Source organism: Tachyglossus aculeatus, chromosome 2, assembly GCF_015852505.1.
Source record: "Tachyglossus aculeatus isolate mTacAcu1 chromosome 2, mTacAcu1.pri, whole genome shotgun sequence".
Lineage (NCBI taxonomy): Eukaryota > Metazoa > Chordata > Mammalia > Monotremata > Tachyglossidae > Tachyglossus > Tachyglossus aculeatus.
This window is the reverse complement of record NC_052067.1, coordinates 103,785,313-103,929,491: the sequence shown is the minus strand read 5'-3', so window position 1 is coordinate 103,929,491 and position 144,179 is coordinate 103,785,313. Positions and strand designations below refer to the sequence as shown.

Genomic DNA, 144,179 nt, shown 5'->3' with positions numbered 1-144,179 from the left:
AATTAGGGATTCGTTAATCAAAAGTTCTGATCACACCTTTTACTTCTGGAAGCACCTTTCATGTAGAGTTTTCAGCGCACTTCATAAACATACTCTGGTCATGTGGTCAAGGACTTTTCATCAGGGACCAAACTGGGAGCAAAATCCACATTTCCTCACTTTTAAGTAAGTGCATGGCTCCCTAAACCATTCAGGTGTTCCATGACCATTTCACTGAAAGCTTCAACTTCCAATTGCACAGGGAAAAGATCCATTTCAGCCTTTCGTGTGGTAATGGCTGAGGTAGCTTATTGAAGCTGATTAACTGTTGTATGTTCTGAGATTAAAAGGAATTTTAAAAGACATTTTATTGGGAGGATTCTTGATTTAAAGAGGTACTTCAGGAAGTAATCAACTGTTTTACTGTCGGGTTGAGATAATAGCTATTTCCCTGCCAGTATAAACTCATATAATATCTATATCAAGCATAACCATGGAAAGGATAGAGCATTTTAGAACAAACTGACTGGAAAGGAGCTTTTGAAATTGCATAATCTATACAACTAAGTGCCCATGAGACTGATAGGTCAAAAGAAATCCAAATATAAGAGAGACGAGCACCACAGTAAAAGATGCTTCACCACCGTCAAACTTATTTTGATTATTCAGCAACTCACACACACACACACACACTCACTTATGAAAGCAAAAACAACAGAAAATTACTGTAACTAGTGGTCTTTGTTTTCAGATGTCAAGGTTCTTCATTTATTCTTTCAATAATAATTACTGAGCACCTACTATGAACAGAGCAATGTTCTGGGCACCCTCTTGTGAGCAGAGCGCTGTATGGGACTAATTATCAACCAATCAACCGATCAATGATATTGATTGAGCATTTACTGTGAGCAGAGCACTATGCTAAGCATTTGGGAGAGCACAATGGAACAGAGTTGGCAGACATGTTCCTACCCACAATGAGTTTACTGTACTAATTACTTGGGAAGCAGCGTGGCTCAGTGGAATGAGCACGGGCTTTGGAGTCAGAGGTCATGGGTTCAAATCCCGGCTCTGCCACTTGTCACCTGTGTGACTTTGGGCAAGTCACTTCACTTCTCTGTGCCTCAGTTCCCTCATCTGTAAAAAGGGGATTAAGACTGTGAGCCCCCCGTGGGATAACCTGATCACCTTGTAACCTCCCCAGCGCTTAGAACAGTGCTTTGCACATAGTAAGCGCTTAATAAATGCCATCATTATTATTATTATTATGTGAGTGAGAGAAGTGAAAGTCACCACACTGCTCTCCAGGAACTTGCCATCTAAATCGCATTTACGCACTGGGAGTAGGAGAAATAATACACTTATAAAAGATTGCAATTGAATCGTAGCTGTGGTACGTGCTTCCCCACTCAAGAACCTGCAGTGGTTGTCCATCCTCCTCCATATCGAACAGAAACTCCTTACCACTGGCTTTAAAGCACTCAGTCACCTTGCCCCCTCCTACCACACCTGGCTATTCTCCCGCTACAACCCAGTCTGCCCACTTCATTTCTCTGTTGCCAACCTACTCACTGGACCTTAACTCATCCATCTTGCCGCTGACCTCTCTCCCACATCCCACCTCCGGCCTGGAAAACCCTCCCTTTTCATATCTGACAGACAATTGCTGCCCCACTTCCAAAGCCTTTTTGGAGGCACATCTCCTCCAAGAGGCCTTCCTTTCCCAAACCCTCATTTCCTCCTCTCCCACTCCCTTCTGCATCCCCCTGACTTACTCCCTTTATTAACCACCCCTGCTCCCAGCCCCACAACACTTATGTACATATCTGTAATTTATTTATTCATTAATAAATGAATAATGTCTGTCTCCCCCGCTAGACTTTAAGGACACTGTTATACTATACTCTCCCAAGTGCTTAGCACAGCGCTCTGTGCGCAGTAAGTGCCCAATAAATGTGATTGATGGATAGTAATAATAGTAGAGAAGCAGTGTTGCCTAGTAGAAAGGGCACAGGTTTGAGAATCAGAGGACCTGTGTTGTAATTCATTCATTCAATATTTTTTTTTCTATGGCATTTGTTAAGCGCTTACTATGTGCAAAGCACTGTTCTAAGCGCTGGGGAGATTACAGTGTGATTGGGTTGTCCCACGGGAGGCTCACAGTCTTAATCCCCATTTTACAGATGAGGTCACTGAGGCACAGAGAAGTGAAGTGAATCTATTGAGCACTTACGGTGTGCAGAGCACTGTACTCAGCACTTGGAAAGTACAATTCAGAAACAGAGACAACCCTTACCCAACATCGGGCTCATAGTGTAGAAGACTGTTCTAATATTCATTCATTCATTCAGTCGTATTTATTGAGCGCTTACTGTGTGCAGAGCACTGTACTAAGCGCTAATACCAACTCTGCCACTTGTCTGCTGTGTGACCTTGGGGAACTCACTTAACTTCTCTGTGACTCAGTTCCCTCATATGCAGAAGGGGGATTCAAAGCCTGGTCTACCTCTTCCTTAGACTGTAAGCCCCATTTTCAATCATTCATTCAATCGTATTTATTGAGCGCTTACTGTGTGCAGAGCACTGTACTAAGCACTTGGGAAGTCGAAGTTGGCAACATCTAGAGACTGTCCCTACCCAACAGTGGGCTCACAGTCTAGAAGGGGGAGACAGACGACAAAATTAAACATATTAACAAAATAAAATAAATAGAATAGTAAATTCATTCAATCGTATATGTACAAGTAAAATAAATAAGAGTAATAAATCTGTACAAACATATATACAGGGGCTGTGGGGAGAGGAAGGAGGTGAGGCGGGGGGGATTCATTCATTCATTCATTCATTCAATCGTATTTATTGAGCGCTGACTGTGTGCAGAGCACTGTACTATTCATTCAACCATATTTATTGAGTGCTTACTGTGTGCAGAGCACTGTAGTAAGCACTTGGGACGTACAAGTTGACAAGTCCCTACCCAACAACGGGCTCACAGTCTAGAAGGGCTTAGAACAGTGCTTTGCACATAGTAAGCACTTAATAAATGCCATCATTATTAGAAGGGGGAGACAGACGACAAAACAAAACATATTAACAAAATAAAATAAATAGAACAGTAAATTCATTCAATCATATTTATTGAGCACTTACTGTGTGCAGAGCACTGTACTAAGCGCTTGGGAAGTCCAAGTTGGCAACATATAGAGACAGTCCCTACCCAACAATGGGCTCATAGTCTAGAAGGGGGAGACAGACAACAAAACAAAACAGATTAACAAAATAAAATAAATAGAATAGTAAATATGTACAATTAAATAAATAAGAGTAATAAATCTGTACAAACATATATACAGGGGCTGTGGGGAGGGGAAGGAGGTAAGGTGGGGGATTCATTCATTCATTCATTCATGCATTCAATCATATTTATTGAGCGCTTACTGTGTGCAGAGCACTGTACTAAGCACTTGGGAAGTCCCAGTGGCAACATCTAGAGACGGTCCCTACGCAACAGCGGGCTCACAGTCTAGAAGGGGGAGGCAGACAACAAAAGAAAACATATTAACAAAATAAAATAAATAGAATAGTAAATTCATTCAATTGTATACGTACAAGTAAAATAAATAAGAGTAATAAATCTGTACAAACATGTATACAGGGGCTGTGGGGAGAGGAAGGAGGTGAGGTGAGGGGATTCATTCATTCATTCATTCATTCAATCGTATTTATTGAACACTGACTGTGTGCAGAGCACTGTACTAAGCGCTTGGGAAGAACAGTACTAAGCACATAGTAACAAATGCCATTATTATTATTATTATTATTATTATGATGATGATGATGATGATGATGATGATGATCTTGTATCTACCCCATCACTTAGTACAGTGCTTGGTTCATAGCGAGCACTTAACAAAAAACATTTATTGAGCTCCCATTGGTGCCATGCACCATAATAAGAATTTGGGAAGCACAAAACACAGAAGTGACATCTTCTCACATCACAAAAAGCTTATACTCTGAGGGAGAATAATACACAATTACAGGATTAGAGAAAAATAGAATCCTAAGTAGAGCATGTTAATTTGTACACATAACCTTCATTTATTTATCACTCTCTTTTAGGCTAAATTGCAACAATTTTAGTAACCCCTTGGAGACTATCAGCATCATTACCAACAACATTTACTAGGTGTCTACTGAGTACAGAGCAGGGGGAAGTACTGAGTAACTACTATGTGCAAACCACTTTATTAAGTCCTTGGGAACATCAATCAATCCATCAATCAATGGTATTTATTGAGCACTTTTTGTATGCAGAGCACTATACTAAGCATTTGGGAGGGTACAACATAACGGATTGCATTGTATTGTATTGTTTTACAGTATAATAACTGTTCCTACTCCATCCTAATCTTCCTCGACCTCTCAGCTGCCTTTGACACTGTCCAACATCCCCTTCTCCACAATACATTATCCAACCTTGGCTTCACTGACTCCATCCTCTTCTATTTCTCCTCTTATATCTTTGGCCGATCATTCTCAGTCTCCTTCATGGGCTCCTCCTCCCCCTCCCATCCCCTAACTGGAGGGCCCCCTCAAGGTTCAGTTCTTGGGCCCCTTCTATTTTCCTTCTATACTCACTCCCTCGGCGAACTCATTTGTTCCCATGGCTTCAACTATCATCTCTATGCAGATGACAACCAAATCTACATCTCCTCTCTGTTCTCTCTTCCTCCCACCAGGCTCATATCTCCTCCTGCCTTCAGGTCATCTCTACTTGAATGTCCTCCCACCACCTCAAACTCAACATGTCCAAGACAGAGCTCCTTATCTTCCCTCCCAAACCCTGTGCTCTCCCAAACTTTCCCATCACAATAGATCATCAATCATCATCATCATCAATCATATTTATTGAGCGCTTACTATGTGCAGAGCACTGTACTAAGTGCTTGGGAAGTACAAATTGGCAACATATAGAGACAGTCCCTACCCAACAGTGGGCTCACAGTCTAAAAGGGGGAGACAGAGAACAAAACCAAACATACTAACAAAATAAAATAAATAGAATAGATATGTACAAATAAAATAAATAAATAAATAGAGTAAAAAATATGTACAAACATATATACACAACCATCCTTGTCATCTCACAAGCCCATAACCCAGCCCACTGTTGGGTAGGGACCGTCTCTATATGTTGCCAACTTGTACTTCCCAAGCGCTTAGTACAGTGCTCTGCACACAGTAAGCGCTCAATTAATATGATTGATTGATTGATCATCATTAATTCTGCTCTCTCATTCACCCCACATAACCAATCCATCACCAAATCCTGTTGGTCTCACCTTCACAACATCTCCAAGATCCACTGTTTCCTCTCCATCCAAACCGCTCTCATGTTAGTACAATCACTCATCTTATCCCTACTGGCTTACTGCCTCAGCCTCCTTGCTGACCTCCCAACCTCCTGCCTCTACTTCACTCCATTGCCTGGATTATCCTTCTACAGAAACGTTCAGGGCATGTCACCCCACTTCAAAAATGTCTCCTGTGGTTGCCTATCCACCTCCATAACAAACAAAAACTCTTAACAGTTGGCTTTAAAGTTCTCCATCACCTTGTCACTTCTTACCTCACCTCCCATCTCTCCTTCTACATCCCAGCCCGCACACTCTGCTCCTCTGGTGCCAACCTTCTCATTGTGCCTCGATCTCTCCTGTCTCGGCACCGACCCCTGGTCCACATCCTACCTCTGGCCTGGAACGCCCTACCTCATCAAATCCACCAAACAATCACCCTTCCTCCACTTAAAGCCCTACTGAAGGTGCACCTCCTCCAAGAGGCCTTCCCAGACTAAGCCCCCTTTTCCTCAGCTCCCCCTCCCTTCTTTGTCACCTCAACTTGCTCCCTTTGCTCTTCACCTTCCCTTCCCACCCCACAGCACTTATGTATATATGTATATAACTATAACCGCGGCTCAGTGGAAAGAGCCCAGGCTCTGGAATCAGAGGTCAATCAATCAATCAATCAATCGTATTTATTGAGTGCTTACTGTGTGCAGAGCACTGTACTAAGCGCTTGGGAAGTACAAGTTGGCAACATATAGAGATGGTCCCTACCCAACAGTGGGCTCACAGTCTAAAAGGGGGAGACAGAGAACAAAACCAAACCTACTAACAAAATAAAATAAATAGAATAGATATGTACAGGTAAAATAAATAAATAAATAAATAAATAAATAAATGGAGTAATAAATATGTACAAACATATATACATATATACAGGTGCTATGGGGAAGGGAAGGATGTAAGATGGGGGGATAGAGAGGGGGATGAGGGGGAGAGGAAGGAAGGGGCTCAGTCTGGGAAGGCCTCCTGGAGGAGGTGAGCTCTCAGCAGGGCCTTGAAGGGAGGAAGAGAGCTAGCTTGGTGGATGGGCAGAGGGAGGGCATTCCAGGCCAGGGGGATGACGTGGGCCGAGGGTCGATGGTGGGACAGGTGAGAACGAGGCACAATGAGGAGATTAGCAGCAGAGGAGCGGAGGGGGCGGGGTGGGCTGTAGAAGGAGACAAGGGAGGTGAGGTAGGAAGGGGCAAGGTGATGGACAGCCTTGAAGCCCAGGGTGAGGAGTTTCTGCCTGATGCGCAGATTTATTGGTAGCCACTGGAGATTTTTGAGGAGGGGAGTAACATGCCCAGAGCGTTTCTGGACAAAGGCAATCCGGGAAGCAGCATGAAGTATGGATTGAAGTGGGGAGAGACACGAGGATGGGAGATCAGAGAGAAGGCTGATGCAGTAGTCCAGACAGGATAGGATGAGAGTTTGAACGAGCAGGGTAGCGGTTTGGATGGAGAGGAAAGGGCAGATCTTGGCAATGTTGCGGAGCTGAGACCGGCAGGTTTTGGTGACGGCTTGGATGTGAGGGGTGAATGAGAGAGCGGAGTCGAGGATGACACTAAGGTTGCGGGCTTGTGAGATGGGAAGGATGGTAGTGCCGTCAACAGAGATGGGAAAGTCAGGGAGAGGGCAGGGTTTGGGAGGGAAGACAAGGAGTTCAGTCTTGGACATGTTGAGCTTTAGGTGGCGGGCAGACATCCAGATGGAGGTGTCCTGAAGACAGGAGGAGATGCGAGCCTGGAGAGAGGGGGAGAGAGCAGGGGCAGAGATGTAGATCTGGGTGTCATCAGAGTAGAGGTGATAGTTGAAGCCGTGGGAGCGAATGAGGTCACCAAGGGAATACGTGTAGATCGAGAACAGAAGGGGACTAAGCACTGAACCTTGGGGAACCCCCACAGTAAGGGGATGGGAGGGGGAGGAGGAGCCTGCAAAAGTGACTGAGAATGAGAAGGTCATGGGTTCAAATCCCATCTCTGCCATTTGTCAGCTCTGTGACTTTGGGCAAGTCACTTAACTTCTCTGTACCTCAGTTCCCTCATCTGTAAAATGGGGATTAAGACTGTGAGATCCCCATGGGACAACCTGATCACCTTGTAACCTCCCCAGCACTTAGACCAGTGCTTTGCACATAGTAAGCACTTAACAAATGCCATCATTATTATCATTCTTATTATTATTTATATTGATGCCTGTTTACTTGCTTTGATGTCTGTCTCCCTGCTTCTAGACCATAAGCCCGTTTTGGGTAGGAATAGTCTCTCTTTATTGCTATATTCATTCATTCATTCATTCAATCATATTTATTGAGCACTTACTGTGTGCTGAGCACTGTATTAAGTGCTTGGAAAGTACAATTCAGCAACAAAGAGCGACAATCCCTACCCGCAACAGGTTCACAGTCAAGAAGGGGGGAGGCAGACATCAAAACAAGTAAACAGGCATCAGTAGCATCAATATAAATAAATAGAATTATAGATATATGCACATCAAAAGAAGTAAACAGGTATTAATATAAATAAATAGAATAATAAAAATGTACACATATACACAAGTGCTGTGGGGTGGGGAAGGAGTAGAACAGAAGGAGGGAGTAGGGGTGATGGGGAGGGGAGAAGAAGCAGAGGAATGGGGGACTCAGTCTGGGAAGGCCTCCTGGAGGAGATGAGCTCTCAGTAGGGCTTTGAAGGGGGGAAGAGAGCTAGTTTGGTGGATGTGAGGAGGAAGGACATTCCAGGCCAGAGGTAGGACATGAAACCAGGGGTCGACGGTGGGACAGGCAAGAACGAGGCACAGTGAGGAGGTTAGTGGCAGAGGAGCAGAGTGTGCAGGCTGGGACCTAGATGAGAGATTGTACCAACAAGGTAGCAGTTTAGATGGAGAGGAAAGGGTGGATCTTGGTGATGTTGTAAAAGTGAGACTGGCAGGTTTTGGTAATGGATTGGATGTGTAGGTTGAATGAAAGAGCAGAGTCAAGGATAACACCGAGGTTGTGGACTTGTGAGACGGGAACGATGGTAGTGCCATCCACAGTGATGGGAAAGTCAGGAAGAGGACAGGGTTTGGGAGGATAGAAAAGGAGTTCAGCCTTGGCCATGTTGAGTTTTAGGTGGTGGGAGAACATCCAAGTGGAGATGTCCTGAAGGTAGGAGGAGATGCGAGACAGGAGGGAGGGAGAGAGAACATGGAAGAGATATAGATTTGAGTATCATCCACATAGAAATGATAGTTAAAGCTGTGGGAGTGAATGAGTTCACCAAGGGAGTGAGGGTAGATAGAGAACAGAAGGGGACCAAGAATTGACCCTTGAGAAGCCCCTACAGTAAGGGGATGGGCGGGGGGGGGGAGGGGGAGGAGTCCACGAAGGAGACTGAGAATGAATGGCCAGTGAGATAAGAGGAGAACCAGGAGACGATGGAGTCAGCAAAGCCAAGGTTGGATAACCTGTTGAGGGGAATGGGTTGGTCTACAGTGTCAAAGGCAGCTGAGAGGTCGAGGAGGATTAGGATGGAGTAAGAGCCATTGGATTTGGCAAGAAGGAGGATACTGGTGACCTTTGTGAGAGCTGTTTCAGTGGAGTGGGGGGGATGGAAGCCAGGTTGGGGGGGTCCAGGAGAGAATTGAAGGAGAGGAATTTGAGGTAGGGAGTGTAGAAGACTAGCTCCAGGAGTTTGGAAAGGAAGAGTAGGAGGGAGATGGAGCAACAACTGGAGATGTGGGCATGTTTGAAGGCAGAGGGGAAGAAGCTGTTGGAAGGTGAGCAGTTGAAGTTGGAAGTTAAGAAGGGGAAGAGGGAAGGGGTGAGAGTTTTTATAAGGTGGGAGGGAATGGGGTTGAAGCCATGTGGAGTGGGTGGCACTTGAGAAGAGGGAGGAGATCTCCTCTAAAGATACTGCTGGAAAGGATGGGAAAGTAGGAGAGGAGGTCGAGAGGAGGGAGGATGGAGGAGGGGAGGGGTGATTTTGGGACACTCCTAATGAAGTAGTTGACCAGATCGTTGAGGGTGAGGGAAGGGGGAGGGGGAGGAACAGAGGGCCTGAGGAGGGAGTTAAATGTCCAGAGGGTGATGGGCATGGGTGTCAATAAGGGAAGAGAAATAGTTTTGCAAGGCAGAGGAAACTCTTTTACCCTATTTGTACTTTCCATGCATTTAGTACAGTCCTGTTCACACAGTAAGCACTCACTAAATACGATTGAATGAACGAACAGATTTGGTATTGCTTGTTTTATGGTACTTATTATGCATTTTTCATGGTATCAGTTAAGGACTTAATATATGCACTGTACTAAGCACTGGGATAGATACAAGATAAACAGGCAGGACACTAGATTGCAAGCTCATTCTGGGCAGGGAATGTGTCTATTAACTTGTTTATATGGTTATATTGTACTCTCCCAAGCATTTAGTACAGTCCCTGCCCACAGAAAGCAGTCAGGAAATATGATGGTTGATTGATCGATTGACGCAATCCCCGTCCCACTTGCGGCTCACAGTCTTAATCCTCATTCAAGGATAAAATAATTGAGGCACAGAGAAGTTAGGTGATTTGCACAAGGTCACACGGCAGACAAGCGGCAGAGCTGGAATCAGGACCCAGATCTTCCAACTCCCAGGCCTGCAATCTTTCCACTAGGCCACTCTGCTTTTCCCAAGCACTTACTATGTGGCGGGCACTTACAGTTAAAGCAATATATGTAAAAAAATAGGTCCTTTTACAACAGTACCCAATAATTAAAAGTGTAATGTAAATTAAGTATAAGCAGGAACATGTATGTTTTTGATGCAGTGGAAATTAAATACCGGAATAGGTGAGTGGAGTGGGAATGGCTTTATGGGGAAGAGTAAATTTAAGGGAAAGTTATGGATAACTGACTGTAAATGAAGGTGATGATTTTCTGGGGTCTCCTTTCCTAAACTGGTTTAGATGTAGGAAAGAAAGTAATAAAGCTAACTAGTGCCCAGCCCCTCCTCCTGAACCAACCAATCAGTGGTATTTATTGAGTGCTTACTGTGTCAGAGCACCATACTAAATGATTAGCACTCTGTTTAGCCCTTAATAATAACAATAATGATATTTGTTAAGCGCTTACTATTGCCAAGCACTGTTCCAAGCACTGGGGTAGATACAAAGTAATCAGATTGCTCCAGGTGGGGCTCATAGTCTTCATTCCCATTTTCCAGTTGAGGGAACAGGCACAGAGAATTAAGTGACCTGTCCGAGGTCACACAGCAGACAAGTGGCGGAGCAGGGATTAGAACCCATGACCTCCGACTCCCAAGCCCGTGTTCTTTCCACTAAGCCACTAAATAGACTGTCCCAAGCTTTCTGAACATGGCCATTTTGTAATATTCATAATCACTGAGACCCCATATCCCAGGCATCCTATGTTTTTCAGAGGATTGTATAGGTTGGGACTATTTTGAGAAATAGCCTCTATTTCTGTTGAAGTCTTTGTTGTAGAGAGAAGAACTACCAAATCATGGACCGTCTCTATATGTTGCCAACTTGTACTTCCCAAGTGCTCAGTACAGTGCTCTGCACACAGTAAGCACTCAATAAATACGATTGAATGAAAGACAAAGAGAAGTGAGATAGCAAGAAACAGCATGACCTAGTGGAAAGAGGAGCCTGGGAGTCAGAGGACCTATGTTCTAATCCTGGATCTTCCAACTGTTTGCTGGGTGACCTTGGGCAAGTCACTTCACTTCCCTGTGCCTCAGTTTCCTCAACTGTAAAATGGGAATTAAATATCCATTTTCCCTCTTCCTTAGACTGTGAGCCCCATGCAAGATCGGGACTGTGTCTGACCCAATGAACTTGTATCTATCCCAGTGCTTAGAAGAGCGTTTGACACATAGTAAGCGCTTAACAGATACCATTAAAAAAAGGGTTTTTCACGATGGCTATTTACATTTTGACTCCCTGAAATAGAATTCAGAAATAACACTCTCCTCCAGGAGGCCTTTCCAGACTGAGCCCCTTCCCTTCCCCACAGCCCCTGTATATATGTATATATGTTTGTACATATTTATTACTCTATTTATTTATTTATTTATTTTACTTGTACATATCTATTCTATTTTATTTTGTTAGTATGTTTGGTTTTGTTCTCTGTCTCCCCCTTCTAGACTGTGAGCCTACTGTTGGGTAGGGACTGTCTCTATATGTTGCCAACTTGTACTTCCCAAGTGCTTAGTACAGTGCTCTGCACACAGTAAGCACTCAATAAATACGATTGATTGATTATCCTATGATACTGTATTATCTCTGTATTACTGTATTTATCTCTTTATCTATTATCTAACTGGCCTAACTTTTCCTCTGTTATCCCACTATGGATTTCATCTGTGAATTTCTGGGAACTGCTGATATATTCACCCTGAACAACTTTTGCTTTTCATTCATTCATTCATTCATTCAATCGTATTTAATGAGCGCTTACTGTGTGCAGAGCACTGTACTAAGCGCTCGGGAAGTACAAGTTGGCAACATATAGAGACGGTCCCTACCCAACAGCGGGCTCACGGTCTAGAAGGGGGAGACAGACCACAAAACAAAACATATTAACAAAATAAAATAAATAGAATAAATATGTACAAATAAAATAGAGTAATAAATACATACAAACATATATACATATATACAGGTGGTGTGGGGAGGGGAAGGAGGGGGAGAGGAAGGAGGGGGCTCAGTCTGGGAAGGCCTCCATGCTTTTGTTTGTTTTGTACCAATCTTCTTCACATTTCAAAGGGCTTTCCCTCATTCTACTTATGGGATATTTGATGAACAAAAATTCATGAAAGGATGTTATGTAGTAGTAGTTTAATAGTATTTCTTCAGTGCTTACTTGTGCAGAGCATGGTACTAAAAACTGAGAGGGAATATTCAGGTTGGAATTAGACATGTCCTGATCTCTCAGGGGACTCTCACTCTGAGTATAAGTGGGAAGAAGGAGCTGGAGATCAACACATCAGGAATGATGAAACTTTAAAACACAACTCAAACAAGAGAAGCAGCGTGGCCAAGTAGAAAGAGGACCAGCCTGGGAGTCAGAGGACCTGGGTTCTAATCCCGACTCTGCCAAATGCTTGCTGTGTGACCTTGCGCAAGTTGCTTAACTTCTCTGTGCCTCTGATCTCCCTTCTACTTAGAATAGAAGCCCCATGTGGGACAGGGACTATGACCAATGCTTAGAACAATATTTGACATAGGAAGTACTTGACAAATACCATCAAAAATGTCCAAAATGAAAACAAAATCAGTAAGACTAGAGGAGCAGAATTTCAGATTAATTGGGGTGCAGAGTTCAGGGCATACCGCTAGTTTTCTCCGGATTTTGTTTGTGCAGGAGCAGCTTTTATCCCAGCCTCAGCAACAACAGAACATGCGGGAGCAGGGATCCTTGGTTGGGAAGGAAAACTGTCCACTGTGTGACCTTGGGCAAGTCACTTCACTGCTCCCTCAGTGAAGCAGTGAGTTCCTCATCGGTAAAATGGGGATTGAGACTGTGAGCCCCAAATGGGACAGGGACTGTATCCAACCTGATTTGCTTGTATCCACCTCAGCACTTAGTATAGTGCCTGGCACATAGTAAGCACTTAATACTATTATTATTATTATTATTATTATGAAGAAGAAGAAGAAAAAGAAGAAGAGCTAGTGCTGTCTAATGGAGAGAGCATCAGAAGGAGCTGGGTTCTAATCCCAGCTCCGCCACTTGTCTGCTGTGTGACCTTGTGCAAGTAACATCTCTGTGCCTCAGTTACCATATCTAGGATTGAGACTGTGAGCCCTATGTGAGATAGGGACTGTGTCCATCCCGATTATTTTTTATCTGTCCTAGAGCATAGAACAGTGCTGGCACATAGTAAGCACTTAACAAACACCACAATTATTATTAACAAAACCTTGGAAGATTTTCTTGGCAGCGATGGAGGAATCCAAAGTCCCGTTACCAGCCTTTATTTTCGCTCTGGGGGGCAAGAAGCATGCCTGGAGCATTTATAAACTTCAAACAGGATTTTGCTCAACCTTTGTCTTTCCTAAGTGAAGAATCCTAAATGGGAAAGTTTAAGATTCTTCAGCGTTTTCAGTCTTTCCTCAATCAACATTCATTCATTCATTCATTCAATCGCATTTATGGAGCACTTACTGTGTGCAAAGCACTGTACTAAGCACTTGGGAGAGTATTCATTTCATTCATTCAACTGTATTTATTGAGCACTTACTGTTTGCAGGGCACTGTACTAAGCACTTGGAAAGTACAATTTGGCAACAGATAGAAAAAATCCCTACCCAACAACGGGTTCAGAGCCTAGAAGGGGGAGACAGACAACAAAACAAAACATGTAGACAGGCATCAATAGGATCAAGATAGATAAATAGAATTATAGATATATACACATCATTAATAAAATAGAATAATAAATATGTACAGATATAAACAAGTGCTGTGGGGTGTGGAAGGGGGACAGAGGGAGAGAGTAGGGGCGATGAGGAGAGGAGGAAGAGCAGAGGAAAGGGGGGGCTCAGTCTGGGAAGGCCTCCTGGAGGAGGTGAGCTCTCAGTAGTACAATACAATAACAACACAGTTCATTCATTCATTCATTCGTTCAATCGTATTTATTGAGCGCTTACAGTGTGCAGAGCACTGTACTAAGCACTTGGGAAGTACAAGTTGGCAACATATAGAGATGGTCCCTACCCAACAGTGGGCTCACAGTCTAGAAGGGGGAGACAGAGAACAGAACAAAACATAGTAACAAAATAAAATAAATAGAATAAATATGTACAAAATAAATAAATAGAGTAATATTTAAATAGAGTAATAAATAGAGTAATAATACACAGTTGGTAGACACATTCCCCTCCCACAACAAGCTTACACCTTAGAGGGGGAAGGGCAGTGGATTCCAAAAGATCACATGCAGAATGAGTGAGTAGCAAAAGCAGAGAAAAATAAGACTCCACTGGACTGCTTTCTTCCTATTCTGATGTAGATGTTCATTCATTAATTCATTCAATGGTATTTATTTGCTGCTGTGTGCAAAACAGTGTACTAAGCGCTTGGGAGAGTAAAATATAACAGACACATTCCCTGCCCACAACGACCTCATAGTCTAGAGGGGGAGACAGATATTAATGTAAATAAATAAATGAATTACAGATACATACATGTCTCTATATGTTGCCAACTTGTACTTCCCAAGCACTTAGTACAGTACTCTGCACACAGTAAGCGCTCAATAAATACGATTGAATGAATGAATGTGCTGTGGGGCTGGGAGGGAGGATGAATCAAGGGAGCAGGTCAGGGAGATGCAGAAAGGAGTGGGAAAAGAGAGGAGAGGAGCTTTTAGTCAGGACGGACTTCTTGGAAGAGGTGTGCCTTCAGTAAGATGTTGCAATCTCGGTCCAAACTTCTCCTCTCAAATGATATCTAAATTTTACAGCAAAGTTTGTAAAGCCTGCTTAAAGAGAACATCCCTATCTACCCAAAAGTACAAAGAGCATTGATGTGTTAAAAATATTTAACCTCATTTCATATTTAATACGTAATAAAAGCGGAAGGATGAGAAAGAGATCTAATCAACCAATACACTCCAAAATGTCTTATCTTGCTTTTCAGGTATTGCAGACATATTGCTGTTTTACTAGCAGCTGCCCCTTTAATTACCCTTTGATTCCTAGGCAGACGGAGACTGAATGCAAATAACCAGTTTTTTCTTTGGTGAAAATAATGTTTACTTTAAACCTCAGGCAGCAGGAATTGTGATATTGTTGCACATCTAAAAACTCAGTCTAGAAATTTCTACAGCATGTGAAACTGTTCTAAGAACACAGTCAAAGGAGAGACTGTTTCTTTGACTCGAGGCTGTTCATGCAGCTCGGGGTAATAGGACACAGATAACAGGGAAAATCACTGGGCTTTGAGGCAAACACTAATCTCAAAAAATAACTGTGATTAAAAGACTGAGTTCTGAAGATAATCTTCACAATAACACCACCACCCCCTGCCATTCACTATGCTGGTGTGAAATAAGCATATTTGGGGAGGGAAAACAAAAACAAACCTTTCTGCAGAGTTCTTTGCATTTGAGTTCTGTGGTCTTGAATTCTTAAGTAGGGACTCATCCACATAGCACTTATGTACATTACTTTAAACGCTATTGCTTCCACTCATCTGGAATTTATTTTAGTATCTATCTTCCCTACTAGATTGTAAGCTCCTTGAGGACAGGAATCATGTCTACTAACCATAAAAATGACAATTATTGCGGCACTTGTTTGTGGCTCAATAGAAAGAGCGCGGGCTTTGGAGTCAGAGGTCATGGGTTCGAATCCCAGCTCTGCCAATTGTCAGCTGTGTGACTTTGGGCAAGTCACTTAGCTTCTCTGTGCCTCAGTTACCTCATCTGTAAAATGGGGATTAAGATTATGAGCCCCCCGTGGGACAACCTGATCACCTTGTAACCTCCCCAGTGCTTAGAACAGTGCTTTGTGCTTAGTAAATGTCATTATTATTTTTATTATCATGTGCCAAGCCCTGCATAAAGCACATAGAAATACATGCAATCATGCAATAGCAATAAATACAATCAGACCAGACACAGTTCTTATTACACATGAGGCTTGCAGCCTAAGAGCGAAGGAGAACATATTTAATTTCCATTTTACAGCTGAGGCAACAGAGGCACAGAGAAATTAAATAACTTGCCCAAGGTCATACCCAAAACTTTTTGACCCTACCATGCTTAGTTGGAACACAATTTCAGTCACCTGTACTCTTCTACATGCTCACCTGTTTATTTATTTGCTATTTATTTATCCCTTTGCATTTATAAGTATCCATTTTCACACTTTCAACTTCCATACTGTTTATTTATCAATCTATGTCACCTTGTCTTCCCTATTAACTTGTGAACTCCTTATAGGCTTTTATTTCTTCTATATGTTCTCCACATATCTTGTGCAGTGCTCTGTTATAATAATAATAATAACGATATTTGTTAAGCCCTTACTTTGTGCCAAGTACTGTACTGAGTGCTAGTATAGGATGGGTATAAGCTAATCAGATTGGACATGGTCCCTGTCCCATATTGGGCTCGCAGTCTAAGTAGGAGGGAGAACAGGAATTGAATCTCCATTTTGCAGATGAGGAAACTGAGGCACAGAGAAGTTAAGTGACTTGCCCAAGATCATACAGCAGACAGGTTCTTCCTCCTACACCCAGTCCTGTACTCTTTCCACTAGGCCACACTGTGTCACACTGTGATACTCAGTACATATTGTGGCTGACAATGAGGGATAAAGCAGCGTGGCTTAGTGGAAAAGAGCACAGGCTTGGAAGTCAGAGGTCAATCAATCAATCAATCAATCAATCAATCGTATTTATTGAGCACTTACTGTGTGCAGAGCACTGTACTAAGTGCTTGGGAAGTACAAGTTGACAACATATAGAGACTGTCCCTACCCAACAGTGGGCTCACAGTCTAAAAAGGGGAGACAGAGAACAAAACCAAACATACTAACAAAATAAAATAAATAGAATAGATATGTACAAGTAAAATAAATAAATAAATAAATGGAGTAATAAATATGTACAAACATATATACATACATGTATATATGGGTATATATATATGTACGTATGTATATATAGGTCATGGGTTCTAATCCCGGCTCCATCACTTGTCAGTTGTATGACTTCGGGCAAGTCACTTAACCTCTCTGTGCCTCAGTTACCACATCTGTAAAATGAGGATTAAGACTGTAATGATTAAGACTGTAAGCCCCACCTAGGACAACCAGATAACCTTGTATCTCCCCCAGCACTTAGAACAGTACTTGGCACATAGTAAGCACTTAATATATATGATTATTATTATTATTATTAATGAAGAAAACTTACTAGATGTGTCGTAATTAATGTCAGTATAAAAACTCTTGACTGAGCACCTCTTGGCGTTCATCTTTTTTAATGAAAACTCTGAGTAGCCCAAATCATCATCATCATCATCAATCGTATTTATTGAGCAATCAAATCGCGATTTCTCTTAGGGCTCGGGCCTGTAATCCTCCAGCATTCACAATACCGGTTCCTGGTGATTAACGAATCTCAGTAAGTAGCACATGGAAATGTCACCCCTGAAAAGAATCAAACCCCAGATTACATTTTGGCTGGGTCACTTGTGGCAATGAAAAGCCCAGGACACAGTGCTACTCCCCACAGCCTGGAGTGGCTTGAGAAACGGTGTGGGCTAGTGGGTAGAATGAGGGAGGACCTAGGTTCTAATCCCAACTCTACCATTTGTTTGCTCTGTGGCCTTAGGCAGGTCAATTAACTTCTCTGTGTTTCAGTTACCTCATCTGTAAAATGAAGACTAAGACTGTGAGCCCCATGTGGGACATGGACTGTGTCCGACCTGATTAGCTTCTATCTACCCCAGCATTTAAAAGAGTGCCTGGCACATAGTAAGCGTTTAACTAACTAAAAGGAGAAGCAGCGTGGCTCAGTGGAAAGAGCACGGGCTTGGGAGTCGGAGGTTTTGGGTTCTAATCCTGGCTCCGCCACTTGTCTGCTGTGGGACCTTGGGCAAGTCACTTCACTTCTCTGTGCCTCAGTTACCTCATCTGTGAAATGGGGATGAAGCCTGTGAGTCCCACGTGGGACCACCTCTTTACCTTGTATCCCCCCAAGCGCTTAGAACAGTGCTGTACAAATAGTAAGTGCTTAAAAATACCAACATTATCACTATTATTAATATCATAAAAAGGGTGACTTGGGGAAGAGGGGGGAAGGGGAAGTCTGGAAATCTTGACCCATTGGGGGAATTGCTGTTATTTCACAGGTGCACAGGTAGAACATAAATCAATCAATCAATCAATCATATTTATTGAGCGCTTACTGTGTGCAGAGCACTGTACTAAGCGCTTGGGAAGTACAAGTTGGCAACATATAGAGACAGTCCCTACCCAACAGTGGGCTCACAGTCTAAAAGGGGGAGACAGAGAGCAAAACCAAACATACTAACAAAATAAAATAAATGGAATAGATATGTACAAGTAAAATAAATAAATAGAGTAATAAATATGTACAAACATATATACATATATACAGGTAGAAGCCCCGGTGTCAAATCTGGGGCAAAATCTGCTCTTCTGCCGCTAACCTCCTCACTGTACCTCGTTCTCACCTGTGCCACCATCCACCCCCCCGCTCATGTCCTCCCCCTGGCCTGGAATGCCCTCGCTCCGCACATCCGCCAAGCTAGTTCTCTTCCTCTCTTCAAAGCCCTACTGAGAGCTCACCTCCTCCAGGAGGCCTTCCCAGACTGAGCCCCCTTTTCCCTCTCCTCCTCCCCACCCCCCCACCCTACCTCCTTCCTCTCCCCACAGCACTTGTATATATTTGTACAGATTTACTACTCTAATTATTTTACTTGTGCATATTTACTATTCTATTTAATTTGTTGATGTTGTACATATAGCTATAATTCTGTTTGTTCTGATGATTTTAACACCTGTCTACATGTTTTGTTTTGTTGTCTGTGTCCCCCTTCTAGACTGTGAGCCCGTTGTTGGGTAGGGACCGTCTCTATATGTTGCCGACTTGTACTTCCCAAGCACTTAGTACAGTACTCTGCACACAGTAAGTGCTCAGTAAATGCGATTGAATGAATGATTGAATGAAATAGAATAATAAATATGTACATACACACACAAGTGCTATGGGGCAGAGAGGGGGATAGAGCAGAGGGAGCAAGTCGGGGAGATGGGGAGGGGAGGAGGAGCAGAGGAAAGGGAGGGCTCTGGGAAGGCCTCCTGGAGGAGGTGAGCTCTCAGTAAGTCTTTGAAGGGAGGAAGAGAGCTAGCTTGGCAGATGTGAGGAGGGAGGGCATTCCAGGCCAGAGGTAGGATGTGGGCCAGGGGTAGATGGCGGGACAGGCGAGAACAAGGCACAGTGAGGAGGTTAGCAGCAGAGGAGCAGAGGGTGTGGGCTGGGCTGTAGAAAGAGAGAAGGGAGGTGAGGTAGGAGGGGGCAAAGTGATGGAGAGTTTTGAAGCCAGTTGTGAGGAGTTTGTTGTTTGATACAGAGGTTGATAGGCAACCACTGGAGATTTTTGAGGAGCGGGGTGACAAGTCCAGAGCCTTTCTGTAGAAAGATAATCTGGGCAGCAGAGGGAAGTATAGACTAAAGTGGGGAGAGACAGGAGGTTGGGAGATCAGAAAGGATGCTGATGCAGTAATCAAGTTGGGATAGGATGAGTGATTGTACTGACGTGGTAGCAGTTTGGATGGAGAGGAAAGGGTGGATCTTGGCGATGTTGTGAAGGTGAGACCAACAGGATTTGGTGACGGATTGGATATGTGGGGTGAATGAGAGAGCAGAGTCAAGTATGACACCAAAGTTACGGGTTTGTGAAACTCCCTTCTGCATGGCCTTGACTTGCTCCCTTTATTCATTCCCTCCACTAGCCCCACAGCACTTATGGGCATATCTGTAATTTATTTATTTATATTAATGTCTGTCTCCCCCCCGCCCCCAAAGATTGTAAGCTCACTGTGGGCAGGGAACGTATCTGATTATTGGTATATTGCACTCTCCCAAGCATTTAGTACTGTTATCTCCACACTATAAGCGCTCAATAAATACGATTGATTGAATTAAATTAATGAATTAATGAATTAATTAATATATGAATGAATGATTTGTCTTAAACATTCTTGATTCAGCCTCCTGAAATCAAAGTAGGAAGTTGTCTTGCTGCCCCAGCAATAGGTAAGTAGGTGCTTGGGCTCCTTTTAATGAATCTTTACAATCCTCTATTTCTCCAGAGACGCAAACATAGTTAATGTTCTGCAACGTAACAAAATGCAAATTGAACGGGTCAAGTTTCAATCACCACATTAAACCCCATTATATTACTACTTAAGACACAATGCTAGTGATTATATATTGGCTACCTGCCTAAACACTAGTTTACAACTATAATTTGAATATATATGACACTAAATAGGGCAGTTATGTAAAATCCAAGAGCTTCTTCAGGAGTATTTTTTTTTCCTTCTTGAGACACAAAAAGCATGCTTCTGCTTCCAGGTATTCAGGTGGAGAGTTGTAAACCCACTTTAAAAAGCCACCTCAGACAGCACTTGCAAATTCTTGGAACGGGTTCGCGTTTTCCAAAACACAAATATATGCAGAACCTTCTTAGTGGCTATGAAGTACAAGGGAAGAAAAAAGTGATCTATCAATAGGGCAATCAATAATGGTATTCATTCATTCATTCATTCATTTAATTGTGTTTATTGAGCGCTTACTGTGTGCTGAGCACATGGAAAATACAATACAGCAACAGAGACAATCCCTGACCACAATGGGCTTACAGTCCTGGGGGGTGGGGGGTGGGGGAATAGACATCAAAACAAGTAAACAGGCATCAATATAAATAAATAATAGTAATTATGGTATTTGTTAAGCGCTTACTATGTGTCAAGCACTGTTCTAAACCCTGGGGTAAATACAAGGTAATCAGGTTGTCTCATGTGGGGCTCACAGTCTTAATCCCCATTTTACAGGTGAGGTAACTGAAGCACAGAGAAGTTAAGTGGCTTGCCCAAGGTCACATAGCAGACAAGTGGCGGAGCCAGAATTAGAACCCAAAACCTCTGACTCCCAAGCCCGTGCTCCTTCCACTAAACCACGCTATTGATATATACATATATACATAAGTGCTGTGGGTTGGGAAGGGGGAGAAAAGGGAGTGAGTTGAGGTGATGTGGAAAGGAGGGGGAGCTGAGGAAAAGGGGCCTCAGTCTGGGAAGGCCTCTTGGAGGAGGTGTGCCCGAGAAGGAGGGCGACATGCCCTGATTGTTTCTGTAGAAGATAATCCAGGCAGCAGAGTGAAGTGTAGACTGAAGTGGGGAGAGACAGGAGGTTGGAAGATCAGAAAGGAGGCTGATGCAGTAATCCAGTTGGGGTAGGATGAGAGATTGTACCAACAAAGTAGCGTTTTGGATGGAGCAGAAAGGGCGGATCTTGGCGATGTCGTGAAGGTGAAAGCGGCAGGGTTTGGTGACAGATTGGACGTGTGGGGTGACTGAGAGAGCAGAGTCAAGGATGACATTCATTCGTTCATTCAATTCATTCAATCGTATTTATTGAGCGCTTACTGTATGCAGAGCACTGTACTAAGTGCTTGGGAAGTACAAGCTGACAACACACAGAGATGGTCCCTACCCAACAATGGGCTCACAGTCTAGAAGGGGGAGACAGACAACAAAACAAAACATGTGGACAGGTGTCAAGTCATCAGAATAAATAGAAATAAAGCTAGATGCACATCATTAACAAAATGAATAGACAAGTAAATATGTACAAGTAAAATAAATAGAGTAATAAATCTGTACAAACATATATACAGGTGCAATGGGGAGGGGAAGGAGGTAGGGTGGGGGGGATGGGGAGGAGGAGAGGAAAAAGGGGGCTCAGTCTGGGAAGGCCTCCTGGAGGAGGTGAGCTCTCAATAGGGCTCTGAAGGGAGGACATCAAGGTAACGGGCTTGTGAGACAGGATGGATGGTTGTGCCACCTACAGTGATGGGAAAGTTCAGAAGAGGACAGGGTTTGGGAGGGAAGATAAGGAGCTCTGCCTTGGACATGTTGAGTTTGATGTGGCAGGAGGACATCCAAGCAGAGATGTCCTGGAGGCAGGAGGAGATGCGAGCCTGGAGGGAGGGAGATAGAACAGGGGAGGAGATATAGATTTGGGTGTCATCTGCATAGAGACTAGCTGAAGCCATGGGAGCGAATGAGTTCACCAAGGGAGTGAGTATAGATGGAAAATAGAAGGGGCCCAAGAACTGAACCTTAAGGGACTCCTATAGTTGGGGATGGGAGGGGGAGGAGGAACCCATGAAGGAGACTGAGAATGAGCAGCCAGAGAGATGAGGAGAACCAGGAGAGGACGGAGAATGGAGTCAGTGAAACCAAGGTTGGATAATGTATTGAGGAGAAGGGGATGGCCCGCAGTATCACACTTACTGTGTGTGTAGACCACTGTACTAAGCATTTGGGAGAGAATAAAGCAATAGAGTTAGTAGACACATCCCCGCCCTCAAGGAGCTTGCAATGCAATGGTGATGTACTTATTCAAATTTTTAAAATTCTTTATAAAGTATTCAAAATTAGAATATGTGGGAGTGAGGGAAGACACCACCGTTGATGTCATCGTATGCGTGGCCCTTTTCCAATCTCATCGTATTGACATGCTTGTTGTTTGTTGTGTCTGGTGCTGTGTTCGATCCTTGGCAAATTTTTACAGAGTCACTTCGGTATCATCCTGCTCACTGTACCTCGATCTCATCTAGGTCGCTGCTGACACCTGCCCACTTCTTCCTAAGTATTTGGGAGAGAATAAAGCAATAGAGTTAGTAGACACATCCCCGCCCTCAAAGAGTTTCCAATCCAATGGTGATGTACTTATTCAAATTTTTAAAATTCTTTATAAAGTATTCAAAATTAGAATATATGGGAGTGAGGGAAGACACCACCGATGACGTCATCGTATGCGTGACCCTTTTCCAATCTCATCGTATTGACATGCTTGTTGTTTGTTGTGTCTGGTGCTGTGTTCGATCCTTGGCAAATTTTTACAGAGTCACTCCGGTATCATCCTGCTCACTGTACCTCGATCTCATCTGCTGACACCTGCCCACTTCTTCCCTCTGGACTGCAACTCCCTCCCCCTTCATATATGACAGACGACCACTCTCCCCACCTTCAAAACCTTATTAAATCACATCTCTTCCAAGAATTCCCTCCCAACCAAGCCCTCATTTCCTCTTCTCCCACTCCCTTCTGTGTTGCCCTTGCACAAAGATTAGCACCTTTCTTCACAGCTCTCTCAGGAGGATAGGGAGGAGTGGGGGCACTTCTGGATGCCCCAAAAGTGCAGCGTGGTTTCGTGGAAAAAACATGGTCTTGGAAGTCAGAGGTCGTGGGTTCTAATCCCAGCTCCGTCACTTAACTTCTCTGTGCCTCATCTGTTAAATGGGGATTAAGACTGTGAGCCCCACGTGGGACAACCTGATTACCTTGTAACTACCCCAGTGCTTAGAACAGCGCTCGGCACATTGTAAGCACTTAACAAATACCATAATAATAATAACTGATTTAATCGATCGATCAATCAATGATATTTATTGGGCGCTTACTGTGTGCAGAGCACTGTCCTAAGTGCCTGGGAGAGTACAATACCACAGGCTTGGCAGACGTGATCTCTGCTCACAAGGAGCTTGCAGTCTACTACAGAGGGAGACAGACTTTAAAATAAATTAGGGGAAATAGTAGAGTGTAAGGATATGTACATAAATTCTGTGGAGCTGGGGTGCACTTAAATGCTTAAGGGATACACAGTCGAGTACATAGTCGATGCCGAGGGGAGGGTGGAGAGGGAAAATGAGGCCTCTTGGGGCAATAAATAACTATGGCTGACTGGAATCTGGAGTGTCTGGTGTTCATTGTCTCCAGTCGCAATGGGGGGACAACTGTTCCCAGTGGCTGCTAAATGAGGAAAATTTAAAAGTTTTAGGTGACAGCAGGACAAATACACCAAGACATCTTATAGAGAGAAAGAGATATGGGACTGAAGAGAAGGTAAGAATTCAGGATTGGAAGTAGGAACTTGGAAGTAACTTGGAACTTGCAGAGAAGCAGCATGGCTCAGTGGAAAGAGCCCGGGCTTTGGAGTCAGAGGTCACGGGTTCGAATCCCTGCTCCGCCATTTGTCAGCTGTGTGACTTTGGGCAAGTCACTTAACTTCTCCGTGACTCAGTTCCCTCATCTGTAAAATGGGGGTTAAGACCGTGAGCCCCCCATGGGACAACCTGATCACCTTGTATCCTCCCCAGCACTTAGAACAGTGCTTTGCACATAGTAAGCACTTAATAAATGCCATTTTTAAAAAGTAGAAACTAGTAGGACTCCTGGATTTTTTTCCAGCTCGGCATTGGCTCACTGGATCAGCTCAGCTGAATTCTTACCTTTGTGTGGGCCTCAGTTTTCCTATATCTAACTTGGTGGGGCAGGGCATGGCAGATGATTCCCGGGAGGAATTGTGAGGAGAAATGGGGCAGTGTCTAATGTGGGAATGGATGTGGAGAATATATTTGCTCTTTTTAATGAGCTCTCACATTAATTGGGACGGACTCACAACTCAGTCCAAGAAATCTCGATGTGGGCAGTGAATGTGCCAGTTATGTTGCTATATTGTACTCTCCCAGGTACTTAGTATAGTGCTCTGCACACGGTAAGCGTTCAATAAATGCGATTGATTGACTCACTCAAGTACATTGATCCTTTCTGGTTTAATAACTGAGCAGAACACTCTCACCACCCCCAGGACATGACTCAATCCTTATTTTGGGCCGAACCAGCAAAGGTGACAACTACGTTTGATTTGTGGGGCTTGAAGGAGCTCAGTGTCTTGAATAGTGCCAATTTGGTCCTTATCTATCAGGTTATTTTTTGGCCTAATGGAAAGAGCGATGGCCTGAGAATCAGAGGACCTGAGTTCTAATCCTGGCTACCATTTGTCTGCTGTGTGAGCTTGGGTAAGTCACTTAATTTCTCAGTGCCTCAATTACTTCATTTGTAAAGTGGGGAGTCAATCATATGCCCTTCTACTTGGACTGTGAGCCCCGTGTGGGACAGGGACTGTGTCCGACCTGATTGACTTGTATCTACCCCAGGGCTTAGAACAGTTCTTGGCATATAGTAAGTGCTTAACAGGTATTATTATTATTATAATTTCTCCGCCAGCCTCAGTCCCTGGCCGGATTGAGGTGCCTGGAATATCAGTGCTGTCTCATAGTACCCAGGAAGAGGAAGTTCAGAGGGGATGACCGTGTTGGTCGCTTAACTTCTCTGTGCTTCAGTTTCCTCAGTTGTAAAATGGGGATACCCGTCCTCCCTCCTGTTTAGACTGTGAACCCCTTGTGGGACAGCGACTGGATCTGACCTAATTAACGTGTACCTAACCCAGCGTTTAGAACAGTGTTTGAAACATAGTGCTTAACAAATACCATTAAAAATGCTACTGATTGATTGACTTGATTGATTAAACTCAAGTCGATGGTACAGGGGGTGTTTCCCATTTTCTATTTTTTTAGCACTGTAGTAAGAGCTGGGGTAGATTACAAGGTAATCGGGTACTACATGGGGCTCATAGTCTAAGTAGGAGGGAGAAGAGGTGTTGAATCCCCATTTTGCAGATGAAGGAACCAAGGCATAGAGATGCGAAGTGACTGGCCAAGGTCACACAGCAGGTAAGTGGTGGAGCAGGAATTAGAACCCAGGTCCTCTGACTCCCATGCCGATGCTCTTTCCACTAGGCCACATTGCTTCTCTTGTTCTAAATTTTGAGTTTTGTTATAAAACTTTAATCAAACTCTTGGTTTAAAATGTATAAAATTCACTCTGAGGTGCTCTTGTTAAAGAGTGTGGATTATGTGACTGTATTGTCATTACCTAAAAAGATAAAAACGGCTATGATTGCCTTTTGAACTTTATCAGAAAAGGTTCGTGATTTTGGGGGGGGGCCACTGGACTTCCAAATGTTTGAATCCAATATGCGGGGATTGTCTTTTAAACTGTTGAAGACTCTTATGCTTTTGGAAGTAGGAAAGAATATTCCAACGGCTCAGTTCCCAGGTCTGAGAAATCACAAGGTCAAACTGGGATGTTTGAGGATCCTAAAGATGCAGATAATAATTTGTGGTTTTTGTTAAGGGCTTACTACTATATGCCAAGCACTGTAGTAAGAGCTGGGGTAGATAACAAGGTTAAAAGTAGATTAAAAATGCTACTGATTGATTGACTTGATTGATTAAACTCAAGTCTATGGTACAGGGGGTGTTTCCCATTTTCTATTTTTTTAGCACTGTAGTAAGAGCTGGGGTAGATTACAAGGTAATCAGGTACCACATGGGGCTCATAGTCTAAGTAAGAGGGAGAACAGGCATTGAATCCCCATTTTGCAGATGGAGAAACTGAGGCATAGAGAAGTGAAATGACTTGCCAAGGTGACTTGCCAAGGTCACACAGCAGGTAAGTGGCAGAGCAGAAATTAGAGCCCATTGTTGGGTAGGGAACATCTCTATATGTTGCCAACTTGTACTTCCCAAGCGCTTAGTACAGTGCTCTGCACTCAATAAATATGATTGAATGAATGAACCCAGGTCCTCTGACTCCCATGCCCACGCTCTTTCCACTAGGCCACACTGCTTCTCTTGTGCAAACCCAAGGCAATCATATTTCCTGCCAATAGGAATGCTCCTAACAATCTCTATCAACCTTGTAAATCATATTTTAATTAAAATTTTAGTACTTGTTGATGTCTTTTTTTATTGTCTCAATAAACCATTTTTACTGGATGACAGCTGGACATATTTTTTAACTTCTTCTCCCTCTAGGAAAGCGCTCAGTGAACGTAATCCTGGGAAAAAAATAACATCAATACCAGAAAATAAAGCCTTCTATTTAGCCTCGGAACAGCTACAGTATGTCCGTTTTTAATATTTACTTGCTAACCTATAACAATTATCAGAAAGTGGAAGATACGGGGGTGAAATTCATTACGTTAGGCCTGTTTCTGGTCAGTGAGTTTAATATTAATTGGCCATAAGTTCACTCTTGTAGAGAGGATTTTGCAAGTAGAAAAGTACTGGATAATCAATCAATCAATCAATCATATTTATTGAGCGCTTACTATGTGCAGAGCACTGTACTAAACGCTTGGGAAGTACAAATTGGCAACATATAGAGACAGTCCCTACGCAACATTGAGCTCACAGTCTAAAAGGGGGAGATAGAGGACAAAACCAAACATACTAACAAAATAAAATAAATAGAATAGATATGTACAAGTAAAATAAATAAATAAATAAGGGCAGATGCGGGGTCTAGGTGTCAAATTGATCAGCAAACTGGATTTCAGGGTTGAGGACATGGGGCACTTGTTGCTAAATTCATGTTACACTTTCCCAAGCACTTAGTACAGAGAGCTCTGCACCTAGTAAGCGCTCAATAAATACCCTTGATTAATTGAGGGATGGGGCTTATTTCACTAAACTTTGGAGGAATCATGGGCAGCCAGTGGTAATCAATCAATCAATCAATCAATCAATCGTATTTATTGAGCGCTACTGTGTGCAGAGCACTGTACTAAGCGCTTGGGAAGTACAAGTTGACAACATATAGAAACAGTCCCTACCCAACAGTGGGCTCACAGTCTAGAAGGGGGAGACAGAGAACAAAACCAAACATACTAACAAAATAAAATAAATAGAATAGACATGTACAAGTAAAAAAAATAAATTTTATTTATTTATTATTTATTTATTTATTCATTCATTCATTTATTAAGCGGTAGCATTTCAGTGATTAAGGACAAACACTGTGGCCCCCCCATCCATAATAATAATAATAATGGCATTTATTAAGCGCTTACTATGTGCAAAGCACTGTTCTAAGCGCTGGGGGGGATACAAGGTGATCAGGTTGCCCCACGGGGGGGCTCACGGTCAATCCCCATTTTACAGATGAGGGAACTGAGGCACAGAGAAGTTAAGTGACTTGCCTAAGGTCACACAGCCGGCAATTGGCGGAGCCAGGATTTGAACCCATGACCACTGACTCCAAAGCCCGGGCTCTTTCCATTGAGCCACGCTGCTTCATCTATCAGTAGCTTCTATCGAGTACCTTCTGTGCGCAGAACACTGTACTAAATGCTTGGGGGAGTTCAATAGAGCCCACTGTTGGGTAGGGACTGTCTCTATACGTTGCCAATTTGTACTTCCCAAGCGCTTAGTACAGTGCTCTGCACATAGTAAGTGCTCAATAAATGCGATTGATGATGATGATTAGACATGATTCCTACACTCAAGGAACTTACAACCTAGCAGGGAAGTTAGACACTAAAGTCATTTATATAGAAGAAGAAGGCTATTTGGGTAAGCGCTTAAAGAAAAGAATATGTACAAAAAAGGACTACAGGTGTTTGTTGTTTGGAATCCTGTTCTGGATGATGGTTTGGGGATAAAATCAGGCGGTGGAGAAATTAATCGGGGAAGGTCTTCTGGAGGACAACGGATTTGAAAAGCTTTGAAGATGTGAGAGTTGTGGTGTGAGATATATAAGCGCTTAGTACAGTGCTCTGCACACAGTAAGCGCTCAATAAATACGATTGATGACGATCTGCATGGCTTAGTGGAAAGAGCGTGGGCTTGGGAGCCAGCGGACGTGGGTTCTAATCCCACTCTGCCGCTTGTCCGCTGTGTGACCTTGAGCAAGCCACTTAACTTCTCTGTGCCTCAGTTCCCTCCTCTGTAAGATGGGGATTAAGACCCCCCCCCCCACGTGGGACAACCTGATTACCTTGTATTTACCCCAGTTCGTTCATTCGTTCAATCATATTTATTGAGCGCTTACTGTGTGCAGAGCACTGTACTAAGCGCTTGGGAAGTACAAGTTGGCAATGTATAGAGACGGTCCCTACCCAACAGCGGCTCACAGTCTCTTAGAACAGGGCTTGACACATAGTAAGCACTGAACAAATACCATTATTATTACTATTATTAGACACTAAGGTCCTTGTGGGCAGGGAACATGTCCACCAACTCTGTTATATCATACTCTGCCAGGCGCTCAATACAGCACCCTGCACATAGTAACGTTTGATAAATAAGATTCCTCAAATACAGACTTACCCGGGCCTCCAACATAAGTTGCTCTATTCGTACCAGACATCGATGTGCTGCAATCACTTTAAACCAACTCTGACTGAGTCGGTGTTAGCACAAACTGGATCACCTCATTTATCCATCCCTCCATTCAATCGTATTTATTGAGTGCTTGCTGTAGGCAAATTAATTAATTAATAATCATATTTATTAAGCACTTACTGTGTGCAAAGCGCAGCACTCAACGCTTGGGAGAGTACAATATAACATCGAACACGTTCCCTGCCCACAGTGAGCTCACAGTCTGGAGGGGAACCAGACATTAAGAGAAATAAACGGATAAAGAAATTACAGATATATACATCTGTGCCGCGGGGAAGGGAGAAAGGATGAATGAAGGAACACGGAAGGGAGCGGGAGAAGCGGAGAGGAGGGATCAGTCAGGGAAGGCTTACTGGAGGAGATGGGCCTTCAATAAGGCTTTGAAGTGGGGGAGAGCAATTATCTGTCTGATGTACTGTCTGATGTACAGTGCGAAGTGTTGTACTAAGCACCTAGCACTGTAATAAGCACCTACTTCATTCAAGGAATGGCCAAGGGCCCTCTGCCATTAGGGCTCTCCTTCTTACACAGCTTTCTGAGCAGCAGTGAAACCAAGGACAACCCAGGTTAGGTGGAGTGTCTGGCAAATAATAATAATAATAATAATAATAATAATGATGGCATTTGTTAAGCACTTACTATGTGCAGAGCACTGTTCTAAGCGCTGGGGGGATACAAGGTGATCAGGTTGTCCCACGTGGGGCTCACAGTCTTAATCCCCATTTTACAGATGAGGTCACCGAGGTTCAGAGAAGTGAAGTGACTTGCCCAAGGTCACACAGCAGACATGTGGCGGAGTCGGGATTTGAACCCATGGCCTCTGACTCCAAAGCCCGTGCTCTTTCCACCGAGCCACGCAGAGCTTCCCGTCGGCTGTACTCCCCCAAGCTCTTAGTACAATGTGCTGCGCAAAACGCTCAACAAATAGGATCGATTGATTGATTAAGCTGGCTGTGCTTGAAGAAGCCACTTTCTAGCCAAAGTCCTCAGAATTTTTAATAATAATAATAATAATAATGATGGTACTTGTTAAGCCCTTACTATGGGCCAAGCACTGCTCTAAGTGCTGGGGTTTGATACAAATCAATCAGGCTGGGCAGGGTCCCTGTCCCACCTGGGGCTCACATTCTCATTCCCCATTTTACAGATGAGATGACTGAGGCCCAGAGAAGTTGTGACTTGCTCAAGGACACACAGCAGACACGTGCTTCTAGCTCCTAGGCCCGTGCTCTTTCCACTAAGCCCTGCTGCTTCTCATTTTATACCCAAACCCACAGGCCATGGAAGCAGTGTGGTCTAGTGGAAAAGGACAGATCCTAGGAGTCAGAGGACCTGGGTTCTAATCCCAGCTCCACCACGTGCCTGCTATGGGACCTTGGGCAAGTCACCTAACTTCTCTCTGCCTCAGTTTCATCTTCTGTAAAGTGGGGATTCAATACCTGCTTTACCTCCTATTAAGATTGTGAGCCCCATCCTGACGACCCTGTGCCTAATCCAGCACTTAATATAGTACTTTACACATAGTAAGCACTTAACAGATACCATCGTCATCATTATTATTATTACTATACGTTCCCTATCCCTTAAAAAAAATCCCCAATTTCAAGAATTTAATTTAGTCTGGGACAAAGTAGCACTCACACCAGTCAGATAATTCTCAATCAGTCAATCAATCCATGGTATTTATTGAGTGCTTATTGTGTGCAGAGTACTGTACTAAGCACTTGGGAGAATACGATATAATGGAGCTGGTGGACTTGTCCCCTGCCCTCAGTGTGTTTACAGTCTAGAGGACTGTAATTCTCGTTTTAGTGGTCCCCAAATCATCTGATGTTCGGGGCAGAATTTCCAGAACAGTGGAAATTGAGCCTGGTACTTATTCTCAGATCAAGGTGTTAGCTTCATTTGTTACTCTACAAATAGAGTAGCAGCATGGTCTAGTGAATAGAGCATGGGCATAGTATCATAATACTACTACTAATAATAATAATAGTATTTGTCAAGTGCTTACTATGTGCAAAGAACTGTTCTAAGTGCTGGGGAGGTTACAAGCTGATCAGGTTGTCCCACGGGGGGCTCACAGTTTTAATCCCCATTTTACAGATGAGGGAACTGAGGCCCAGAGAATAATAATAATTATTATTATAATGGCATTTGTTAAGCACTTACTATGTGCAAAGCACTGTTCTAAGCACTGGGGAGGTTACAAGGTGATCAGGTTGCCCCACGTGGGGCTCACAGTTTTAACCCCATTTTACAGAGGAGGAGACTGAGGCCCAGAGAAGTGAAGTGACTTGCCCAAAGTCACACAGCTGACGGTTGGCAGAGCCGGGATTTGAACCCACGACCTCCGACTCCAAAGCCCGGGCTCTTTCCGCTGAGCCACGCTGCTTCTCTGAGAAGTGAAGCGACTTGCCCAAAGTCACCCGGCTAAGTGGCGGGGCCGGGATTTGAACCCGTGACCTCTGACTCCAAAGCCCGGGCTCTTTCCTCTGAGCCCCGCTGCTTCTCCGAAAGCAGCCTCAGGAAGACCCGGGTTCTAATTCCCGCTCCGCCACTTGTCTGCTGTGTGACCACTTAAACTTCTGCGTGACTCAGTTACCTCATCTGTAGAATGGGGATTAAGACTGTGAGCCCCACGTGGGACACGGATTGTGTCTAACCTGATTAACTTCTATCTACTCCAGCACTTGGTAGAGTATCACATAGTAAGCGTTTGGCAAATACCCTAAAATAAGATTTCTAGAATACACTGTAAATAAAAGCCTTCACGAAAGCATCGCCTTAGAGTCTTTCCCCTGTGTTTATGTACTTGCTGGAAGCCACTTTCATTATCCAACAAATAGCGCTCTGCGTTCTTGCTTTCATGTAAATTTGTTGTACTTTCGATGACTATGACTGGAGTAATGATTCCTGAAGTGTCTCTCCCAACAGAGTTGACTGACGTCTCCCTAAGTGCCGTGTCTTTTATAGCAAATATAATTGACGGCTCTTGGTAGGCAGAGCAAGTGTGTCGAGTGGTATTATTTCACCGCGCTGAGAGAGTGAAATTCAACAAAGGCGAGAGTTGCACTAATTATTATTTTTTCAGACTTGACTAATATATTGGGTAAATGGGCTGGTATTAGTGGAATAGTATTACTTGAGCTCCACGTTAAGCACATTTTGTGATGACGATACAGAGGCTCAACAGAGGAATTTTGTGAGCCAAAAATGCCTCTCTGGCTAAAGTACTTAAAATGTTTTAAAAGGGCTCTAGGAAAGCCGTTTGGGTCTATCGCAAGAAAGGGCTCATGCCGAATGAAGGTTTCTGCTCAGTGGAGAGAGCATGGACTTTGGAGTCAGAGGTCATGGGTTTGAATCCCTGCTCTGCCAATTGTCAGCTGTGTGACTTTGGGCAAGCCACTTAACTTCTCTGTGCCTCATTTCCCTCATCTGTAAAATGGGGATTAGGACTGTGAGTCCCCCGTGGGACAACCTGATCTCCTTGTAACCTCCCCAGCGCTTAGAACAGTGCTTTGCACATAGTAAGCGCTTAATAAATGCCATTATTATTATTATTATTTGAATGTACTTGTTAAGTGTTTACTACACATTGAGGCCTCTTCCAAGCACTAGGGTAGAGACAAGTTAATCAGGCTTGATACAGTCCCTGTCCCACATGGGGCTCATAGGCAAGTAGGAGGGAGAACATGTATTTGAACGTGGATCCTTCGTGAAAGATTTGAATTTGAATCAGCACTTAGAAAACAGTGCTTTGCACATAGTAAGTGCTTAACAAATGCCATTAAAAAAAAAAATTAAATCTAATCACCTTGGAAATGAGGCCCAAACGGGGTGGGACTTCAAAAAGGGTAGGGGCAGAGAGAAAGAGGAAGAGGAAGAAAAGGAGACAGGAGAGAAAGGAAGACTGGGGCATAGGACAAGAAAGAGAAAGAATGGAAAATTGTAGAAGGAGCAATCAATCAGTCATATTTATCGAGTGCTTACTGTGTGCAGAGCACTGTACTAAGCGATTGGCAAAACACACTATAACAGAGTTAGTAGATAAATTCCCTTCCCACAAGGAGCTTATAATCTAGAGGGGTAGAGGAGAAAGTGGCATTAATGGCAAGCTTTATAATAATAATAATAATAATAATAATAATAATAATAATAATAATGGTATTTGTTAAGCACTTACTATGTGTCAGGCACTGTACTAAACTCTGGGCGGAATACTAGTAAATTGGGTTGGACACGGTCCTTGTCCCACATCGGGCCCAGTCTTAATGGAAAGAGCACAGGCTTTGGAGTCAGAGGTCATGGGTTCAAATCCCCGCTCCGCCACTTGTCAGCTGTGTGACTTTGGGTAAGTCACTTAACTTCTCTGGGCCTCAGTTACCTCATCTGTCAAATGGGGATTAAAACTGCGAGCCCCCTGTGGGACAACCTGATCACCTTGCGACCTCCCCAGCACTTAGAACAGTGCTTTGCACATAGTAAGCGCTTAACAAATACCATTATTATTATTATTATTTTCCAGATGAGGTAAGTGAGGCACAAAGAAGTGAAGTGACTTGCTCAAGGTCACACAGCAGAGAAGTGGGGGAGCTCCGGGTCCTCTAACTCCCAAGCCCGTGTTCTATCCACTACACCATGCTGCTTCTGTAATTAAAATCACATCTTCTCCAAGAGATCTTCCCCAATTAAGCCCTGATTTCCTCTTCTTCCACTCCCTTCTGCATTGCACCCTTCTTCACCCCACTGTCAGCCCCACAGCACTTGTGTACACATTTGCAATTTATTTATTGATATTAATGTCTATCTCTCCCTCTAGACTGCAAGCTCCTTGTGGGCAAGGATGGCTTAATGTAATGAGCATGAGCCTGTGAGTCAGAGGACCTGGGTTCCGATCCTAGCTCTACGAATTGCTTGCTGTGTGACACTGGACCAGTTACGTAACTTCTCTGTGCCTGATTCCTCAAATGGGGATTAAATACCTGTTCCCCCTCCTACTTACTATGAACCCCATGTGGGTCAGGGATCATCCAACCATACTTTAGAATAATGCTTGACACGTAGTAAGAGATTAACAAATACCATGAGAATAATCAGCGACTTCAGAAAATCACGTCTGCTCGATGGAATGAGTGGAAAGAGATTTGACTTCATAATTTTTTGAAGCCGATCACACTGTGTTAAAATAGAGCGGGTCTAGGGCTTCTGTTGGCAGGTTCCAAATAGCTTAAGAGCCTAATGTTGAAGAAGATGGGGTGAAAATAGTCGTATTTCTTAAGCGTTCACTAAGCGCTGGGGTAGACGCAAGCTAATCAGGTTGGACACAGTCCGTGTCCCACATTCATTCATTCATTCAATCGTATTTATTGAGCGCTTACTGTGTGCAGAGCACTGGACTAAGCGCTTGGGAAGTACAAGTCGGCAATGTACAGAGATGGTCCCAACCAAACAATGGGCTTACATTCATTCAATCCTATTTATTGAGCGCCTACTGTGTGCAGAGCACTGTACTAAGCGCTTGGGAAGGACAAGTCAGCAACGTATAGAGACGGTCCCTACCAAACAGTGGGCTTACATTCATTCAATCATATTTATGGAGCGCTTACTGTGTGCAGAGCACTGTACTAAGCGCTTGGGAAGTACGTGGGGCTCACAGTCTTAATCCCCATTTTATAATCGAGGTAACTGAGGCACAGCGAAGTTATGTAGGTTGCCCACAGTCACACAGCGGACAAGGGGCAGAGGCAGGATTGGAATCCACATCCTCCTGACTCCCAGTCTCTCGTTCTATCCACTGCTGCTTCTCCCTCAGGTTTCGGGGAGAGTGCAATATGACTTTACTCATCCCACAGTGATAATGCCTGCATCTCTTTCTCATTCCCCAGGCCCCACATCTTCTTCAGTAGCGGACTTTTGGCAATAAACTATTATGAAATTGAATTTTTTTTGGCCATTGAGAAAGGCAGGATCCGAACTGCCGGTAGTGGGAGGTTGATGGGTTTGGATAAGGAAGCCACCCAGCCCGATCGAGATCCGCCCTTTCCTCTCCATCCAAACGGCTACACTGCTGGTTCAATCTCTCACTGTGAGCCCGTTGTTGGGTAGGGACCGTCTCTAGATGTTGCCAACTTGTACTTCCCAAGCGCTTAGTACAGTGCTGTGCACACAGTAAACGCTCAATAAATACGATTGAATGAATGAATGAAAGGCTATGAACTCTGTTATAGCGTTTTCTCCCAAGCACTTAGTAGAGTGTTCTGCACACAGTAAGCATTCAGTAAATATGACTTAGAAACAGTGTGGTTTAGTGGCTAGAGCATGGTCCTGGGAGTCAGAAGGACCTGGGTTCTAATCACAGCTCCACCATCTGTCTGTTGTATGACCTTGGGCAAGTCACTTCTCTATGCCCCAGTTACCTCATCTGTAAAATGGGGATTGAGACGGGGAGCCCCATGTGGGACTCTGACTGTATCCAACCTAATTAGTTTGTGATAAAAAATAATAATATTTGTGGTATTTGTTAAGCACTTACTATGTGCCAGGCACTGTACTAAATGTTGCGGTAGATACAAGATAACCAGGTTGGACACAATCCCTGTCATTCATTCATTCATTCAATCGTATTTATTGAGCGCTTATTGTGTGCAGAGCACTGTACTAAGCGCTTGGGAAGTACAAGTTCGCAACATATAGACACGGTCCCTACCCAACAGTGGGCTCACAGTCTAGAAGGGGGATGGCCTAGTTCTGGTCCCTATCCATCTAGCTGCCAGTTTGCCTCTTCCACGTTTTCTCTGGACTTTCCCTAGCATTAGTGTCTTCTCCAGAGAATTAGTCCTCCTGATTATATATCCAAAATATGCTAATCTAAGGCTGGTCAAATGGCCTTCCAAAGACCACTGTGGTTTAATTTGCCTTAAAATCCACATGTTTGTCTTTCGGGCAGTCCATGGTACTCGCAAAGGCCTCCTCCAACACCACATTTCAAAAGAATCGATTTTCTTTCTATTCTGTCGTTTCACCGTCCAGCTTTCGGATCCGTACATCGTCACTGGAGCTACCATAGAGTTGACAATTTCTCTTCATTCATTCGATCGTATTTATTGAGCGCTTACTGTGTGCAGAGCACTGTACTAAGCGCTTGGGAAGTCCAAGTTGGCAACATATAGAGACGGTCCCTACCCAACAGTGGGCTCACAGTCTATAGCTACATCATTACACATCTCATGACTTTTTCCAGGCTCTTCATGGCAAGTCTTCCTAACATTAATCATCGTCGTATTTCTTGGCTACTATTTCCTTTATTACTGATTATCGATCCCAGGAGAGGAAAACTGTCAACTACTTCAGCCTTCTCTGCGTCCACTACAAAAAGTGTTAACGATTGCCTGTTGTTGGGTAGGGACCGTCTCTCTCTGTTGCCGATTTGTACTTCCCAAGCGCTTAGCACAGTGCTCTGCACACAGTAAGTGCTCAATAAATACAATTGAATGAATGAATGAATGAATGAATGAATGAATGAATGAATGAATGAATGATGGACTAATTTCCACCTTCTCCCTCTCCCCTCTGCAAGCCCCGCCCCCCGACGCTCTGAGGCGATTCCCTGCCCTCGTCTTCACGCATGCGCAGCATGAGGCCCCGCCCCGAGCTCCGAGGCAAGCCCCGCCCTCGAATGTACGCATGCGCAAGATGAGGCCCTGCCCTCGTCTTCACGCATGCGCAGCGTGAGGCCCCGCCCCCCGAGCTCCGAGGCAAGCCCCTGCCCTCGCCTGCACGCACGCGCAACTTGAGGCCCCGCCCTCCGAGTTCCTAGGCGAGCCGCAGCCCTCGTCTGTGCGCATGCGCAGCCTGAGGCCCCGCCCCCAGGCTCGGGGAGATCATCATCATCATCATCATCAATCGTATTTATTGAGCGCTTACTATGTGCAGAGCACTGTACTAAGCGCTTGGGAATACAAATTGGCAACACATAGAGACAGTCCCTACCCAACAGTGGGCTCACAGTCTAAAAGGGGGAGAGAGAGAACAAAACCAAACTAACAAAATAAAATAAATAGGATAGATATGTACAAGTAAAATAAATAAATAAATAAATAAATAGAGTAATAAATATGTACAACCACCTATACATATATACAGGTGCTGTGGGGAAGGGAAGGAGGTAAGAAGGGGGGGGATGGAGAGGGGGACGAGGGGGAGATACCCTGCCCTCGTCTGCACACGTGGCTCAGCGGAAAAAGCACGGGCTTTGGGGTCAGAGGCCATGGTTTCAAATCCCGGCTCCACCACTTGTCAGCTGTGTGACCTTGGGCAAGTCACTTAACTTCTCTGGGCCTCAGTTCCCTCATCTGTAAAGTGGGGATGAAGACTGTGAGCCCCACGTGGGACAACCTTTTAGACGGTGAGCCCGCTGTTGGGTAGGGACCGTCTCTATATGTTGCCAATTTGTACTTCCCAAGCGCTTAGCACAGTGCTCTGCACACAGTAAGCGCTCAATAAATACGATTGATGATGATGATGATGATCTTGTACTTCCCAAGCGCTTAGTACAGTGCTCTTCACACAGTAAGTGTTCAATAAATACGATTGATTGATTGACAACCTGATCACCTTGTAAATTCCCCAGCGCTTAGAACAGTGCTCTGCACATAGTAAGCGATTAATAAATGCCATCATTATTATTATTATTATTATGCGCAGCCTGAGGCCCCGCCCCCACGCTTGGGGAGATACCTGCCCTCGTCTGCACGCATGCGCAGCCTGAAGCCCCGCTCCCCGAGCTCCGAGGCAAGAACCGGCCCTTGTCTGTGAGCATGCGCAGCTTGAGGCCCCGCCCCCCGAGGCAAGTCCCTGCCCTCGTCTGCACGCTTGCGCAGCTTTAGGCCCCGCCCCCCAGCTCCGAGGAGATCCCGGCCGCCGTCTGTACGCATGCGCAGCATGAAGCCCCGCCCCCGAGCTCCGAGGAGACCCTGCCGTCGTCTGCACGCATGCGCAGCTTGAGGCCCCGACCCCCGAGCGAGTCCCTGCCTTCGTTCTGTACGCACGCGCAGCATGAGGCCCCGCCCCCAAGCCCCGGAGGAGATCCCTGCCGTCGTCTGCACGCACGCGCAGCCTGAGGCCCCGCCCCACGAGGTCCGGGGAGGTCCCTGCCCCCGTCTGCACGCATGCGCACATGAAGGCCCGAGCTCCGAGGAGGGCCAGCCGTCGTCTGCACGCACGCGCAGCCGGAGGCCCCGCCCCGCCCTCGCCTGTACGCATGCGCAGGCTGAGGCGCCGTCCCTTCCCCTCGGCGGCCATGGCAGCGGCCGTTTCCGGTCTCGTCCTGGTCCGTGGGGGCGGCGCGGCGCGGAGCCGGGGCGTCTGGGAGGCGGCTAAGATACGACCAGCCGCCGGGCCTCAGGTAAATGGCGGGGAGAGAGGCCTCAGCCCGTCCCCTCAGACCCCCGGGGGCGGCGGGGGGAGGGGGGGCTCGCGCACGCGCACGCCGCCTCGCGGGCCGGGTCACGTGGGGGAGGCTGCGCGCGCCGCAGCGGGAGGCGCGGGCCTCCGCCAGGCCGAGCCTGTCTCCGTTATATTATTGTCAGGCGTCTAGTACAGCGCTCTGCGCACCGTAAGCGCCCAGTACGGGCGACTGAATCAATTTCTAGACCGGGAGCCCACTGTTGGGTGGGGACCGTCTCTATATGTTTATTCATCCATCCATTCATTCATTCAATCGTAACATATTAACAAAATAAAAGAAATAGAATAGTAAGTATGTACAAGTAAAATAAGTAGAGTAGTAAATGTGTACAAATATATATATGTATATATATATATATATACAGGTGCATATTTATCTATATTTATTGAGCGCTTACTTCTAGACTGTGAGCCCACTGTTGGGTAGGGACCGTCTCTATGTGTTCATTCATCCATTCATTCAGTCCATTCATTCATTCAGTCGTATTTATTGAACGCTTGCTTCTAGACTGTGAGCCCACCGTTGGGTAGGGACCGTCTCTGTATGTTCATTCATCCATCCAATCATTCATTCAATCCAATTTATTGAGCGCTTACTTCTAGACTGTGAGCCCATTGTTGGGTAGGGACCGCCTTTATACGTTCATTCATCCATTCATTCATTCATTCAGTCGTATTTATTGAGCGCCTACTTCTAGGCTGTGAGCCTCTTCTCCATATGTTCATCCATCCATTCATTCAATCGTATTTATTGAGCGCTTACTTCTAGACTGTGAGCCCACTGTTGGGTAGGGACCGTCTCTATATGTTCATTCATCCATTCATTCATTCAGTCGTATTTATTGAGCGCTTACTTCTAGACTGTGAGCCCACTGTTGGGTAGGGACCGTCTCTATATGTTCATTCATCCGTTCATTCATTCATTCATTCAGTCGTATTTATTGAGCGCTTACTTCTAGGCTGTGAGCCTCTTCTCCATATGTTCATCCATCCATTCATTCAATTGTATTTACTGAGCGCTTACTTCTAGACTGTGAGCCCACTGTTGGGTAGGGACCGTCTCTATATGTTCATTCATCCATCCATTCATTCATTCAGTCATTTATTGAGCGCTTACTTCTAGACCGTGAGCCCACTGTTGGGTAGGGACCATCTCTATATGTTCATTCATCCATTCATTCATTCATTCAGTCGTATTTATTGAGCGCTTACTTCTAGACTGTGAGCCCACTGTTGGGTAGGGACCATCTCTATATATTTATTCATCCATCCATTCATTCAATCGTATTTATTGAGCGCGTGCTTCTAGACTGTGAGCCCACTGTTGGGTAAGGACCGTCTTTATATGTTCATTCATCCATTCATTCATTCATTCAGTCATATTTATTGAGCGCTTACTTCTAGACTGTGAGCCCGCTGTTGGGTAGGGACCGTCTCTATGTGTTCATTCATCCATTCATTCATTCAATCGTATTTATTGAGCGCTTACTTCCAGACTGTGAGCCCCTTCTCTATATGTCCATCCATCCATTCATTCAATCGTATTTATTGACCGCTTACTTCTAGACTGTGAGCCCAGTGTTGCCAACTTGTACTTCCCAAGCGCTTAGTACAGTGCTCTGCACACAGTAAGCGCTCAATAAATACGATTGATGATGACGATGACCGTCTCTATATGTTCATTCATTCATTCAATCGTATTTATTGAGTGCTGACTTCTAGACTGTGAGCCCACTGTTGGGTAGGGACCATTTCTATATGTTCATTCATCCATTCATTCATTCATTCATTCAATCGTATTTATTGAGCGCGTGCTTCTAGACTGTGAGCCCACTGTTGGGTAGGGACCGTCTTTATACGTTCATTCATCCATTCATTCATTCAGTCGTATTTATTGAGCGCTTACTTCTAGGCTGTGAGCCTCTTCTCTGTATGTTCATCCATCCATTCATTAAATCGTATTTATTGAGCGCTTACTTCTAGACTGAGCCCACTGTTGGGGAGGGACCGTCTCTGTATGTTCATTCATCTATCCATCCATTCAGTCGTATTTATTGAGCGCGTGCTTCTAGACTGTGAGCCCACTGTTGGGTAGGGACCGTCTCTATATGTTCATTCATTCATTCATTCAATCCAATTTATTGAGCACTTACTTCTAGACTGTGAGCCCACTGTTGGGTAGGGACCGTCTCTATATGTTCATCCATTCATTCATTCACTCATTCATTCAATCGTATTTATTGAGCACTTACTTCTAGACTGTGAGCCCACTGTTGGGTAGGGACCGTCTCTATATGTTCATTCATCCATCCATTCATTCAGTCATATTTACTGAGCGCTTACTTCTAGACTGTGAGCCCACTGTTGGGTAGGGACCGTCTCTATATGTTCATTCATCCATCCATTCATTCAGTCAATTGTATTTATTGAGCGCTTGCTTCTAGACTGTGAGCCCCTTCTCTGTATGTTCATCCATCCATTCATTCAATCGTATTTATTGAGCGCGTGCTTCTAAACTGTGAGACCACTGTTGGGTAGGGACCGTCCCTATGTGTGCATTCATCCATCCATCCATTCATTCAGTCATATTTATTGAGCGCTTACTTCTAGACTGTGAGCCCCTTCTCTGTATGTTCATCCATCCATTCATTCAATCGTATTTACTGAGCGCTTACTTCTAGACTGTGAGCCCACTGTTGGGTAGGGACTGTCTCTGTATGTTCATTCATCCATTCATTCATTCAGTCGTATTTATTGAGCGCTTACTTCTAGACTGTGAGCCTCTTCTCTATATGTTCAACCATCCATTCATTCAATCGTATTTATTGAGCGCTTACTTCTAGACTGTGAGCCCACTGTTGGGTAGGGACCGTCTCTATATGTTCATTCATCCATCCATTCATTCAGTCGTATTTATTGAGCGCTTACTTCTAGACTGTGAGCCCACTGTTGGGTAGGGACCGTCTCTGTATGTTCATTCATCCATCCATTCATTCAGTCATATTTACTGAGCGCTTACTTCTAGACTGTGAGCCCACTGTTGGGTAGGGACCGTCTCTATATGTTCATTCATCCATCCATTCATTTGGTCATATTTATTGAGCGCTTACTTCTAGATTGTGAGCCCACTGTTGGGTAGGGACCGTCTCTATATGTTCATCCATTCATTCATTCATTCATTCATATTTACTGAGCGATTACTTCTAGACTGTGAGCCCACTGTTGGGTAGGGACCGTCTCTATATGTTCATTCATCTATTCATTCATTCATTTATTCAGTCGTATTTATTGAGCGCTTACTTCTAGATTGTGAGCCCACTGGTGGGTAGGGACTGTATATGTTCATTCATCCATCCATTCATTCATTCAATCGTATTTATTGAGCGCTTACTTCTAGACTGTGAGCCCACTATTGGGTAGGGACCATCTCTGTATGTTGCCAACTTGTACTTCCCAAGTGCTTAGTACAGTACTCTGCACACAGTAAGCGCTCAGTAAATACAAATGAATGAATGGATGTGAAGAGCACTGTACTGAGCGCTTGGGAAGTACAAGTTGGCAACATATAGAGACGGTCCCTACCTAACAGCGGGCTCACAGCCTAGAAGGGGGAGACAGAGAACAAAACAAAACATATTAACCAAATAAATTAAATAGAATAAATATGTACAAGTAAAATAAATAGAGTAATAAATACGTACAAACATATATACATATATACAGGTGCTGTGGGGAAGGGAAGGAGGTAAGGCGGAGGGAAGGGGAGGAGGGGGAGAGGAAGGAGGGGGCTCAGTCTGGGAAGGCCTCCTGGAGGAGGTGAACTCTCAGTAGGGCTTTGAAGGGAGGAAGAGAGAGAGCTTGGCGAATGTGCGGAGGGAGGGCATTCCAGGCCCGGGGGAGGACGTGGGCCAGAGCGCTCAATCGTATTTATTGAGTGCTTACTGTGTGCAGAGCACTGTACTAAGCGCTTGGGAAGTACAAGTTGGCAACATATAGTAATAATAATGGCATTTATTAAGTGCTTACTATGTGCAAAGCACTGTTCTAAGCGCTGGGGAGGTTACAGGGTGATCAGGTTGTCCCATGTGGGGCTCACAGTCATCATCCCCATTTTACAGATGAGGTAACTGAGGCCCAGAGAAGTGAAGTGACTGGCCCAAAGTCACACAGCTGACAATTGGCAGAGCTGGGATTTGAACCCATGACCTCTAACTCCAAAGCCCGGGCTCTTTCCACTGATCCATGCTGCTTCTCTATGTAGAGACGGTCCCTACCCGACAAAGGGCTCACAGTCTAGAAGGGGGAGACAGACAACAAAACAAAACGTGTGGACAGGTGTCAAGTCATCAGAATAAATAGAAATAAAACTAGGTGAACATCATTAACAAAATAAATAGAATAGTAAATATGTACAAGTAAAATAGAGTAGTAAATATGTTGCCAACTTGTACTTCCCAACCGCTTAGTACAGTGCTCTACACACAGTAAGAGCTCAATAAATATGAATGAATATTGCAATATTCTGCTCTTCCAAGCGCTTAGTAATAATAATAATGATGGCATTTGTTAAGCGCTTACTATGTGCCAAGCATTCATTCATTCATTCAATTGTATTATTATTAATAATAATAATGGTATTTATTAAGCGCTTACTATGTGCCCAGCACTGTTCTAAGCGCTGGGGGGAATACAAAGTAATCAGATTGTCCCACATGGGGCTCACAGTCTTAATCCCCATTTTACAGATGAGATAACTGAGGCACAGAGAAGTGAAGTGACTTGCCCAAAGTCATACAGCTGACGAGTGGCGGAGTCAGGATTAGAACCCACGACCTCTGACTCCCAAGCCCGGGCTCTTTCCACTGAGCCACGCTGCAAGCACTGTTCTAAATACTGGGGGGGACACAAGGTAATCAGGTTGTCCCACATGGGGCTCACCGTTTTCATCCCCTTTTTACAGATGGGGGAACTGAGGCCCAGAGAAGTAAAGTGACTTGCCCAGAGTCACACAGCTGACAAGTGGCAGAGTCAGGATTAGAACCCATGACTTCTGACTCCCAAGCCTGGGCTCTTTCCGAAGAGCCATGCTGCTTAGTACAGGGCTCTGCACACAGGACACGCTCACAATTTCCCAAGCGCTTAGTACAGGGCTCTGCACACAGGCGCTCAATAAATATGACTGAATGAACTAATAATAACTGAGCTCGTTGTGAACTTGCGGTATTGTACTCTTCCAAGCGCTTAGTGCAGTAAGCGCTCAGTAAGAGCAGCGTGGCCTAGTGGAAAGAGCCCGGGCTTGGGAGTCAGAGGTCACGGGTTCCAATCTCGTCTCCCCCACTTGTCTGCTGTGTGACCTTGGGCAAGGCACTTCACTCCTCTGAGCCTCAGTTCCCTCATCGGTAAAATGGGGATTAATAATAATAATGGTATTGGTGAAGCGCTTACTATGTGCCAAGCACTATTCTAAGCCGTGGGGGAGATACCAGGTAACTGAGGCACAGGGAAGTTAAATGACTTTCCTGAGGTCACACAGCAGATGAGTGGTAGAGCTAGGATTAGCACCCAGGTCCTTCTGATACTTGTACATATTTACTACTCTACCTTACTAATTTATTAATTTACTACTCTATCTTATTAATGATGTGCATATAGCCGTAATTCTATTTATTCTGAAAGTTTTGACACCTGTCTACATGTTTTGTTTTGTTGTCTGTGTCCCCCTTCAAGACTGTGAGCCCGGTGTGGGCCGAATTGTACTTCCCAAGCGCTTAGTACAGTGCTCTGCACACGGTAAGTGCTCAATAAATACGATTGAATGAATGAATGATGCCCAGGCCCATTCTCTATCCATTAGGCCACGCTGTTTCTCTAACTTGGTTTAACTTTGGGCCTCTCTGTGCAGGGGCAGCCCCATGAATCTCCTTCTAACTCGCATGGTGACTCTGGCAGGATCTGGATTTTGGGATCGACATCGGGATGATTTCAGACGTATGTCTAACCAAAACTGGGTCTCGGGGTGGGGGTTCTGATCCTGTCCAGATGGCTCTCTTGTGTCTCACTCTCCTTAGGTATAAAGGGAAGGTATCAGTGATTAATCGTCTCAGGATTGTTTCACAACTAAAGTATCAAAGAGCTGGTATTTGTTTAGCGCTTAGGTGCCAGCCACTGGACTAAGCGCTGGGGTAGATACAGGTTAATCAGGTTGGACATAATCCATCTCTCCCATGGGGCTCACAGTCTCAGTCCCCATTTTACAGATAATCATCATCATCATCAACATCAATCGTATTTATTGAGCGCTTACTATGTGCAGAGCACTGTACTAAGCGCTTGGGAAGTACAAATTGGCAACATATAGAGACAGTCCCTACCCACCAGTGGGCTCACAGTCTAAAAGGGGGAGACAGAGAACAAAACCAAACATACTAACAAAATAAAATAAATAGGATAGATATGTACAAGTAAAATAAATAAATAAATAGAGTAATAAATATGTATAAACATATATACAAGTGCTGTGGGGCAGGGAAGGACGTAAGATGGGGGGATGGAGAGGGGGACGAGGGGGAGAGGAAGGAAGGGGCTCAGTCTGGGAAGGCCTCTTGGAGGAGGTGAGCTCTCAGCAGGGCCAATAATATAAGATAATTATATTATAAGATAAGATAATAAGGTAATGTAATTGAGGCAACAGAGAAGTTAAGTGACTTGCCCGAGGTCACACAGCAGACACGTCCTCCGACTCACAGGCCTGTTGTCTTTCCGCTAGCCCACGCTGCTTCAGCCAAACAGGCCACCAAAGCTTCCTTTTTGCTATCAACACTTGTGCGCGGGCAGTGCGTGAGCCCGTTACTGGGTAGGGACCGTCTCTGGATGTTGCTGACTTGTGCTTCCCAAGCGCTTAGTACAGTGCTCTGCACACAGTAAGCGCTCAGTAAATACGGTTGAATGAATGCATGGTGCAGGAGAATCTAAGGGGTTGGTAGTAATCAAATAATCCGTGGAGTAAAAAGCTTTTATCATTTGAGTTCGTTGTTTTAGAACTGCACGGACTTGGGTCAGACTGGAACCAGACCAAATTGTTTCCAATATATGTTGCCAATTTGTACTTCCCAAGCGCTTGGGATAGTGCTCTGCACATAGTAAGCACTCAATAAATACGATTGATGATGATGATGATGACAGACCCAGTAAACACCCCAAGTGAATTGTCTGCTGTATTAAAGCAGCAGGGATGTCCAGCACATGTCCCAGTCCTATAGTTTGGGGGCATTTTGGACCAGGTTTCTCTCGAGCTCAGCCAAGGAGAGGTGGCCAAATAGCCACCCAACACCCAGGTCTCTCACTTGACCTTCCTGGTTTCCCTTCCTTTATTCTGAATTAAGTGGCCACCTGCCCCACCCAGCCCCATTCCCTCCTCCCTGTTGCCTTTCTTTTTCGCACCAGCAACTTCTGTCCTTTGATAGAGATCAATCAATCAATCAATCAATCGTATTTATTGAGCGCTCACTGTGTGCAGAGCATAGAGCTCATTAGTATAATGATTGATTAGCGTAGTTGGGTTGGCTGTTTTTCAAAGGCACTCTGAGACAGGACCTGTTCAGAGAGAGGTTTTTATAGTTCAGTGGGGGCCAGTGCGTTTTGGAATTTGTAGCCGTGCGTGACCATGTCCAGCCGATTTTCTTGTATCCACCCCCAGCGCTTAGTACAGTACCTGGCACATAGTGAGCGCCAGATACCACAGTTAAACATAAGTGGAACCAGAGCCACTGGGCATTGAGAGAGCCAGGGCCCTTGGAAATTAACGCTAGAGGAGCAGCGTGACCTAATGGAAAGAGCACGTACTTGGAAGTCACATCTGGGTTCCGGTCCTGGCTCCGCCACAACTTCCCAAGCGCTTAGTACAGTGCTCTGCACACAGTAAGCGCTCAATAAATGCGATTGATGATGATGATGATCTTGGGCAAGTTACTTACTGTCTCTGTGTCTCAGTTCCCTCATCTCTACAATGGGGATTCAATACCTGTCTTCCCTCCTGCTTAGACTGAGGCCCACGTGGGACCTGATAACCTTGGATCTACCCCAGTGCTTGACGCATAATAAACGCTTAACAAGTACCACAGTTGTTACTACTTGCTCCGTGAGGACTTCGGCCGTGTTGGGATGGACTCTGGGAATCTGACCTGGGCAGAGATGTCCCGCAACCCCAGGGTGTCAGGCCAAGTCTCAGCTCCAAACAGAAAGGACACCCAAAATGGCTTTTCGGTGTGGTCGTGAGATCAGAACTGCCGGATGCGTGGAGTGATTTAGGATGAAACTTCTAACTCCTGCCCGGCAAACAGCAAAAAATTCAACACATCAAGCTGCGCCGGGTGTGGTTGGGAATATCGGTCCAAAATGGGTCATTATGGGCAGGGGACACGTCTGCCTACTCTGTTGTATTTTACGCTTCCAAGTACTTAGTGTAGTAAGTACACTAGTAAAGTACGCATAGTAAAAACTCAGTAAATGCCATTAATTGATTGGTCTTTCACTTGGGTTCACGTTCATACACTTTACTGTGTGGCATTGTCCAGTACGTGCTCTGCACACAGAAAGCGCTCATCGAATCCCACGGGAGAAGCAGCGTGGCTCAGTGGAAAGAGCCCGGGCTTGGGAGTTAGAGGTCATGGGTTTGAATGCCGGCTCCGCCACTTATCAGCTGTATGACTTTGGGCAAGTCACCTAACTTCTCTGGGTCTCAGTTACCTCGTCTGTAAAATGGGGATTGAGATTGTGAGCCCCACGAGGGACAACTTGATTACCTTGTATCCCCCCCCCCAGCACTTAGAACATTGCTTTGCACATAGTAAGCACTTAATAAATACTATTATTATTATTATTATTATATGTAGCCCACATACACGTACATGAACTAATGGCTCCTGTCTAACATGAGCCACCCCTAGGAACAGGTATAATTTTAAGAGGCTATTTTCAAGCTCCTTAGCAGGAAACGTGTCCACCAATTCTGTTACATTGTTCTCCCCCAACCATTTAGACTGTGAGCCCACTGTTGGGTAGGGACTGTCTCTATATGTTGCCAGTTTGTACTTCCCAAGCGCTTAGTACAGTGCTCTGCACATAGTAAGCGCTCAATAAATACGATTGATGATGATTTAGTACAGTTCTCTGCACATAGCTGTCAATAGCAGCTTGGCCTAGTGGAAAGAACACAGGCCCGGGAGTCAGAGAACCTGGGTTCTAATCCTGGCTCCGCCACTTGCTGTGTTATCTTGGATAAGTCACTTCACTTCTCTGTATCTCAGCTACCTCACTGTAAAATGGGGATTGAGACTTTGAACCCCATGTGGGACAGGGACTGTGCCCAACCCGATTATATTCTATCTGCCCCAGTGCTTAATACAGTGCAGGCAAATAGTAAGTGCTTAACAAATACAGTTATTATTACTATTGTTATTACTCTGATTGAAAGTTGTATAAAATGTTTGACATTTAGGAACCTTCAAATCTATAAGAACTCAAGAGATAGAATGAGGAATACAAAATATTTAAGTTTGTTCAAAGCGTAGATTAAGAAATACTAAACTTAATTCTGTTAAGAGATGGTCTGTTGATTTGATTACCCATAACTAATTACTTTTAAAGAAAACAAATCCAGGAGAAATGAATATTTTGGCCTGGGGCGAGTGTCAGGGAGGTAAAAATATTAATGAACTGTTAAAACATGCCTAGAGTTTGTTTGGTTTTTATTCTGCTCATTTCTCCTCAAAGCTTTGACTCCGAGGAAATGATGTGGAGACTAAATCTTTCTAGGTCGTTTTCCGGGAATGCTCCTTTTGAATTTGTTTAGTTGTATAGAGTTGTGACCACGCTCTCTGTTGAAGTAAATGTAGGGAACTTTTTTTTAGGGGGTAGCATTTCTTTTGCTGCAGCCTCAGGAAGGAATTACCCAGAGAAGCAGCATGGCTTACCAGGTAGGACATGTGCCCTGGAATCAGCAGGACTTGGGGTCTGATGCCGGCTGGCTTCTTCACTCTCCTGCTGTTTGACCTTGGGCAAGTCATCTGACTTCTCTGTCCCAGTAACCTCATCTGTAACGTGGGGATTGAGATCGTGAGCCCCATGTGAGCTGTGGACTGTGTCCAATCTGAATAGTTTGTATTCCCAATGTTCAGTGCCTGGCCCATAGTAAGCACGTAACAGTATAACATTAAAAAAAAGATATCCTACACATCAAAATGGGGGCTATCTTGAGGACCTAATGTAAAGATAAATGATATGGTTATAGGTGAAGTACTGGAGCTTTACAGAAAAAGGATACCACATAAACTGAAATTTGTGTTTTTTGTTTGATCATTTTTCCTATTTGCTTTCTAGGGGCCATATAGCTTTCTGGTGTAACGTATAGTCTAATAATGCAAAAATGTGTATGTTAATCAGTCATATTTATTGAGTGCTCACTGTGTGGAGAGCACAGTACTAGGCAGATAATATAATTAGCAGCTATGAACATAAGTGCTTGTGGGGCTGAGGCGTGTCGTGAATTAAGGGAGCAAATCAGGGTGACGCAGAAGGGAATGGGAGAAGAGGAAATGAGGACTTAGTTTGGGAAGGCTTTTTGCAGGAGACAGGCGTTCAATAAGGCTTTGATGGTAGGGAGAGTAATTGTCGGCTATGAAAGGGAGGTCATTCCAGGCCAGAAGCAGGACGTGGAAAAGAGGTCAGTGGCGAGATAAACTAGATGGAGGTACAGTGAATTGGTTGGCATTAGAGGAGCTACGTGTGCGGGCCGTGTTGCAAAAATCTCCAGTGGCTGCCAGTCAACCTACGCATCAAGCTAAAACTCCTCACTCTTGGCTTCAAAGCTCTCCATCACCTCGCCTCCTCCTACCTCACCTCCCTTCTCTCCTTCTCCAGCCCAGCCTGCACCCTCCGCTCTTCTGCCGCTAACCTCCTCACTGTGCCTCGTTCTCTCCTGTCCCGCCGTCGACCCCTGGCCCATGTCCTTTCCCTGGCCTGGAATGCCCTCCCTCCTCACATCAGCCAAACAAGCTCTCTTCCTCCCTTCAAAGCCCTACTGAGAGCTCACCTCCTCCAGGAGGCCTTCCCAGGCAGCCCCCATTTTCCTCTCCTCCTCCCCATCCCCCTGCCCTACCTCCTTCCCCTCCCCACAGCACCTGTATATATGTTTGTACAGATTTATTACTCTATTTATTTTACTTGTACCTATTTACTATTCTACTTATTTTGTTAATGATGTGCATCTAGCTTTATTTTTATTTATTCTGGTGACTTGACACCTGTCCACATGTTTTGTTTTGTTGTCTGTCTCCCCCTTCTAGACTGTGAGCCTGTTGGGTAGGGACTGTCTCTACAGGTTGCCAACTTATACTTCCCAAGCTCGTAGTACAGCCGCACACAGTAAGTGCTCAATAAATACGATTGAAGGAATGAATAGTAGGAAAACAGTGAGGTGTGGTAGGTGGGGGCAAGATGATCGAGTACTTTAAAGTCAAACGGACGGAAAAGAGTGTCTGCGTGATGCGGAGGTGGATGGGCAACCACTGGAGGTTCTTGAGGAGTCATGGACTGACTGTTTTTGTAGAGAAAGAATCTGGGCAGCAGAGCGAAGTACGGACTGGAGTGACTTGAGACAGGAGGCTGAGAGGTCAGCGAGGAGACCGATACAGTAATCAAGGCGGGAAAGGATAAGTGTTTGGATTAACGTGGTAGCAGTTTGGGTGGAGAGGAAAGGATGGATTTTAGCGATGGTGTGAAGGTTGAACCGAAAGGATTTAACGTTAAACTGAATATGTGGGTTGAGTGAGAGAAATGAGTCAAGGATAACACCAAGGTTGTGGGCTTGTGAGACTGGAAGGATGCTCCTATAGTGATGGGAAAATCATGGGGAAGAGCATGAGCCTGGGAATCAGAGGACCTGGGTTCTAATCCCAGCTCCACCACTTGGCTACTGTGTGACCTTGGGCAAGTCATTTAACTTCTGTGCCTCAGTTCCCTCATCTGCAGAATGGGGATTCAGTACCCAGGTATTGAATCCCTGTTCTCCTTCCTACTTCGACTGTGAGCCCCAGATGGGACCTGATTGTTATTTATCTACCCCAGCGCTTAGTACAGTGCCTGACATGTAGTAAACACTTAACAAATACCGCAATTACTATGCCTCCAAACCAGAGTGCCAGTAGGCAGGGGCTCTCTCCAGGTATTGAATCCCTGTTCTCCTTCCTACTTTAACTGTGAGCCCCAGATGGGACCTGATTGTTATTTATCTACCCCAGCGCTTAGTACAGTGCCTGACATGTAGTAAACACTTAACAAATACCGCAATTACTATGCCTCCAAACCAGAGTGCCACTAGGCAGGGGCCTTCTTGTTAATGTATACAATCAATCAGTGGCATTTATTGAGCGCTTACTGTGTGCAGAGCACTGTACTAAGCTCTTGGAAGAGTACAGTAGAGTTTGTAAACACATTCCCTGTCCAGAATGAGCTTACAATCTAGAAGGGGAGACAGAATTTAACACATGTGAATAAATTACATATATGTACATAAGTGCTGTGGGACTGAGGTTGGGGTGAATACCAAGTGCCCAAAAGGTAAGTTCCAAGTGGATAGATAATAATAATAATAACAACAATAATAATAATAATAATAATAATAATGACATTTATTAAGAGCTTACTATGTGCAAAGCACTGTTCTAAGTGCTGGGGAGGTCACAAGGTGATCAGGTTGTCCCTCAGGGGGCTCACAGTCTTAATCCCCATTTTACAGTTGAGGTAACTGAGGCACAGAGAATTGAAGTGACTTGCCCAAAGCCACACAGCTGACCGTTGGCGGAGCCGGGGTTTGAACCCATGACCTCTGACTCCAAAGCCCGGGCTCTTTCATGACAAGATGACATAGAAGGGAGAGGGAGTCAGGGAAAGAGGGCTTAATTGGGAAAGGCCTGATGGGAGGTGTGACCGTAATAAAGCTTGGAGGTTGGGGAGAACGGTGGTCCGGTGTATGTGGAGGAGGAGGGGGTAGGTACCAGGCTGGGGGACGGCGTGGGTAAGGGGGTATCAGAAAGATAGATGAGGTTAGCAAGCTAGTGCCCTCCTTACCTCCTTCCCCTCCCCACAGCCCCTGTATATCATCATCGATCGTATTTATTGAGCACTTACTATGTGCAGAGCACTGTACTAAGCGCTTGGGAAGTACAAATTGGCAACATATAGAGACAGTCCCTACCCAACAGTGGGCTCACAGTCTTAAAGGGGGAGACAGAGAACAGAACCAAACATACTAACAAAATAAAATAAATAGAATAGATATGTATATATGTGTGTATATATATATGTATATATGTTTGTACAGATTTATTACTCATTTATTTTACTTGTACGTATTTACCATTCTATTTATTTTATTTTGTCAGTATGTTTTGTTTTGTCATCTATCTCCCCCCGTCTAGACTGTGAGCCCGCTGTTGGGTAGGGACCGTCTCTATGTGTTGCCAACTTGGACTTCCCAAGTGCTCAGTACAGTGCTCTGCACACAGTAAGCACTCGATAAATATGTTTGAATGACTAGTACAGTGCTCTGCACATAGTAAGCGCTCAAAAAATACGATTGAATGAATGAATGAATCCCCCACCTCACCTCCTTCCCCTCCCCACAGCGCCTGTATATATGTTTGTACAGACTTATTACTCTATTTATTTTACTTGTACATATTTACTATTCTATTTATTTTATTTTGTTAGTATGTTTTGTTTTGTCGTCTGTCTCCCCCTTCTAGACTGTGAGCCCGCTGTTGGGTAGGGACCGTCTCTATATGTTGCCAACTTGGACTTCCCAAGTGCTCAGTACAGTGCTCTGCACACAGTAAGCGCTCAATAAATACGATTGAATGAATGATAAATATGTTTGAATGACTAGTACAGTGCTCTGCACATAGTAAGTGCTCAAAAAATACGATTGAATGAATGAATGAATCCCCCCGCCTCACCTCCTTCCCCTCCCCACAGCCCCTGTACAGACTTATTACTCTATTTATTTTACTTGTACATATTTACTATTCTATTTATTTTATTTTGTTAGTATGTTTTGTCGTCTGTCTCCCCCTTCCAGACTGTGAGCCCGCTGTTGGGTAGGGACCGTCTCTATATGTTGCCAACTTGGACTTCCCAAGCGCTTAGTACAGTGCTCTGCACACAGTAAGCGCTCAATAAATACGATTGAATGAATGAATATGTCACTACCAAGCAAGCAAGGATGGCATCACATGTAATTTGCTGAATTACATCGATGCCTCCTGAACATAGAGCCCACTGTTGGGTAGGGACCATCTCTATATGTTGCCAACTTGTACTTCCCAAGCGCTTAGTACAGTGCTCTGCACACAGGAAGCGCTCAATAAATACAATTGAATGAATGAGCAAAGTGCGCGGGGTAGGCAGCAGTAGGAAATCGGAGGTGAGATAGGACGGGGTAAGACGATTGACAGCTTTAAAGCGGAGTCTCTGATGCGGAGTTGGGACATTAACGGAAATAGTGTTGGCACTGTTGCGGGCAGGCCACCGATGGGCTGTTGTTTCTCAGCCTCAGGGAAGACTCTGGCTTGGGGCTCATTTCGACTAATTACCGTGAGCGCAAAATTAGTGGAGTAAAGAGACCTACAAAATGTCTACTAGTCACACTGCATCATTTACTGTTGACGCTTTAATGTTTTTATTGTGTGGGTAGTGTATTTATTTCTGAATCAGATTTAGGTGATTTTTTTTCAGGAATAAATTATGAAGCGGGGGAGGATCCGGAGCAAAAATTTCAGCAAATTCTTGCAAGATAATATTTTTTTTTCCACTTGCGACTCAGGGTAAACTGTTTTAGTAATAATAATGATGGCATTTATTAAGCGCTTACTATGTGCAGAGACTGAGCCCCTTCCTTCCTCTCCCCCTCGTCCCCCTCTCCCCCTCGTCCCCCTCTCCATCCCCCCATCTTACCTCCTTCCCTTCCCCACAGCACCTGTATATATGTATATATGTTTGTACATATTACTCTATTTTACTTGTACATATCTATTCTATTTATTTTATTTTGTTAGTATGTTTGGTTTTGTTCTCTGTCTCCCCCTTTTAGACTGTGAGCCCACTGTTGGGTAGGGACTGTCTCTATAAGTTGCCAGTTTGTACTTCCCAAGCGCTTAGTACAGTGCTGTGCACATAGTAAGCGCTCAATAAATATGATTGATGATGATGATGATGATGCAAAGCACTGTTCTAAGCACTGGGGAGGTTACAAGGTGATCAGGTTATGCCACGGGGGGCTCACAGTCTTCATCCCCGTTTTTACAGATGAGGTCACTGAGGCACAGAGAAGTTAAGTGGCTTCACCAAAGTCACACAGCGGACAGGTGGCGGAGCCGGGATTTGAACCCATGACCTCTGGCTCTTTCCACTGAGCCACACTGGTTGGTTTGGCATCACGCCCAGAACGCTCTGCTTAGGTGTAAGGGAGGGCTGTAGAGAAAATAGGATTTACAGGTGGTTGCTGTGTCTGATTTTTGCTGTCCATTCCTACACTTAATTTTAAATTCTTTGTAGGAGGGGAACCTAGGGACCGTCTCTATATGTTAACGACTTGTATTTCCCAAGCGCTTAGTACAGTGCTCTGCACACAGTAAGCGATCAATAAATGTGACTGAATGAATGAGTGAATGGTAGATCCTCTCTCCTTTGAGCACCCACTGAAAAAGACACACTAAATAAACTGCCCTGCAATTTTCAGAAGAGCACCATTCACATGCCAGGAGCCAATTGAAGTCCAACTCTGATTTGCAGTGCAGTGTAGGACTAGTAGTTTTAGAGCCACCAGATTGTGCAGTATCGTATTTGAATCGTCTCCTTTGAGGTGGAAACCAAGCAGTTCTTTCAGATCATCATCATCATCATCAATCATATTTATTGAGCGCTTACTGTGTGCAGAGCACTGTACTAAGCGCTTGGGAAGTACAAATTGGCAACATAGAGAGACAGTCCCTACCCAACAGTGGGCTCACAGTCTAAAAGATCACAGGGGTTTCAATACCCATTTTGAGTAGGCAGTCTTTAGGGAATTCTGTATATGTGGCAATGCATGTCTACCTGGGTAGAACACCGTGCAACATCTGAACAAATAATAAATGGTTGGGCACCGCTCTGATCAATATTTTTTTAATGCAAGCTTATCAGGACAGCAACTTTGTGTTAGAGTAGAACTGACTAATACAGTGTTCTGCTCACAGTAAGCACTCAATAAATACGATTGAATGAATGAACTATTATCTCTCCCATAGTCTCTGCCTTTACTCATTTGTGTCTCCTTTAAAATTTCCATCAAGGATGGATGTTAGGAAGTTAGACATGGCTTTTGTCCAACAAAGTAAAATGGAACTGCGTTACTTCAGAGGGTCACAGTCTCAATAACCATTAACTCGGAGTTGAATTGCTTTTTACCCTATCCTCCTGTTTTCTCCTTAGGCTTGCCCTTCTCCTCTATTCTTGGACTGACTCACTGTAAACTTTTAATCATTAGTGCTTTGTTTTTCCCAATTCAGTTTATGACGTAGTTAAACTGTAAACAGACTTCTGTAGTACTGATGCCGGTTAAATAATGTAGATGGTGAAATTGGCACTTGACCAGAATTGGGACATTACTGCTCCGTCAGTGAAGCTTCTGTTTTTCTGGCAGACTGCTTGAGTGAAATTACAGTTGTCGAATCCACGGGTTATCTTTGCAAAAAGGAAATAAATCTGTTTAGTCTTTTCTATACTGTTCCATAAAAGGAGAAAGCCGGAAGAACTGTACCTCCAATCTTGGGCTTTTCAGTTGAGACTGAATAAAACAGTACACTTTGGCGGAATAAAGAGGTAAAGCCCTAGCCCCGAAATAGTCTCGATACTATCATCTGAGACTGTGGATAGTTCAGATCCAAATAATTAGTGCCATCTCAAAGCGATGAAGAGAAGCACTGTATTTTTGGGTGGAATCTTCAAAGCCTACTATAAATTTAGTAGCTGCTTGACTCCAGGCTGACTAATTTTACATGTTTTTATCAATATTTTGAATTTGCAGACTGCCAAGTATATAAACAATATGCCATCTGCTTTTCGTGAAAAGAACCCACAGGTCAGGTCAGTGTGAGACTTTCCAAACTTGGGATTCTTGTATACTGCACATGCTTAAAGATGATCAGACTCACTGGAAATGTGTTTTGTGAGGCCTGCCATTGGCAGCTATATGACACTTTTCACAGACTGTAGTTTAAATTGAAAATAACTGCAAATTTCTCAACCTTCACTTCCTTCTCTGCAGTCTTGCATCTCCTCCTGCCTACAAGACATCTCTACTTGGATATCCTCCCGTCACCTCAAGCTTAACACGTCCTAAACAGTGCTCCTTATCTTCCCACCCAAACCCTGTCCTCCCCCTGATTTTCCCATCACTGTAGATGGCACCAACATGTTTCCTGTCTCACAAGCCTGCTATCTTGGCATTATCCTTGATTCCTCTCTCCCATTCAACCCACATATTCAATCCATTACTAAATCCTGTTAGTCCCACCTTCACAACATCGCCAAAATTTGCCCTTTCCTCTCCAGTAGTGCTCTGCATACTGTAGGTGCTCAATAAATACAATTGAATTGAATGAATTGGAATATTCTGTATCAAAAGCTACAGGGCCAGGAAATTAAAATTGACATAGTTGAGTTTTGTAGAGACTTACTTATGGCCTTAACTGGTATAGAAGAAATTGATCTGAAGTTTAAAAAAAATGTGTTTAGAAGGAACACACAGGATCAGATGGTTAAGAATACAGGGGGTTTTATGGGGGACTCACAGGAGCTAATGGAGCACAATGTATGAACCCAGTTGACATCTCGGAAGTATAAGATGTGTTTTGATCCCTGTAGACGTTAAGCTCCTTGTGGGCAGGAATCCTGTCTGCCATCTCTGTTGCATTGTCTTTCCCAAGTGCTTAGTGTAGTGCTCTGCTTACAGTAAATGCTAAATAAATACCATTGGTTGATTGACTGAAAATGAAGCCAGCCAAGGAGACTTTGGAATGGTAATTGTTTGGGGGGTGGGGGGCAGGGAGGAGAAGGGGGTCTAGGCAGTGGAGTAAGAGGAGAAAGAAGAGAAGGAGGGGTGGAAAATGAAGAGAAGGAAAGGAAAAGTTGTGTATGTGGTGGGGATACGTAGCCGTCTTTCCCTGCTGCCATCACTAGCCAAGCATGGGAGCAAGGTAGATTAGGTGAGTTACCACTGCAGCATTTACACGGTGGCTCCTGAGGTCTAACACCCTCTTCACCCCCACAGCAGTCGCAGTTGTCATTTCTGTTGAGCTTTTACTCCACGTAAAGCCAACTGCACTATGTGCTTGGAGAGAATCCCCGGCTGGTAAAGGACTAGGGGGAAAGGGGACCAGCGACAGACTCACAAGGAAAAAATGCACCCGCAAGTAACATAAGGTGGAGGGCAGGATCTTTGTCTGACCTGATTGTCTTGTATCTACTCGGTGCCTGGCACAGAGAAGGCCTTAACAAATACTGCTGTTATTGTTTTTATTACATCCACAACTCCGGCCTTCCCAGTATTCCGCATTTCGTGAAGGCAGCATGCTGCTGCTGCCCTGGTTGCGGAGCGGAGAGGTTGGGACCTAGGGCCCAGGCTGATGTGAAGCGGAGGGTGGGGGGGGGTTACTGGAGGAGCGGCTCGGCCGTCTGGTGGACCTGGGGACTGGCAGGAAGCTGCTGCTGCTGCTTATCATCAATCATCATCAATCGTATTTATTGATTATGTCCTTCCCGCCAGGACAGAGCACTTCCCAGGCTACCCAGGAGGATTCCAGGGAGCCAGGGGTGGGGCTCGTCTCACATCATGCTGGGATCTACAGGGAGCCAAACTCTGTCCGTACTGGAACAGTATAATAATAATAATGATGGCATTTATTAAGCGCTTACGATGTGCAGAGCACTGTTCTAAGCGTTGGGGAGGTTACAAGGTGATCAGGTTGTCCCACGGGGGGCTCCCAGTCTTAATCCCCATTTTACAGATGAGGGAACTGAGGCACAGAGAAGTGAAGTGACTTGCCCAAAGTCACACAGCTGACAGTTGGCAGAGTGGGGATTTGAACCCATGACCTCGGACTCCAAAGCCCGGGCCCGGGAGTCGGAAGGTCCTGGCTTCTAATCCCAGCTACGCCCCACCCTGGCTCCACTGTGTGACCTCGGGCAAGTCCCTTCACTGAGTATGTTACCTCATCTGTAAAATGGGGATTGAGACTCCGAGCCCCGTGTGGGGCGGGGACTGTGTCCACCCGATTTGCACGTATCCACCCCAGCGTTTAGTACAGTGCCTGGCACAGAGTAAGCGCTTGACAGACAGCACGTTCACCACTGTCGTCATTACTGAGAGCTGCAGTTTGCCAGCAAGGAGTAAGAAAACCGAGCAGTTACTGTAACATCAGTTCCAGCCCCTTTGGGATTGGAGTCAAAGGCCAGGTCGGGGTAGAGACAGCAGTCCGTCCGTCCCGTGGAAACGATGACCTCCCCCTTTCCCTCATGGAGCTGGTGCAGTGTATATGCTGTTGTATCTCAGCACTCTTCATTGGATCCTGTGGAAATAGAAATGTTAGTGAGAGAGTGCTAAATGAGGTGTAGCTTCCCACAGGAAATAGCAGTAATGGTATTTATTGAGCACTTGATTGTCAGAGTTAGAAGCCCAAGGCTTCTTCCCTGCCCAGAAGGAGCTTACATTCCAACTGGGGGGGAGGAGAGAGAAGAGAGGGGGGAGAGAGAGACTGAACTCACAAAAGGAAAAGTTTATTTTAGACTATGAGCCCACTGTTGGGTAGGGACTGTCTCTATATGTTGCCAACTTGTACTTCCCAGGCGCTTAGTACAGTGCTCTGCACACAGTAAGCGCTCAGTAAATACGATTGGTTGGAGTAAGTTGGATTTTAGGAAGTTTTTGAAGGTGGAGAGGGCTGGCATCTGGTGGATACCGGGACCAAGGGAATTCCTCCTGACCCTGGGGATAAAGTGAACAAGGAGATTGGAGGCAGGAGGGTGTACTGTTTATTCATTTTCGCTTTTATTGAGCTCCTACTGTGTGCGGAATACTGTACTTTCATCATCATCATCATCATCAATCGTATTTATTGAGCGCTTACTATATGCAGAGCACTGTACTAAGCGCTTGGGAAGTACAAATTGGCAACATATAGAGACAGTCCCTACCCAACAGTGGGCTCACAGTCTAAAAGGGGGAGACAGAGAACAAAACCAAACATACTAACAAAATAAGATAAATAGAATAGATATGTACAAATAAATAAATAAATAGAGTAAAAAATATGTACAAACATATATACATATATACAGGTGCTGTGGGGAAGGGAGGGAGGTAAGATGGGGGGACGGAGAGGGGGACGAGGGGGAGAGGAAGGAAGGGGCTCAGTCTGGGAAGGCCTCCTGGAGGAGGTGAGCTCTCAGCCGGGCCTTGAAGGGAGGAAGAGAGCTAGCTTGGCGGATGGGCAGAGGGAGGGCATTCCAGGCCCGGGGGATGACGTGGGCCGGGGGTCGACGGCGGGACAGGCGAGAGCGAGGTACGGTGAGGAGATCAGCGGTGGAGGAGCGGAGGGTGCGGGCTGGGCTGTAGAAGGAGAGAAGGGAGGTGAGGTAGGAGGGGGCCAGGTGATGGACAGCCTTGAAGCCCAGGGTGAGGAGTTTCTGCCTGATTGAAGCCGAGGGTGAGTGCTTAGAACGGTGCTCGGCACATAGTAAGCACGGTGTCTCCCATGGGACAACCTGATCACCTTGTAACCTCCCCAGCGCTTAGAACAGTGCTTTGTACATAGTAAGCACTTAATAAATGCCATCATTATTATTACTAAGTGCTTGGGAGAGTACAGTACAACAATAAAAAGACACATTCCCTGTCCGCAATGAGCTCACAGCCTAGAGTGGGGGAAACAGACATGTAAATAAGCAATCAATCAATCAGTCGTATTTATTGAGCTCTTACTGTGTGCAGAGCACTGTACTAAGCGCTTGGGAAGTACAAGTTGGCAACATATAGAGACAGTGCCTACCCAGCAGTGGGCTCACAGTCTAAAAGGGGGAGACAGAGAACAAAACCAAACATACTAACAAAATAAAATCAATAGAATAGATATGTACAAGTAAAATAAATAAATAAATAGAGTAATAAATATGTACAAACATATATACATATATACACGTGCTGTGGGGAAGGGAAGGAGGTAAGATGGGGGGATGGAGGGAGATAGCAAGAGCACAGGCTTGAGAATCAGAGGACATGGGGCCTAATCCCGACTCAGCCACTTATCTACTGTGAGACCTTGGGTAAGTCACTTAACTTCTCTGCATGTTACCTCATCTGTAAAATGGGGACTAAGATTGTGAGTCCGATGTGGGACAGGGACTGTGTCCAACCTGATTACCTTGTACCTACCCCCAGAGCTTAGAACATGCACATAGTAAGCGCTTAACAAATACCATAATTATTACTATTATTATTATGGGTAGCCACTAAAGGGCTCTGAGGATCAGGGAGATGTGCTGAGTGACATATCTGGAAGATGATCTGGGCAGCAGAAAATGTAGGAGAAGCAGCGTGGCTCAGTGGAAAGAGCCTGGGCTTTGGAGTCAGAGGTCATGGGTTCAAATCCTGGCTCTGCCACTTGTCAGCCCTGTGACTTTGGGCAAGTCACTTCACTTCTCTGGGCCTCAGTTACCTCATCTGTAAAATGGGGATTAAGACTGTGAGCCCCCCCATGGGACAACCTGATCATCTTGTAACCCCCCACAGTGCTTAGAACAGTGTTTTGCATATAGTGAGTGCTTAATAAATGCCATCATTATTATTATTATTATTGACTGGAGAGATAGCTTGGGGGCATGGACAGCAGGGAAGAGGCTAATACAATAAACTCATTCATTCAGTCGTATTTATTGAGTGCTTATTGTATGCAGAGCACTGTACTAAGCACTTGGGAAAGTACAATACAATAATAAACAGCCCACAAGGAGCTCACAGCCTGGAGTTGGGGAGACAGGCAACAATACAAATAAATAAAATTACAGATTTGTACATAAGTGCTTTGGGGCATGGACAGCAGGGAAGAGGCTAATACAATAAACTCATTCATTCAGTCGTATTTATTGAGTGCTTATTGTATGCAGAACACTGTACTAAGCACTTGGGAAAGTACAGTACAATAATAAGCAGCCCACAAGGAGCTCACAGCCTGGAGTTGGGGAGACAGGCATCAATTCAAATAAATAAAATTACAGGTTTGTACATAAGTGCTTTGGGGCTGGGAGAGGGGAAGAGCAAAGGGATAAATAAAATCACAGATATGTGCAATGTGAGGAGTGAATGAGCCAGAGTAGTAACTTGTTGGGTAGAGGGGGAGGGATGGGCCTGTGAAGTGCCTTTTGAGGCAATATCGTTAGGTTTTGGCAGTAGATTAGATGTGAGCAATATGACACTGAAGAGTCAAGAATAACACAGTAACACCATCTGACAGTAATACAGTAAGCACTCAATAAATACGATTGAATGAATAATGCTAAGTCTACAGGTATCAGTTATCGGAAGGACGGAGATGTCAGATGAGGAAGTTGAGAGAGTTTAGCAAATAATACAAAGCATATTAATATACTTTCAATATATCTGTCAAAGGCCAAAACAACATATTTGAAAAAGTGATGAAAAATACATACGGTCGTCCGATCAAGCACTGCTGTAAATAATGTACTGATCATTTTGAGTTCATTTTTCTGTGTAGCTGTGTCACAGTAATTTTCCAAGTGCTCTTTTTCGCCCTCTGTTCAAGGGAAAGGCACCTTGTGCTAATAGACTTGAGAACTGCCTTTTTCTCTGCCGGAAAGATGTCATTAATCGTTAGTTCTTTGAGAGTAGAGGTTTTGTCCATGCTTTCTACCCAGGTGAATGAGCACACTCTAGGTTCAGGAAGAGCTATAGTCAGCTGTGGTCCCTCTTCATCCCTTCAGGGCCAAACTGAACCTACAGAAAATGCTGCTCTTTGCCACTCGGACAGCTGGACTTTGGAGGAATTCTGGTTAATGAGAATCTTTGTCCAAAGGGGGAAAAAAAGAGAACATAGAGAGGGTCACTTCCAGGAGAATGCCTTGCCTACTAATCCTCCTGACAGTGATTCATTCATTGTCATAGTTGAGTGTTTACTGTGTGCAAAGCACTGTACTAAGCGCTTGGGAGAATATAATGCATCAACAAACGGACACATTCCTGCTCAGGGTCCAGAGGACTGAGAGTTCCTCTGTTCATGAGAGCCCTACACTTGAACGTATGAGTGAACAGCATGGCCTAGGGAAAGGAGCATGGGCTTGGAAATCAGAAGACCTGGATTCTTATCCCGGCTCTGTTACTTGTCTGCCATGTGACCCTGGGCAAGTCACGTCACTCCTCTGTGTCTCAAGTACCTCATCTGTAAAATGGGGATTAAATCCTGCTCCCTTCTACTTAGACTGTGAGCCCCGTGTGGGACAGGGACTGGATTCCAACCTGATTAATCTGTATCTACCCCAGCATTAAGAGCAGTGCTCGGTGTGTAGTAAACATTTAATAAATACCGCAAAAACAGACAAGCAAAACAGAGCACTCTACCAAGCCTTTGGGAGAGTACGATTCAACATAGATTATAGGCTTGTTATAGGCAGGGAATGTGTTTGCCAACTTGGTTGTATTGCACTCTCCCAAGTGCTTCATACAGTGTTCGGCACATAGTAAATGCTCAATACGTGCCATTGATGATGGTGATGACGACAACATAGTTGGTAGACACATTCCCCGTCCCGAGGAACTTACAATCTAGGGGAGCCCCGGCCGAGACATCATCTGTCAAAGTGCCCATTTACAGATCACTTCCTGCAAGAAGCACTGATGAGAGGGTAATCCTGGCAGTTATTTCGGGGCTTTCGCCTTCTGGAAGCTTCTCTCCAGTGAAGTCCTCACTAGGGAAATATCCCTTATAAAGTGGGGTGCCCACATAAGAGATTCTGGGCACCCACATAATCCTGTAAGAAGAGGAGAACTGCATGACAGCGCTTGCAGAAGAGAGTCTAGACCACTATGACAGAGGCCAGGGGAAGAAGAGCACAGGCTTTTCTTCAAAGGGGGAAGCCTTCCCTCCCCCTCTTTGGGTGGTGTGAGACCATGATTTCAGCCTTGTATCTAACAGGCAAGGATATCACGCAGGGAAACCCCAGAAGCATGTCTAGGAGCCACACAAATCAACAATAATTTCCCTCCTTTAGAGAAATAACACTGTAGTATGGCCCCGCTGGCAACTGAAGGGAACATAGCAGTTGCACGTGATGTGGTGTGTCTGAGGACTGAGATTCACAGTGCATTCATGATTCATTAGAGCAAATCATCATGCTTCAGTGGGCCGAATCGTCCCACAGTGGTTGTGAGATGTTCTCCCCCTTTAAATTCCCTAATTTACTGTGAGCCACAGGTAGAATTGAGCTCAGTTGAATCAGTCAGGGGAATTGTGGAGCGCTTACTGTGTGGAGAGCACTGAACTAAGCCTCGGGAGGGAGGATGTGGGTTCTAATCCCGGCTCCGCCACTTGTGTGCTGTCTGACCTTGGGCAAACCGTTTAACTTCTCCGTGCCTCACGTACCTCATCTGTAAAATGGGAATTAAGACTCTGAGCCTCACGTGGGACAGTCTACCTCTTATCTACCCCAGCGCTTAGAACAGTGCTTGGCACATAGTAAATGTTTAACAAATACCATAATTATTCTTGTTATTAATATACAGTAGAATCGGTATACATGTTCCCTGTCCACAGTGAGCTTATGGTCTCAAAGGGGAGACTGACATTAATAAGCTGGTATTCTTTTTGTTGGGACACAAGAAAACTACGTAATTATATTTGCACACTACTCTTGCTGTCTTTTATCTCTATGTACCCGGGTGTCATTCTTCTTAGTAGCATTCGTTTTGTCATTTTCGAAGTTAAGAAAAATGATCCAAACACTAAAAGTGGGTGTTTGCAGTAAGTGTAGAGGTAGTACAGCACTTAGAATATTTTTGTGTTTAAAGTTAAACCATTTAAAATAAGAAACGGTAGATGTCTTCAGTAGCTGTGGAAAGAAAAGGGAAGTCAGTCAAACCATTATTGGTATTTATTGGGCTTTCACTGTGGGCAGAGAGCTATACTAAGTACTTGGGAAAGTACAAGGTGGTAGACATGATCCCTCCCCTCAAGGAGCTTACAGTGTACAGTCAGCATGGCTCAGTGGAAAGAGCATGGGCTTTTGGAGTCAGAGGTCATGGGTTCAAATCCCGCCTCCACCACTTAGCTGTGTGACTTGGGGCAAGTCACTTTACTTCTCTGGGCCTCAGTTCCCTCATCTGTAAAATGGGGATGAAGACTGTGAGCCCCACGGGGGACAACCCGATCACCTTGTAAACTCCCCAGTGCTTAGAACAGTGCTTTGCACATAGTAAGTGCTTAATAAATGCCATTATTATTATTATTATTATTATTACAGTCCAAATGAGCTATATCGTTTCCCCATTTATTATGTATCTTACTTAAAGATAAGTGTCTTTATTACCTATTTGGTTTGAGATTGCTGTTTGCTGCAGGAATAATTTAACTATGCTCTTCTTTTTGCTCTTTATTTTTGATTAGATATTAAAGCAAATACATACCAGGCCAGCATTGTACAAGAGAAACGTTGCAGCCTCAGGACATGAAGCATATACAGTGGCTTTTATTAAAAAACAGATTGAAGAGTTCAACATTGGAAAGAGGCATTTGGCCAACATGATGGGAGAGGATCCAGAAACTTTTACCCAAGAGGATATCGATGTAAGTACAGTTGCTCTGTCGGAGAAGTAATTTACCGTAGAGTTGGAGACGTTGCAAGCACTTCACTTCAGCGTGAGCCCCTCAGCTCTCTGTGAATTTTAATCAAACCGTCAAAATAAGGAAAAGTGCCACTCTACACTGGCAAACATCCCCACTAGTAGCTGAGAATAGAGAGACCAGCTCTACCTTTGAGTGAGGTCAGACCTCGTTATATGACATTGAAGCCTGGAGGATTCAGTTTTTAGGTTCTGATGGATAATCGTTTTGATTTAGGGTTATAAGGAGCACCAAACTCTGAAATGCTTTACCCATTGCTTACCCATTGATCAGGCTTTCTTGCATAATAACAAAATCATTGGCAACATGAATTACAAAAAGTTCTCTAAGCAGCCCATAAATCAGTGGGTTTTTTTGTGGTTTGAATATTCAACTGAATCATTAAAGAGGAGTCACTTTCCCCTAGTTTCAGCATGGGGCTCAAATTGAATTTGAGTTTCCTTGTTGTCCTACTCTGTAACTTTGGCTGAGTTGCTTCTTCTGTTAAAATACCGGACTCACTTCACTTCCCCTAATTTTAAGTGCTCTGAGCGATCTAGTGAATGAGTGCTATACGAGCTTCGTAAAAATGGCAACTTATTCTCATAGAAAATGTCAACTATAATCTCCACATTATTCAGAGCACTTGAATAAAATTGTTTCTGCTCGTCAGATCATATTAATGGTCTCATCCTCATTACCCAGTTGGAATAAAACTATCTGGCACTATATCATTTCAGAAGATATAGAATATTGTGCAGAATAAAATCTTTACATTTTAGTTTCACTTCTAACCTTTTATGTGCTCATTAGTGTCTTGGAGAATTATCTTCCTGTCCTTATGCAGTAACTCATTCTTGCCACATGCATAGCAACAAGGCCTGCCACACCCAAAAGTTTTTTAATGGTATTTCTTAATACCATGTATTTGAATTTGTTAAGCACTTACTATGTGCCTGGCATTGTACTAAATCCTGGGATAGATTAAAGATAATACAAGATCATTCCTTTGAGGAAAGGAATTCACATTCATACTTAGTTTGTAAAAGGGATATAATGTGAAATGTTTTAAAGTTAATCTATGTTTTCATGAGAAACCATACTATAATAATAAGCTTGAAAAAGGGACCGAGCTTATTAGTCAATCAGGGCTATTCATTGAGTGCCCGTTATGTGCAAAGCATTTTACCAACTGTCTGGGAGAGGATGAGTTGATAGATATGAACCTTGCCCACAGCAGTCTAGTGGGGAAAAAAAAGACTTAAAAGTTACAGATAGGAAAAAAATGGAAGGAAGGAAGTGGATGGGGGCTTGGGAGTCAAAAGAACCCCAGCTCTGCCACTTTTCAGTCATTCGGTCATATTTTTTGAGCATTCACTGTAAAACACTGTACTAAGTGGTTGGGAGAGTACAATACAACAATAAACAGACACATTACCTGACCATAATGAGTTTTACAGTTTAGAGGGGCAGAGACAAAAATTAATACAAATAAATAAATTACAGCTATGTACCTAAATGCTGTGGGGATGGGAGAGGGAAGAACAAAGAGAGCAAGTCATCCGTTGTGTGACCTTGGGCAAATCACTTAACTTCTCCTTGCCTCAGTTCCCTCATCTGTAAAATGGGGATTAAGACTGTGAGCCCCACGTGGGGCATCAACTGTGTCCAAGCTTGATTAGCTTGTATCTACCCCAGCACTTAGTACAGTGCCTGGCACATAGTAGGCGCTTAACAAATACCATTAAAAAGTGCTTAAATAGTAGAGGGAGCAAAACAATTAAGGTGGGTGTTGGGAATATCTGACCTGGGGAGAAAAACATCAGTAGAATTAGTCGTGCAGGTGATGGGATTTCAGAAAGGCTTTGAATTGTGGTATGGCAAATTTATAAGGGAGGGGAATTTCAGGCAGTAGCAAAGGCATGGGAATGAGGCACAGTGAGAAGACTTATGTGGGAAGAAAAAAGCTGGGGTGCAGTGGGAAAAGAGAGCTGATGGGGAAAAGTAAGCAATCAGTACTACTTATTGAGTACCTCCTGTGTGCAAAGCAGTGTTCTAAGTGCTTGGGAAAGTAAAATAGAAGTGGTAGACAGTAATAGATTTCTGTCCTCAACAAGCTTACAATCTGGGGGGGAAGACAAATAAATTACAGGGAGAGAGAAGCAGTAGAGTGTGAAGATGAGTGTTACAGGAAGATGTGAATAGGTGACAAGTTGCATGGGTCAGTTGGGGAGTATCTGGGGCGGAGGAATGGAAGATTCATCCTGTAGGGCTCCCTAAAAATATGATTTTGGCTTTGAAGAGAGAGAGAGAGAAAGCAGTAGTTTCTGTTTGATCAGGAAGGAATAAGTAATCCTTGTAGGCTTTTAAGGAGTGGAAAGATGGGCAGGATGACATTTTAGAGAAAGGGATTTGGGAAGTTGAAGAAGGTGTTGTCCCGAAGACCATCATCATCATCATCATCAATCGTATTTATTGAGCGCTTACTGTGTGCAGAGCACTGTACTAAGCGCTTGGGAAGTACAAGTTGGCAACATATAGAGACAGTCCTTACCCAACATTGGGCTCACAGTCTAAAAGGGGGAGACAGAGAACAAAACCAAACATACTAACAAAATAAAATAGAATAGATATGTATAAGTAAAATAAATAAATAAATAAATAGAGTAATGAATATGTACAAACATATATACAAATATACAGGTGCTGTGGGGAAGGGAAGGAGGTAAGATGTGGGGGATGGAGAGGGGGACGAGGGGGAGAGGAAGGAAGCGAGGAGGCTGATTCTGTGGGCTAGGACCTGGACTGGGGGGGTGGCTATTAAAGGATTTAGCAACAAACTGAATGTGAAAATTGAAATACAGTGTGGAGGCAAGGTTAATACCAAGTTGATACGCTTTGGGACTAGGGAAGTGGGTGTTGTGTATCAAAATGAATGCTTGTAGGGTTCTTTTAAAATTAGTCTAAAGTTTTATTTGCTCTCTTCTGGATCTACCCCGGTTTCTTCATATCCTTGAAGAAATGCATTTATTCAGTTGTAGTTATTGAGTACTCACTGTGTGCAGAGCCCTGTACTAAATTCAGATGCACGTGGACCAAACTCGACACAAGTAGTAATGACCCTGATCAGAGCAGAGACAAATGGAAGCCTTGGTTCCCATTCTTTGCATGTCATATTCCTGTTTATTGTTGGACTTAAGTTGGGGTAGACAGGGCAGTTGCACTGGGTATAGATGAGGAAAAGATGCCCAAAAGGCTTGGAGTGATGCTCCGTCCGTGCTCTTCCTTTTGGCTCCAGCTCCCACAAATACTCCTAGCTCCTGCTTTTCACTCCATCCCTTTCCTCAGAACGGCCTGATATATTCTAAAGGATCAGTGGTAACAGCCCTGCCAGTTTTCTTGTGCGTAATGAGCTTTTCTGTAGCCTGTATCCGTGGGTTGTTTTTTCCACGTGCGCTCTTCAGTTCATTTAAAATTTTATTCCTCTCCCCCAAAGCGCCAGCGACTTCTTCCAATTTATTTCACCTGCAATTCTGATAAGATGTTTTCGATCCTTCCAGATCATCAGTATAGAATATTGATTAGTAGTGGGCCCCGTGGGATACCCCTCAGTGAGAACTGCTCGGTTGGCAGTGTCATTGATGACTACTCTTTGGGTTGTAATGAGCTAACTGGGCACTCACCTGAAGGCCAGGCTTTCCTTGCTTATTGATGACGATGTCATGTGAGACAAAATCAGAACATTTCCAGAGTCTGGATGTATTGCATTTGTGTTTCTCCCGGCCTGTAACTTTTATCCTAGAAAGGAATTGGTGTGGTGTGACCAAGTTGGCTACAGTTTGCTGTTGGAAAAGTCATATTGGTTGCATACTAAGTGCCCTGTTAGGTGACAGCGAATTGTTTGATGTTGTATGTTAATATTTTCCCAGATATCTGATGTTAAGCTGGCTGGTCTTTTTTTATGGTGTTTGTTAATAAAAATAGTAATAATAATGGCATTTGTTAAGAGCTTAGTATGTGTTAAGCACTTAATATGTGCTAGGCATAGTAGCTAAGCAGTGGGGTAGATACAAGCTAAGCAGGTTGGATGTACTCCATGTATCACATGGAGCTCTCAGTTAATCCTGCCATTACAGACGAGGTAACTGAGGCACAGAGAAGTTAAGTGACTAGTCCAAGGTCACACAGCAGGCAAGTGGTAGGGTCGGGCTTAGAACCCAGGTCTTTCTGACTCCCAGGACTGTGCCCTATTCACTAGGCCATGCTACTTTTCAGGGTGTAATTGCCCAGATCTCCTTTCCCCCACTCCCATCATTTTTTAAAGATTAGCACATTTTGTCCTTTCCCACAATTCTCAAGCACTTCTTCCTGCCTTTCAAATATCATCCACCAGTCTTATTACCTTTGAATGTTACCTGGCCCTGTTCATCTAAATGGCCAACTTTGTAAGAAGTCTTTGATTCTTTTAATTCTCTAGTTTGGTTTTCTTGCCTTCCATCGTAAATGGGGCTTGCCCAGCTCAACTTTTCACAGTCAGTGTTTTTTATAAAGACAGTGAGAAAAGCCACATGAATAGCATCCTACTTTTCAATGTCATCAGATTACCTTTTTCCATCTTGGGACACATTTAATGCCCTCTGCCCTCTCTCTCCCTTTTAAATACCTTTCTATATTAGGTCAAATACACATCCAGTTTTCCGCCTTTCAGATCCACAGGAAAGATGACTCCATGTCTTTTGAATTATTTACTTAAACATAGACACACACATTCTCTCTCTCTCGCTCACTCTCTCTTTCTCTCTCTCACTCTCTCTCCCTCTCCCTAATCCTTTCCATTTAAGGTGATTAATGAGTGTACAGAATGTCACTCTGAAAATCCCCTCTTCTTACATTTTGTCAAACTTAATGGGAAATTTTGCTCATGTGTGCTGTTGAAGATATATGCCACAGGCAAAGGCTTGTGTTCCTTCAGCCTGGTGATGTGTCTAGTAGAGGAGGCTGCGTTATATCGTGGGACTGCTAAATTATTGTGGCAGATTAATTTTTAAAGCTCCCTGCAAGGCGAGATTAATATCCTTGGCAGGATTGATTCCAAGCAGGGTGCTTTTGGGACATGGGTCAAAAAAAAAGTTCTTCTGTCCAATTAAAATGGAATCTCTTGAAAAATGATTCCGTCTTGTACCACATTCTGTCAGTAAGCGCTCAATAAGTGCCATTGATGGATAGATTATCTCTACTTTTGCTTGTTGCCATTGAGTGGAAAAAAAAAAGAAAAAGCCTGTCAGTTTCCAACTTTTCTGCCTAACTATTCTACCCTACTATAATCATGATAAATAGGGTCCAGAGTGGACTGCCTCTTGCTAGACCTCAGCAACTCAGTTACCTCTGAGGAACTTTTCTGACTCCTGATTAAAATTCCAAATTTTAAAATAATCAGAAGGATGTGAGACCTCACTTTAATGGTTTGAATTACTACTGAAAATCAAGGCTGAGGAAGTCTATGTCCTACAGAGGTGTGTATCCTGACCACCTCTCAGGCTTTTTTTCCCCTAGGATCACTTGCTTTTTGGCTCAGAAGTAGTTCCTTCATTCATTCAATCGTATTTGTTGAGCACTTACTATGTGCAGAGCACTGTACTAAGCGCTTGGGAAGTGTAAATCAGCAACATATAGAGACGGTCCCTACCCAACAACAGGCTCAAAGTCTAGAAGGGGGAGACAGACAACACCACAAAACAGACAGGTGTCAATACCATCAGAATATATAGAATTATAGCTATGTACACATCATTAATAAAATAAACGGAGTAATAAATAGGTACAAATATACACACAAGTGCTGTGGGGAGGGGAAGAGAGTACGGTGGAGGGAGGGGGCGATGAGGGGAGGAGAAGGAGGAGAGGAATAAAGGAGGGGCTCAGTCTGGGAAGGCCTCCCAGAGGAGGTGAGCTCTCAGTAGGACTTTGAAGGGAGGAAGAGAGATAATTAGGTAGATGTGTGGAGGGAGGGCATTCCAGGCCAGGGGGAGGACATGGGCTAGGGGTTGTCGGCGAGACGGGAGAATGCGGCGTAGTGAGGAGGTGAGCGGCAGAGGAGTGGAGGGTGCGGGCTGGGCTGGAGAAGGAGAGAAGGGAGGTGAGGTAGGAAGGGGCAAGGTGATGGACAGCCTTGAAGCCCAGGGTGAGGAGTTTTTGCTTGATTCGAAGGTTGACAGGCAACCACTGGAGTTTTTTGAGGAGGGGAGTGACGTGCCCAGAGCGTTTCTGTACAAGGATAATCTGGGCAGCAGAGTGAAGTACAGACTGAAGCGGGGAGAAACAGGAGGATGGGAGATCAGAGAGGAAGCTGATGCAGTAATTCAGTCGGGATAGGACGAGAAATTGAACCCACAAGGTAGCGGTTTGGATGGAGAGGAAAGGGCGGATGTTGGCAATGTTAATCCCAAATTCCATCCCAGGCAGTTCTACCTCTGCACCACCCCTGCCCACACCCATCTTCCAGTCACCGCTGTTCTCAGCCGTGACTTCTTTTTTTCCATGGTATTTAAGTGCTTACTATGTGCCAGGCACCGTACTAAGCAGTGAGGTACATACAGGCTAATCAGGTTGGATACAGTCCCTGTCCCACATGGGAGCTCACAGGCTTAATCCCCATTTTACAGGTGAGGTAACTGAGGAACAAGAGGAAGTGAAGTGACTGGCCCGGGGTCACACAGCAGGCAGTGCTGGAGCCGGGATTAGAACCCAGGTCCTTCTGACTCCGAGGCCCTGCCTCTGTCCACTAGGTCACACTGTGTCTTGGAATTTGAAGTTCATTCATACTCTTTCGGGGATCTCCTCCTCATCCCGTCCCCCCCAACCCACCCTCTCCCAACTCCTCGCTGTCCTGGGAATGTTTGGAGTGAAAACGCTTGAGCTCGGAAAGAGTTAATCGAGCATAGGCCCGGGAGTCAGAAGGACCTTGGTTCTAATCTCGGCTCCATCCCTTGTCTGCTGTGTGACTGTGGGCAAGTCACTTCACTTCTCTGTGCGTCAGTTACCTCACCTGTAAAATGGGGATTAAGACTGTGAGCCCCACGTGGGACACGAACCGTGTCCAACCTGATTTCTCTGTAGCTACCTCAATGCTTAGAACAGTCCTTGGCATATAGTAAGCACTTAACAAATATCATTTAAAAAAAAAAAAGCCCACAAATCTGAAGCCTTAATTTTTGCAATTTTCAAAGGAAAGAGAGGGGCACCCTGCCCTGCCCTCGAGTTTAACTGCTGTCCATGCTTAATTTTTCTACTTTCCATCAGGTGCTGCAAATACATCAAACAAAAAGCAGTGTCTGCTATGCATAATCAAGTTTGGGTTAAATATAAATAAATAAAAGCCACATTGCCCTGGCAGGAGAGAATTATTAGTGTGTTTTGTGTACTTTCATGTCTGTGCAGTAAGCTTGTTGTGAACAGGGAATGTGTCTTCCAATTCTGTTACGGTGTACTCTCCCAAGCTCTTAGTACAGTGCTCTGCACGCAGTGTGCACTTAATAAATGTGATTGTTTTATTGATGATCAGTTTGGGGCAGGGCATTTTGAAAATAGAGCTTATAAGATGGTGCCCTTGGTTCACATTTTATTGGTTTTGGGATTTTTTTTCTGTAAAAATTCCAAGACTGCAGTACTTCTGTTGGAAATGGTAATTAAAGACATTTTAATCACTTTGAGAGTCTTAAATTTACAGTTGCCATTTACAAATGCCTTTATTCGGAATTAAAAGTTGAGCCGTACGTCGCTATTGAATTTCAGGAAAAAAGCCAGCAAATTGATATATAACACTGCCGAAGTCTACCAATTACTTTTTAATTGGTATTATAGACCTTGTTCTGAAACGGATGTTTTATTCTCCTAAGTGTGAATATGCTGTATGAAGTTTCTCTAATTGATTTGCTTTGCCCATTCCATTTGATGTATCATTTTTCACAATATTTCATAATTTGTGCTCATTTCTAATGAACAGAGTCGTTAGGACAGGCATGTCTAAGTACAACTGACAGCTAACATTAGGTGCCAGATGCAGTTTATAAAGCGATGTAGAACTGCAGAGAACAGTTTAAATAAATTAGCACCTGTACATTAGTCTCACTTGCTGGTAATTTATAAGCGAATCAGTAGAGATGACATTTAGGTAAGTCATTGATCAAGTTAACAGCTGCATACCCACTGCCCAGCTGGGATACCTAATTAATAGAGATTGCAGTCCTGACCCAATGCTTCTCCCTGGTTGAGTCTATTATCTTTTTAGTCTGCAATTTTTAAGCCGAAGAGTGTAGTAAACACTGTACTTTCAGGAAATCGTCACTTATATGCTCTCGTAGCATAAATTTGAAATGTAAATTGTGTTTCCATCAGTCAGTATCCCCCACGCCACGATGAATTTATACTGTCTTTTTCAGATTCCGCTAAAAGCATCTGATTTTCACCATTTGAGGAAGTTGGTCAGTTCTCCCCTGTTCATTAGACGAATGTTGAACTGCACTCAGTTCTCCCATAATGGTGTGTTTCCACTGAACGCTTACTATAGGCAAAGCAGTGTGCACAGCGCCGGCATAGATAGATGATCGTCAGATCAGAAACAGTCCCTGTCCCACATGGGAGGGCAGAGAACAAGAGTTTTATTCCCGTTTTGTAGGTGACCAAACTGAGGCACAGGGAAGTAGAGTAACTTGCCCCACGTCACCCAACAGGTAGGTGGTGGAGCTAGACCTAGAACCCAGATCTCCTGGCCCACACTGTTTTCATTAGGCCAAAACTGCCACTCTTTGGTTAAAACGCTGCTGGAGAATAGTGAACACTCCTTTCAACAACGTGAGCCTGGTTACAAGACGCCGCCAGAAGAAACAGTCTTTGCGCACGTGAACAGCACGGTGCGTGGTACTTAAAACAGCAGAAGTTTTTCATCAATCATCATCATCAGTCGTATTTATTGAGCGCTTACTGTGTGCAGAGCACTGGACTAAGCGCTTGGGAAGTACAAGTTGGCAACATATAGAGACAGTCCCTACCCAACGGTGGGCTCACAGTCTAAAAGGGGGAGACAGAGAACAAAACCAAACATGCTAACAAAATAAAATAAATAGAATAGATATGTACAAGCAAAATAAATAAATAAATAAATAGAGTAACAAATATGTACAAACATATATGCATACATACAGGTGCTGTGGGGAAGGGAAGGAGGTAAGATGGGGGGGATGGAGAGGGGCACGAGGGGGAGAGGAAGGAAGGGGCTCATTACATTACATTTGATTACAGGGGACTGGACAGAAATACACCCTCATGGTATAGAAGAACTGGGTAAAAACAGAAAAGCAGTTTGCCATTGATTTACCAACTACGGAACACAAGCCATGTGAGTAGACCTAGTGGATAGAGCATGGGCATGGGAGTCAGAAGGACCTGGGTTCGAATCCTGGTGGCCCTGCCACTCGTCTGCTGAGTGACCTTAGACAAGTCACTTCACTTCTGTGCCTCAGTTACCTCATCTGTAAAACGAGGATTAAAACTGTGAGCCCCTTGTGGGACAGGGACCGTGCCCAAACAGAATTGCTTGTATCCCAGCTCTTAGTACATTGCCTTAGTACAATCAACCCGGCGGCTCCGGCCGGCCGGCCCGGTGGTTTTTCTCCCTTCAAGGCCCTACTGAGCGCTCACCTCCTCCAGGAGGCCTTCCCAGACTGAGCCCCTTCCTTCCTCTCCCCCTCGTCCCCCTCTCCATTCCCCCCATCTTACCTCCTTCCCTTCCCCACAGCACCTGTATATATGTATATATGTTTGTACATATTTATTACTCTATTTATTTATTTATTTATTTTACTTGTACATATCTATTCTATTTATTTTATTTTGTTAGTATGTTTGGGTTTGTTCTCTGTCTCCCCCTTTTCGACTGTGAGCCCACTGTTGGGTAGGGACTGTCTCTAGATGTTGCCAATTTGTACTTCCCAAGCGCTTAGTCCAGTGCTGTGCACACAGTAAGCGCTCAATAAATACGATTGATGATGATGATGATGATGATGATTGATTTACCAACTTGGAGCACAAGCCATGTGAGTAGACCTAAGCATGGGTGTGGGAGTCAGAAGGACCTGGATTTGAATCCTGGTGGCCCTGCCACTTGTCTGCTGAGTGACCTTGGACAAGTCACTTCACTTCTGTGCCTCAGTTACCTCATCTGTAAAATGAGGATTAAAACTGTGAGCCCCATGTGGGACAGGGACCGTGCCCAAACAGAATTGCTTGTATCCCAGCTCTTAGTACATTGCCTTAGTACATTCACCCCGGCGGCTCCGGCCGGCCGGCCCGGTGGTTTTCCTCCCTTCAAGGCCCTACTGAGAGCTCACCTCCTCCAGGAGGCCTTCCCAGACTGAACCCCTTCCTTCCTCTCCCCCTCATCCCCCTCTCCATCCCCCCATCTTACCTCCTTCCCTTCCCCACAGCACCTGTATATATGTATATATGTTTGTACATATTTATTACTCTATTTTACTTGTACATATCTATTCTATTTATTTTATTTTGTTAGTATGTTTGGTTTTGTTCTCTGTCTCCCCCTTTTAGACTGTGAGCCCAGTGTTGGGTAGGGACCGTCTCTATATGTTGTCAACTTGTACTTCCCAAGTGCTTAGTACAGTGCTCTGCACATAGTAAGCGCTCAATAAATGCGATTAATGATGATGATGATTGCCTGGCACGTAGTAAGCAGTTAACGATTACCAGAGTTGTTATTGCTAATAATCCAGTTATTAACTCTTGTTGTATTATACTCCCCCAACTGCTTATACAGTGCTCTGCACACAGTAAGGGCTCAATAAATATGATTGATTGATTCTTGTTTATTAGCAAGTATCCTTTTAAAACAGTCTCTGAGACATTCTCCCCAAGGGTAATTTTATAAATTGAAAGAAAATGATTTTTTCCAAATACATTTAAATCTCTTTTAGTATTTTAGACACGGGAAAGCATTGAAGTGTTTTCTCCTGAAACGTATTAAGTTTTTTAATGTATTGCAGAAGCTACAAAATGAATTTCGTATAAAGAATCTGTATTCTAATGTTACCCGAGGTATTTCTTGACTTTTAGTGTGGGCTTAATTTAAATTGTTGTCTAAAATATCTAATACCATGAACTACCAGTTTTATTTTGCGAGCACCAAGTTATCATGTTAGTTTATAAGATGGCAAGCTTCCGTTCTGGAAGATGAGGTCATAACAAATCTCATTCTGTAATTTGGAAAGTAGAATGCCCTCTTTCCATTTTTCTCCCCTTCTCTATCTTCTTTCCCATACTTTCTGCTCAAAAGAAGTGTTATGCCCAGCTTAAGTAGAATGCAACTGCCTGGAGCAGTTTTCTCAACCTTTTAAGAGTACCAATTAGTCTTCAGAATTCTCCCCCCAGAACGCTCTGCATTCTCAAGTAGATGTTTGTTTCAGTCTCGGAATGTTTATTGGCAATTTACTGACTATTTGGTGTAATCCTCACTGCAATAACTTCTGAGTTTGGACTCATTTAATATCCAGCTGACACCTTTCTTAATTATAGTTACTTACATTTGGTTTACTTAACATGAACGATCTAATTTAAACTCACTCCATGCGAAAGCCCACTGTGTAAGCAACCTGTTTACTTAGAAATGTGCAGCAGTCTTCAGTGGTCTTACTAAAATTTGTTTATAATCTTTTGCAGAAAAATACCTGATTATTTTTCCATGGTACCGTATCTACAGTGGGCGTTTACTAGCTCAGTGATGTGACTCGGGTTAAAGACATCTTTCTTGGAGCTCTTCTGTGTTTGTTCTCCCGAAGGACAACAGGTCATCTGCCACAGCACCTGTATATATGTACATATGTTTGTACATATTTATTACTCTATTTATTTATTTTACTTGTACCTGTCTATTCTATTTATTTTATTTTGTTAGTATGTTTGGTTTTGTTCTCTGTCTCCCCCTTTTAAACTGTGAGCCCACTGTTGGGTAGGGACTGTCTCTGTATGTTGCCAATTTGTACTTCCCAAGTGCTTAGTACAGTGCTCTGCACATAGTAAGCGCTCAATAAATACAATTGATGATGATGATGATGGGAAATCTGGGTCTGAGGCAGCTCATCAATGTTAGGTGGGTTCCCTCACCCCCTTCCAATCAATCAGTTGGGTTTATTGAGCGCTGACTGTGTGCATAGTACTGTTTGAAGCACTTTGGAGAGTACAGTATAACAGAGTTGGTAGACACGTTCTCTGCCCACAACGAGCTTGCGGTCTAGAAGGGGAGAGAGGTATTATTATAACTAAATTACAGATTCGTACGTAAGTTCTTTGGGGCTGAGGGAGGGGTGAATAAAGGGAGCAAATCCAAGTGCAAGGGTGAGGCCCAAGGGAGTGGGAGAAGAGGAAATGAGGACTTGGTCTGGGAAGGCCTCTTGGAGATGTGTTTTCAGTAAGGTTTTGAAGGTGGGGAGAGTGATCATCTGTTATGAAAAGAGAGGGCATTCCAGGCCAGCAGCACGACGCGGACGAGAACGTTGGTAGCAAGATAGATGAGATCGAGATGCAGTGAGTAGGCTGGTGGAGAGGAGCGAACTGTGCGGGTTGGGTTGTTGTAGGAGAGCGGCGAGGTAAGATAGGAGGGAGTAAGAAGATCAAGTGATTTAAAGCCAGTAGTAAGGAGTTTCTGTTTGATGCGGAGGTGGATGGGCAACCACTGCAGAGCCTTGAGGAGTGGGGAAACATGGACTGACTGTTTTTAGAAAAATGATCCGGGCAGCAGAGTGAAGAATGAACTGGAGTAGGGAATGGCAAAGGGGTCAGCAAAGGAGGCTGATCCGGTAATCGGCCCCCTTCCATTTCGACCTTGTGGTTACTGTTACGCTTCAGGCTCTGCCCTAACGATGAGGAAGGGGAAGATAGGTGTAGAGGCAGGGGCTCTGGGCTTAGTGGGCCCCTGGGGCCCGCAAGCCATGGGTCCGCACCTCATCCCGCAGCCACCCGCCTGCTGCCGTTGTAGTTCTGAGCACTGAGAAATAAAACCCAGGTGAGGATTAGACTAGATCCCTTCCATATCAGAGGCAGGGGTTGGAGTTGATCCCAACTAGACCCCAAGGCAGTCAGGAATCCAAACCTGGCTTTGGTTTTGTTAGTGTTCCATTGGTGCTGAGTGTTTGACTGGTGTCCTTATGAGCAAAATGAATAGTCTCTTCAAAGAAATAGACATCCCCATTTGAAAGCAAATGTATCCGGAATCTTCAACAAGTCTTCAGTTTCCTTTCTGCATAGATTGTGAGCCCCGTATAGAACAGGGGCCGTATCCAACTAGATTAACTTTCATTCAGTCGTATGTATTGAGTGCTTACTGTGTGCAGAGCACTGTACTAAGTGCTCGGGAGAATACACTATAACAATAATAATCATCATAATGGCATTTAAGTGCTTACTATATGCCAAACACTGTTCTAAGCGCTGGGGGGGATACAAGGTGATCAGGTTGTCCCACGCAGGCTCACAGTCTTAATCCCCATTTTACAGATGAGGTAACTGAGGCACAGAGAAGTTAAGTTACTTTGCCCAAAGCCACACAGCTGACAACTGGCGGAGCCGGGATTAGAACCCCTGACCTCTGACTCCCAATTTCCACTGAGCCATGCTGCTTCTCTGAATAACACATTCTCTGCCCACAATGAGTTTACAGTCTAGAGTGTATCCATGCCAGTGCTTAGAACAGTGCTCTACACATAGTCCGCGCTCATCAAGTGCCGTAAAAATAATATGGGCTATAAGCCGCATAATAGCCAGTGAGGCAAGCAGATCTCACCCAGAGCCTCTGCTCAAGCAACAACGAGGTGCAGTGTTGCTTTCGGTGTGGGAAGTGCTCAGGGATCTCCGGTTTGGCCGTTACATTAACTTCACCAAATAACAATAGTGGGAAATATGCTCAAAATAATGTATTCCAAAGGAACAATCTTTTATGCTTTTGCTTTCACCCCTCCCTTCAGGATTTCTTGGTTTTCCTGGGTTTTGATTGTGTACGTTGTTCTCATTCAACGCTGCTTGTAAACTACTTCCTTGCAGAGTCAAAGGGCTTTAAGGGATCATGAAACTCAGATCATTCATTCCTTTACCTTCAGACACGATCATATTTATGATCATAGGGATCGTATTTATTCATTCATTCATTCAATCGTATTTATTGAGCGCTTACTGTGTGCAGAGCACTGTACTAAGCGCTTGGGAAGCGCAAGTTGGCAACATATAGAGATGGTCCCTACCCAACAGTGGGCTTGATCATGATCATATTTATAAGCGTTTCATACCCAAGCGCTTAGTACAGTGCTCTGTACACAGTAAGCGTTCAAAAAATACAATTGAATGAGTGAATGAATTTACACTATCCCAGACAGATGAAAATTTAATGTAGTTTTTTAGATGTACCAAAGGAGGTGATTACACAGCCCTGCCTCCTTGGTAACGAGATTGTCTAATCACAGCCAAAGTACTATTTATTATTATTATTATTATTATTATTGATATCAAAAAAGTTTATTGGGTGCTTACTGTATGTAAAGCACTGTACTAAGTACTGGGAGAGATGAGAATAACTGATTTCATAGACATTTTCCCTGCCCGCAAGGAGCTCCATTGATTGATTAAGCACTTGGGAGAATATAATACATAGCCTTGGTAGACACAATCCCTGCCTTCGAAGAGGTTATAATCTATTATTATTAGTGAGGTCCAGGCAGGGGAAAAGCCATGGGCAGTGGATTAGAGACAGGAGAGTTGAGAAGGAAGTACAGAAAGAAGACGTTTAGGTTGAGAGGCTGGAAGAATTTGAGCTCAAGGGTAAGCAGGTGGACAGGGAAGATAGATAAGAAGTTGGGAGCAGATAGGTGACCTGGAAGCCATTGCTTCATGGCTTCTGCTAGAGGGAAATGGGGAGCCATTAGAGACTTTAAAAAAGTGGAGTTGGGCATTTGGCAAGCAGTCAGCTTAATATGAAAGCGAGAAATGGGTTGTCCTTTGTCCCGGTGATAGGGATGTTCATTCATTCATTCATTTAATTGTATTTATTGCATACTGTGTGCAGAGCACTGTACTGAATGCTTGGAAAGTACAAGTTGGCAACATATAGAGACGGTCCCTACCCAGCAGTGGGCTCACAGTCTAGAAGGGGGAGACAGAGAACAAAACAAAACATATTAACAAAATAAAATAAGTAGAATAAACATGTACAAATAAAATACATAAATAGAGTAATAAATGCGTACTAACATATATACATATATACAGGTGCTGTGGGGAGGGGAAGGAGGTAAGGCAGGGGGGATGGGGAGGGGGGTGAGGGGGAGAGGAAGGAGGTGGCTCAGTCTGGGAAGGCCTCCTGGAGGAGGTGAGCACTCAGTAGGGCCTTGAAGGGAGAAAGAACTAGCTTGGCGGATGTTGGGAGGGAGGGCATTCCAGCCCAGGGTGAGGACGTGGGCCGGGGGTCGACGGCGGGACAGGCGAGAACGAGGCACGGTGAGGAGATTAGCAGCAGAGGAGCGGAGGGTGTGGGCTGGGCTGTAGAAGGAGAGAAGGGAGGTGAGGTAGGAGGGGGGCGAGGTGATGGACAGCCTTGAAGCCCAGGGTGAGGAGTTTCTGCCTGATGAGCAGATTGATTGGTAGCCACTGGAGATTTTTGAGGAGGGGAGTAACATGCCCAGAGTGTTTCTGGACAAAGACAATCCGGGCAGCAGTGTGAAGTATGGATTGAAGTGGGGAGAGTCACGAGGATGGGAGATCGGAGAGGAGGCTGATACAGCAGTCCAGACGGGATAGGATGACAGCTTGAACGAGCAGGGTAGTGGTTTGGATGGAGAGGAAAGGGCAGATCTTGGCAATGTTGCGGAGCTGAGACTGGCAGGTTTTGGTATCGTCTTGGATGTGATGGGTGAACGAGAGAGCAGAGTCGAGGATGACACCAAGGTTGCGGGCCTGTGGGACGGGAAGGATGGTAGTGCCGTCAACAGTGATGGGAAAGTCAGGGAGAGGGCAGGGTTTGGAAGGGAAGACAGTGAGTTCAGTCTTGGACATGTTGATTTTTAGGTGGCGGGCAGACATCCAGATGGAGATGTCCTGAAGGCAGGAGGAGATGCGAGCCTGGAGGGAGGGGGAGAGAGCAGGGGCAGAGATGGAGATCTGGGTGTCATCAGCGTAGAGATGATAGTTGAAGCCGTGGGAGCGAATGAGGTCACCAAGGGAGTGCGTGTAGATCGAGAACAGAAGGGGACCAAGCACTGAACCTTGAGGAACCCCTACAGTAAGGGGATGGGAGGGGGAGTAGGAGCCTGCAGAAGAGACTGAGAATGAACGGCCGGAGAGATGAGGAGAACCAGGAGAGGACAGAGTCTGTGAAGCCAAGGTTGGATAGCGTGTTGAGGAGAAGGGGGTGGTCCACAGTGTGGGTGGTCCACAGGAGGATTAGGATAGAGTATGAGCTGTTGGATTTGGCAAGCAGGAGGTCATTGGTGACCTTTGAGAGGGCAGTTTCTGTGGAATGTAGGGGACGGAAGCCAGATTGGAGGGGTTCGAGGAGAGAGTTGGTGTTGAGGAATTCGATATTAGCAACAGAAGCAGGTAGATCTCCCCAGGAAGTGCTTTAAAGGGTTGGGGTGTGTTTTCTATGCACTGGGGACAGATCTAAGGTCACTTTATGCTTATCTCTTTAAAAAAAAAGCAAAGAAGCTAGCCATTAGTTGAAGAAAATTCTACCAATGAAAAAGAGAATGTGCAGCCAAGTGTGAGCTCTATCCTGACATGCTGGGAGTAGGAAGCACTCTGCCCAGAAAACAGCAGGGCTTTTCAGGAAGATTACTTGCTACCCCTGCCACAAAACCAGCCCTGTGGGAGTCCAGACTCAATCCTGGGAAGAAGGGGAGGGCCTGGGGGATTGGGGAATCCAGGCAGAAGGAGGCTGGGGAGGAGAGAGAGAAAGAGAGAGAAAAAGAAAAAAAGAAGAAGGGCTTAGCCTGGAGGTGAAGAGCAGGTATTTTTTTCTGGTTAAATAGTTTAGAATTCAAATAGAAGTGATTCAGAGAGATCAGTGAGCCCTCAGCCTTTGAAAGAATTGTGCTCACTCTCTCTCTCTCTCTTTCTCTTTCCTCCTCCAACGTATACTTTGAATATCAGCCACCTCCTGGTTGTGGAATATGCACCCTCCCAGCTATCTCATCCCAGATCCAATTTCCCTTTACTCTCAAACGGCTCAGGTGTTTTGAGTTGTTAGGTTGGGCAGCGGTCACCTCCCCTACACATTGAACTTCAGTTTTGATTGTAGCAAATTTGTGGTCGTTACTGCCAGAAAGTCCTCCTTCTTGTGTGATTATCGCCGAAGTAGCTTTCAGTCACTCACCTTTCTCAGTTATGTTCTTCATCCGGTTGTTCTCTATACTGTAATTTTCTCCAGGGCTTATTTGGTCTCAGTTCAAGTGCGCCCACCTTCTTTGTGCAGCTTACATTCACTCCTGTTTTGTATAATCTGGCCACTTTTCTGCAGCACCTGCCAATTTCCTCTTAATGAACCAATTTTGTTTCAGAATTCAGATCGCAACTATTGTCTGCCCGTCTACGTTTCTCAATCTCTCAAAGGCATTTTGGGCTAGTCGAAAGATGCCATAAAAACAAAATTGCATGCTACTTTATTATTATTCCTGATAGTAACAATATGCACTTCCTTATGAATCACACAGAATAATAAATATATCAAGCTGTACTGTGAAATAAAGGGCTAGTTAGTGTTTCCTAATGAAGACACATCTTTCTAATCTTCTGAAACTAAAAACATGTTATATACTTTGGTAAAGTTACTCAGGTGCACATGAAGAATGGTGTTTAAATCATAGGCTCCTAAACAAAACTTTAAAATGCACTTTTTCACTGAAAAAGCCAATCTCCTCCCTTCCAGAAATAAGGAGACTAGGAATAGGGGGTAGTTAGAGATGAGGAAAAATGTGAACTCACCACCTGCTTAATAAGTGCCATCATTATTATTATCATCAATCGTATTTATTGAGCGCTTACTATGTGCAGAGCACTGTACTAAGCGCTTAGTATTAGTATTATTATTAGGCCTTTGAACTAAGGTCCTTGTGGCAGGGCTGATGGTGGGTTCAGGAAGGGAAGGAAAGAGGAAATGTTCTCTATATATTTGCTTGTGCTTCCAATTTGTAACTTTTAGGGGTTTACCCTGAAGCTGATCTGTCCCCTTAAACCTACTCCTCTTCCTAACTTTCCCATCTCAGTCTATAATACCACCGTCTTCCCTGTCCCAGAAACCTGCCATCTCGGTGTCATCCTCAACTCCTTGCCCTTCAACTCCCACATTGTCTACCAAATCCTCCCAGTTTTCCCAGCACATTGCCCGGATCCACCTCTTCCTTTTCCCCCGCAAACAGCTGCTACCCTTATTCAATCGCGGTAGGATCATAGCTTCCTGACGCCAACCTTTCGTCTCTTCAAAATGTACCACACCAAGCTGCGTGGATCATCTCCTTGAAGCGTTATTTGGTGCACATCTCCACCCTCCTCAGAGTCTTTCACTGACTTTACCTTTCCCTCCACATCAAGCAAAAACTCGCTATCGGAGGTTCTTCACCAGCCACCTCATACATAGGTGCACCTCACCACTCCATTGGCCTCCTGGTTCCCTCAGCAAGGAAAAACTCTTCACATTAGTCTTCAGCTCTCCCCAGCTTATCAGTTCAGTTATCCCAAGATAATCTTTTAACCAGTCACTCAGCCAGTGGCATTTATTGAGCGCTTACTGTGTAGAAAGCACTGTACTAAGCGGAGCTTGCAGTCTGTTCCTTCCCTCCTCCATTCCCTCGTCATCATCATCATCATCAATCGTATTTATTGAGCACTTACTGTGTGCAGAGCACTGCACTAAGTGCTTGGGAAGTACAAATTGGCAACATATAGAGACAGTCCCTGCCCAACAGTGGGCTCACAGTCTAAAAGGGGGAGACAGAGAACAAAACCAAACATACTAACAAAATAAAATAAATAGAATAGATATGTACAAGTAAAATAAATAAATAAATAGAGTAATAAATATGTACAAACATATATACATATATACAGGTGCTGTGGGGACGGGAAGGAGGTAAGATGGGGGGGATGGAGAAGGGGAAGAGGGGGAGAGGAGGGTAGGGGCTCAGTCTGGGAGGGCCTCCTGGAGGAAGTGAGCTCTCAGTAGGGCCTTGAAGGGAGGAAGAGAGCTAGCTTGGCAGATGGGCAGAGGGAGGGCATTCCAGGCCCGGGGGATGACATGGGCCGGGGGTCGATGGCGGGACAGGCGAGAACGAGGTACGGTGAGGAGATTAGCAGCAGAGGAGCGGAGGGTGCGGGCTGGGCTATAGAAGGAGAGAAGGGAGGTGAGGTAGGAGCGGGCCAGGTGATGGACAGCCTTGAAGCCCAGGGTGAGGAGTTTCTGCCTGTTGCGCAGATCGATTGGTAGCCACTGGAGATTTTTGAGGATTTTTGAGCCTCGCTCAAGGCTCTTCCACTGCCATCCCCAAATAGGGCAGATAACAGCTGTCCCCGACATTCAGAGCCCTCTTAAAGCCTCGCTTCCTCCCAAAAGTCCTCCTAGGTAAATTCCCAGCATCTCAAGGCGTATAAACCCATCAGCCATATCCAGCACTTGTGTATTTTTGTTCATTCAATCGTAATTATTGAGCGCTTACTGTGTGCAGCCTGGCGAGTTCCCAGTAATCTACCAGTCTCGACTACAGGAGGGAGAGTCAGGCAGAGGCATAGCCATACCATTCCTAGCTTGGGCAGTGGCTAGCGAGTGGGAGGCAATCTGCTACGAGTCAAAACTCACCTGTGCTGGGCAGTCGCGGCATGGGAGAGAATCAGGGGTGAGGACTCAAGTTCACTGCGCGGAAGGAGGCAATGGAAAACCACTTTCAGATTTTTACCAAGCAAACTCTATGTATACACTACCAGAATGACTGCAGGTAGAAGTGGGGCGTTCTGCGAGAGATTTGTCCGTAGCGTTGCTGTGGGTCGAAGACAACTCGACGGCATAAGACACTGTGTGCAGAACACTGTACTAAGCGTGGCTCAGTGGAAAGATCGCGGGCTTTGGAGTCAGAGGTCATGGGTTCAAATCCCGGCTCCGCCAGTTGTCAGCTGTGTGACTTTGGGCGAGTCACTTCACTTCTCTGGGCCTCAGTGACCTCATCTGTAAAGTGGGGATTGACTGTGAGCCCCCCCCCATGGGACAACCTGATCACCTTGTAACCTCCCCAGCACTTAGAACAGTGCTTTGCACATAGTAAGCGCTTAATAAATGCTATCATTATTACTAAGCGCTTGGAAAGTACAATCCAACAATTGAGGGAGACAGTCCCTCCCCACAACAGGCTTACAGTCTACCCAGCCTCAGGACTTCTGTTGGTGTGTTTATTCAGTGATACATTCCACAGTTGATTTTGATAACTCTGTGTGAAGATATTTATGTGTCTCCTGTATTAGGCTAAGCTCCTTGTGGGTGGAAGATGTACCACTTCATTGTTTTGTCCTTTTCAAGCACTCAGTACGCTTGATTACATCCAGTCGATCTGCCAATAGTATTTATTGAGCACTTTGTGTAGAGCACTATACCGAGCTCTTGGGAGAGTACAGTGTAAGAGAGTTGGTAGACATGTTCCCTGCCCACAAGGAGCTTACAGGCCAGAGCGGGAGACAGACATTAATATAAAGAAATTACAGATATGTACAAAAATGCTTGGGGCTGAGGGTGGAGTGAGTAAAGGGTGCAAATCCAAGTGCAATGGGAGATAGTACTAAAACTACTTAACCTCTTGGGATCCATTGGCCCATACCACAGCCAATAATTCAAGGAAAATAATAATAATGACATTTGTTAAGCACTTACTATATGCAAAGCACTGTTCTAAGCTCTAGGGGAGGATACAGGGTTATCAGGTTGTCCCATGAGGGGCTTACAGCCTTAATCCCCATTTTCCAGATGAGGTAACTGAGGCACAGAGAAGTTAAGTGACTTGCCCAGAGTCACCCAGCCGACAACTGGTGGAGCCGGGATTAGAACCCATGATCTCTGACTCCCAAGCCCGGGCTCTCTCTACCTGCCTGGCTACTTTTCACGTAGGTGAACCCAATTAGAACCCAAGTCAGAAGGACTGGCTTTTTTATCCAGGTTCCACCACTTGTCTGCTATGTGAACTTGGGCAAGTCACTTAACTTCTCTGTGCCTCAGTTACCTCATTTGTAAAATGGGGATTAAGGTGAGGAGCCCCATGTGGGACATGGACTGTATCCAATCTGATTAGCTTGTAGGTACCCCATAGTTTAGTACAGTATCTGGCACATAGTGTTTAACAAATACCATAAAGTCACCATTTCCTTCTCAAGAAAATGCTTTCCCGTGTTAGTTTTCCTAACACTTTATTCTCCTAGTTCTCTTCCCTGATCATTCCTTCTTTGTCTCTTGATTCCTCTTCTTCCTCTCACTTTTTAGCTTTGAGTGTTCCGCAGTTAAGGAAACACACTGTTTTAGGGAGCTAATTCATTCACTCCTGTGGGTTTTTTTAATGATATTTAAGTACTTAGTATGTGCCACGCACTATACTAAGTGCTGCCCTATCCTCCTTACTTTTCTCCCTCAGACCCTGGTTCTAGTCCTGGCTCTAAAAGTGAGGGTATTGTCATCAGAGTTGGAGACTTCTGGGCAAAGAACCATTTAGGGGGTTCCACAAGGTGTAGAGCACTGTACTAAGCACTTGGGAGAGTAGAGTATAACAGAGTTGGTAGACATGTCCCCTGCCTACATTGAGCTCACAGTCTAGAGGATCAATCAATCAATCAAATGTATTTATTGAGCGCTTACTGTGTGCAGGGCACTGTACTAAGCGCTTGGGAAGTACAAGTTGGCAACATATAGAGACAGTCCCTACCCAACAGTGGGCTCACAGTCTAGAAGGATGTTATCCCACCTGGATGACTGCATCATCCTCCTTGCTCACCTCCCACCCTCCTTCCTCTCCCCACTCCAGTCCACGTTTCACTCTGTTGCCCGGATCATTTTTCCACAAAAACGTTCAGGATCTAGTAATAATGGTGGTATTTGTTAAGCGCTTACTATGTGCCAAGTACTGTTCTAAGTGCTGGGGTGGATACAAAGTAATCAGGCTGTCCCAAGTGGGGCTCGCAGTCTTAATCCCCAATTTACAGACGAGGTAACTCAAGCACAGAGAAATAAAGTGACTTGGCCAAAGTCACACAGCTGACAAGTGGCAGAGCCGGGATTAGAACTCACAACCCGTGCTCTTTCCACCGAGCGACGCTGCTTCTTAATATGTCATCCCACTCCTCAAAAAACTCCAGTAGCTGCCCATCCACCTCCGCATCAGACAAAAGCTCTTCACCATTGGCTTTAAAGCACTTCACACCCTTGCCCCCTCCAACCTTACCTCACTACTGTCCTACTACGATCCAGCTCACACACTCTGGTCCTCTAATGCTAACCTTCTCAACGTGCCTCGATCTCGTCGATCTTGCAGCTGACCCCTGGTCTGCCTCCAGCCTGGAACACCCTCCCTCCTCAAATCCAACAGGAGGTTACTCTCCTCTGCCTTCAAAGCCTTATTGAAGGCACATCTCCTCCAAAAGGCCTTCCCTGATTAAGCCCCCCCGGATTTTCTCTTCTCCCACTCCCGTCTGCATCACCCTGACTTGCTCCCTGCCAGCCCCACAGCATTTAAGTGCATATCTGTAATTTTTTTTATAGTAATCTGTCTCCCCCCCGACTGTGAGATCGTTGTGGGAAGGGAATGTGTCAGTTTATTGTATTTTCCTCCCTTGAAGAACCTAAATTCTTAATATTATTTAATGAATGTTGTTCTTAAATGGAGAGTCCATAATCACTGACCTCCCTGCCTCCAGCCTCTCCCCCTCTTCAATTTATCTTTCCACTCAGCAGCATGGGAGATACTTTGCCTTCTGCTGGATTGAGAGTGGGTTTAATGAGGCCCCTGACAGTCATCCAGAAAGTGGCACTAGTAATAGTTAGTATTAGTACTTATTGAGGGCACAGTGCTGTACAGAATCGTCATCATCAATCGTATTTATTGAGCGCTTACTGTGTGCAGAGCACTGGACTAAGCGCTTGGGAAGTACAAATTGGCAGCATATAGAGACAGTCCCTACCCAACAGTGGGCTCACAGTCTAAAAGGGGGAAACAGAGAACAAAACCAAACATACTAACAAAATAAAATAAATAGAATAGATATGTACAAGTAAAATAAATAAATAGAGTAATAAATATGTACAAACATATACACATATATACAAGATGGGGGGAGGAAATGTCCCCCGCCTACATTGAGCTGAGAATTAGGCAAAGTCCCTGGCCATCAAGGAGCTCACAATCTGAGAATAAGAGAGGGGAGAGGAGGTGGACAACAAACACGTTAAGGAAGAGGGAAACAGTAAAAACAACATTAAAGAGATGAACAGGAACATATAGAACAATGTGGCTCAGTAAGAAGCAGCATAGCTCAGTGGAAAGAGCCCGGGCTTTGGAGTCAGAGGTCATGGGTTCAAATCCCTGCTCCGCCAATTGTCAGCTGTGTGACTTGGGGCAAGTCACTTCACTTCTCTGTGCCTCAGTTCCCTCATCTGTGAAATGGGGATGAAGACCGTGGGCCCCCCATGGGACAACCTGATCACCTTGTAACCTCCCCAGCGCTTAGAACAGGCTTTGCCCATAGTAAGCGCTTAATAAATGCCATCATTATTATTATTATAGAACAAGAGAGTCAGAACATTTGTGGCTAGAGGAGCAGAGATTACGGCTCAGCACCGAACGGTTGTGGCAGCAGCTGCAGTCTGCAGCCTTCTGAAAGTTGAGAATGCACAGTCGCGCCGCTTCCTCACCCTTGGAGCTGGAGAAGGGCCAGATGGAGACGGGGGTTAGAGGGCTCCCTCCCATCCAGCAGACCCCTGCGGATTAGTGAAAGAAGCGGCGAGGGGCCCCGTGCTGCCGCTGCTTCCTCCCCGATTTGGAGGAGACCGTGTCCGGCGGGCACAGGGCCATCCCCAAGGTCCGCAGGGACGGTAGCTACCAGGCCGGGCTGGGAAGGCCTTCCAGGATCAATCAATCAATCAATCGTATTTATTGAGCGCTTACTATGTGCAGAGCACTGTACTAAGCGCTTGGGAAGTACAAATTGGCATCACATAGAGACAGTCCCTACCCAACAGTGGGCTCACAGTCTAAAAGGGGGAGACAGAGAACAGAACCAAACATACCAACAAAATAAAATAAGTAGGATAGAAATGTACAAGTAAAATAAATAAATAGAGTAATAAATATGTACAACCATATATACATATATACAGGTGCTGTGGGGAAGGGAAGGAGGTAAGACGGGGGGATGGAGAGGGGGACGAGGGGGAGAGGAAAGAAGGGGCTCAGTCTGGGAAGGCCTCCTGGAGGAGGTGAGCTCTCAGCAGGGCCTTGAAGGGAGGAAGAGAGCTAGCTTGGTGGATGGGCAGAGGGAGGGCATTCCAGGCCCGGGGGATGACGTGGGCCGGGGGTCGATGGCGGGACAGGCGAGAGCGAGGTACAGTGAGGAGATTAGTGGTGGAGGAGCGGAGGGTGCGGGCTGGGCAGTAGAAGGAGAGAAGGGAGGTGAGGTAGGAGGGGGCGAGGTGATGGACAGCCTTGAAGCCCAGGGTGAGGAGTTTCTGCCTGATGCGCAGATTGATCGGTAGCCATTGGAGGTTTTTGAGGAGGGGAGTAATATGCCCAGAGCGTTTCTGGACAAAGATTATCCGGGCAGCAGCATGAAGTATGGATTGAAGTGGAGAGAGACACGAGGATGGGAGATCGGAGAGAAGGCAAGTGCAGTAGTCCAGACGGGATAGGATGAGAGCTTGAATGAGCAGGGTAGCGGTTTGGGTGGAGAGGAAAGGGCGGATCTTGGCAATGTTGCGGAGCTGAGACCGGCAGGTTTTGGTGACGGCTTGGATGTGAGGGGTGAATGAGAGAGCGGAGTCGAGGATGACACCAAGGTTGCGGGCTTGTGAGACGGGAAGGATGGTAGTGCCGTCAACAGAGATGGGAAAGTCAGGGAGAGGACAAGGTTTGGGAGGGAAGACAAGGAGCTCAGTCTTCGACATGTTGAGCTTTAGGTGGCGGGCGGACATCCAGATGGAGATGTCCTGAAGGCAGGAGGAGATGCGAGCCTGGAGGGAGGGGGAGAGAGCAGGGGCAGAGATGTAGATCTGGGTGTCATCAGCGTAGAGATGATAGTTGAAGCCGTGGGAGCGAATGAGGTCACCAAGGGAGTGAGTGTAGATTGAGAACAGAAGGGGACCAAGCACTGAACCTTGGGGAACCCCCACAGTAAGGAGATGGGAGGGGGAGGAGGAGCCTGCAAAAGAGACTGAGAAAGAACGACCGGAGAGATAAGAGGAGAACCAGGAGAGGACGGAGTCTGTGAAGCCAAGGTCAGATAACGTGTGGAGGAGAAGGGGGTGGTCCACAGGATGTGGGAAAGCTGTCAGCTACTTGGGGACACATTGGCCTGGAGGCCAAGGGCCATAATAATAATTATGGTATTCGTTAAGCTCTTACTATGGACCACAGGGAGAAAGTCTGTGGTTGTCTATCCTGCAGTCCCTTGGCAGGGGAAGTGGGGAGTGGCTGGGAAAAGCGGGGCTCCTCATCTTCCCACTTATACCCTATCCACTTTTATTTGTGGCTTTCATTAAGCACTTGCTATGTGCCAAGCACTGTATTAAGCACTGGGGTAGATAACGAGCTAATCAGGATGGATTCAGTCCCTGTCCCACAAGGGGCTCACAGTCTCAATCCCCATTTTATAGATGAGGGAAGTGAGGCACAGAGAAGTGAAGTGACTTGCCCAAGGTCACGGAGACAAGTGGTAGAGCCTGGGATTAGAACCCTGGTCCTCCGACTCCTTCCTAACTTTTCCCTGTTCCTGCCCACAGACTTGCACCCTTGATGTTATCTTTTGACTCCTCTCTTATTTGCACCTCACATACCCTTACACAGTCTATCTATTGAAATTCTGCTATTAAATTAGTTAAGTAAGCTCTTAGAAGTAAGAGCTCTTAACAAATACCATAAAACAATTAATTCTCAGTACTTAAATGCCCCTTTCTCTCTCCTTTATAACCACCACCCAGGGGCAAGCTCTGATCATCTTCTGACTTTAGTAGTCTGTTTTAGCCTCTACCCCTTTGGTCCCCCTCCCCTCTTCATTCATTTTCCCAAATTTTCCGTTGGTTATATTGAGCATCAGAATACATCACTCTCCTCAGAAACTTCCAAGGTCTTCAATCAATCAATCAATCGTATTTATTGAGCGCTTACTGTGTGCAGAGCACTGTACTAAGCGCTTGGGAAGTACAAGTTGGCAACATATAGAGACAGTCCCTACCCAACAGTGGGCTCACAGTCTAAAAGGGGGAGACAGAGAACAAAACCAAACATACTAACAAAATAAAATAAATAGAATAGATATGTACAAGTAAAATAACATATCTATTCTATTTAGTCTTCGTTGCCTCTCACTTTAAAGAAAACCTACCGAGCAGCATGGCTCAATGGAAAGAGCACAGGCTTGGGAGTCAGAGGTCATGGGTTCAAATCCCGGCTCCGCCCATTGTCAGCTGTGTGACCTTGGGCAAGTCACTTCACTTCTCTGTGCCTCGGTTCCCTCATCTGTAAAGTGGGGATGAAGACTGTGAGCCCCACGTGGGACAACCTGATCACCTTGTATCCTCCCCAGTGCTTAGAACAGTGCACATAGCGCTTAACAAATGCCATCATTAATTAATTAATACCAACCCTTGGTTTTAAATTCAGTCAGAGTATTCTTTACCCCTTTTTATGTTACCGGGAACGTATCATGGTGTTCTTAATAATATATTAAGTATCTGTTAGAAGTGATTTATGTTACTGTCTTACTCCCCCTCTAGACTGCAGGCTAGCGTGAGCCAAGAATACGCCCACCAACTCTTGTTGTAGTGAAGTCTTGCGAGTACTTAGTTCAGTGCTCTGCACCCGAGAAGCGATCAGTAAATGCCATCGATGAAGATGATCTTGGTGATGATTTGGCAGCTTGTTTCTGTAACCTGAAGGTCTGAGAATAAACTTTACAGTGACTTTTCTGAACTCCCCATAAGGAATAGACCGTCAAAAAAATAGCACTTATACATTTCATCGATAAACAGTGCAAGTGTTGTATTGTAATTGATTGCAGTGTACTCTCCCAAGTGCTTACTACAGTGCTTGGCACCCAGTAAGCGCTCAAATGCCCTTTATTGATTGTGTTACTGAATTATTAAGAATGTGAGGGTTGAACATACCTCTTGAGGATGTATTTCATCATCATCATCAATCGTATTGAGCACTTACTGTGTGCAGAGCACTGTACTAAGCGCTTGGGAAGTACAAGTTGGCAACATATAGAGACAGTCCCTACCCAACAGTGGGCTCACCGTCTAAATGTATTTGTACATTGTACAAATTTGTGCATATTTGTACTTGTTTGTACATATTTATTACTCCATTTATTTTATTAATGATGTGTATAGAGCTATAACTCTGTTATTCTGATGGTATTGACACCTATCTACTTGTTTTGTTTTGTTGTCTGTCTCCCCCTTCTAGACTGTGAGCCCGTTGTTGGGTAGGGACTGTTTCTATATGTTGCTGATTTGTACTTCCCAAGCGCCTAGTTCAGTGCTCTGCACCCATTAAGCGCTAAATAAATACGATTGAATGAGGAATCCTCTTTAGTTTTCTAGTCGTGATTCAGTAAAAGCCAGCGTGTAGGTATGAGAGCAGGCCTTCCATTCTGCAGGCTTTTATGGTAAAGCTCAGAGGAAATGAACTGGTCCTGGGATAATGCATTTCATTCATTCATTCATTCAATTGTATTTATTGAGCGCTTACTGTGTGCAGAGCACCGTACTAAGTGTTTGGGAAATACAAGTCAGCAACATATAGAGACGGTCCCTACCCAACAATGGGCTCACAGTCTAGAAGGGGGAGACAGACCACAAAACAAAACAAGTAAACAGGTGTCAAAACCGTCAGACATCAGAGGGAGCAAGCACTATCTTTTGGCCAACTGAAAAAAAAGGCAGCCAGCTTCATGTCATACAGATAAGACACTTCAAAAGCACATTGCAACCTAACTGAAGCAATGTAGCACGTTATGTCAACCGTACTGAGATACATATTCCCTGTTGCTATTAGCGAAATTTGATGTAATTAAAGTTGAATATACAGCAGAACTTCATTAATTTGGATCCCACTAATTTGGAATTAGTAATAATGTGGTCATGGTACTTCCAGCTTCTCCTTTACCCAGTGAAGCTGCCAAAAGATGGCAGGTTTTGGTGTAAGGTAGGAAGCCGTTCATCAAAGCTGAGGTTAAAAAAACACTCAGTTAACTATCAGTCAGTCAATTCTGCACACAGTAAGTGCTGTGGAGAGTACAGCACAACAGAGTTGGCGCCTGTTCCTTACCCACAAGGAGCTTACAGTCTAGAGGAGGTGGTGTGAAATTATGGATATGTATGTATGTGCTGTGGGGCTGAGGGAGGGGTGGATAGCAAGTGCTAACAGGGTACAAGATGTAACTAGCAACAGAATAATGTGCATAGTTAGGGAGGAAAGGTTATGGAGGGAGTATCAATCAGTGGTATTTATTGAGCACTTGCTGTGGACAGAGCACTGTATTGTGTACTTCAAGGAGATCACAATAGTCTTTTCTTGTAAACCCTTCTGCCAGGGGCTCCATAAACAGATTTTTTTAAAGATGGTTGGAGAAAGACCAATAGAGACATTAAGAAGGTAAGGCACACAGAAGAAAACCCAATACAGTAATAAAACCTGCTTAAAAAAAAATACTTCCACAGTTTAGACTTTTTGCTAATTCAGACTTGTCACTGTCAAGCCTGACTTTTTGAACTGCAGGTTCAAAAAGTTGGTGTTCTGTACCAACTTGGAAATTTTTAAATGGGTATGCGGGTAGTCAAATAAAGTGGCCAGTTCAGATCCCACCCCAACGTAACATCACCCATGAAGTTTCTTTTGTAGCGAGGAAATACTTTGTGCATGCGTGAAAAGGTGTGATAATTTAATACTTGGATGAAGGAGAGTTTGGTACAGGTAATGAGTGGGTTCTCTTCTACTCCCCTCAGCTGCTGCCTCCTATCCCTCCCCGTCACCACCACCAAATTCATTCAATCATATTTATTGAGCGGTTACTGTGTGCAGAGCACTGTACTAAGTGCTTGGGAAGTACAGGTTGCCAAATGGACTCCGGAATTGCTGACTTCTCAGACCAAGCAAGGCTGTAGCCAGAGGATGAGAGAAGCAGCGTGGCTCAGTGGAAAGAGCACGGGCTCTTAAATTATAGTCTGTAAATTACAGGTTTTTTTAATGGCATTTTTATTAAGTGCTTACTACGTGCAAAGCACTCTTCTAAGCGCTGGGGAGGTTACAAGGTGATCAGGTTGTCCCATGGGGGGCTCCCAGTCTTCATCCCCATTTTACAGGTGAGGTAATTGAGGCACAGAGAAGTTAAGTGACCTGCCCAAAGTCACACAGCTGACAACTGGCGGAGCAGGGATTTGAACCCATGACTTCTGGCTCCCAAGCCCGGGCTCTCTGCACTGAGCCACGCTGCCTTTTCAGAAGGCAGCAGGGGTTACCGGTGGTTGTGCTCGACTGTTGAGGGGAAAAGGCTCTTAAATTTCAGACTGTAGATTACAGTTAGTAGTGGGGAGTGGGTCCTGAGTACTAAAGTACTTTGATGGCACAAGATAACTGAGATTTCAGTTGCAGGAGAGATGGTAGGGACCTTAGAGAGTGAAATCGGGGAAGGCTTCCAAGGGGAGAAGTGATTTCAGGAGGGCTTTGGAGATGGGGAAGGCAGTGGTCTCTTGGATATGAAGGAGAAGGGTGTTCTAATCATGGATGGAGAATGTGAACAAGAGGTTGGGGTGGGAGAGACGAGAATAAGGCATGGTGAATAAGCTAGCCTGAGAAGAATGATGGAAAATGGGATTTTTCCCCCTCACTTTTTCTCTCTTCCATGAATAAACTGGAAAAAAAGAACGCAGTTCGTCTGTTTTGTGCTCAGCCTAAACTTCACGTTTTGATTTGCTGTTTTATTGTAGAGAAAGAAATAATTTTCCCATCTAATCTTTCTCTGTTTATTTACAGAGAGCTATTACCTACCTCTTCCCCAGCGGTTTGTTTGAGAAAAGGGCTCGACCCATAATGAAGGTAGGAAGGTCATTTAATATAGTTGATATTTCCTAAAGATTTTCTTATTGGAGGAATCGCACTAACGTACATTTGGATTTTTTTTTACAGCACCCTGATGATATTTTTCCCAAGCAAAGAGGTGAGTGGGCTTCAGTTTATTCTTTACAGACATCATTCATTTTGAGATAATAAAATGTGTTGCTGAATCATTTTATAATACAATGATAAAAGTGATGATGATTGCTACCTAAATAGGTCTATTTCTCAGCTGCCTGTAGGAAACCGTCTTAGTTTATGTTTTATTTTTATGTCGGTGCGGTAAGGTAAATGAGGAAACCTTTCCCTAGAAGCAGTGTAGATCAGGAATTCTCTATTGAGTTAGAGCCCACTTCACTCCAAGATCACTTCCCCCCAAATAAAGCTGTATCACAACAGAGAGTATGAATTTTATGCGTGTGTATCGTTCACCATAGCAAAAATCTCTATGGATCTGCTCTCTCCTAAACCTCCTTCATTCACCAAAAAATGGCAGTTTTAGAAAAGGAGTGTCGACAGCCCCCTTTCTGGAAACAGCTTCCTGTTAGAGGCATAACAATTGCGAAAGTATTTGTTAAACGCTTACCAAGTCCCAGTCGATCAATCGTATAATAAATTACACTTACAGCGTGAAGAGCTCTGTTCTAAGTTCTTGGGAGAGTACAATAAAACAGAATTGATAGATGCATTCCCTGCCCGAAATGAACTCACAGTCTAGAGGGGGAGATGGACATTAATATAAATGAATAAATGACAGATACGTACGTAAGTGCTGTGGGGATGAGGGAGGGGTGAATAAAGGGAGTGAATCAGGGTGACGCAGAAGGGAGCAAGAAAAGAGGAAATGGGGGCTTAATTGGGTTAAGTTCCTCGGAGGACGCTTTGAAGGTGAGAGAGCAGTCGTCGGATATGGAAAGGGAAGACGTTTTCCAGGCCGGAGGCAGGATGTGGGTGAGAGATCGGGGGTGAGATAGACGAGATCGAGGTACAGAGAGTGGGTTGGCAGTAGAAGAGCAAAGTGTGGGATTGGATTGTAGTAGAAGAGGAGGCAAGGGGATTGAGTGCTTTAAAGCTGATGCTAAGGAGTTTCTGTTTGATGCAGAGGTGGATGTGCAACCCCTGGAGGTTCTTGAGGACTGGGGAAACATAGACTGAATATTTGTTAAGAAAAATGATCCGAGCAGCAGAATCAAGTACGGACTGGAGTGGAGAGAGACGGTACAGTGCTTAGTACAGGCCAAGCACTGTACTAAGGGCTGGAGTAGGTAGAGGATAATCAGGTCCTACGTGGGCCTCACAGCCTAAGTAGGAGGGAGATCAGGTATCGAATCCCCATTGTGCAGAGGAGGAAACTGAGGCACAGAGAAGAGAAGTTGTGACTTGCAGCAAGTAAGAGGCAGAGCTGTGATTAGAGCCCATATCGTCTAACTCCTAGGCCCGTCCTCTTTCCCCAAGCTGCTTCTCTAACAGATATGTCGTCAGGGGAGGAAACAAGAGTGAGAAGGGACCCTCATGCAGGGGTCCGGAGGCTCTGAGACTACAGGGATTCATGGTCCAAATTTGATAAGTTTGCTTCGGCCTGCATATGTAACACAGGTCACGGATTTCAGCTCCTGAGTCCCATATGGATCTTCTTCATTCAGTCGTATTTATTGAGTGCTTACTGTGTGCAGAGCACTGTTCTAAGCGCTTAGTTACTGGGCCTCTCACGGTGAAAAACTAGGTAACATGTTTGCGGCAGCGACTTTTCCAATCGATGAATCATATTTACTGAATGTGCTTACTGTACGCAGAGCACTGGGAGAGTAAAACAGAGTTGGTAGACACATTCCCCGCCCTCAAGCAGCTCACAGTCTGGAGTCACGGTTCCCCTCGGAAAATTTTGGCCCCCGTGATGGCAGACTGTGGGGTCCCTCTGCTTCAGCCCTTTTAAAGGTAGCAGCACCGTGGGAGGGACAATGCCCACCTTTCCGGTTAAAGGAATTTTTCTGTTTTGTGTTGTTTTTTAATTTCGGTAGGGGGGATGGGGTGATCCACAGCCCTCGGCCTTGTTATGTTTCTGTTTCGCGATTCTTCGGTTCATGAGGTTTGACCACCCCTGATTATATAAAAGGTAACTGCTTGCACATACCCTCATTATTCAGTCTTCTCAGTCTCCTCCTTTCTCTACCTTATCAGGCCTCTCCTCAGTCACTGGACAGAGACTGGTAGACATCCATCAATATTAAATCCTGGTCTTTTTGTTAAAATCCAGGGGTGTTCTTTAGTAATTAGGTCAGAATAAATTGCAAGGTTCACTCTACATTGAACATGGTTGACCACAATTCCAGTGGGGAAATCCAAGCTTTTTTCCGTGGGCCAAGTTTTTGGAATGTGCTTCTTTATACACAGCAAGAAAAGGCAGTCCGGCGGGCCCTTTGAAAGTGGGATTTTTGATCAATCAATCGTATTTATTGAGCGCTTACTGTGTGCAGAGCACTGTACAGAGCGCTTGAATGCTGTGTTCATTTTCAAAGTCTAACTTTGAAGGGCAGTTGCGAGTTACCTTTCATGGAAGCATCACAACTCAAATCTTGGTTAGCTTTCGGCAGTTGGAATTCTTCCATGTTTCCAGATTAGATATGTTGTGTACTGGTTTGCTGGTTTCTAAATTGGTTCTCCTGGACAAAGTATGCCGTGCCTTCCAGTTTTATGGAAATCCATTTCTGTTTTGAACCCCAGAGTAATCATTTTTGATCCTGTTCGAGCTGTTGCAGTTGTTCCGTAGGTGAGAGCATCCACAGTATTAAAGAAGCAGTAGCTGCTTAAAGCTAAAATAAGTAGTAAAGACCACTTCAAAACTCTTCTGGACAAAGAGGGAGTGAAGTTTAAACTGAAATTTCCTGTTAGTGAAATTTCTGGTCTTTTTCCTTTTGTCAATTCAAGCTCAATTGAAACTTGTCCATCAGTATGTAAATACTTTACAGAATAACAAGGTAAAAAATGAGTGGTGGATGAAAATAAATGGAACAGTATACCTTTTTTCCCCTTGTAACTCAAATATCCCTCTGAATATTCATAAAAAATCAGTCTAGAAATAGAAACAAGAAATTTTCACCTAGTTGAACAAATTAGCCCTTGAAGATCTGCAAAAGAAATATAGAGGTTTTGCCTGCCTGCTCTCCAACAGGCATGAAGTAGTAGTAGCAGTAGTGCATCTGTTGAGTGCTAACTTACTGCAGAGCACAGTACTATCAATCAATCGTATTTATTGAGCGCTTACTTTGTGCAGAGCACTGTACTAAGCGCTTGGGAAGTACAAGTTGGCAACATATAGGGACAGTCCCTACCCAACAGTGGGCTCACAGTCTAAAAGATCTAAAAAATCAGTGGTATTGATTGAGTGCTTACTTTGTGCAGAGCATTGTACCAAGTGCTTGGGAGAGTACAGTGTAACGGAGTTAATAGACATGTTCCCTACCCACAACATGTTAAGTGATAGCATGCACTCTAAGATGCAACTAAAAGTTGAATTGCATTTTTAGGAAGTATGTATGTCAGGCAGATGGAATACAGTAATAAGCAGCGTGAGAAGCAGCGTGGCTTAGTGGAAAGAGCTCGGGTTTGGGAGTCAGAGGTTGTGGGTTCTATTCCTGGCTCCACCACTTGTCTGCTGTGTGACTCTGGGCAAGTCACTTCACTTCTTTGTGCCTCGGTTACCTCATCTGTAAAATGGGGGTGAAGACTTTGAGCCCCACGCGGGACAACCTTGATTACCTTGTATCTCCCTCAGCGCTTGGAACAGTGCTTGGTACGAAGTAAGCGCTTAACAAATACCATAATTATTACCATAATTAATAATAATAATAATAATTGTGGTATTTAAGTGCTTACTACATGCCAAGCACTGTACTAAGCACTAGAGTGGATACAATCAGAATATCTCAGTATCATTCATTCTACTCTAACCATGGTATAAATTTGCCTCAGGGGAAGCTCCCCCTAATGAGAACTGCAGTAAGTAGTAGTAGTAGTAGTAGTTCCACTATTCCAGTAGTTCCAGAATTGGGCTGTGTAAGAAGTCCTAGTGCAAGACTCACCAGGCCTTGAGAAGAAAGAAACCCGGAGGTACCTTTTTTTAATCTAGTGTGTTTTTATAGAGTATAAATGCAGTGGTTAGTGTTGGTGGGGTTACTTGCATGAGTAGCCAAGAAGCCTTCCCTAATTAAGCCCTCTTTTCCCCAGGTCCCTCTCCCCTTCTGCCTCGCCTTTGCAGTTGGATGTCTGCCTTTGGTATTTTAAGCATTTGGTACTTGGCCCCAGACCTATGCATACATCTGTAAATTATTTATTTCTATTAATGTCTGTCTCCCCCTCTAGACTGTAAGCTCACTGTGGGCAAGGAACATGTCAACCAACTCTGTGTATCCATCATCAGCGATCATCATCATCTTCAATGTCTTTATTGAACGCTCACCGTGTGCATTACAGTTTACTGAGTGTTTGGGAAATATAATACAACAGTTGGTAGGCAAGTTTCCCGCCCACTATGATTTGTAGGGTGCTATCCCAAACATTTAGCATGGTGCCCTGCACACAGTAAATACCTCTGATTGATTGATTAATTGATTGTAGCATTTTTCTTGGTTTATTATTTATTATTATAGGTTTTCTTGGGGGACAGAATCAAATCTTAAACTAGGACGGGACCTCCAGAGGTTTCCTAAATTCTCGCCTTTAGTTACCCTTAAGTCATTCAGGAAAAATGAGTTTTTATCCTGTTCTCTAGCATCTCCAGATAGAGTACTCTACTCGTGCCCCGAGGTGTGTAAGGAAAGGTGATCCGTAAATTTGGAAACGTCTTCTTTAGCTGTTGCATTGGTTAGCATCCTCACAGTCAGAAGATGCGGTAACACTTTTTTTTTTTAATCACAGTTTTTTCCTCCAAGAGCAATTATTTAGGAGTGTGTGAGTTTGGAAATGGGTACATCTGCAGAGCATGAGAGTGGTTTCGGGAGAACTGGAAGAAGCCGTCTTCCGCTAGCTGGGGTCACACCTCACCTATAGCCAAACTGAGCGTTGTCCTGTTTTTATAGATCTGTGCAGAATTTCTTGACAACTTTAGGGTTGCATGAGTATAAAGGACCTATTTAATTACTGTTGCTTTTGCTCCGCCACTTGTCCGCTGTGTGGCTTTGGGCAAGTCATTTCACTTCTCTGTGCCTCAGTTACCTCATCTGTGTAATGAGGATTAAGACTGTGAGCTCCATGCGGGACAGGGACTTTGTCCGATTCGATTTCCTGGTATCCACCCCAGCGCTTAGTACAGTGCCAGACACTCAGTAAGCACCTAACAAACACCATAATAATAATAATAGTCATATTATTATTAATAAAAATATATTATTATAATAATATATTAACATAATCGATATTATGTTATTATATTATTTAATGTTATGTAATCATATTATTATATATTATATGATATATAGTATTATGTGTTATGTGCTATTATGTATTTTATTATTATATGGTTATATTATGCATCATATATTATATAAAATATTATATATTATATATTATAATTATTATTAATTATGTAATATAATTCTTATATAATTATAATATATTATATATTATGTGTTGTATTGCTATTATATAATTGTATTATATGATTATGTATATTATAATATAATATTATGTAGTATTGCATTATATTAATATAATAATATGTAATATTTTAGATTATATTGATATAATGTATTATTATTGATAATAGTGATTATATTAGTTATTATTGTTATTAATAATAATAGTTATTATTATGGTGTGGCAGCGTGGCTCAGTGGGAAAAGCACGGGCTTTGGAGTCAGAGGTCATGGGTTCGAATCCCAGTTCTGCCACCTGTCTGCTGTGTGACCTTGGGCAAGTCACTTAACTTCTCTGAGCCTCAGTTAACCTCATCTGTAAAATGGGGATTTTTACAGATCCCCACGTGGGACAACCTGATCACCTTGTAACCTCCCCAGCGCTTAGAACAGTGCTTTGCACATAGTAAGCACTTAACAAATGCCATCATTACTATTATTTGAATGCTCTAATCCATTTATATTCCAGATTTTGAAACCACTTATAAAATCAGAGACCTGTATAAAATAAAAAATGTTCTAAGTCATTAATTTTCTAGGTAAAATAGCCAAGATATGTCTTTGTACATTGTGGGTTAAAATTCACTTTAAAAGTGGCTTATAACAGTCTATGTTGGTGCTCTTTTTGTCTCATTTGGATTTTCATTAGCAATCCAATGGGGAGAAGATGGCCATCCTCATCACTTTCTATTTTATACTGGCAAGCAGTCATATTATTCATTAATGCACGTAAGTACATAAGAATCTATAGTAAGTGTGGTTAGCTGTGAGCCAGGTAACTTCTTATAACAAAGGTTTCTTTCAGAAACTTAAAAATTCCTAGTAATTGCATAATGAACATTAACAGATGCACATGAAATTGATTTAATATTTAGAATTTTTGCCACTTATTTTCTTTAAGATGATATCTGAGTGGCTTGGTTTTCCTTTAAATATTTAGTTCTCGGTTGGAAAATGGTTTAGTTAAGAGTTTCAGTAATTTGCGTACCAGTGGCTTATTTGGATTATACCATAATTAATATTAGTATTACTATTATTATTTTATCAGGGTATACAAATTACAAGTGTATTTCTATTAACAGATCAGTAGAGGAAAATCAAAAGAATCATAAATGAGGCCAATCTTGGTGGACAGCTGTCCATAATTATACTTTGCCGTCATTTGCATAAAACAGTTTTCCTTTTGTAAATTTAAGCTTGTGTGTCTTTTTTAAATCTCCCGTCTCTACCCAGTCATCTATAGTCTAAAAATCTGCACACAGTCCTTTGAGATGTATTGATAAATCACCGACTCTTGCACCTCGAAATTTTCTTGGGAGAGCCATAAAGTATATCAGTGCCCAACTGTGGAAGCCGGAATGCGTTTTGCATTGGAATTCCTTAGGTATCTTCTTTCAGATGTTCCTGCACTCACTGCCTGCTTTTCAAAAAAGTGAGAAAATCATGTTTGGGGTGGGATCTCACCCCCCAAACTCCAGGCCCCATCATGCTTTTTTTACGTTTAGATTTGGGGATTATTGTGCTTTTTAGAATTAGCTGTTGTCTATTTGTGCTCCATAAACCCGAAGGACAAAATCCCCACTTGTCAGGTACGTTTATTTCTTGCAGGATATGTGTGGGGGGGTGGGGAGGGGGGGATGAGGGGGAGGAAACAAAACCTTTTTTCGTTTTTTTGTCGACCTTGGGCAAAGGAGCCTCTTGCCCTGGCTGAAATGAATGATAAATGGAGAGGGTGTCTTTGCTGAGTAATGGAGCCGCGGCTTAGGTTTTTCCACGGAGGTTTTCTCCCCGCACAGCCTGCGGCGGGCCCGGGAACCCCTGCTGCTCATTTAAATAGGTATGTCAAATCTGCCTCCAAACGCCGCCGGTTTGATCTGTGGTAATATTTGTGAAGGTTCCATATGGACTTGAGCCCCCCTGCAGTGCTGAGAAATAATGTACAACGCTTCACGGTGCCGCCGCAAATTTTCCCCGAAAAGGGATGCCGGGGCTGCGTTTTAGCTGTCTGAGAGGATGATGGAGCTGACGCGCTAGGCCTGTCAACTTGTTACACGGATGGGTTGCACGCAGCGAAGCTGTGGAAAATCTGTGCCTTTTAACTTTTCTACTTAATCACGGTTGTAGCGTTGCCTTCAGACGGCATGCTACATTAATTCCCTTCCTGCCTTCTGCCTTTCATCCCAAGTTTCACGGGGGGAAAAAAGGAAGGCATGCAAGTCTTGTAGAGGAGTCTTATCAAACAGCTGTCATCTGACAAGCCATTTGCATTTGTTTTGGCTGAAACGGAGCAACCCAAGGGCAAGATGTTTTGTGGCATTCCATCATAATGAAGGAATTACGCGTTTTCCAGAGAACGTAACTTTATTTTTAGTTTCCTGAATCACATAGGAAGGTGTGTTAACATCCCACAAGAAACATTGTGAGAGTAGATCACTTGAATCAACCCTCAAATTAAGTCTGTTTGACATTAATTCATTTGGTGGCCGATATGGTATATATGAGGGGTGTGGATATATTTTAATCCTTTCATTAATGTAACTCTTTAAGTCAGTTCTTGATATTAGGTGTTAAGCGGTTGTAAAAATGTGGTGTTTAACCCTGATGCACCCAGGAGAATCACAGATTTATTTTTCAATCCAGACCAATTCAGATGGTTACTCAAAAATGGGATGTTAGCACGTAAAGTGCCGTTTTTCTGGAGTTTTAAAAATGATTGCTACAGAGAGAGGAATTGAATACGAAAAAAGGTTTAGTTTGTAGCACCACACCTTTCAAACTGTGGGAAGTTCAGCTGTATTCTCAACCTCATACTCCCATCCTTCTAGACCAAGCCCGTTGTTGGGTAGGGATTGTCTGTATCTGTTGCCAAATTGTACTTTCCAAGCGCTTAGTACAGTGCTCTGCACACATTAAGCACTCAATAAATACGATTGAATGAATGAATTTCCCTAGCTAATGTTAATCAAAAATGTGACTTGGAGTTGGTGAATAAATACGTTTCACCCCACTGTTTCCCAGTGCAGTTTGTACTCAAATCATTGATTTACGTGGAAAGTCAGGTTTGCTAAATTGAGACTAGCCTTTGTTTTCAGGGTGTTCTCTCTGTTTCTTTTGCCCTTCCCTCCCCAAGCCTGAGCTAAACAGGCTCTCCTAAACTGGGGGTAGGGGAGAAGAGTGGATGGAATGAACTGTCGCCATCATTAAATATATCTAAATTCTTTGTTTGCATTATTAATTGCCACCTTAGAATACCTTAAAGCTTAGAATACCTAAAGAGTCACGTGGAATTTGCACGAGCTGACCTCCAAGTCCCTTCATAAGGAAGCAGGTCAAATGAGTAGCAGAGTTTTTTGGTTTTTTCACTCGTTCTGCAGTGAATCATTTTTCATCGTGGTGCAGCCTGTTACGTGCTTTATTGGTCGTGCAGTACTGATGAATCTTTGTTTTAAAAAGTACATCCTTGTGCCCATGAAAAGTTTTATTTTTCATTTAAATTTGGCATGGTCATCCCTCCTCGTGTCTTGTATGCAGACATAATAGCTACCTCAATAAAATATTATTTGGAAGCGCACTCATAAATCCGAAGGCAGGGTTTATGCACAAATGGCGCAGGAGGCTTCCTGGTCTGAGTAATCTGTTGCTAGAAACTAAAGATATGATAACTACAACGGTGGTGTGTTTGGGGAGGGGAAGATGAGAGATGTTTGCTACTAAGTTGTATCTTTTGTGGTAAAAGTTTTTCATTAAGAATGTGGACTAAACAGGTGAGGTCTAATAACCACACAGCAAGCCGAAATAACTTATTTAGAAAAATATCGGGAAGATTATCCACCTGTCTGTCTTCCGGGAGTGAAGCTTTTAGCAATTAGGAATATCCCAACGTGAGTAAAAATGATCTCCTTTGTTAGGTTAGAGGCCTTTAATGTTCGGAAGTAATGTTTTGTAGTCCGTACTTTGTCGAAGAACCTCAAACCCAACAGCAAGGTTCTGTTGAGTTGAGTACCGAACCAGGAATTGAGCATTTTCGTCTCAGCTCTGTTTCAGGTCATCTATCTGACCTTGAGAGTTATTGCAATGTGTATACTTGTGTCCTTGCCTGTAAAGGTATAATAACACAGACCCACCTCACAGGGAGATTTGGGGAAATAGCTACTTCACAACTGTGTAAAGTGCTTATGAAAAGACTTGTAGTGTTGCTGAAACACCTTGGCATGCTGTTTTAAGACTGTTTTCTTGGCAGCAGGAGTTAATTCAGTAATTAATTCAGTAATAGAAGCTGCTATTCTTGAAGTATTTTTTCTTGCCATTTGCATTTGCTCTTACATGAATGATTTCGACTGTGGTTTTGCAAATGCTCCGAACTCAAAAACTCTACACCAGAAATTGTTTCTGATGTGCACCAAAAGCCATGAGTACCTGGTTGCGTGTATTTAAACAGCTTTTTACTGCTCTGTTCAACTATGGCTTTAATCAGCTAAGTTGACTTCATTCATTCATTCAGTTGTATTTATTGAGTGCTTACTGTGTGCAGAGCTCTGTACTAAGCGCTTGGGAATGTACAATACGGCAATAAACACATTCCCTGCCCACAATGAACTTACAAGCATTCGTTGTTCATTCCTTGTGGATATTTTGTATTTTTCAATATGGCCTTCGTCACTCTTGTGAGAATTAAGCACGTAGTACAGTGCTCTGCACACAGTAAGCGCTCAATACGATTGAATGACTTGTAAGCCAATTTTAAAAGTCATAAAATGGTAGCATTTTTATTCATGTGTTCTTTATCTGGGGCCTCTCATTGAAGTGTATCATATGGAGCTAGCAGTTCTCAATTCAGGCTTCCTAATTAATGCTAAAATTTGTTGATACCAAATTTATTTTGCCCGGATGGGCATCATCAATCAGTAACTTGGAGGATTAGATGTTGCTTATTAGTACGATGTGTTTTTGTTTTTTTTAATAATCTTGGCTAAGCACTGACTAGATGCCAGGCACTGTACTGAGCCCCTGGATGAGAGAAATAATCAGGTTGGACAAGGTCAGTGTCTCCTGTAGGGCTCACCATTTTTGTCCCCATTAACTGATGAGATAACTTAGGCACAGAGAAGTTGGGTGACTTTGCCTGAGGTCACACAGAAAAGTGGCAGAGCCTGGATTATTTCAGGGCTCCTTCTTTTAGAAAAGATTGTGCAAAGTGCAACACTGAAGTGTTTACCCTGGAAAAAAAGAGGGTTTGGGTCCTAAATTTATTTGAAGCATAAAAACAGTATGTGATTTTTTTCATCATAAATCTGTTCTTTATAAACTACCAAACACGCACTCACTGGAAGAGAGGAGGAGAAAGCTAATAGAGTAAATTCTTCCAGAACTCTGCATAAGCAAGGTAGCTCAGATTGAGGTGTGAAGGTGGCAGAAACGGAAATTAGCAGCAAGGTGAAAACTGACTCGAAAGGTATGTATCAGAAAGAAATGTGGTAGGAGGGAAGCAAACATATGGTGAGTCAAAATTCCTGAATTCTGTTGCATTTTTCCGGAGCACCAGTAAATTAACTGTAAAGTAACAGCCCAGTCCAGGACTCAAACCAGTACCTCGAACTTCCCCAGTGTTCTTTTGATTTTTCTTTTCCTCGGTATAAACAAACAAACAAAAAATCCATGTAAGTGTAAATCTGTATAGAAAGAGCCCATTTGAAAATGAGACTGCTGCTTCCTGTGCAGTTACATAGTTATGAAAGGATACTTCAACAAATAAAACTCAAATTCAGATGTTTTAGAAGAAAAATTAATTGCCCAAGGAAGCAGTGCTAACCCAGTATGTTTAGCTGTTGATTTGAATTGTGAAATGAAAAAGCAGGTTTCTTTTTTGTTCCATAAAATTTTACTTGTGCTAAAATTGGATTATGTGCATGATTAATACCACAAGTACAGATTTTTACCAATAAAACTGAATTCATGGTAGGTGAAAACTATAGTTTCTTGTGATCTCAGGCATATTTTCATTTTTTCTCAACGTGAGCATCTGGTATTTTCAAATTAGACACCTTCTAAATTTGACTTGTATATTATGGAAATCTGATGACACTAGGTGTGGATAGGCTTGCTTTGATTTTATGAAATATTAATCATGGCTGTGATTAATGATTCAGCATTTCGCATCTGGGTTATTCCTGTCATATTTGAAATACACATTATTAAATACAGTATATAAACTTAATGTAGAGGAGTTCATACTGATTCTCAAATATCCCTCACAGATTAAGTGGAAGCCCCAAAATAACAGACATCATCAAGGATGATACTTCTGGGTTTATTTTATCTTCTCCAAATTCTTTTGATGTAGATCAGTTAAATGCCTTCAGGGATTTGAGATTATAGAAACCAGTCAAAGGATTATGTCCTTTTAACCAATCAAGTTAGATTGTAAACGAGGAAAAAGTGATAAAGTATACCGTATCATGTGCTATTCCCTTAAGGGTATGTGTTCTTATTTTGTAGAACACTGGGTGCTTAATAGATATTTTAAAATAATTATTTAGTTTCTGATAAAATGATACTAGTTGGATTCCAAACTATTTTTATCTGAAGAATCAGATGGTTCATCAAGTGCTGGGGAATATATTTGCCGCTTTTGACGTGACAGACAGTTCCCTAAAATATTTTGCCATTTAGCAAGTGCTATGTCTCCAAAAACGTGTATTTCCAAAATATATTGATGAAGTGCAGATGTATTAAAAATGATGTATTCAAAAGCAAGACACCTGGTTTATGCCTATCAGCTTCAGCAGTGCAGCGTTTATTAAACACCGTGCATGCAGAGCACTGAACTAGAGAAGCAGCGTGGCTCAGTGGAAAGAACCCGGGCTTTGGAGTCAGAGGTCATGGGTTCAAATTCCGGCTCCCCCAACTGTCAGCTGTGTGACTTTGGGCAAGTCACTTAACTTCTCTGTGCCTCAGTTACCTCATCTGTAAAATGGGGATTAAAACTGTGAGCCCCCCGTGGGACAACCTGATCACCTTGTAACCTCCCCAGTGCTTAGAACAGTGCTTTGCACATGCTTAACAAATACCATCATTATTATTAATCAATCAATCAATCAATTGTATTTATTGAGCACTTACTGTGTGCAGAGCACTGTACTAAGCGCTTGGGAAGTACAAGTTGGCAACATATAGAGACAGTCCCTACCCAGCAGTGGGCTCACAGTCTAATAGCTAAGTTGTTAAATTATTACTATTAGATGCTTGGAAACATAGATATAAAACACAAGGTCCCTATTCTTAGGGAGCTAACGGCACTGGTAAAAAAAATTCCTTGAAACATTTAAAAGTCTGGATTTAGCACAAAAATGTAGTTTAGGATTTTAGTGTGGAACAGATGCAATTATTATGCCCACTGGAGCCCCGTGAATTCAGAGAGTAATCAATCACTTCATTATTATTGTATTTGGGACTAGGCAGTATAAGGTCTCGTTGTGATTGTGGTGTTTTTTGTTACATTGTACTCTCCCAAGAACTTACTAACAATAATAATAATAATTGTGGTGTTTTTTAACTGCTGCTAAGAACATAACTTTACTCTCTAGTCTTCTAGACTGTGAGCCCACTGTTGGGTAGGGACCGTCTCTATATGTTGCCAACTTAGTACTTCCCAAGCGCTTAGTACAGTGCTCTGCACACAGTAAGCGCTCAATAAATATGAATGAATATAACCTATTGTAATAATGGTATTTGTTAGGCGTTTATTATGTGCAAAGGACTGTTTTAAGCGCTGGGCATAACGTATATTGTCCAGGTTTCTTGTTCAGCCATTTTGCAGGTTTCTACTGTCGGTCTTCAAAACTCATAGTTATGATCATCATCATCAATCGTATTTAGTGAGCGCTTACTATGTGCAGAGCACTGTACTAAGCACTTGGGAAGTACAAATTGGCAACACATAGAGACAGTCCCTACCCAACAGTGGGCTCACAGTCTAAAAGGGAGAGACAGAGAACAAAACCAAACATACTAACAAAATAAAATAAATAGATAGAATAGAATACCTAATGATCATTAGGTAGAATTAAATGCATGTGTTCCGAATCGAGAAGCCAATATAATAAATGACCAAATTAACTGTAATCGTCCTTGTAGTAGGATTTTTTAAAATAAAATTTATTTTGCCATTTTGGCACCTACTTCCTGTGTGTCCCTGGCTAAGAAGACCCTACCTGCTTTTTTAAGGTCGTTGTGGGCAGGGAACACGTCAACCAACTCTGCTATATTGTATGCTCTCAAGTGTTTAGTATAGTGCTCTGCAAACAACCGGTAAATACGATGGATTGGTGGATTTATTTTTTCCGCATCTTGTGAAGGGAGAGGTGATAATAATGATAATAATGGTATTTAAGTGCTTACTATGTGCCAAGACCTGTTTTAAGGGGTAGGGTAGATGCTGGACAACTCAGACACAGTCCCTGTGCTATAAGCAGCATGGCTCAATGGAAAGAGCACAGGCTTGAGAGTCAGAGGTCATGGGTTCTAATCCCGACTCCACCACTTGTTCATTCATTCATTCAATTGTATTTATTGAGCGCTTACTGTGTGCAGAGCACTGTACTAAGTGCTTGGGAAGTACAAGTTGGCAACCTAGCTGTGTGACTTTGGGCAAGTCACTTAAACATGTCTGCTTTGTGACCCTGGGCAAGTCACTTCACTTCTCCGAGCCTCAGTTACCTCATCTGTAAAATGGGGATTAAGACTGTGAGCCCCATGTGGGGCAACCTGATCAATCTTGTATTCCCCCAGCGCTTAGAACAGTGCTTTGCACATAGTAAGTGCTTAACAAATGCCATCATTATTATTATTATTATTCTCTGTGCCTGTTACCTCATCTGTAAAATGGGGATGAAGACCGTGAGCCCCACGTGGGACAACCTTTATTACCTTGTATCCCCTCAGCGCTTAGAACAGTGCTTGGCACATAGTAAGTGCTTAACAAATACCAACATTATTATTATTATTATCATTATTATTATTATATGGGACTTGCTATCGAGGTGGGAGCAGAATGGGGATTTCTCACCTCCTCTCCAAATCTACCACAGCCGCCTGCAGCTCCGATCCCGTCCCTTAGTTCTCATTAAAGCACTCTGCCCCCTCTTTGACTCCAATCTTCGAGAGAGAAGCAGCGTGGCCTAGTGGAAAGAGCTCGAGGCTGGAAGTTAGAGGACCTGGGTTCTAATGCCGCCGCGCCAATTGACCACTCTGTGATCTTGGGCAAGTTGTTGAACTTCTCTGAGCCACAGTTGCGTCAACTGTAAAGTGGAGGATTCAGTACCATTTCTCCCTCCTACTTAGACTTGAGCCCCATGTGGAACAGGGACGGAGTCCACCAGTCTTACTTGTGTCTTCCCCAGTGCTTAGAACAGTGCTTGGCACATAGTAAGTGCTTAACAAATACCATTAAAAAAACTCACTTTCAATGAGTCCTTTCTCCCCTGCTTTCAGACATGCCCAAGTATCTCTTATACTGAAGAAAACTCTCCCTTGAAGCCCAAGGCACCCTCATTTAATGCCCCATCTTCGTCTTACCCATTCCTCTCCAAACCCTTTGAATGTGTTGTCTCTCTTCCAAATCGCTTAACGTCCTGCAATCTGGCTTCTGTCCCCTCCACTCCAATGACCTCTTTTCTGCCGAATCAAATGGTTCCTATTCATCCTATCTTCATCTTCCTCAGCCTCGCAGCTGCCTTCAACAATGCAGACCTCCCCCTCCTCCTGGAAACATCTAACCTTGGCTTCGATGACCCTGCCCTAGCACTCTACTCCTGAGTCTTTCACAGGCTTCTCCTCTTCCTCCAGCCCTCTCTAACTGTGGGGATCCTTCAAAGTACAGTTCCGGGACCCCTTATATTCTTCTTATAACCCACTTCCTTGGAGAATTTATTCACTTCCATAGCTTTAACTACCATCTCCATCTCCTCCAGGAGGCCTTCCCAGACTGAGCCCTTTCCTTCCTCTCCCCCTCGTCCCCCTCTCCATCCCCCCCATCTCACCTCCTTCCCTTCCCCACAGCACCTGTATATATGTTTGTACATATTTATTACTCTATTTATTTATTTATTTATTTTACTTGTACATATCTATGCTATTTATTTTATTTTGTTAGTATGTTTGGTTTTGTTCTCTGTCTCCCCCTTTTAGACTGTGAGCCCACTGCTGGGGAGGGACTGTCTCTATATGTTACCAATTTGTACTTCCCAAGTGCTTAGTACAGTGCTCTGCACACAGTAAGCGCTCAATAAATACGATTGATGATGATGATGATGATGATCTCCATGCAGACGACACCCAAATCTATCTCTCCAGCCTTGACCTCCTGCAGTCTCACATTTCCTTCTGCCTTCAGGAGGACATCTCTACTTGAGGTCCCACCAGTACCTCAAATCGAATGTGCCAAAAACAGAACCCCTCGTCTCCCCACCAATCCATGTCCTCCCTCTGACTTTCCCATCACTGTAGACAACACCACTGTCTTCCATCCCACAAGCCCTTAACCTTAGCATTATCCTCATCATTCTCTTTCAACCCACACATTTTGTGTCGCCAAATCCCGTCGGTTCTGCCTTCCCAACATCTCTAGAATGTGCCCTTTCCTCTCCATCCAAACTGCTACCCTGCTGATCCAAGCGCTTACAACCCACCTTGACTAATGCATCAGTCTCCTAGCTTCCTTCCTTCCTACTGTTTCTCCCCACTCCAGTCTTTACGACAAACTGCTGCCTGGATCATTTTCCTATAAAAAAAGTTCTACATATGTCTCCCCTCTCCTCAGAAACTTCCCGTGGTTGCCCATCTGCCTCTGCATCAAACAGAAATTCATTATTATTGCTTTGAGGTTCTTAATCAGCACTCCTCCTCCTCCCATTCCTTACTGATCCCCTCCAACATCCAAACTTGAAACTTCATCCTCCTAATGACAACCTGTTCACTGTACTTTGATCTCATATATCTTGCCGCTGACCCCCTTGCCCCCTCCCTGCCTATGGCCTGGAACCCCCTCTTTATATCAGAGAGACCACCACTCTGTCCACCTTCAAAACCAATCCAAAAATCACATCATCTCCAAGAGACCTTTCCTGACCGAGCATTCATTTCCCCCACTTTTTTTTAATGATGTTTAAGCACTTACTATGTGTTGAGCACAGTTCTAAGCACTGGGGTAGATACAAGTTAATTAGACCAGATACAGTTCCTATCCAACATGGGGCTCACAGTCTGAGCAGGACGGAGAACAGGTATTGAATCCCCAGTTTGCAGTTGAGAAAACTGAGGCGCGGAGAAGTTTAGTGACTAATCCAAGGTCACCCAGCAGGCAAGTGGATCTGTGACCTTTGGACATTGGATATTCACCCCACTCTCAGCCCCTCGGCACTTAATGTACGTATCTGTAAGCTACATATTATAAATTATTTATGTTAATGTTTGTCTCCTCCTCACTGTGGCCAGGGAACATGTTTACCAGTTCTGTTGTGTTGTACTCTCTTAAATGCTTATTACGGTGCTCTGCACACAATAAGCACTCAGTAAATACCATTGATGATGATTAAGTGGCAGAGCTGGGATTCAGATTCAGGTTCTCTGCTCACAGGCCTGTGCTGTATCCATTAAGCCATGCTGCTTTCCTACTCTCTCCCTTCTGTGTTACTTACGCAGAAAAGAACTCGATATCCATCCCACCCTCAGGATTTATGTACTCATCCGTATACCCTGCCATTTCCTCTTTCTGGATTTATTTCAATGTTTGCCTTCTCTATATTGTAAGTTCCTTGTATCCAGAGATCCTGTCCACCAACTTTGTTGTGTTATACACTCCCAAGCACTTAGGATAGTGCTCTGCATACAGTAGGCCCTCAAAAAATACCACACTGATTGATTAATTGATTTGAATGAACCGGCATTGAATCCCAGCTCATCGATGAAGAAACTGAGGTACTAAAGTTAATCGACTTGCCTACGGTTTCAGAGCAGGTATTTGGAGTCGAGAGTAGAATCCAGGTCAATGAAAAATCGTCATATTCTCTGAAAGGAATTTAGGGTGTCCTTTATTTACTTAGTAGTCACATTGAGCATCAGCTGGATAAAATCATTAATTTTGTATCTAATTTTGCTAGTAACCATTCCAAGCATTAATTGGAATTGTGTCTTCTAAATTTCTGGAGGCTGTTAAGATTTGGGGATCCATTGGAATTGTTGTCCATAGCTCAAATATCAAAATGAATAAGAATAGGCAATATGTATGTTGTTTCACGTTCAGGAAAGGGAAGTTTTTAGTTGATAAATTTTTGCCCACAGCCCAGGAAGTCTGAGGTTTTTAGCTGTATAACTTCTAAAACACCTCATAGGAATTTGCTGGAAATTCTATTAAGTGGGTAATAGATTCTTGAATATTTTCCAGGTTTTTTATGCAGTTTGCCTTCAAGTAGCTCCCCAATGGGTGTAGAGAATTATTCTAAGAAAGGCAGGAGCTTAGCTTTCGGTAAAGGTTACTGGAGCTGTTCTTAGTGTCTTCATCTTTTGCCATAGATTTAATATTGATAAATGGCTCCAAGAAAAGTTATACTTAGGATCCTACCATTTTTCCCAATTCCCCAGAAATATTCATATTGATTAGGCTGTGAAATTGTTCGTGGGGCTCTTTAGGAAGCTCCCAAGGTTTTGCACCAATCTCTTTGAAATGGAAGTTGTCTAGACACTTACAGTATTTACTAAAAAGCAGTGTAAGAATCATTCTAGGTATAGCTAAATTCTCTGTGGGATGAATGGATGAATGGCCTGAAAGCTCAGGAGTTCTAGAATATCCTCGGGTCTTTTTTCCTGAAATAAATTACCTCAGGAAATTTCAGTAAATTATGGTATGTGTTAAAGCATTTACTATGTGCCAGGCACTGTATTAAACGCTGGGATAGATACAAGCTAATAAGATTGGACACAGTTCATGTCCCATATGGGGTTCACGGTATTAATTCTTATTTAATGGATCCGGTAACCGAGGCACAGAGAAGTTAAGTGACTTGCCCAAGGTCACAGCAGACAAATAGCGGAGCCGGTATTAGAACCCAGGTCCTTGTGATAATAATATGGAGGTTACATTCTTGAAGAACCTTGTGTTAAGGAAGCACGAGCGTGGGAGTCCAGACGGTCATGGGTTCTAATCCTGGCTCTGCCACTTAGCTGCTCTGTGACCGTGGGCAAGTCACTTAACTTCTCTGTGCCTCAGTTACTTCATCTGTAAAATGCGGAGCGAGACTGTGGGCCCCATGTGGGACAGGGACTGTGTCCAACCCAGTGAGCTTGTATCCACCCCAGTGCTTAGTACAGTGCTTGGCACATAATAAGTGCTTAATCAATCAATCGTATTTATCGAGCGCTTACTGTGTGCAGAGCACTGTACTAAGCGCTTGGGAAGCACAAGTTGGCAACATATAGAGACAGTCCCTACCCAACAGTGGGCTCACAGTCTAAAACTTAACACAAATACACACATCTTGACTAATGTCACACATATTCACAACATCACATTCTATCCAAAGTACATAATGAAAGCTCAGATTATAGGACAACTGACTCATAACAGATAGATGAGTTATGTTGACAATTTTGATATTTAAAACCCATTGAAACATGTTTTCTTGTGTCGCAGGAAGTGTATGGGAAACTACTAAGCCTTCAAAAACACCAGAATGACTTGAGAGCTCAAGGTCTGTTGTCTGAAACAAATAAACCTAGGTAAGTTTCCCTTTCGACCTACAACCAGCAAATGTAGCGCAGCTTTTTTTATGCACTATTCGAGCTTTTTCCCAGGTGCCTTCATTTATCAGTCTATCGCTGTTCGATAATCAAAATGAGGGGAAGTATCGAGATCAGTTGAGTTGCCGCTGCATGAGATATTTTCTGCCAAATTTGATTCGCGTGCTTGTAATTAGCGTCTCTAAATGGTGAATTCAGGCATGAGTCAACCCCTTTCTCTCCCAAGTCTCCATTGTACAGATTCTGCACTGGTTGCCTTAGGCTGGCCAGTTTGCTCATTACTGATCTTCAGACCTCTTTGACTTGGTCCCTGCTTTTCATTCATTCATTCAATCATATTTATTGAGCGCTTACTGTGTGCAGAGCACACTGTACTAAGCGCTTGGGAAGTACAAGTCGGCAGCATGTAGAGACGGTCCCTACCCAACAACGGGCTCGCAGTCTAGAAGGGGGAGGCAGACAACAAAACAAAACATGTGGACAGGTGTCAAGTCATCAGAATAAATAGAAGTAAAGCTAGATGCACATCATTAACGAAATAAATAGAATAGTAACTATGTAGAAGTAAAACAGAGTAATAAGTCTGTACAGACATCCTTGGCAGGATGGCCTGGGTTGGGTTCTTATTTTGGCTGCTTAAGGCGCTTACTTCCATGGGTTTTTTTGGAAGCCGTGGGCCAGAAGTGGCCCCTCAAGGCAGCTAGTGGGTGGTCCCAAGCCCATTTTGGGTGGACCACCCAAGCTGCTGTCCCAGTATTAAGTAGGCCTAACCATGTGTGGGTGACCAGGTTCCCTTCCGGGCTCTACAATGCTTTAGAAATCGCGGTGTTGTTTCATTCATCTGCTGCGGTTTGATCACTTTGGATGAGTCTTTACGATCCATGTTTTGTCAAACGCCCACAACTGTAGTTACAACCAAAGTAGACACTCTTTATGACTGCATAGCTGGATTATAGTAATTGTGATATTGGGTAAGTGCTGGGCTAAGTACAAGATAATTAGGTCCCACATGGGGCTCACAGTCTAAGTAGGATGTATCGAATCCCTGTTTTCAGATTAGGGAATTTAGGCCCAGAAAAATTGGGTGAGTTGCTTAAGGTCACACAGCAGGTAAGGGACTGAGCTGCGTCCTCTACTCCTAGGCCCATGGTCTTTCCACTAGGCCTCACTGCTTCATAATTGATTTTAAATGCCTCCCTCTAACATTTCCTCATTTCAGGGTCTCTCGGTCAATCACATGATTCTGAAGCATCAATTTGATGGTTTCATTTTCCTTCTCAAGAAGCCTCTGAAGCTCTGTGTTGCTTCTCAACAACAAGATCAAATGAAAGCTCTTGACTATGGATTTCCAGCCCCTCCAACCATCAGTCTACTAAATCCCTTGTCACCTCCATCTCCCACTATCTTATCATACCCCCTCTCCGCTTTAGAACGTGCACTTCTGGGCATGTTCAGATTATATACTTTTTAAATGCAGAGAGCAAATGTCCTTTTTCCTCTGCAATCCCACACCCCTTCTCTCCCCCCACCCCTTGTCTACATGAGGGCTCAACATGAAAGGGTTGCTGAAATGTTAGGCATATTTGTGTTTCGTTTTTCACATGCATATTCACTAAGAGAATCCTGTTGATAACGGCTGACTTAATTGAGTTGTTATCTATACTAGAAAGGCGTCTCCACCCCACCCCCACCAAAAAAAATAAATAAATAAAAGCTTGAATTGAGTCTGAGGATATAAATCAGGTCAAAAGGAGAACATCAATCAATCATTATCTCTGCGTTTTCCCCTCATAATTAGTAGTTTAACATTTGCTACCGTAGAACTTCCTAGTGGTTGTCCCTCTTATGATCATGAGTATAGCACTCTGTTTAATCCTAAATAGGTTACAAATAAGGGAGGTGTTTGTCTGTCTTTCAACTCCAGCTGTAAGTAGGGCATTGTCAGTCACCAGACAGGTATGCCCAGGGGTAACCCATAAATCTTAACAGTTGGGTGTTCAAGTGCCAACACCAATATGACCAGCTGCTAAGTGGTCTTTGGGATCCTTTGAAGCCCCGAGCGGTGGTCTTATGCCCCCAGAACTTGTTGGGTTTGAGTCAGAACCCAGACTGAGCCCCCTTTTTCCTCTCCTCCTCCCCATCCCCCCCGCCCTACCTCCTTCCCCTCCCCACAGCACCTGTATATATGTTTGTACAGATTTATTACTCTATTTATTTTACTTTTACATATTTACTATTCTGTTTATTTTGTTAATGATGTGCATCTAGCTTTACTTCTATTCTGATGACTTGACACCTGTCCACATGTTTTGTTGTCTGTCTCCCCCTTCTAGACTGTGAGCCCGTTGTTGGGTAGGGACCATCTCTATATGTTGCCAACTTGTACATCCCAAGCGCTTAGTACAGTGCTCTGCACAGAGTAAGCGCTCAATAAATACGATTGAATGAATGAATGAATGAACCAGGCTCCATTGACAGTTGCTCCCATGGACATCAGCCAGGCAGAGACTCCTATTTCTCCACTTCCCTTCACCCCATGAAGGGCAGTTGCTGAAACTTGCTTTAGTCAATAACCCATTGGAATTATGAGTAGGTTGAAAGTGGAAAGGTTTTCGCACATTTTGAGATCCAGTACATTTTGTAAGCAGGAATTGTAGAGCGGGGAAGTGGGAAATATGGATCTCAGAGAAGAAGATGGCTAACTTTTCCCCCACACACAACTTTAAATCTGTAGAAGTAGGCATGTATTTAGACACCACCCTGGATGGTGGTGTTTGCCCCAAAAATAAAGTTTAATAATTTAGCACAAACTTAAGAATACAAATGCCTTGTAGAAAAAACAAAGGTGAGCAGTGAAAACAGAAAGGTTTGAAACAGTCTCTCTCAGTTCCGATCCCTCCGACAGTCTCATTCTATGAGAATCTCCATTCCTGTTTTTGTTAGCCAGTTATGGTATTTTTTAAACCTTCATGCCAAGCACTTAGTGACGTGCTGCGGTAAATACAGGACACAAGGGCAGTAATTACAGACGTAGCTGCTTGGCAATTTTTATTTCTGTAGAAAATAGAAAAGTTAATCATTTCATTAAATCGTATGTAACTGGGACATAGACCAGTTTAGAGAAGCAGAAGTTTAGAGAATCAGATATAGTTGGAGACTAATGTATTTTCAGTGAGCGGACCTTCTTTTCCAATTATTCAAACTAGTTTTGATTCTGATGCCATTAGCTTTCAACTGTACAAACTGAGGTATAAAAATAGCTATCATTTTGGGGTTTTTTATTTGAGAAAATATAAATTCATCTTTTAAGGATGTTAAAAACAAGAAGCAGGGTGGTCTAGTGGAAAGAACACAGGCCTGGGAGACAGAGGACCTGGATTTTAATCCCGGCTCTGCCATTTGCATGCAGTAAGCGCTCAATAAATATGATTGTATAAATGAATTTGCCTGCTGGGTGACCTTAGTTTTCTCAGCTGTAAAAGTGGGGATTCAGTAGCTGTTCTCTCCCCACATACTGTGTCCAACCTGATTATTTTGTATCTATCCCAGCTCTTAGCATAGGATCCATCAAACAAGCAATCAGTCGTATGTATTGAGCACTTACTTTGAGCGGAGCACTATACTAAGCACTTGGGAGAGTACAGTGTCACAGTGTAACGGAGTTGGTAGACACATTCCCTGCCCACAACGAGCTTATAGTCTATAGGATCATTATTATTATTACTGCTGTCTTTATTGTCACAATATAGGCAACAGAGAAACACAATCATAATAAAAATCGTGGTATTTGTTAAGCACTTACTATGTGCCAGGCACCGTACTAAGCACTGGGGAAGATAGAAGGTTATTAAGTTGCAAACAATTCCTGTCCCACGTGGGACTCAGTCCTAATCCCCATTTTACAGATGAGGTAATTGAGGCACAGAAAAGTTAGATGACTTGAGCCAGGTCTCGCAGCAGACAAGTGGTGGAGCCGGGATTAGAACCCAGGACCTTCTGACTCCCACGCTGCTTCTCACTTTTACATCGACTCTGTTCTCGCTTCTGTTTGCTCTACCACCAAATATAAATAGTTAACATGACAGCTGAATAAACTGTGAGCTCAAGGCAAACGGCCCCCTCTGTCCAGCCCAGTATTTGTTTCTGAAATTCCAAAGGAGGCTTGGAAATGGCTTTTCTTGGCATTCACACTCATGGTGAGAATTTAATGTCTAACTTGATGTCTCTTCTTGAGCCAAATCGTGCCATAACATTTCCATCAATCAGTCCATACTTGTCCCTCATTTAACCTATTGGTATTTCATGAATGCATCTAAACCCTTCGTGAAGTTATTTGTCACTTCCACCAATACAGCATCCTGTTGTAACAAATTCCAAGTGCTCCCTGGCACTTTTTGTTTGTCATGAACCGGTTACCTTGAAACTTCAGTGGGTGCCTTGTATTTGTGAGTGAACAATTCCTCATCCGCTCCATCCCTACTGTTTATCATTCTCAAACCTTCAGTTATGTCTCCTAGCTGTTGTCGTTCCAGAATGAACAGCCATGATCGCTTTTCAGTTTATTCTTGTTCTGAAGCCGCTTGATTCCCGCTGATTAATTTAGGACTGCCTTTCTGTGTACTCGTTCTAGCCGTTACGTGTCTTTAAAATGTAGGATGTAGAGTAAAGCGGTGTCTTCGCTTTCGAATCCTCGGATGAGTGAAACGTTCATTATAATAGATTTAAATTTCATCTTAATAGTAGCTGTGATGATTGATTTTTGTCCCCACCATTTCATCTTTATTGGATTTGGCCTCTCATTTCCAATTGGAGCCCAGAGAAGAGTTTTAGAACTATTTTATAAATGGGCGAAAAGACATTCCATGTGAACTCAGGATGCTTTTAATGGCAAATCATCATCATCAATCATATTTATTGAGCACTTACTGTGTGCAGAGCACTGTACTAAACGCTTGGGAAGTACAAATTGGCAACGTATAGAGACAGTCCCTACCCACCAGTGGGCTCACAGTCTAAAAGGAGGCAAATGTGAGCAGCACAATCATGACATTTACTCTGCGTACAATACCATAGTTTTGATAGATTTTAAACCTGGAGTAAATTTTCGCAAATTCGTAAAATGTTCCCAATGCTCAGTGAACAGTGTGATATTGAAGAAAATCACTCTCCTTTGCAGTGTAAAAATGTAGTTCTAAATCATGCATGACTCTATGTGTGGTCCTTTGTGATATAACTCTAATTGCATGGTTAATTAAAAAGAGAATATATGTGATATTTTAACAGAGACCTGATTGGCAGCAGATGGCTGATTAAGGAGGAACTGGAAGAAATGTTAGTGGAAAAACTGTCAGATCAAGATGTGAGTAATTAATCTTTTTAATTTAAGGGGACCTGTGTCACAGGCACAGGCACTTGCTGTATTTAGGATCCCAAAAGAAATACTCCTCAGAAGGCAGGTGGTGGAGAGAGGATCTTCCTTCCTTTTAAATGTCTTCTCATCAATTTCTGCCACGGTGGCATCTCGTCGGTGACCAGGGAAGTGACACCCTGAAGGTGGGTTTGGAGGAGTGTTGCCAGTGACTCTTTCCATCTCCCCATCGAGCCCGTTATCTCAACAGTTAGCTTCCCGTATGTGGCAACAAAGCTAGTGACACGGACAAACCCCCTGCAGATACGTTGTGCAGACGGTATTGCGTTTCCTTTTTTGGTTGTACTTGTTGTTGAACGTTGTTAAATACGTACACATGCAGAAAAAGTTATTTCCCTTCTCCTATCTCCGCAGTGGTACATTATGACCACCTCTCTTCTGCGTTCAAATAGAGCAGAAAGCCAATCGAGCGTTGATAAGAATAATAGTGCTGGGGATCAAGTCATCCAGCTTTTTGAAAGAGGGCCCATCTAAAGCAGTCATTCATTCAATCGTATTTACTGAGCACTTACTGTGTGCAGAGCACTGTACTAAGAGCTTAGCACAGTGCTAATATTCATTCATTCAATTGTATTTATTGAGCGCTTACTGTGTGCAGAGCACTGTACTAAGTGCTTGGGAAGTACAAGTCGGCAACATATAGAGACGGTCCCTACCCAACAACGAGCTCACAGACTAGAAGGGGGAGACAGACAACAAAACAAAGCATATTAACAAAATAAAATAAAGAGAATAGTAAATATGTACAAGTGAAATAGAGTATTAAATCCGTACAAACATATATACAGGTGCTGTGGGGAGGGCTGCGGTGATGGGGAGGGGAAGAGGAAGGAGGGGGCTCAGTCTGGGATATCACATGTAGTGATATTCATACCTACTATTAATGCTTTTCTTCTAAGGAGCTTTTACATCAAGCACTTGGTACAGTGCTCTGCACACAGTGAGGGCTCAATAAATGCGATGAATCTGTGATTTCATCTATCCCCACAATATTCCATAAGGCTGGAATAGTTGTTTTCCTTTTTTTCCACAAATGGAAGCAGTGACCTGAGATGCTGAAGGACTAAATGATGTGTTCAAGGTCACCGAGCAAGTCAGGTCATGTCAACTGTCCAGCTCTGCAGCGTTCTTCAGTCCGCAGTCGTCGTATGCTTGGGACCAGCCAGAATAGTGTATAAAATCGTTCTGATGGTAGTTGGGGTTTTCAGCCTTCCAAGGTGCCTGTCATTGAAATTGGGAAGCAACACAGTATATTTTGTAGACCGTAATTTCTTAAGCATGTGGAGTTTATCTCGGTTGCTGCATCTCTTTAGTGCGTGTCGAGTGGGGCTAGAGTTTTAAGGGTTTTGAGTATATTTTCTATGGGAATTATGCTGTGAAACAGGCAGGAAGAGTAGGGCCACTGTCCTGGACCCAGGCTGAGAGACGAGGCACAGAATGAGTGCATGCATGCGCACACGTGTGTACACACTCACACGTACACACACAAACATTGACCTTTCGTGAGCAGAGGTGGGAGAGCATGAAGCCGACGCTACCTTCTCTTTATCCCCTCATTCCCCCACCCTTCACCCCTGCAAAGCTAAGCAGTCCTCTTTTCGGAAGCTTCAACTCGGACGATTGATATCATTAATATTTGTCGAGTGCTTACTGTGCACAGAGCAGTGCATACTAAGCGCTTGAGAGAGTGTGATATGACGGAGCTGGTAGTACAGTGCTCTGCACACAGTAAGCTCTCAATAAATACAGTTGATGATGGTAGACACATTCCCTGCCCCAAAAATACAGTCCCAAATATCCCAAAAGTTGTAAAAGAGGAATAGCGTGGCGTGGTTTTGGTGAGGTGGTAATAGGTGATGTTGCCTTTTTAACTCCTTGTTTCTTTGGTCCTGGGCACTTGAGACTAAGTTTGTACTAACAGTTTGAAGCAGTCAGGTCTGGTTTCCACTTAAGAGGGGTTAATGCCAAGTTGTTTACTTTCTAATCGCATGTTCAGGAACTATTAAAAAAAAAATGTGCGGAGTGGCAGGGATAATTTATTTCAAGAGGTTGCCCTTTAAGTCAAGTATCTCTTGAAATTTCAAATAGCTTGATTGTTCAGTTTTAAAGGAAATCATAAACATTAAAGTAACACAGCTTGAACGGCCAAAAATAAATTTGCCGCGTGTAGTGTGAAGTATAATAATTGAAGAGTTTCCTTTTTGCAGAAATTAAACTATTTCCATTTCATTGTATATGACTTGCAGAACATGCAAAGTGTTTCTCGCCGTACTTCTGGTAAAATCATTGGACTGTATTTAAGTCCACTTAAATGCCTCCTTTGAAAATTTATATGTGCTGTAGTCTGACCTCTTAATCCCCACATTACAAAGAAGATTTTTTGTTTCCTGAAAGAAATGACTCGCGTCTTCGGGCACCTAGGACATGATGCATCTGCGTGCTGTCTTTAAAAGCAGCATGAAGATACAAAAATGTCACCCTGTCAGGTTTCATCAAGAAAGGCAACATCGGAAAGATCGAGTACTTAAAAATAGAAAAATTTAGCAAATGCAATTGCACTTGCCTCTTCTAATGAATTCTTATTGTTTACAGTATAAGCGGCTCATTGAACTGCTAGAGAGGTTATCGACATTCCCAGGTGAAGGCGACTACGTGCAGAGGTTTCGCCAAAGTGTTTCTGTTGAGTCAAAGAAACATCTGATAGAGCCTCTGCAATATGACGAGCAAGGAAGAGCTTTCAGCATTGGTGAAGGTAATGATTTTCACTGGAACAAAACCAATAATGAAAATGGAGAAATTACACCACATATTGTTCATCACTGAGGTGTAATTTTATGTTCTTTTTGACCTGGATGGCTTCTCTGTGTGGAAAAATGTGGATATTATCCCGACCCAGAGGGGAAGTATGGAAATCCATTTGGTCTATTACTCTTGCTGTTACTCCGGACATTTTGAGGCTCATTTTTGGGTGGGATTGTCAAGAAATGATCTGGGTAGTGAATGTACATAATGAATTTCTAGGTATGATGCTAAATTCTCTACGAGTCAAGTTTATCTACTTTGTAGATCTATATCGTAAATACACCTCCTCTTACACACTCAGCTCTCTGACAGAGTGACTTACAGGCATTTGGTTATTGGCAAACCCTTTCTAAAAATGAGAAAGTAAATCACAAACAAAAGTATTTCATTCACTTTGGCCAATTATGATGACATTGAAGACCTACATTTATTTTTCACACGTTAAAATTCCATCCTGCTGACCCCTTTCCAGGGAATTTTTTTCTAAGATTTTTTCCCTTTTTTAAGAAAAATACTTTATTTTTCCTAATAGGAATCGCTTGTATTAAAAAAATTAAAATAGCTATTTTTTTATGAGCTGTAAAGAACTGTGCTTTACGAGTTGGCAGAGAGGAGAAATAAATATGCCAACCTGCAGACTTTGGGTTACGGAGAGTAATTTAATCCAGAATCAGACTGCATGCCCTTTTTCTTGCATTTGAACAAATGCTAAATGTTTTATTCTGCATTTTGCTTTAATGTGTTAGGATCTTTTCAAAATATTTTAAATGTTTCAAAAGGCTGAACCCTAATAGAGTTTGTTTTTTAAAGGTAAAAGAAAAACTGCAGTAGCAAAAGCAATACTTTATGAAAATGGGAGTGGACAAATAAAAGTAAATGGAGCAGATTATTTACTCTACTTTTCAGTGACCCAGGACAGGTGAGTTTGGGTGACTTTTTAGTAAATTGCCGTTTCAAAAAAGTGTTTCAGCTGCTGGAAGATTTTTCAGGGAAAATAAGAAAGGGTGGAGATCATCTGGGAGGATTTTTTTTTTAATCTAATCTAAATTAATTAAGAAGCTGGGCAAGATTTTTGACAAAACTGTGTCTCCTGACTCCCTTTCTAAACCGTTGAAGGTTTATGAGAGCAGCTTTCCATCCTGTTCTCTTTGGGGCTCTTTTTGGGGTGAGGGGGGCGGGCATATTTAGAATGACTCGGCCAGTATGTGGAGTCACTGAAAGAGTAGTAAAGGCCAGTGGATTTTTATGGAAGATTTAGCAGAGCTCTGACAAATGTCCAGTTAAAACAAGAACAACAGCAACAAGAAATCTCCCAGAAACTCCATCCAGGCTCAGGGGCCCAGTGCCCCTCTCAGGCTGCAATCTGAATTTCTGCTAGTTGGAGCAGTTATTTTTTTAACTTTGCACTTACTGAGTTAACTCACAGTAGAAGCTTAACAAATACCTTTTTTTTAAAAAAAAAAAAAAAAAGCTTGCCTTCTAATTGGGGAAACAGAAATAATTTACAAACAATGGAAGGAGAAGGAGCAGTGAGTAAGTATATAGTAGGACCCAGTACAAGTGTAGCGGGTTGAAATACCTTAATAAATAAATTGAATAATTGAATTCAATTGAATAAATTGAATAATTGAATAAATTGAATGTCCAAATAAATATGTAGATAAATATACAAGTGAATACAAAGTGTGTATAATAATGGTTATTATTTGAAGGAGCGTGGCTCAGTGGAAAGAGCCCGGGCTCTGGAGTCAGAGGTCATGGGTTCATATCCCGCCTCTGCCAACTGTCAGCTGGGTGACTTTGGGCAAGTCACTTCACTTCTCTGGGCCTCAGTTCCCTCATCTGGAAAATGGGGATGAAGACTGTGAGCCCCCCCGTGGGACAACCTGATCACCTTGTAACCTCCCCAGCGCTTAGAACAGTGCTTTGCACATAGTAAGCGCTTAATAAATGCCATTATTATTATTATTATTACGCACTTGCAAAGTGCCGAGCTTAGATGCCGGATTAGTTGCAAGGTAGTCAGATTTGACATAGGTCCGGCCCCATACCAGGGCTCACAGTCTTTGAAGGAGAGCAGGCATTTTGTTCCCATTTTACAGGTGAGGAAACGGAGGCACAAAGAAGTGGAGACTCGGTCTCGGTCACAGAGTAGGTAAGAGGTGGACCTGGGACTAGAACCCAGGTGTTTTCGGTTCCCAGGCCTGCGTTCTTTCCACTGGGCCATTATGTCACCACATAAGTCTCGGTTGGGTGTTAGGTTGACGTGACTGGAATGCGGTGAATTGGTTGAGAAAGGCTAGTGTTAGTAAGAGTCCAAAACCGAGCTTCTCATCTTTCTCTCAAAGCCCATTCATGTCTTCCCCATCCCTGTAAACCTCATCACCAACTTCGCTGCACCAGAAGCCCACGTTTTTGACATCATTCTCTAACCTTGCCTTCTCCTTCTGCTCTCGCATTAGGTCAATTGCCAAATCCATCACCTCGCCCCCTCCTACCTCACCTCCCTTCTCTCCTTCTACAGCTCAGCCCGCACCCTCTGCTCCTCTGCCACTAATCTCCTCACCGTGCCTCGTTCTCGCCTGTCCCGCCGTCGACCCCCGGCCCACGTCCTCCCCCGGGCCTGGAATGCCCTCCCTCTGCCCATCCACCAAGCTAGCTCTCTTCCTCCCTTCAAGGCCCTACTGACAGCTCACCTCCTCCAGGAGGCCTTCCCAGGCTGAGCCCCCTCCTTCCTCTCCCCCTCCTCCCATTCTCCATCCACCCCGCCTTACCTCCTTCCCTTCCCCACGGCACTTGTATTTATGTTTGTACGTTTTTATTACTCTATTTATTTTACTTGTACATATTTATTCTATTTATTTTATTTTGTTAATATGTTTTGTTTTGCTCTCTGTCTCCCCCTTCTAGACTGTGAGCCCACTGTTGGGTAGGGACCGTCTCTATATGTTGCCAACTTGTACTTCCCAAGCGCTTGGTACAGTGCTCTGCACACAGTAAGCGCTCAATAAATACAATTGAATGAATGAATGAAATCCTGTCAGTTGGTCTTCTGCAGTATTTCCCCGATCCGTCCTTTCCTGCCAAATAGTCACCACCCTGATTCAAGCCTTTGTCAGTTTATATCAAGGCCACTGTGTCAGCCTCCTCGCTGACATCCCAGTCTCTCCTTCCCATAGTCTGTATTGCACTCAGGGATCTGGGTCAACTTCTTCAAACTTCACTCAGCACCTGTCTTTCCTCCCCTCAAAATGTCAGGGGCTCCCCCGATCCCTCCCCATCAAGTAAGAGCCCACTGTTGGGTAGGGACCGTCTCTATATGTTGCCAACTTGTACTTCCCAAGCGCTTAGTACAGTGCTCTGCACACAGTAAGCGCACAATAAATATGATTGATGATGATGAAGTAAGAGCTCCTTACCACCAGCTTTCCCCGTCTTATATCTCCGCTCCCTTCACCTGCCATACCCTTCTCCCCGCCGAGTGAGCTTACTTTCTAATAATAGTAGTAATAATAATTACGGTATTTGTTAAGTGCTTGCTATGCACCAAACCCTTTTCTAAGCACGGGGGTAGATACAATTTAGTCACGTTGTCCCATGTGGGGCTCACAGTCTTAATCCCCATTTTACAGATGAGGCAACTGAGGCACAGAGAAGTTAAGTGACTTGCCTTCCGTCTCTGGCCCCTTGGCTGTCGCTGTCCCTCTGGCCTGGAACTTTTTACCCCTTTATAACTCAGAGGCCACAGCTCTCCCCACCTTCAGAGCCCCCCACCTCCCTCACCACCTCCAGGAAGCCTTCCCCCGTTAATTTCTGCTTCCCTGAGCCGTGTCATTGCTAGACAGTGCAGTAGCGCGGCACAGCGGTTTATCTTCAGTGAGAGCTGTGAGATTTCAAAACATCCAGTCAGAGGTCCTTTAATCAATCAATCAATCATATTTATTGAGCGCGTACTGTGTGCAGAGCACTGCACTAAGCGCTTGGGAAGTACAAGTTGGCAACATATAGAGACAGTCCCTACCCAACAGTGGGCTCACAGTCTAGAAAGGCTGAGTCTGAGAGTGGGACTTGTGCTTACTCATCATCATCAGTCGTATTTATTGAGCGCTTACTGTGTGCAGAGCACTGTACTAAGCGCTTGGGAAGTACAAGTTGGCAACATATAGAGACAGTCCCTACCCAACAGTGGGCTCACAGTCTAAAAGGAGGAGACAGAGAACAATACCAAGCATACTAACAAAATAAAATAAATAGAATAGATATGTACAAGTAAAATAAATAAATAAATAAATAAATAAATTTATTTATTTTTAAATAATAAATACCCTCCCTGGAACCAGCCTTTCAGGTGTGGAGCTCTTTGCATCTCACCCTGTGGGAAAATAGCCAGAGAAATCAGGTGTGGGGCTTATTCTAGCTCTTACGGGTTGTTTCTTTGTTTTTCTTTAATGGTATTTGCTAATCGCTTACTTCGTGCCAGGCACTGTAGTGAGCTGATCAAGGTTGGATGCAGTCAATGTTCCATGTGGGGCTTACACCTTTAATCCCCATTTTATTTATTTATTTATTTGTTTGTTTGTTTGTTTGTTTGTTTATTTATTTATTTGACTTGTACCTATCCATTCAATTTATTTTATTTTGTTAGTATGTTTGGTTTTCTTCTCTGTCTCCCCCTTTTAGACTGTGAGCCCACTGTTCGGTAGGGACTGTCTCTATATGTTGCCAACTTGTACTTCCCAAGCGCTTAGTACAGTGCTCTGCACACAGTAAGCGCTCAATAAATACGACTGATTCTACAGATGAGGTAACTGAGGCACAGAGAAGTGACGTGACTTGCCCATGGTTGCACAGCAGACAGGTGGTGGAGCCGGGATTAGAACCCAGGTCCTCCTACTCCCAGGCCCATGCTCTTTCCACTAGGCCCGGCTGATGCTTTTAAATCTCCGTTTTTTTGCTTGCTTTCCTCCCTTAGCCAAGCCTTCTGAGTAAAATGTTATTTGCTGCAACCACTGTGTTTGAAAGTACTCTCAGCCACATTCACGGAGTCCCTCACAGCTTTTTAAAGGACTCGGGCAACGTTCCCATAGGGATTCTGGCTCGGTTTCACATCGTCTTTTATTTCTTTTGAATATCTTTTTGGCAGAGAGGTGTTTCTGCTCTTCATTCATCTTATTTTAGTAAGATGGTTCCAGTCTCAGAAATCTGAGACTGGCAACCCTTCAAAAGCAACATTTAGCAGTCTTGTATTTGCACCCACCCTCAGCGTCTGTGTATATATTGATATTTACGTTGATCTTATAGATTGTGCCCTCCTGCTTCGTCCATTGTTGCGTGCTCTTTGAAAAGGCTCTAGTCTTCAATGTCTTTTATGTTCTTACTCTTGCCTAGTCCAGTGTTCTGTGCTTGGTAAATGCCACTGATTGATTGGAAAATTAATTGAGAAGCAGCAGGGCCTAATGAAGAGTCACAGGACCTGGGTGTCAGAGGATCTGGGTTCTAATCCCATCTGCCACTTGTCTGTTGCGTGACCATGGGCAAGTCACTTCACTTCTCTGGTCCTCAGTTACCTCAGCTGTAAAATGGGTGTTAAAGCTGTGAGCCCCATGTGGGATATGGACTGTGTCCAACCTGATTAGCTTGAGTCTCCCCTGGCGCGTAATACAACACCTGGCACGTAGTAAGTGCTTAACAAATACCATTTTTAAAAATCTGCCGCAAAATTTAAGTCACTTAATTTCTCAGTGCCTCAGTTACCTCATCTGTAAAATCGGGATTAAGACTGTGAACCCCATGAGGGACAGGGACTGTGTCCAACCGGATTACTTTGTATCTGCCCCATCACTTAGACTAGTGCCTGGCAAATAGTAAGCACATAACGATTTTTAGACTTTTAGTCCCTTTTAGACTGTGAGCCCACTGTTGGGTAGGGACTGTCTCTATATGTTGCCAGCTTGTACTTCCCAAGTGCTTAGTACAGTGCTGTGCACACAGTAAGCGCTCAATAAATACGATTGATTGATTGATTGAATACCATTTAAAAAAAGAAGAAGAATGTAAATTTTGGATCCAATTGTTGGTACTTGAAGCCGTAAAAAGAACTCATTCTTTGTGATTTAGATGTTAAGATTGTTAGCTTGTTGATTTTTTTAATGGTAAATTAAAGCCCTTCTGCTTCTTTTTAAGGTCAGATCACTGGGTATTGGGCCTTTTATTGTTATTGCCACTGTATAGCATTTTCCCAGTAGAGGCCAATTTTCCCATAACGCAGGTGACATTCTTGAAGAACTCAACAATGAGAAAAACTCTTGTCGTATTGCTCACGCTTTGGTGCTGTGCCCTTGCACACACCGACATTGTCATTATCAGAGGAATATCTCTCAATCCCCTCACAACGATCTTACCCAAAACGCATAGAGAGAACACATTATGGGAGGCCTGACTCTAGACATCTTTCCGAACTGCAAATCTTTGGAGGTAGCTCCTAGGGAAAGCAAGGATTATGCAGTAGTTACAGGAGTTTGGATTGATTAATTCCCTCTGTCCTAACCTTTGTGCACCCTCTTTTCATGAGTGCAGTCAAGTGGGACCGCAGTCGGTCAGCACTTCCTCAGGGTCCACTGCGTGCACAGGGCAAATCCTGGAACGGAGCTTGCCCTGGTCCTTTCCCGTGACTGACTGACTGAATCCCGGAGCCGGCCCCCAGCTTCCAGCTACTGAACCGGGTCGGAAATTAACCTGGATCAAAGCGGATAGTTTGAGAAGAGGTGGAAAGGGTTGCTTATGTGCCGTTGCCTCCTGGGTCCTTGGGAACGAGAAGGCACAGATCCCATTCCTCTGTCTCCGTTTTCTTCTCCCTCCCCTGACGTGAAGCCCTCAAGAGGGAAGGAAGCAGGCGGAAGGAGAGCGGGGGCTCTTGAACCCAGGCCAATGTTATTAAATCATAATAATAATAATAATAATGATATTTGTTGAGCGCTTACTATGTGCAAAGCACTGTTCTAAGTGCTGGGGGGGGGGGGGTACAAGGTGATCAGGTTGTCCCAGGTGGGGCTCAACGATAGTAACGATAAGCGCTAAGCGCTGGCTGTGAGCTAAGCTCTAGGGTAGATACGAGGGAAGTCATTTGGATACCATCTGTGTCTTGCCCTAATTTTACATTTCTCAGCCTTCTCCGGTCCTCAGTTCTTTCTGTTAAGCGCTTATTACAGTGCTCTGCACATAGTAAGCGCTCAATAAATACGATTGATTGATTGATTTCTGTGCTCCATGGGTCATCCTGCTTTTCTAAGGCAGGCTGCAGAGGACAAGAACCAACGGATAGACAGTTCTGAATTGGAGCAGCCTCCTAAGTTGTTTGTCATCCCTACTTTGCTAACCAGTGAAAATGAGGTGTTGGAGGGTCCTTTGGGATTAAACTTGAGGCTGGGAAGATTGACCTGGGACTCACAGAGCCTGAGTTCTAATTTTTCAGAATCCGTACATCATCCACGTGATGTAGGAAAAGAAGTAAGTTGTGTTTCAGATCGCATGCCGCCGCCCAGAAAGGTTAAGTGATTTTCATTGCTCAGTGAAGCTCGAAATAGAACCCTGGCCTCATAATTCACTATCTAGGGTGCTATATACCAGACCGTGATTCTGTCCTATTCCTTCGCCAGCCTAAAATTTATAGGAAAATAAGTGAGTAGTCTAGGAAACGTGCAGATCGACTTGGATTTTGTGGTATTTGCTTGCACTGAAAAATGACAGCCACCCATTTGGCTGGGTTTTTTTTTTTCCCCAGCAGGTCCTACGTATGTTGATTTCTTATTCATTCATTCATTCAGTCGTATTTATTGAACGCCTACTGTGTGCAGAGCACTGTACTAAGCGCTTGGGAAGTACAAGTCAGCAACATATAGAGACGGTCCCTACCTAACAACGGGCTCACAGTCAGGAGCAGCAGGGGAATCGCTCTGTCAATCAGTGGTATTTATTGAGCACTTAATTTAGGCAGAGCACTGTCCCAAGTGCCTGGGAAAGTACAACGCAAATAGAGTTGGTCATTCCATTCCATTCATTCATTCAGTTGTATTTATTGAGTGCTTACTGTGTGCAAAAAAGCACTGTACTAAGCTCTTGGGAGAGTACAATATAACAATAAGCAGGCACATTCCCTGGCCTCGTCCCCCTCTCCATCCCCCCCGCCCAATTTTACCTCCTTCCCTTCCCCACAGCACCTGTATATATGTATATATGTTTGTACATATTTATTACTCTATTTATTTTACTTGTACATACCTATTCCATTTATTTTATTTTGTTAGTATGTTTTGGTTATGTTCTCTGTCTCCCCCTTTTTAGCCTGTGAGCCCACTGTTGGGTAGGGACTGTCTCTATATGTTGCCAACCTGTACTTCCCAAGCGCTTAGTCCAGTGCTCTGCACACAGTAAGCGCTCAATAAATACGATTGATTGATTGATTGACACAGTCCCTACCCACAAGGAGCTGACAGTCTGACACATGTTTATGTTTCGCCGTATTTTTTTTTCAGAGAACAGTTAATGTTTCCTTTCCACTTTCTTGACCGACTCGGAAAGCACGATATGACCTGCACAGTGACAGGCGGGGGACGGGCCGCCCAGGCTGGAGCCGTACGCCTGGCTTCTGCAAAAGCCTTATGTAGCTTTGTCAGCGAAGATGAGGTGGAGTGGATGAGACAAGGTATGTACCCCAGTCCAAAAGAGAAGAGAGGGTCATGTGCCTAGAGGTATTTATTCTAAATTCTGCCCGAGATTAGTAGTACTTAGACTGTTATAACTATCTCCTCATGTGTGACTTGGTTGATTTTTCATTATGCTCACGGTTGAGAAAGAGACTGCCCTAGTGGAGCCCACTGTTGGGTAGGGACTGTCTCTATATGTTGCCAATTTGTACTTCCCAAGCGCTTAGTACAGTGCTCTGCACATAGTAAGCGCTCAATAAGTACGATTGATGATGATGATGATGATGGAGGGAGCACAGGCCTGGGAGCCAGAAGGATCTGGGTTCTAATCCCGGCCCCATCTCTTGTCTGCTGTGTGACCGTGGACAAGTCACGTCACTTTTCTGTGCCCCAGTTACCTGATCTGTAAAACGGAGATTAAGATTGAGCCCGACGTGGGACATAGATGGTGTCCAACCTGATTAACTTGTAACTTCCCCAGCGCTTAGATACTTTGTATCCACCTCAGTGCTTAGAACAGTCCAACCTGATTAACTTGTAACTTCCCCAGCGCTTAGATACATTATATCCACCTCCGTGCTTAGACCAGTTCCTAGCACGTAGTAAGCATCAAACCAATACCATATATATAAAAAAAAGTTAAAGCCATCATGTTGTGTCTTAAATCTCTGTCATCGTGAGCTAGAAAAGGGAAACAATTGAATGTTGTTGGACGTTCTCTCTAGTGATATTTTCGATGAGGAGGGAGTGCCAGGGGCGCATTCATTTGGTTTGTGAAATAAGCACGTGATTTAGAGGTATTCGAGAGATTATTTGTCTGATTTTTGATGTATTTAAAGACTTGGAAATGGTTTTACAGTTAAAATGTTTCTTTTGTTAAATGACTTTAAAATCACTGAAGATGTTCATGATAATCAATAGCTATCATTCATTCAGTCAGTCATATTTATTGAGCCTCTACTATCTATGTACTAAGCGCTTGGGAAGTACAAGTTGGCAACATATAGAGACGGTCCCTACCCAACAGTGGGCTCACAGTCTAGAAGACTATCATTGGAATTCCTGTTTGTCATAGAGAAATAATCAATCAATCAGTGGTGTTTATTGAGTTTTTTCGGTGGGCAGAGTACTGTACTAACTGGAGAGTACAGTACCAGAGTCGGTAGACACGTTCCCTGCCCACAGTGAACTTACAGTTTAAAGGGGGAGACAGACATTAATATAAATGCATTACAGATTACGCAGTAAATAAGTGCTTTCGGGCTGAAGGTGGGGTGAGTATCAAGTGCTTAAAGGTACAGGTCCACACTCACAGGTGATGCAGAAGGGAGAGGGAGTCAGAGAAAAGAGTATGTAATTAGGGATGGTCTCTTGGGAAAAGATGTGGTCTTAATAAGTCTTTGAAGGTGGGGAGAGTGCTGATCTTTTGCATATGGAGGGGAGGGAGTTGCAGGCCAGAGAGAGGATGTGAGCAAAGGGTCAGCAGCGAGATAGACAAGATAGAGGCCCAGTGAGCAAGCTGGCGTTAGAGGAGCAAAGGATGTGGGCTGGGCCCCACAGCACCTGTATATATGTTTGTACAGATTTATTACACTATTTATTTTACTTGTACATATTTACTATTCTATTCATTTTGTTAATGATGTGCATTCGGCTTTAATTCTGTTTGTTCTGCCGACTTGACACCTGTCCGCATGTTTGGTTTTGTTCTCTGTCTCCCCCTTCTAGACTGCGAGCCCGCTGTTGGGTAGGGACCGTCTCTAGATGTTGCCAACTTGTACTTCCCAAGCGCTTAGTACAGTGCTCTGCACACAGCGCTCAGTAAATACGATTGAATGAATGAATGAATGGGCTCTAGTAGGAAATCAGTAAGGTACGGTAGGAGGGGGCGGGCATCCTCCTCTGTCTCCCCGCTTCAGTCTCTACTTCACTCTGCTGCCTGGATTATCTTTGTACAGAAACGCTCTGGGCATGTCACCCCCCTCCTCAAAGATCTCCAGTGGCTGCCTGTCAGTCTTCGCATGAAACAAAAACTCCTCGCTGTTGACTTCAAAGCTCTCCATCACCTCGCCCCCTCCCACCCCACTTCCCTTCTCTCCTTCTACAGCCCAGCCCACACACTCCACTCATGTGCTGCTAACCTCCTCACTGTACCTCGTTCTCACCTGGCCCACATCCTACCTCTGGCCTGGAATGCCCTCCCTCCACACATCCGCTAAACTAGCTCTCTTCCTCCCTTCAAAGCCCTTCTGAGAGCTCACCTCCTCCAGGATGCCTTCCCAGACTTAGCCCCCCTCTTATACTCTCCTCCTCCTCTCCCCATCACCCCCAGTCCCTCCCTCTGCCCTACTCCCTTCCCCTTCCCATAGCACTTGTGTATGTTTGTACATATTTATTGCTCTATTTATTTTATTTTGTTCTGTTTTGCTGTCTGTCTCCTCCTCCTAGACTGTGAGCCCTTTGTTGGGTAGGGACTTTCTCTATATGTTGCCGAATTGTACTTTCCAAGTGCTTAGTGCAGTACTCTGCACACAGTAAACGCTCGATAAATATGATTGAACAAATGAATGAATGAGCTGAGTGCTTTAAAGATGATGGTAAGGCGTTTCTGTTTGCACAGTTGGATGGGCAACCATTGGAAGGTCTTGAGGAAGGTCAGAGAAGCAGCATGGCTCAGTGGAAAGAGCACGGGCTTTGGAGTCAGAGGTCATGGGTTCAAATCCCGGCTCCGCCAATTGTCAGCTGTGTGACTTTGGGCAAGTCGCTTGACTTCTCTGGGCCTCCGTTCCCTCATCTGTAAAATGGGGATTAAAACCGTGAGCCCCCCGTGGGACAACCTGACCACCTTGTAACCTCCCCAGCGCTTAGAACAGTGCTTTGCACATAGTAAGCGCTTAATAAATGCCATCATTATTATTATTATTATTGAGGAGTGGGGAGATATGAATTGAACTATTTTTAGAAAAATTGTTCAGGAAGCAGAGTGAATATATGGACTGGAGAAGGAGAGACAGGAGGCAGAGAGGTCAGTGCAGTAGTCAAGTTGAGATATTATAAATGCTTGAATCACCATAATAGTAGTTCATACGGAGGGAAATGGGTGGATTTTAGCCGTGTTGTGAAGGTAGAACAGACAGAATTTGGTGACAGATTGAGTGTGGGTTGTACGAGGGACGAGTTGTGGATAATACCAAGATTACGGGCTTGTGAGATAGGGAGGATAGTGGTATTGTCTACTCTGTTGGGAAGGCCAGGGTTTGGCTGGGAAGATGAGGAGCTCCGTTAGAGACATGTTTAATTTGAAGCGTCAGTGGAACACCCAACTAGAGTTGTCTTGAAGGCAGGAAGAAATGCATGACTGCGGAGAAAGAGCGATCAAGGCTGGAGATGTAGATTTGGGAATCATCCCTAAAGAGATGGCAGTGGAAGCAGTGGGAGCGAATGAACACAGTAAGCGCTCAATAAATACGATTGATGATGATGAGTCCTCCAAGGGAGTGGGTGTAGATGGAGAACAGAAGGGGGCCCAGGGCAGCCTTGATGGACCTCCACCGTCAGAAGGTGGGAGGCAAGAGGAGGAGTCCGCGAAAGGCACTGAGAAGGAGCCGTTGGGGAGACACGAGGAGGTGGGAGGCAGGTAGCGTCAGTGAAGCCTAGGCTAAGTAATATTTCAAGGAAAATGGGGCGGTCCTCAGTGTCAGAGGCAGCTGAGAGGTCTAGGAAGGTTAGGATGCCGTAGAGGCCGTCAGATTGGGCAAGAAGGTCATTTGTGACTTCAGACTAGAGAAGCAGCGTGGCTCAGTGGAAAGAACCCGGGCTTTGGAGTCAGAGGTCATGGGTTCGAATCCCGGCTCCACCATGCGTCTGCTGTGTAACCTTGGGCAAGTCACTTAACTTCTCTGAGCCTCAGTCACCTCATCTGTAAAGTGGGGATTAAGACTGTGAGCCCCCCCCCGTGGGACAACCTGATCACTTTGCGTCCCCCCGCAAGCGCTTAGAACAGTGCTTTGCGATAGTAAGCGCTTAACAAATGCCAACGTTATTATTTATTTATTAGAGAAGCAGCGTGGCTCAGTGGCAAGAGCACGGGCTTTGGAGTCAGAGGTCGTGGGTTCGAATGCCGACTCCGCCACATGTCTCTGTGTGACCTTGGGCAAATCGCTTAACTTCTCTGAGCCTCAGTTACCTCGTCTGTAAAATGGGGATTAAGACTGTGAGCCCCACGTGGGACAACTTGATCACCTTGTATCCCCCCAGCGCTTAGAACAGTGCTGTGCACATAGTAAGCACTTAACAAATGCCATTATTATTATTATTATTATTATTATTATTCAGAGAGGGCAGTTTCCATGGGTCAAAGGGGGCGGAAACCAGATTGGAGAGGTTAAGCGTTTTGCCCAGGGTCACACAGCAGACAAGTGGCAGAGCCGTGATCAGAAGTCTGGTCCTCTGACTCACAGGCCTGTGCTGTTTCCATTAGGCCACACTGCTACCTCAATTTTATTGCCAAAGCACTTACATAAGTTATTTTAATATGCGCCTCACAACACGTCTGTGGGGTAGGAGTCAAGTATTTTTATCCCCATTTTACAGATGGGGGAAATGAAGCATGAAGAGGTTGAGTGTTTTGCCCAGGACCACACAGTAGACAGTACTTTGGGCATGGAGACCATGTACCCTTTAAGCACTTAATAATAATAATAATAATTGTGGGATTTGTCAAGCACTGTTCTAAGCGCTGGGGTAAATACAGGGTAATCAGATTGTCCCATGTGGGGCTCACAGTTTCAATCCCCATTTTACAGATGAGGTAACTGAGGCACAGAGAAGTTAATCGACTTGCCCAAGGTTACACAGCAGACAAATGACTTGATAGTCACCCCACCCTCAGCCTCCCAGGACTTATGTACTTATCCGCAATTCATTTATATTAATGTCTGTCTCCCCGTTCTAATAATAATAATAATAGCATTTATTAAGCACTTACTGTGTGCCAAGCACTGTTCTAAGCACTGGGGGAATACAAGGTAATCAGGTTGTCCCACGGGGGAGCTCACAGTCTTAATCCCCATTTTACAGATGAGGGAACTGAGGCCCAGAGAAGTGAAGTGACTTGCCCAAAGTCACACAGCTGACAAGTGGCGGAGGCAGGATTCGAACCCACGACCTCTGACTCCAAAGCCCACGCTCTTTCCACTGAGCCACGCTGCTTCTCTAGTGCGTAAGCTTTTTGTGGCCAGGGAACGTGTCTACCAACTCTGTTGTGTTGTACTCTCCCAGGTAGCACAGTGCTCTGCACATAGAAAACACTCAATAAATACCACTGATTGATTGATTATTGCTCCATGATGAACGTAGTAATTCCCTTGAGAGCTGTCGATTTTTATGAACACCTTCAGGGCTTTTGAAGGTTATTTAGCAAAAGAAATATTTTAACTGTGGGGAGGGGAATGAGGGATGGCTTGGGAACAGAATGACAAGGACGGATGTGAGTGAGTTGAGGGCGTTCAGCATTAGACTGTGAGCCCACTGTTGGGTAGGGATTGTCTCTGTATGTTGCCAATTTGTACTTCCCAAGCGCTTAGTACAGTGCCCTGTACATAGTAAGCGCTCAATAAATACGATTGATGATGATGATGGGTGAGAGGGGCAGGGTGACCAGAGGGAGGGGACTGAAAGGCCATGACAGGGCTAGGGCGTCCAAGAAAGAAAGTCAGGAGCTGCAGCAGCAGCTGATCTGATCATAAGATCCTTTTTCATTGTTTCTTCATACGTATAGCTCATATGGCAAAAGAAGAGAACTGTAACATGAGAAAGAAAAATAATTTCCACGTATTAGAACTGGGTGGAGACAGGCAAGCCCCCGCAACCCAAGAGCACGCATACTGCTTGGTTCATTTTTTACCGCGGCGGTGAGCCGTCGTGGTTCTCAGCTCCAGCCGGATCGTATGACCCTGGGCAAGTCACCCCACTTCTCTGTGCCTCAGTTGCCTCATCTGTAAAATGGGGGTTGAGACTGTGAGCCCCACATGGGGCGGGGGCTGTGTCCGGCTCAATTTGCTTGTACCCCCGCCCCCCAGGCACATGGCACATGGTAAGCGCTTAACAAATACCATTATTATTATTATTGTTGTTATTATTATTCCCTCCCCCAGCTGCCCTCCCGGGAAATGCCCTTTTGCGGCCATCACCTGTTCCCCTGACATGCCAGTTAAAGGAATTTTTTTTTTTTTTGGTCTGCCTCTCTTGGCCATATCATGTTTGACATTGGTTGGCACCTCTTCTGTTTATGGAACTTGGCCACTGCTGTACTGGATCATAAAGAAGAGAGAAATAGCCCAAGTCCGGACTATTGCTGTTGCCTTGGGCCCCCCAGGGCCTGGTCCATCCTGGCAACTGGGAGGGGAGCCGGAGAAGCCCCGCAACCCTGGTCACTGGAAGAGCCGATCGCACTTCACATCCGGCGTGCCAATCGTATTTATGATTATCAATCAATCTCTCGGTTGTATTCATTAAGCGCTTACTATGTGCAGAGCACTGTACTCAGTTCTGGAGAGAATACCGTGTAACAGAGGGTGGACAAGTTCCCTTCCGACAAGTAGCTTACCATCTAGAGAGGGAAATGTTCTTTGGTTTGCTTTGAAGTGTGTCTTGTGGTCTGATATATGTGATACTGTCGTTCGCATTCATTCAGAAATTCCGTTAAAGGGCACCCAGGTAGAGGCTTTAGCAAGAAGTTTTATCTTGAAAAGAACATTCAAAGAGAGAAGATACTAGCTGGAGGGGAGGAAATAAACCCCTTAACTAGCGGTGCCTTTTAGAAGCAGTAATAGAGTCTAAAGAGAGTGAAAATTAACTTTGGAAAGATGTAAAAGAGTTTGTTAGATTATTATACGTCTGGATGGTTCCTTCTTTGCTATCTCCATTGTCATCATCATCATCGATCGTATTTATTGAGCGCTTACTATGTGCAGAGCACTGTACTAAGCACTTGGGAAGTACAAATTGGCAACATATAGAGACAGTCCCTACCCAACAGTGGGCTCACAGTCTAAAATACCCCCAAAATGCTGCCTGCTCACTGTATGTCGCCTCCCTCTCTAGGCAGTGTATGGATCCCATACTTCCTAAATCAGTTGTCTTTTTTGGTACAGCCGGATTGCTGACTACTGATCCGAGGGTGAGAGAACGAAAGAAGCCAGGACAAGAAGGAGCCCGCCGGAAATTCACCTGGAAGAAGCGCTAGAGACCAAAGAGGAGACAGACCGGCCGGTGTTCTTGCAGCTCGTGCAGAATCAGTCATAAATGTTCATTGCATAAATGTATTCAAAATAAAGTTTTCATATTCCTGTTGATCCTGTTTTCACTTCACTTTTAGACTGTCGGAAAATTTTCCACAGAACAGCATTATTTATGGCTCATGGCTTACACAGAAAAATTTAATTTGGTATGCTCGTTGTTGCTACCTCACCGTAATATAATATGGAGGTACACCTGGTTCTGAGCAACCGCGAGACTGGGTTCTTTGCTCCGTCTGGACCCTCAGGAGACACAGATTGTGGCTGGATGGAAGGGGCAGAGATCTTAAGCTACCACTGGATTTCCCACCCTGATTATAATAATGGCATTTGTTAAGCGCTTACTATGTGCAAAGCACTGTTCTAAGCACTGGATTCTGAGTCACCGTAGACCAAAGCGGGCAAACTCTCCCATAGGTGCCAGGCTGTCCTCCACAGAGAAGCAGCTTGATCTAGTGGATGGAGCACAGGCCTCGGAGTCGGAAGGTCGTAGGTTCCGATCCCGGCCCTGCCACCTGTCTGCTCTGTGACGTTGGGTAAGTCACTTCACTTCTCTGTGCCTCAGTTCCCTCGTCTGTAAAATGGAGATTGAGATTGCAAGCCCTATGTGGGATAGGGACCGTGTCCAACCTGATTTGCTTGTATCCACCCCAGAGCTCAGTACAGTGCCAGGCACATAGTAAGCACTTAACAAATACCATAATTATTATTACATTTGCAATGCCTTTGCATTTAAGTCTCGGAGAAAGTCCAACCCACAGGGGGACTGTTCAAGATTCAGCCACCTTTTAGGAAATGTGAGTGAAACGTGGTCAGGAAGCAGCGTGCTTAGTGGATAGGGCACCGGCCTGTGAATCAGAAGGATCTGGGTTCTAATCTCGGCAGCCACTTGTCTGCTGTGTGACCTAGGGCAGTCACTTGACTTCTCTGTGCCTCAGGTACCTCATCTGTAAAATGACCGCGAGCCCCGTGTGGAACATGGACTGTGTCCAAACCTGATTAGCTTGTATCTACCCCAGTGCTTAACACAGTGCCTGGCCCATAGTAAGTGCTTAACAGATACCATTTTAAAAAATGTAGGACTGATTATCGGTAAAGAGAAACTAAACTTTTTTTTTCCATTTTGGAAAGGATGAGAGCTAGGAAGTGAAAGCATAAGAAACTGGTAACTTTAACAGCATTCTAACTTTAGTCAAATATTTATCTTGTCCCATTTTTTAAAATCCCTAATGTGAATTGCCCGACTCGGGACTATTGATGGCTGTATTTCATCTCGTGTCTGTGGAATGATGCATGCTCATGGTTGAGAAAAGATACTAATAATTTAGACTGTGAGCCCACTGTTGGGTAGGGACTGTCTCTATGTGTTGCCAATTTGTACTTCCCAAGTGCTTAGTACAGTGCTCTGTACATAGTAAGCGCTCAATAAATACGATTGATGATGATGATAATAATGATGGCATTTGTTAGGCGCTTACTGTGTGCAAAGCACTGTTCTAAGTGCTGGGGGAGATAAGATGTGATCAAGTTGTCCCATGTGGGGCTCACAGTCTTAATCCCCATTTTTACAGACGAGGTAACTGAGGCTCAGAGAAGTTAAGTGACTTGCCCAAGGTCACACAGCAGACGTGGCGGAGCTGCGATTCGAACCCGTGACCTCTGACTCCAAAGCCCATGCTCTTTCCACTGAGCCACGCTACTTCTCATGTTAAGATAACATGAGTTATAAGTGCGGACTGACAATCTTGTGCGGAGGAATCCATTGTAGTGCTAGCAGCTTGTGCGGTGCCACTGACAAGAAGGTAGGCAGGGGTGCTGCACCATGTGAATTATACATGTGGTCTTCACCCGCATTAGCCGGATCTATCAATCAATCAGTCGTATTTATTGAGCGCCTACTGTGTGCAGAGCACTGTACTAAGCGCTTGGGAAGTACAAGTTGGCAACATATAGAGACAGTCCCTACCCAACAGTGGGCTCACAGTCTAAAAGATCTAGAATCCTGGTCTCCTGATTCCCTTGTTCTGTGCTTTTCTCTGGCAGACCGCAGGGCTCGAAGATGTGTGCCACACGCTACTATGGGGAAGCAGTGTGGCTCAGTGGAAAGAGCCCGGGCTTTGGAGTCAGAGGTCATGGGTTCAAATCCCAGCTCCGCCACTTGTCAGCTGTGTGACTTTGGACAAGTCACTTCTCTGGGCCTCAGTTACCTCATCTGTAAAATGGGGATTAAGACTGTGAGCCCCACATGGGACAACCTGAGCACCTTGTAACCTCCCGAGCGCTTAGAACAGTGCTTTGCACATAGTAAGTGCTTAATAAAAATGCCATTATTATCGTCATTATTACTTGAACTACTGGAGATAGCTCTAGCCAATAGAGTGATTGCTATCAGTAACGTTTATTGCAGTGCTTTGCTAGGCACTTGGGAATGTCTGTGGAAAATTGAATGCTGCATCCACCGAACAGACATTTTATTGATTCATTGATTCATTCAATTGTATTTATTGAGCACTTACTGTGTGCAGAGCACTGTACTAAGCGCTTGGGAAGTACAAGTCGGCAACATATAGAGACGGTCCCTATCTTTGGCAAGTGGAAAGAGCATAGTCCTGGGAGTCACATGTTGATGGATTCTAATCCCGGCTCTGCCCCTTCCTCGTCTGCTGCGTGGCCTTGGGCAAGTCAATTCACTTTTCTCTGCCTCCGTTACCTTATCTGTAAAATGGGGATTGAGACTGTGAGCCCCATATGGGACTGGGACTGTGTCCAGCCCAATTTACTTGCATCCACCCCAGTGCTTAGTACAGGGCCTGGCACAAAATAAGTGCTTAACAAATACCACTATTATCATTATTATTATATTGCTATACAAAGACTGATGGTAGATATTGCTCTGGGTCCGTGTTAATCCAGATATGTGTTTTTGGTCCCCTTCTTGGATTGAATTTGGGTCCATTTTACTGTGGCCTTCCCTAAACCCTCCTTCTCCCCTTCCCTTCAGTGTCACCATGACTTGCTCCCGTTATTCCTCCCCACAGCACTTATGCACATATCTGTACTTTCTTTATATTAATGTCTGTCTCCCCCTCTAGACTATAATCTCGCCGTTGGCAGGGAATGTGTCTGTTGTACTCTCCCAAGCACTTAGTACAGTGTTCTGCACCCAGTAAGTGCTCAAGAAATACGACAGACTAACACTAACTGCTTTTGTCTTATACCACTGAGTCGTTTCCAGCCCACAGCAACACCATGGATGCATCGCTCCGAGAACGCTCCGCTCTCCATCTGCAATCGTTCTGACAGTGTATTCATAGAGTTTTCTTGGTAAAAAATGCAGTTTACCATTGCCTCCTTCTGCTCAGTAAACTTGAGTCTCCGCCCTCGACTCTCTCCCCTGCCGCTGCTGCCCGGTATGGGTGAGTTTTGCCTTGTAGCAGATTGCCTTCCACTCCTAGCCACTGGCCAAGCTAGGAATGGGATGAGTCTGCCTTTGCTTGACTCTCCCTCACGTAGACAAGACTGGTAGAGTACTGGAAACTCTCCAGGTGCGACCCTGAGAGGGGCTAACTGCTCTAGAAAGTACTTAATCATTTATTCACTTCATATATATAAAGGGTGTACCCTTGCCAAAACCAGCTGCATCCATGACCTTCCTGCTCCCGCTATTTGTCAATAATGTATCTACCTGTCTTCTCATTAGATAGTAAAGCCCCTGACAATTGGGGCCATGTGTTCCCTGCTTCTGTTGCCTATGTACATAACTTTTCTTCATTTTCAAAGATCTCGGTACTGATGATAAGATGTTAACAATTGAACGGTTGATAGATATGGTTGCAGGATGTAGTCGTGAATGAAAAAAATGGAGAGCGACACCTTGTCAAGTTAACCAGTGGGTACTGAGCACTCAGGGTGTGCGGAGCACTGTACTAAGCACTTGGGAGAGTGCAACGAGGTTGGTAGAGATTTTACCTGCCCACAAAGAGCTTACAGTGAAATAAACATTAAAATAAATTATGGGTATGTACATGCATGCTGTAAGGCTGAATGTGGGGTGAATAGCAAGTGCTTAAAAGATACAAATCTAAGTGCTAGAGCAAAGCAGATGGGGGAGGGAGTAGGGGAAATGAGCGCTTTGTCAGGGAAGGCTTCTTGGAGGAGATGTGATTTTAATAAGGCTTTGATGGTGGAGAGAGTGTTGGTCTGTCATATTTGAAGGGGAGGGAGTTCCAGGCCAGTGGGAGGATTGTGGACAAGGCTGTCAGGAGTGAGATAGACGAGATCAAGGAACAGTAGGTTGGCATCAGAGGAGCTGGTTGCTGACAACCGCCTCCCATCAACAACATACAGGGTTTCCCATAAGAGAACACCCCGAAAGGAGAGAACCCGCCCATCACCCCAGTATAATTACCAATCCAATAGTGAGACAGTGTGACAAGAGGTCTGCCACAATGCAGTCTACTGGTTTACCCTTACACCGGTTTAGGGACCAACGGACTCCAGTCCGCAGAGTAAAGACCACTGTCCCCTGGGATCCTTCTATACTTCTTCCAGCACTCTTTGCCCCTCCCAGGTTCTGCTCTGAAGGTGGGCATCCTCGCCACTGATGTCAGTCGTGGTATGGGGCGTTCCTGAGGGGTGACTGGATATCTCAGAGTTTGGGGGGGGGGGTCTCCTGATTGGAACTCTATGTAGCTCTTGCAAAAGGGTCCTAGCTGGTTCTGCTAGTGTCATTTTGGGCTGATGGGAGAATATTGCCCTGCCCTTTGATATAACCAATCTCAGTAGCTTTCCTGGTGATGGGATGACCTCTCCTCTGTTGGAATCTGGTTGTCCCTTCTTAGATGTGCTGGTAACACATCCACGTTTTGTGTTCTATTTACTATCACTTGGCTCCTGGTCCCTGGTTTTTGTGTTACTATCACTAAAGGCCTGCTCCACTTCCTTCTCCAGTTCCTTCCATTACCCCCTGTAGTTCCCTAGCATTGGCTGTTGGACCCCTCCACCTCAGTGTCTAGCCTCTGTTAACAAAGCTAAGTGAGCCGACTGCTTCGTATTAGGAAATCAGTGAGATAAGATAGAAGGAGGCAAGCTGATTGAGTGCTTTAAAGTGTATGGTAAGGAGTTTCTGTTTAATGTGGAGAAGGATGGGCAACAGTTAGTGTTCTCTTGTCTTATTCCGAGTCGTTTCCGACCCATAGTGAAACCACGGACGCATCTCTCTCGGAACGCCCTGCTCTCCATCTGCAATCGTTCTGGTAGTGTATCCAGAGAGTTTTCTGGGTAAAAATACGGACGTGATTTACCATCGCCACCTCTGCGCAGTGAACTCGAGTCTCCACCCTTGACTCTCTTCCATGCTGCTGCTGCCCAGCATGGGTGAGTTTTAACTGGTAGCAGATTGCCTTCCACCCGATAGCCACTGCCCCAACTAGGAATGGAATGGTTAGGCCTCTGCTTGACTCTCCTTCC

At 44.1% G+C, this 144,179-nt stretch overlaps 1 protein-coding gene across 1 annotated transcript; it reads left to right on the top strand.

Moving 5' to 3' along the window:
- Positions 1 to 38,479: 38,479 nt before the first annotated feature.
- Positions 38,480 to 138,767, top strand: MRPS9 (mitochondrial ribosomal protein S9). Its single transcript, XM_038771464.1, has 11 exons — positions 38,480 to 38,623; positions 64,449 to 64,628; positions 94,979 to 95,041; positions 95,132 to 95,162; positions 101,339 to 101,418; positions 114,374 to 114,459; positions 119,764 to 119,839; positions 122,501 to 122,660; positions 123,521 to 123,629; positions 131,242 to 131,411; positions 138,567 to 138,767. The coding sequence occupies exons 1-11, from the start codon at positions 38,480 to 38,482 to the stop codon at positions 138,656 to 138,658; spliced, it is 1,191 nt and encodes a 396-aa protein (XP_038627392.1). The 3' UTR covers positions 138,659 to 138,767.
- Positions 138,768 to 144,179: the final 5,412 nt, after the last annotated feature.

What these genes read in the sequence shown, in the direction of transcription:
- MRPS9 (XM_038771464.1), top strand. Translation starts at nt 38,480, where the DNA reads ATGCGCAGGCTGAGGCGCCGTCCCTTCCCCTCGGCGGCCATGGCAGCG. An exon ending in GACCAGCCGCCGGGCCTCAG is followed by an intron (nt 38,624 to 64,448) that starts GTAAATGGCGGG and finishes ATTTTTGATTAG; the next exon opens with ATATTAAAGCAAATACATAC. An exon ending in TCTGAAACAAATAAACCTAG is followed by an intron (nt 114,460 to 119,763) that starts GTAAGTTTCCCT and finishes ATATTTTAACAG; the next exon opens with AGACCTGATTGGCAGCAGAT.